The sequence below is a fragment of the Pygocentrus nattereri genome, chromosome 12, assembly GCF_015220715.1.
Source record: "Pygocentrus nattereri isolate fPygNat1 chromosome 12, fPygNat1.pri, whole genome shotgun sequence".
Taxonomy (NCBI): Eukaryota; Metazoa; Chordata; class Actinopteri; order Characiformes; family Serrasalmidae; genus Pygocentrus; species Pygocentrus nattereri.
In genome coordinates, this window is record NC_051222.1 from 35,903,385 (window position 1) to 36,047,563 (window position 144,179).

Here is a 144,179-nt window from a genome sequence, read left to right on the forward strand (position 1 = left end):
TCCCTCTCTCTCTCTCTCTCACCCTCTCTCTCTCTCTCTCTCTACATCTCTCTCTCTCTCTCTCTCTCTCTCTCTCCTCTACCTCTCTCTCTCTCTCTCTCTCCCTCCCGCTCTCTCTCTCTCTCTCTTTCTCTCACTCTCGCCCTCTCTCTCTCTCTCGCCCTCTCTCTCTCTCTTCTCTCTCGCTCCCTCGCTCTTTCTCTCTCTCTCTCTCGCCCTCTCTCCCTCTCTCTCTCTCTCTCTCTCTCTCTGTCTCTTCTCTCTCTCGCCCCCTCTCTCTCTCTCTCTCTCTCTCTCGCCCTCTCTCTCTCTCTCTCTCTCCCTCTCTCTCTCTCTCTCTCTCTCTCTCTCTCTCTCTCTCTCTCTCTCTCTCTCTCTCTCTCTCTCTCTCTGTATAGCAGATCTAGTCTTTTCTGACTGTGCTGTAAATCACTGAGGGATCTTCCACATTCTGAGTTGTTGACCTACGAAACAAAGAAAGAACAGAAAGAAAAACTGAAACCACAGCTTGACTCTTTCCCATCTTTAATGAACATGATCTCCACTACTCTCCATTTATTTAACACACTCAGTGTTGATCCAGCAGATGATGCTGAGATGAGAACTGAATTAGTCAAACAGTCCAGAGACCTTTTTCTGATAAAACAGCAGCTGCACCTAAAACAAAGTTCTGCCTCTGAAATTTCACTGAGAATCTAAATGATCTTCTAACTCTGTGAAGCTGCTCACAGTGCTGAGTTCAGCTCTGCTGATATTAAACAGTAACTAGTGAAATAAACATTTTCTACAGCTCCTTTATTTGTGAAGAGCTCATCATCATCTTGTGAACATCGTTCTAGGTTTATATTATTATGATCTTTTAAAACCTCATTAATAAAATAGCTGTAAACTAATTTATCAATATAATTTACCAATAACTGGTAAATGAACTGGCGGCTCGTTGCTAATCAGTAAGTAGAGTGAGTCCAGCGTTTCCAGAGCACTTTCCTTTGTGTATTATATATCATCATATTGTGCTCCACACCTGACTGAGCCCTGAGATAAACTGACACCTTACTGTGAAGAGAAGTTTTCCATTTCAGGAAACATTAAAATGAATCAGATTTACTTAATAAAGAGATCGATAGAAAATCAGCCCTTATCTTTTGAATAAAGATTCTTTACATACACATTTAATATTCATTTATAAATCAGCATATTATTATAAACCAAACCTCAAAGTAAAGCCAAACTGGTGAGGAGTGGATTAAAGCCCCAGGCAGCCTGCAGGCAGGAGTGGAAATGCAGTGAACACTGCACTCGACTGCTAGCCTGGTGCTAATGTAACACTGGGAATCCCATAAAGGCGCTCACAGAAAATAACATTTGATTCTGAACCCTAAATTCCTCTTTCCTGAAGTTTCTCTGGGCTGCTTTATATAAAGCTCAGTGAAACTCACCCAGGGGCAGCTGTGTGGTGGTGGAATGTAACACTGGCATATTGGGGCTCCCCCTGCTGGTCAGTGCTGGTCACTTCATCATACAGAACATCAGCAGCTGCAGAGTCAGCAGAGTCAGCAGGCTGTGCAGGTCTGGATGTGCGGTGTGTAACGCTGGTGTAGAGGACATCATCCTGAGGGTGAAGAGTTCATGGAGAACAGTTTAAATGGCTAATCTTCTGAAAATGAGGCAGAAAAGACTCCTAAAAACTCTTTGATGGAGATTTCCAAATTGAAATGCTGTTTTCTGTGATTCTCAAATCACAAACAAATACAGCCTGCAAGTGAAACTGTCACCGACTGGTGGACATAATGTGGTCATTTGGACTGTGGCCACCTCACCTGGACTTTACTGGACTGCACTAATGCTGTGTCTTAATTCTGTATCTTTCTTTCTAGGTATCAACAGGGCTTTGGTCTCTGGTAGTTCCTGAGCTTTAATGTGCTGTAATTACTGGGATACTTTCTCTGAGTGGACAACAAAGTAGCTCTGTAAGCGTCTCTGGATAAGAGCGTCTGCTGAATGGACTGAATATAAATGTACCTGTCTTGTTTTACTGTGATCAGGTCCAGCAGCTGGTTTCTTCATTCTGTGAAAACTGGACAAAACAATCAATATATTCTAATTAGTTTAAGGACAAAATCATTTTATCTGTTAATCCATTTCTACAACAAGAATAAAGTCATTTCTTCTTACTGTAGTAACAGGTTTGGAAATGATTGCTGACCTGCAGATGCAGATTAGGACAGTAATAAGGAGAAAACCTCCTCCTCCCACTGCAAACCAGACTGCAGACCAACTCTGACCTGCAGAAAAGATCATTAATATCACTTTAATCTGTCATTACTGTAAAAGTGAACACAGAGAAACAGCGTTTATCTCATTATTCACCACCTACTCTTAACAGTGACCAGCACAGTTCCATTCAGAGCTCCATGGTCATTCTGAGCTTCACAGTAGTACAGTCCAGTGTGGTCAGCAGTGATGCTGATGATGCTGTAACTGTGTCCAGATCCTACAGGTAAGGTTCCACCTTCTTTAAACCAGGTGTAGATCTTCACAGGTGGGTTTCCATCACTGCTGCAGGTCAGAGTCACTGAACTGCCCTCCACTATTTCACCAGATGCACAGATGGACACTGAGACATTCTTTGGAGGATCTACAACAGATGAAAAATTTGAAAAATAATATTTTAGTGTTTGAGTTTGGGTTGAATTTAACTGAATACCTCAAGATTAACTTACATGTGACATTTATATACACAGCAGTGGATCTTCTCTCTCCATGATCATTCCGACTCTGGCATGTGTATTCTCCACTGTCCACAGGTCTGATGCTGGGAATGCTGTAGGTTTTTCCTTCTCCTACTGATGTTGATCCCTTAAACCAGGTGTAGTTCTTCACAGGTGGGTTTCCATCACTGCTGCAGGACAGAGTCACTGAACTGCCCTCCACTATTTCACCAGAGGGACTGATGGACACTGAGATGTTCTTTGGAGGATCTAGATGATTATAATAATTACATGATTTGTATTTGAAGGTTTGAATATTAAAACTGAAACATTTATTAAATATTTAATATCTTGCTTAATTTATGCAAACAATGCTATTAAATAAGACCACAAACTGTAAACAAGCCCAGAAAGCCAGGATACATTTTTAAAGTCCTACATTTATTTACTTTGAGGAAAAAACTAAAAAAGAGTTAAACTCACATCTGACTCTGAGGCTGTGAGCAGTAGAGCGGAGGTGTTGAGATCCTCCTACAGCACAGCTATAACTGCCTGCATCCTCACTGCTGACCTTCTGCAGGTGGAGCTGGTTGTTCTTGATGGTCTTTGTGGTTAAAGGACGTCCATTTTTGTACCAGATGAATGGGTCAGTCAGACTGCAGGTGGTCTTACATGTCAGATCTGCTGTTTCTCCCTCGGTCACTTCTTCAGGAGCTTCTACATGGAGCTCTAAGACAATAAGAGGACCATCAGATTAGAAGGGAAAAGCTGTAATATCAGTGAACCTCATTCATGAAAGTCAGCAATGAGTGTAGAAACCAGAGCAGATGAAACTAAACTGAGTGATGTTTGATCTTCTGTGTGTCCTGCAGATGTAATGATGAACTCTGTTCTGTATTGACTGGAGGTGCATTTTACTCAAATATTTAATGAGCTCATATTCAGTTGAGAACTCACACATATTTCATCATCATCAACACCTCACACACACACACACACACACACACACACACACACACACACACACACACACACACACACACACACACACTCCACAGTTCCCACAGCTAGAGAGAGACATTTCAGTGACCACAGCACAGAATCACTCAGCTAGTCTGGAAAGACTCCTTAGCACTGAGGGAAAGCCTCCGACTGAACCGGGAAGCCTCGACTGAAGATGTCCTTCGCTATGAAGAGGGAGCATTTTCCTGAAGCTGAACACCACCAGTCCAGGCAGCATCACAGCTGTAGTGCAGTGATACCCAAGCAGCCGGCCTGAGAGGCCTTGTAGCTGTGGCATAGCTCTGCTCATGCAGCTGAACACCACCAGTCCAGGCTGCCTCACAGCTGTAATGCAATGATATCCAAGCCCAGGTGATGCGATGTCACGTCATGGACGTCACTGTTCCAGAGAGATCCGCAGCCGCGCCGCAGCATCATCCAAGCGGCCGGTCCAGTAAGCCACCGAGCTACAGTTTGAAAGCCGTTCTCGGTCTGTATCTCAGTGGATGTGATGGCTCAGGTTGCCTTCTCAAGCAAACATCAACAAAAACACACAAACAATACAAAACTAACAGAAATCTGATGTAAAGCGGCAGCACCAGCGCACTTACAACGGAGCACGGAAAGATGATTAATACCAATAAAAAACAGGAAAACAAAAAAGGAACGTCTTCATAAAATCCTCATCTAGTCTGGAACATATTTATACATCATCCTTACATCTCCTTTTAATTTTACTTTTTCCCAATAATTTAAAAATGAGCTTTTGCTCTGTGTGATACTTTCATTTGTGGCCAAGTGGAAAATGACTTCTATTTTGTTCCCTTCAGTGCAGACGGCAATAGGGGCTTTTATTTAGACACACCCCCTTTCAGTGGTTGGTACTGGCGCGAGTTGAGCAGTGCGATGTGATAGTATGGAGAACGAGGGCGGGTACAGCGGGGTAATATAGAGCTCCTTTTGTGCATCATCCAGGTAATATTAAAGAATCCTGATGGAGATGTTCAGCAGTTATATATATATTACGACCCGCTGAGCACCATCTTATGTGTTTGGAGATCGGCTGTTACCTTAACAGTGTAGATTTCCGTGGATGATAATCGCCAAGGTTTCGTTATGTGGTGTGTCCCATATGTGGGTAGTTATTTCCATCTTGAGCTCTGGGAAGTTGTTTCAGGTAGTGGAGCAAAGACCAAACCTGTATTTAGTGTTTCTTATTGTCTTCATGTGTACATGAATAATATCTAATTGTTAGTCCAGTCTTTTGAGACTGTGTGTACGTGTTTCTGATGTTATCCACCGCTGTATAGTTTCACACAGCTTGGTGGTGTAAGTGGCCTCCCCCCCAGAGGGAGGGGCCATCGGTTGTCTAGGGATAGAAGTAAGTATAGAGGCTGTATTGTGCTAATAGCTAATATGTGCACTGTACTGTGTATTACTGAATACTCTTGTACAGTGCTCATGGGTGTGGTGGTGGTCTCGTCCAGACCCCTGCCGTATTTCCTCTGATTGTATTTTATTTGGGTTTGTTCCTTTAGATTGTCCACTCACTTTTCCACTCTGTCAGAAAAAGTGAACACTCAGTTTTGCAGCCCTTTTTCGACCGCTACTCTTACATATGTGTAGCAGTCAGAATAAACCCTCAAAATAAGGTTTTTGTGTCCGGTGTTGGTTTCTGAGCCAAGAACAGGACTCATCACACGTTATAAACAGAGAAACAGAAACAGATTAAAAATGTTAAATGTGTAACTCGTCTTCAGTGAAGTTACCATGACCCAGTTCCAGCAGTGACCATGTGTGTGTTGTTTATAACATTTGATGAATAATTGATTTTTAACTTTAACATGAAAGATCTTTAGATTAATAACTAAATAATAAGACTGTAATTTAAAGGATTAATAATTAGTCCTGGATTTGACGAGGAGAGGATCAGAAAGAAACTGAGCAGATGAACTGAATGAGGAGTAAGACCAGAATAAATGATGTAGGAGTGAATCAGAACAGAAGCTGAACATCATTAGAGCAGATTAATAAAATCAGTGATGATAAAACAACATGAATATTCAGAGCAGTCATGAATAAACATGACTCTGAATCCAGAGCTGTGTCTTATAGCTGGACAATGGGATGATTAACTCACCTGTAACCCTGAGCTGAACTCCAGGTTCACCTGTCCATCTTTCTTTTTCTACAGTTGTGTTGATTCTGAAGCAGAACCGATGTTCATCCTTCTTCATCACATCACTCAGTTTGAGGGAGAAGTGTTTCTGATCATCAGTTAAACACTCGACTCTGCCTGAATAAACTGGGTCTTTACTCAGATCAGTCGGCTTCACACCCTTAACTGGGTGTATGAACCAGAAAGTCTCCTTCACTGTGAGACGTTTTGGGTGAGTAAAAGTTCCGTTCATAAACACTGTGGATCCTTTTAAAGCACAGATTTCCTGTTGGTTGTACTTCACACTCCACTCTGTTCCAAAAGCTCCTGAAACATATGATGCATGAAAGAGCTGATTACAGAGTCTGGAGCCCATAAGACAGTCAGAGTTACTGTAGCTTACAGCTTCACTTCTCTCCTCTCCAACTCCAGCAGCTACTCTACACCACTGAGCTGATTCTGAGAGAAACCACAACAAACACTGACTCACCAGCAGTCATGAGCAGAAAGACCAGAGGAAGAGGAGGAGCCGTTCTCAATGACCTCATCACAGCAGCTGCAGGATCTTTAACATAATGACATTTTCAACAACATGTTTCCAGATCTTCATCTAAAGTCCTTCAAAAGTCCAGAACTTTAAGTGCTGACACTATAATACCATCTGTCTTACTGAATCCTTTCTTCATAACTAAGTTACAGTAACTCAAGTCTGAAGAACAAAAACTCATTACGTTTTGAAAACGGCCACTAAAGAGTCATTTCTGTGTAGCAGCAGGTTCTTCACAGTAGTCGGTCTGAGCTGAGCATGTTTTTCAGTTAGAGCTGCCCCCCTATTAAAATCTTCTGAATTAAAGAGAAAGTCTTACCGTTCAGTGTCGAGGCTCGTCTCCAGCGTCCAGACGATAAATGGTAAGAACAGAGTCAGCACTGAGATGATGAACTAGATGTGGTTCACACGTTTAACTGTAAGCTACTGCGCTCAGTTGAAATGCTCAGTTATTAATATGCATCTTCCTCTAATTGGGAACACGTGACCTTCTGAGCTGCAGCCAGAGATCTTTATCTTAAACTTCTGCACCATCTGAATTTTCTCTCACTGAAACTGTGACGTCTGTTATTCACGTCTAGTATTACAGTTATTTAAATTAGACATGAACTGATGTAGGACCAGCTCCTCCTCTCCTCCTGCTACTGTATGAAGCAGTAATGATCACTGGTGTGTTTATCAGAGCTGATCTCAGTACAGTGTTACCCAGCTGATAGAATAAACACCATCAGATCATCTGAAGAACATAGTGACTGATCTGCTGGATGGTCCAGGACTGTTTTTAAGGGATAGTTCATTACTGTATGAAGTGTTTTAGATGAGACCTCAGATGGGTGAGTTTAATAATGACTAACACTGTCAGAGTTTGTTGGGTAGGAATGAATTTGGACCTGGAAGTGATGAAAGTCTAACTCTGAGTGAAGATCAATCGGGTTAAAGTGGTTTAATGAAGTAAAGTCAACACGTCTGATTCTCCGTCTGCTCATGTGGTAGAAAAACTCTGGACTTTTCTTTTCCCTCCTTTCTTTCAGGCTGATAAACAGAGTTCAGTGTTTTTATTGGAACTTCCACTGTTATTTTTTCTTAGTTTGTTGGTTAGCGTGTTGATTAGCATGACAGCTGGTTCATTACTGTGATGTTTTGTCTATTAGCATGTAAGCTAGGCCAGCGGGCCACCTGGACAGAAGCTGAGGGAAAAGCCAGCGGACCACCTGGACAGAAGCTGAAGGAAAAGCCAGCGGACCACCTGGACAGAAGCTGAAGGAAAAGCCAGCGGGCCACCTGGAAAGAAGCTGAGTTAAAAACCAGTGGACCACCTGGACAGAAGCTGAGGGAAAAGCCAGCGGACCACCTGGACAGAAGCTGAGGGAAAAGCCAGCGGACCACCTGGACAGAAGCTGAGGGAAAAGCCAGCGGACCACCTGGACAAAAGTTGAGGGAAAAACCAGTGGACCACCTGGACAGAAGCTGAGGGAAAAGCCAGCGGACCACCTGGACAGAAGCTGAGGGAAAAGCCAGCGGACCACCTGGACAGAAGCTGAGGGAAAAGCCAGCGGACCACCTGGACAAAAGTTGAGGGAAAAGCCAGCGGACCACCTGATAGAGGAGGAGTAAAATATGCTGAGGAAGTGGAGGCCAGACTGAGAGCTTAGCTTTTCCTCCTATTCACTGCAATAAAAATTAAACCCCCACTACTAGATATGATCAAACTCTGCCTTTGATGTTTGATCTCAGAGAATCTGTGAGGTCACGAGTATCTTCTTTTCCAGCAGCAGGTTTGTGAATGTCTGTGTTATCAGTCAGGCTTCGCTGCTAAAATGATGTTTTATCCTGATTCAGAATCAGTTTTGTACACATTCATAATGACTTTAACTGTTAGATTAGAAACAGTGAAACTGATCTCAGATCATTTCTACCCACAATGACCAGAGCAGTCAGGAGGAAGTGACTGACTGGTTACTGACATGTTTCAGTGTGTTTCTCTACACAGACCAAAGACAGCGTCAACAGCAAGTGTGAAAAAGGAAAGAGTGAGACAGAAAGAAAGAGAGAGAGAGGGAGAGGGGCAGAGAGAGAGAGAGAGAGAGAGAGAGAGAGAGAGAGAGAGAGTGAGAGAGAGAGAGAGAGAGAGAGAGACTGAGTGACTGAGTGAGTGACAAAGAGAGAGAGAGGGGGAGAGAGAGAGAGAGAGAGAGAGAGAGAGAGAGAGAGAGAGATGGTTGGGCCTCTGTCACTTCAGGAAGTCTTAAAGCTCTTGTGGTCAGCGTCATGTATAAGGACACAGCTCACTTTGTCGTGTGTAACTGACCTGTTAGGTGTTTGAATCATGACCATCATCTGGATCATCATCTTCATTCTGACGCCTGGTGAGTTATTCCTCTCACATTTGTGTTGATTTTAAGATGATCTTTACAGACTCAGAGACACAGAAGCTGAGGGAAAAGCCAGCGGACCACTTGGACAGAAGCTGAGGGAAAAGCCAGCGAACCACCTGGACAGAAGCTGAGGGAAAAGCCAGCGAACCACCTGGACAGAAGCTGAGGGAAAGCCAACGGACCACCTGGACAGAAGCTGAGGGAAAGCCAACGGACCACCTGGACAGAAGCTGAGGGAAACGCCAGTGGGCCACCTGACAGAAGCTGAGGGAAAAGCCAGTGGGACACCTGGACAGAAGCTGAGGCAAAAGCCAGCGGGCCACCTGGACAGAAGCTGAGGCAAAAGCCAGCGGGCCACCTGGACAGAAGCTGAGGCAAAAGCCAGCAGGCCACCTGGACAGAAGCTGAGGCAAAAGCCAGCGGGCCACCTGGACAGAAACTGAGGCAAAAGCCAGGGGGCCACCTGGACAGAAGCTGAGGGAAAAGCCAGCGGGCCACCTGGACAGAAGCTGAGGCAAAAAGCCAGTGGGCCACCTGGACAGAAGCTGAGGGAAAAGCCAGTGGGCTACCTGGACAGAAGCTGAGGGAAAAGCCAGTGGGCAACCTGGACAGAAGCTGAGGGAAAAGCCAGTGGGCCACCTGGACAGAAGCTGAGGCAAAAGCCAGTGGGCAACCTGGACAGAAACTGAGGCAAAAGCCGGTGGGCCACCTGGACAGAAGCTGAAGTAAAGAACAGTAGGCTGCCATATTTGCCATTGGTGGGCCAATAGTGGCCCACTAACCTACTGCAGACTAGGTTATTTCAGGCGGTAGCACATTGTTAGCACCTTAACTAGGGTATTAGGAGCCACCAGAAAAAGAGGAGGTTCCGGAAGCCATTACAGGCAAGGTAACATGGGGTGGCAGGATAAGGGCAGATGTCTATTAACCATTGCTTGTACCCTTGACGGTGCCACCCCAGAGACTAGAGGGCCTCCAACCAAGTGGCAGTTCAATACCTTCTTTTGAGTGTGTAGAGTATCAGGAGGACATCATCATCAGTCTTGAGAAAAACTGCGACTGCCCCTGATGATGAGCCTCGTTAAAGGACGGTAAGATCATTTCTTTATATTACTAAGATTTTATTCACTATTAGAATCATGAACATAGTTTTAGATCTTTTAGAAATGCTTATTGAGGACTATGTGCTTAATCTTGGTCCATAATGAGTCTTTATCACGTTCAAGCCAATATTTGAGTTCTCCTATAAAATCACGTAGGTATGGTGTTCTATGCTGACGGTTAATTCCACAGGAAAACACTTCATTTTTAGTTTGTGACGATATTATTGAACGTGTAGTTTGGAGAACAGGTACTTAATGACATCTTCCGGGTTTGTCCAGTGCTACTGGGCTCTGCTGAGGGAGTCTAAATGAGGGGGTTCCTGTTGGGCTTTTGTGTAAAATCAGAGTTTGTGCTGAAAGTAGACTTTCTTTAAAACACACCATTAAACATCATAAGATATTTCAGTCTGTTACATTTCTGAGGGCTTTTGAGCTGCAGGACTGTCTGTCAGTGTCTTATATGTGCTGTTGATGTCATTGAGAATTTTTATAGATTTTGAGACGATTACAACACAAAAACAGATTAATAAGAAGGTTTATTAATGTTACTGTGTGACATGTAGGGGGAGCTCTAACTCTCTCTAATGAACCTGTAGAGTCTCATTTAGAGAAAGACATATATCCTCAGTTCCTGTGCCCCCCCCACTCCCCAGTCTACCCCCTACAACATTCAGCAGAAGCACAAACTGTTTAACACGATGAAGCGACTCTCACACGTCAGCTCCACTCACTGTTTAGTCCAATATGACTTTTGTTCATGTGCAAAAGGTTTGCAGCGTTTCTCACAAGGCCGTTTCCCAAATTCACAGAATGTGTGAAGTTAAACCTCAAAAACAGCAAAACACTGGAAAGAGGAAGCTGCTGTCACCATGACGACCATAACAACAGATACCGAACTCAGTCAGCAGAGCTGTATAATATGCAGTGACTGAGCTTCTTCATTTACAAAACAAACGACAGCATCTCAGACAAAACTGAGCGTATGCAGTGAATAATACAGGGCATTTTATTTTAAACTGGGGTGAAAATGGATGAAAGCTGGAAGAAACCCATCCTTCTTTATAAATGGAGCTTTATCACACACTTTCTGTGACTGTGTGAAACGGCCTTGTGAGGAAAATGACCAAACTCTTACACACACATCCAAAGATATATGAGTAGATACAGCGAGGTGGAAATAACCTTCGCTCGCTGTTTCTTCCATCTTTCTGAACACGTTGAGCTTCCATAGTGTGTTTCACTTTAGTGAGGTCAGCCACATCCAGACGTGCAGGCTGAGGGACCTCGAGGTCAGCAGGGTTAAAAGTATTTGGACAGGCTGGTGTGATACACAGACTATGCATGTACTGTAACTGGTGAAATTCCTACAGATTATATCTGGATTTTAACTCCCAGCCAACTGTCTTCCTCTCCACCACGTTGGGCTGACGACTGTAAACAAACCCATCCACTCTGACTGGTCCTAGTCTTCATCTCAAGGAATTGTGGGAATGCAGTGAGGACCAATTAGAAACAGTTTAGATTAGAAACAGTGAAACTGATCTCAGATCATTTCTACCCACAATGACCAGAGCAGTCAGGAGGAAGTGACTGACTGGTTACTAACATGTTTCAGTGTGTTTCTCTACACAGACCAAAGACAGCGTCAACAGCAAGTGTGAAAAAGGAAAGAGAGAGAGAGAGAGAGAGAGAGAGAGAGAGAGAGAGAGAGAGAGACAGAGTGAGAGAAAGAGAGAGAGAGAGACTGAGTGAGTGACAGAGAGAGAGAGTGAGTGAGTGACAGAGAGAGAGAGGTGGGGGTGAGGAGAAAGAGAGAGAGAGAGAGAGAGAGAGAGAGAGAGAGACACAGAGAATGAGAGAGAGTGACTGAATGATTGACTGAGAGAGACAGACAGAGAGAGAGAGAGAGAGAGAGAGAGAGAGAGAGAGAGAGAGAGAGAGAGAGAGATGGTTGGGCCTCTGTCACTTCAGGAAGTCTTAAAGCTCTTGTGGTCAGCGTCATGTATGAGGACACAGCTCACTTTGTCGTGTGTAACTGACCTGTTAGGTGTTTGAATCATGACCATCATCTGGATCATCATCTTCACTCTGACGCCTGGTGAGTTGTTCCTCTCACATCTGTGTTGAGTTTAAGATGATCTTTACAGACTCAGAGACACACAGTGTGTTAGATCAGTGACTGATGAAGAACAGAATCTTCCTCTTCCTCTCTCTCATATTCATCACTGTTACTGTCTTAGTGAGACGTTTCTGTGTAGAGTTTCAGGCTCTCGTGTTCTACAGGCTTTTCAGACTAAACAGTCCTGAGTGACGTCTCAGCCTCAGAGTTAGTTTATTACTCCCTTATACAACATGTTCTCTTTTACAGCTGGAGTCAGTGCTGGAACTACTGTAACTGGACACAGAGGACAGTCAGTCCAGATTAGATGCTCCTATTGATCTCTATAAGACCTCCATAAAGTATCTCTGCAGAGGAGAATGTTCTGCTTTATGGAGAACTAAAGTCATTCCAGTTCAGTCTGGATCTGCTGAAGATCAGAGATTCTCTCTGGATGACGACACAGCAGCCAGAGTCTTCACCATCACCATCACTGATCTGAGACAAGAGGATGGAGGAAGATCCTGGTGTGGGGTAAAGAGGCCTAAACCACTTCCTGACCTTTACACAGAGATCCTATTACTGGTTGAACAGGCTGAGTGACCGACGGTTCAGACTGATATCAGTGTTTAATAAACGGAGAAACAGATATGACGACTTGTCCTGTGTGGTCAGTGAGGTGTTTATGCTGAAAGATGAATTAATTATATATTGTCTCTGTTTCTTTTCTTTAGGTGACCCTCCTGCCGTCTCTCCCTCCACATATTCTCCTCCGTCAGTGCAGACACAAACCACACCTCTCTCCAGGTTTCCATCTACAGGTATGAGCTCTCTACTCAGTCTGTTTTTTAAATTTGCATATCAGATCATCCATCACACCATTAGTGCCTGTTGATCTCTTATATCTGCACTGTGACAACTCAAGATTTATTCATCCTCAGAAATAGCTTAGTAAAAAAATGTCAATTTGTGTTTAATCTCTCTAAATTGTTTCAGTATAATAATCCTTTTAATAATTATGGAATATGAAATGGTTCATTATAGAGAAATTTAAATATTCAAATTTCAAAACCTAACCCTGGCCCTAGTCCTAAACCTAACCCTGGCCCTAGTCCTAACCCTCACCCTGGCGCTAGTCCTAACCCTAACCTTTACCTCAACCCAAAGTTTGTTCTGTTCTTCTAGTGGCCTGGTTTTCTGTAGCAACCATTTTAAAGGGTATAATCTGGGGGGAGTGCTTAAGTGTGGGTGATAAGTGTTTGGATTGTGTGCTGGGTTGTTGGAGGTTGCTTGCCCTGGAGTGGGGCAAGGCCAGGGAAAGGGCGGGGGGCAGAGCGGGGCTGTAATGAGGAGCAAGGAGGCGGACGCATATGCGGAGATAAGTGAGATTAATTAAGGGCAAATCCAGGGTCACAGTGATAACGGTCCAGGTTCACAGAGCCAACACGGATAGATTGGGGGGCAGACATGACAGACACCAGAATGCAACAGAACAAGCAGAACATACAACACAGCAAATAACAAACAAAGATTCAAGCAAAGACCAAAACAAAGACCAGCAAACACAGGGCTTAAATACACACCGGGAAGACGAGGGACAGCTGAAAATCAGGGGCGGAGTCTCAAAACAAGGGGCATGAATCAAAACAAACGCAGATGGAAGACCAAAACAAAAAAAGCACACGGAGTGGGAGGAGCCAATCGTGACAGGGGCAGGGCAGGGCAGGTAAATGACTTGGGTCATGCCCCTCCTGTATGGAAGGGTGGGTGAAAGGGTTAACTCTGCTCCAACTCTGCTCTAAGCAGATTTTGCAGCAAGCATAACTGCTGTCCTTGGCAGTTTGCACAAACAACTTGCTCCTCTTATCATGAAGACATTCCGTCCAGAACCATTTGTTCCCTTTTGTAGGTAAGATTATCGTACACAGAGCAGAAGCCCCCCCTCCCTTGGGCAGTTCCGGTGGTCCGTGAGTGTGTTTCTGTCAGCTTAGCATTTTATGACTGTTAGACAACTTATTTGGGTCCACCCTGTTTGCTTGTAAGTAACAGGGCAGGGCGTGTTTGTATAAAAGAAGGAGTGCCCTTCTTAAAACAGGTCGGGGTTTTCTCCTTCTCTGAAATCCAGTTTCTCTGAGTTACAGCTGTGTGGGCATCGTGCACTGGAGCTAGTGTGAGTGCAGCGGACACCAGATGGTGAGCCGACCCGGATTTTGGGCCTATTAACAGCTAAAAGCTGAACCGGTTCCTCCTGTACGGTCGGACCTGGATTGCTTGAGTTTCTGAAAGTTTTGAACAGAACAATTAGAGTATCGGAAAAAGGCGAGAGACTCCATTAATCTCAAGGAGAGACATCTTTTCCTTTTTTTAAAAAACCTGGAACATTTATGGACAGGACTGTCCTGAGAGCTTGAACACAATATTAAGGGAAGTGTAATTCACTGAATAGACTGAATCAAGAGCACCAAGGGTTTCTTTTCCTTCCTGCTGTATTTATCCTTTGGAAACGTTGGGGTGTGTTCACTGTTGTAAAATCTATTTGTGTTAAAGGCTGTTGTGTAAATTGTTATTGGTCATTTGAACCCCTGAAAAAGTAAGGGAGGTTAGCAGTGCCCTCTCAGCTGCAAAAGAAAGACAAGGTTGATTTTACTTTGTTACTTTATTGCATTTATTTAATTGCATTTATATTTGTTAGCCAGCTTTCAGCATCTGCTCCAGCTCCTTCGCCAAAATCATATGGATGTTGGCCAGATGTTGATCTAACCTGAAAAGCTAGCTTTTGTCACATATGGTGCAACTCCGGCATCCCTTGAACCTCCCACTAGCGATAGCAAGTAAAAGCTCAAGCTCTTCTTTATTTTCCACCATGTGGCTGTGAATGAGGTGATGGGTCATGAGCATCAACACATAACTGCAAATTGGGCATTCCCTCTGCAAAGATAATGTTAAACACTTTACTTTTGAGCAGAGAAACCACCAGCGAAGAGAAATGACATGGTTACTTAGCTTTGTGGAAGCTGAGCTCGCTGCTCACACATGTGGCTTTTATATCCTGGTTCATGGAAGGAGGACATGACCTAAGCTTCACCTGGCTCAGGTGACACATCACCGGATGTTCCCATAGCAAATCTCTAACCCTGGCCCTAGTCCTTACCCTAACCTTAACTAAATCCTAATCCATTGAAGCTCCAGGTACAGGATGGTGATAGTGTGTCTATAACAGCTTGTTGAAGATGTTGATGGTCTGTATTAAACCTGTTAATGTTCAGTTCCTCTCAGGTTAAACATCTACAGATATGAACTTGGACTCCAGACAAAGTGAAAAACTTATTTTATCTTTAAAGGACTGCTCAGAATAAAGTGTCACTGTAAATCTGAAATTGTACACCATTTCTATGCCCATTTTCATTTACTTATGTTTTCTAATGTGTTAAGTCAAAAGTCTTTGGGACCCCTGCCGTCAGCAGAAGGCGACAGCAGCAGACTACCATAACTTCAGGGAACTCCAATTCCCAGAAGCCCTGGGGCTGATTAGATCCAACCTGATGCACCTGTGGACTCCTCTACTTAAGGCTGTAGCAAACAGCAGCCCTTTGTCACACCTTTGTAGAGGGGTGACTGGTATGATACTTAGCCCAGGTGGGTATTTAAACAAAAAGAGAGAAATCGCCCCAAAACTACTCAAAACATAGAAATAAATACAGGAAGGCTTGATCTACAAACAGTTCCAAGACATGCAAAAGGTATTTGCTCCACTAAGAACAAATAAGTCAAGGTCTTGCCTTCATAATTACAGTGGAAGTGTCATTTGTTTTCTCCTGATCTTTTATTTCAAGTTTCTCGTTGAGTGTCTGTTTGAATTGTTTTCAGTGTCTCTTTGTTTGACATTCTTATTTCCCGGTCTGTGTTTTAGCCGTGGTTGCCTGAGCTTCCCAGTGGCGTAGCGGAAACTCCACGAGCCGTCAATCATTACATTGGTGTTTGAGCCTGGCTCTGGGTCACCTCAACCCAAACCTGCCAAATTCACACTCCAATGCCTCTATAAATGTATTTAACATCCATTCTCATGTGTTTTCATCTTTGCACTTGGGTCTGCCTCCCTGCCATCCTTAAACAAATCTAGGATCATTCTCTGACATTGTGTCCAGTGCTGACACAAATCAATAATGATATTTACTAAAACAGGACACAGAACAACACTTTGTTGTAGTGTTTTATTCATATTCAATTTCTTTCTGCCCTCTAGAGGTGGAGATTTGTAATGACAAAGTAAAGATGAAATCCATAGAAATCTTCACTGCTTCACAATCCACCATCCAGGCTATGTTGGATATAAAGCTGTATGTTTCCTAATGAGTGAAGCTCATTGTTGATGGTCTCATTGTTCAGAAGTTGCTGTGTGTTCAGAACATCGATCACTCGGGTAATGAACTCCAACTCTCCACTCTCTCTAATGCTAATGCAGCAGTTACCACCTCCACCCAGAGCACTGCAGAACCTGCAGAGCCCAGTTCCACTGTACAGCACCTCATACAGTCTTCTGTAGAGCTTCAGGGACCTTCAGCATTATTTTTACACTTTAACATCTTAAATTTGATATTAGCTCCTATTTAAAAAGATCACATGAAGCTGATTAGCAGGTCTCAACACTTGGAGCTCTGTTGGCATCATTTTGTTCTTCATTGCACAAATTGGTAACTCATTGGTTTCAATCTTTCAGAAAGAACTGATATCAATGGGTATTAATGAAACTGAATATTGTAAATTGCTGTGATTAATGTGATTGTTTAAAATGTAAATAAATGAACTGAAAAATATAAAATGCGATATTTTTTCAATTAAAAGTTTTTGTTCACAGAAATCAAACGTTCAAATACCATGAAGTCAGACTTCAAATAACACAATGTCTGTGATCAAATCTCAGAACTGTCCAAATAAAAATGAATTACTGAATATGAATGTTTCCCAAAGGAGCTGAATTTCTGTCAAAAACAAGTTCCTAATAAAGTGAAGAAAAAGATTTCTAAATAGGACAATTCGACAAATTAAGATGACACTCAATACATCTAATCCATCTAATGAAACGATGTCTACTAAACGTGAAAAATGAAATATTAGACTGTAAAGCTTTAATCCTCTTCACTACTGACAGTTCAGATTCATGTACAGTAACAACAGAAAGCAGCTCAACACTCAGTCCATCCCTGTATATTTCATCATAATCCTGTACGTCGTTCTACATTTCCATTCTGATCTTATCAAACCTCCAATGTGTCAATCTAATAACTGGCTAATTCACTGGCTGTTCATTACTAAGCAGTAAATAAAGTGAGTTATGAACTTCAAGAGCACTTTTATTTATATATTATGCCTCATAATTCACCCTCAGAAAAAAGGTACGACACTGTGACTGGGGCAGTACCCTTCTTATCACTGTGGTGGTACCCTCGGGGGTACATCCCAGTACCTTTAGTCAGGGAACATAACTGTAACATAATCCATTGAAATGATATTTTAGAAGATGTACTGACTCCACACCTCCCGCCTCACCTCCAGGCTTTTTATTAAACGGTTCTGTTTTAAAAATGGTTTAGAAAAAGATACAAATGTTTACTTTTCCACTAGGAAATATTTATTTAAAGAACACAACTGGACCTTAAAACCACTGTTGTACCTTTTGAGGGAACACTTACACTGTTTGTACCTTGATGAACGAATCCTGTTCCTGCATGGTCCCTTTATTTCTAACAGTGTGTGCTCAGCCCTTAACTGGGCATTGAGAGAAACTGATTCCTTACTGTAAAGTCAAGGTTATTGTTTATGGAAAGCATCTAAATCAACATTGAATTTGATCAGATTTGCTGAACAAAACAGATTTAGTGTTTTCTTATGATTATTATTAAGACATCACTAGAAAATCAGAACTTAATTTAAATGTAATTTAATTGTAAATTGTAAACTCTTAAAATATCAATTTTAATGTTTAGCTCTTTATGAATGAACATTATTACAAACCAAACACTGTAAATCCAAACCTGTAAGTGGTGAATTAAAGCCTCAGGCAACATTAAGGTACGGGTGCTCTTTAAATTGGTTAATGTTATCTTGTGGGCACACAATTAAAGTAAAGTGTGGAATACTGCTAGATTGGTGCTAATGACGCATTGGAAATGCTTAAGGAAGCTTTCTCTGGTCAGCTTTATAGAAAAGCTCCATGATACTCACCGAGTGGCAGCAATGTGTTGGGGGAATGTAACACTAACTGACCTCCCTCTGCTGGTCGGTACAGGTCACTACATCATTCCCAATACCTGACTGTAGCCTGTTAAACATCAGCAGCTCCAGACTTTGTTTTCACTTATTAGTAAACCTTTACTTCTTTTCATTTTATTAATATTAAAGTATTCTGCTTGTATTTAGACCTTACTGATATAATTTAGATGGCTAGTTAAGTCAGGGGTGTTGATTAGACAGTTCTGAGGATTGATTAGCTGCAGGTTTGAACAAAGCAGCCTTCATATCTGGTAAAAGGGAAGATCTGAGAGCAGCCAGAATCTGAAAGCTGCCATCAGGGTTGCCAAGAATGCATATAGTATTGAAATTAAGCTGATATTGTCAACAACTCTGTCTCAGGAAATCCAAGCAGTGACTCAGTGTTATCTTTTTAAAGTTCATGTGTTTAATGGGCTCTATTGGGAAGAGTTTGTGTAAATGCAAAACCTTTTGAGGACTGAAAAAGAAATCAGTTCCATCTGCAGAAAATGAGATGAGTATATAAACCCATTTTTACAAGGCTGCATATTTTAGTATATTTTATCAAACAAAAATGCACAATCGTGAACAAACAGATTCAGAGCTGAGCTCCACCCAGCATGTGGAAGACAGGCACTTTGTAGGGAGTGAGTGAACTTGTGAACTGCTCAAGGCCAAACGGCCAGAATGGAAAAGTACTAGCGAGCGTTAGGAGGTACCTGGCACAAAGTTTTATTTAAAAAATAAATCAGACTAGGCCTGGAAATAATGGTCTCCACAAAAACCCCATATAATGGACATGTGAAGGTCCATTTGGATATAATGGTGGTGTCAGGACAATAGGAGACAACAAAAAAGAGGTGGGGCGAGATCACTCCACCTGCACTGAGAGTATAAAATATGTCTACATTCCCTGCATGAGTGTGAGTGTGTCCGGGGACCGTTGGAAGAACATTCTCCATCCTCAAAGAAGGAATAAAGGACCTGCACTTCTGAATCTTGAAGAGTCTTCTTGTATTTCTTAGTTCGTTCAATTCTTTTATTTTCTTTCAAAAAACTATTGAATTCGTTTTATTTTACAAACCATTAATAATACTTAGGCTTGATGGCTAAACAAGTGTCGAGGAACGACAAAAGTCTTACCATTCAGTGTCGAGGCTCGTCTCCAGCGTCCAGACGATAAATGGTGAGAACAGAGTCAGCACTGAGATGATGAACTAGATGTGGTTCATACGTTTAACTGTAAGCTACTGCGCTCAGTTGAAATGCTCAGTTATTAATATGCATCTTCCTCTAATTGGGAACACGTGACCTTCTGAGCTGCAGCCAGAGATCTTTATCTTAAACTTCTGCACCGTCTGAATTTTCTCTCACTGAAACTGTGACGTCTGTTATTCACGTCTAGTATTACAGTTATTTAAATTAGACATGAACTGATGTAGGACCAGCTCCTCCTCTCCTCCTGCTACTGTATGAAGCAGTAATGATCAGTGGTGTGTTTATCAGAGCTGATCTCAGTACAGTGTTACCCAGCTGATAGAATAAACACCATCAGATCATCTGAAGAACACAGTGACTGATCTGCTGGATGGTCCAGGACTAACATAATACATACTTACATACATACAAAAAAGAACAAAAGAACACGTATACGTAGAGGGGGAGAAAAGAAGAAAAAATAAACAAATAACAAAAAAAAAAGAATTGTAGAAAAGGGAAAATAAATAAATAAAATAAAAAAAAATAATAATAATATTTACAGAGGGTAAATTAAATAAAATAAATTAATAAATGCAATAGATAAATAAATAATAAATTAATACATTAATGAAATAAGCATTCAAACAGTTACATTAACACACTATATGCATCGAAATCTTCAACAAAAGATAAAAAATGTTGCCAAATATAAAAAAACTTCCCAGTGGATCCTCTCAAAGTATATCTAATCTTTTCCAATTTAAGATGGTACAAGACCTCTCTGACCCAGTGATTGTAAGTTGGAGGATTAGTGTCTTTCCATTTAAACAAAATTAATCTCCTGGCAAGGAGAGAGCAGAAAGCAAACATATTTATATCCCGTCTCTTAGGAGCGCTATCTATCGGGACTACACCGAACAATGCTATGAATGGTGATGGCTCCATCGCTTTCCCAGAGACCTTTGAAAAAGTCTCGAAGATAGAATTCCAAAACGTATACAGTTTTGACCAAAACATGTGCAGAAGTGAAGCAGGAGCTAGCCCACATTGGTCACATGTAGGGTCTAAATCAGCCTTGATCTTCGAAAGCCTAACTTTAGACCAATGTAGACGGTGTACAATCTTAAACTGAATGACTGCATGCTTTGCACAGATAGAGGATGAGAAGATTCCTTGTATTATTTTGCGCCATGTTTCTTCTAATATTGTTCCACCCAGATCCTTTTCCCATTTATTTTTAAGAAGCTCTAATGAGGTGTAGTTATGTGAATCAAGTAGTCCATAAATTATACTAAATACCTGCGTATTAATTGCTTTATGTTTAAAGATTAATTCTAACAAAGAGATTGAAGGTGATAATGGAAAGCTGTCCAGATTTTAGGATACAAAGTTCCGAAGCTGTAAATATCTGTAAAAGTGTATTCTAGGAATATTATATCGCTGTATTAGCTGTTCAAAAGATGCAAATTTACCATCAATATAAAAGTCAGAGAAAGAAATGAAACCCCTTTTGGCCCAAAGAGCAAAACCGTCATCCAACATTGATGGGGGAAACATATGATTATTTACCATTGGAACTGCCTGTGACAATCCCCTTAGGGAAAAGGACCTCCTAAACTGATTCCAGATTTTGATTGCACCTATGAAAACAGGATTTGAGCAGAAGTTAGTAACAGGTTGTTTCAATGGCAGTTCAGAACACAATAATGCGGCTACAGAAGTGAACAAGACAGACGGCTCCTCCAGGGTCGTCCAAACAGGGGTGGTAACTTCATCCTTCATCCAATACAACAGGACCTGGAAGTGATGAAAGTCTAACTCTGAGTGAAGATCAATCGGGTTAAAGTGCTTTAATGAAGTAAAGTCAACACGTCTGATTCTCCGTCTGCTCATGTGGTAGAAAAACTCTGGACTTTTCTTTTCCCTCCTTTCTTTCAGGCTGATAAACAGAGTCCAGTGTTTTTATTGGAGCTTCCACTGTTATTTTTTTTTAGTTTGATGGTTAGCATGTTGGTTAGCATGTTAGTTTGCAGTTAGCACATTCCCAGATAAGAAGTCAACACCCAGCTTGTGTGAAGCTTCACTTCTGCTGCTGCTGAGGCTCTGATAGCAGGTCTGAGGTTACTGAGAGAGCACATTCATCCATGTCGTGACTTTAGCCCTGCCAGGAGCTCAGAGGCCACGTCTGGGTGTGAATGATGTCATTTCCTCTGAAAGTATGAGATGAACAATAGCAGCAGTAGCTCAAATTTTCAGGATTCTACTTTTAGAACTGAACTCATGATGATGGGAGTCTGACATGCAGGCATCATCAGAGACATTTCCATTTCCAGAAGACAAAGTGAGGGTCAAACCAGGAAAGTACCGAACAGAAAACCTGGCTTAGTGCTCAGGATAAACAAAGAAACTTCTTAAACGACCAAAGCAAAGGGGCAGATAAAAGGGAGTTAATGAGTCCTAGATCACATGCAGGTACACCAGTGTGACGTGACTGGGCAGAGCCAGGGAGAGTCTAAGTTGAGTCTCCCAAAGGGGGAGAAAACCTGACACAGTACCAAAAACAAACCTGCCAAAAATAAAATCCTATAACACCACATTTCCATAGCCATTATGTCTTATTGTTTAGCCTTGCAATGCCATTGGATGGTAAAATGTGTAAATAGATTGCCCAACTGCTGATGATGAGGAAGTTGAGGCAACTAAACCAAGCCAAACAACTTATGGGACCACGCCCTGGGACCGATATCAATACCAATACCCCGTGCAGGAAGTGTAGTGTGCGTCTTTGCTTTTCAGATGAAAGGAACTGCTTTTTGGAGTCCCACTGTACATAAAACCCAGTGGTTATCACCACTGCCTCCCACTAATCTGGGTTCTGTCTGCTTGTCCTGGGTCTGCAACACAGTTTTTATTCTTATTTTTTTGGTCAATGAATTAAGATTCATAAAAGTACGACTGCTGTGTGATTATTAATAATGATATTTACTGTTAAAGAGCTTTATAAGCAGTCCACAGTGCAAATCAAGCCTTATTTCTTCAGTATATTTGTTTTGACAGCGTGAGTGTAAATACACAAATTCTGCTCCTATCTAGGCCCGATGTTGCAATATTGCAACATTTCTGTAAAAACTTACTAAAACATAAAAAATTTGATAACACTTCAATTTCTGCATCAGAGGACCCCTTTTACATCATTAGAGAGAAGAAAAAAAATTTTGCACTTTTTTCTATATTTGGGTTTTACAGGGTTAATTTAAAACACATTAAAGACAAATGATATAAACACCTCACACATAATGCAGGGCTGTCCAATCTTATCCATAAAAGGCCGGAGTGGCTGCAGGTTTACATTCCAACAAAGCAGGAGACCACCTGATCAGTGGTTTGAAGACTGAGACCAGCTGATTAAACGAGTGGAAGCAGCTGAGCTCCAGTTTGCTTGGACTGAAATCCTGCAGCCACTGCGGCCCTTTCTGGGTAAGACTGGACACCCCTGACATAATGGACATGTTTACCATCTACTGAACCACACATTGTATACATTTCTCTCAGATGGAGCAATAAAACTGATAAATCTTTGTTGTGGCTACCAGTGAAAATCTTTGGCCTCTGTATTAAAACTTTATCAGTGAGAGATTCTAATAATTTCTTACTAAGATTATGTAAAAATGAACATATTAACTGAGTAAACTGACATCATTCTATCAATCACATGAGCAGAAAGTGTAGAAGCCCTGAGAGTTAAGAGGGAAAAAGGTGACAGTGTGTTACTGAGTCTGTCTACAATATTAATGTTTTTTTGGCATGTTGCACCAGTTTTGATCAGCAGGCGGCGGCAGAGTTTAATACACATATTTCTTTCTTGCCCTTCAGGGGAATCAAGTGTAAATTAATGAGAGGAATTAGGTGAGAATTAGCATGATGTTCCAGCTTCAACCACAAGGGTGGCTTTTATTTCTTTGACTCTTTAGAGACCAGGTGAAAAATCTCAGGGGAGCTAAATGCCAAGAAAGCTGTAAAGGACGTGTGAAAGAATGTGGAGAAATTGTGAAATATATGTGTGATCACTTTAAACTGGCCCAACACGACAGGTGAGCTAGACGAGGGTTTAACCTTTACACTGCACTACAAACAACACAGAAACTCCAACTGGTCAAACAGGCTGGGCTGGTATTTCACCATCATCCGTAATATCCCACCATCCATAATATTCCATCGTCCATAATATCCCACCATCCATAATATTCCATCGTCCATAATATTCTATCATCCATAATATTCCATCATCCATAATATTCCATCGTCCATAATCTCCTACTGTCACTTACTCATCTAACAGTTTCTTCTCAGAGTGCTGTTATCAACCTTTCTGAGAAAGAACCTCTGAACAGTTTGTCTCCCCTGTAACTGAATGTGGACTGACTTTCTTCTGCGGGCGCCTCTGCAGTGGCAGTCTGTGGAGTTAAACTGCTCTCTTGTGGTTGAAGTTGGTACAGCGTGCTAAATCATTTAGCTAGAAAAAAAAACTGTCACCCCCTGCTGGTCAAAATTAGGGTTACATGCTAAGTGTTACGTGCGCATGCACGTGGACAGTTTTTGCATGTTTTGCAGGTGTGGGCTCAGCCTCTGAAGGAGCTGTTCCTGCTCATATTCATGTAGGCCTATAATTGTATAGACACATTAGGTAAGGGGCGGGCACCATCCTGTGTATGTTTTGAATTATTAGAGTAGGTTTAGAGTATTTAGTTATTTGTTTTTTTTTATTTATTTAAGGTAAGAGTATTTTTGGTTTAGTTAGTTTAAGGTTGGTTTTCTTTTGTTATGTTCTTTCTTTTGGTGCCGTCCATGGTCCAGCTCTTGTTTTGTTTTCTTGGTCACTTTGTTTCTGTATATATTGTATATGTACGTATAAACAAAACAAAACAGCTGGTTTGGTGATAGTAAACGGTTGAAGCTACTAAGTTGTTTGTGGTTCTCCCTTTTCAACTGTTGCTTGCAATTTATACCCAGCCATATGTTTAGTCAGCCATCTTCCCATTGAGTGGTTTTAACTGAGTTTTGAGTTTGAGTTTTGACTGAGTAATTTCACTGGACCTAAATAACTACATTTCTCCTCAAAACATAAACCAAGACAAAATACTGATACATTTAACCCCTTAAATGTTCAGGGACCCCAGTTTTATTACACACCTCTTTAACCAAAGAACAGCTCAACCAGTTTACACTGAAGTCCCTGTAGTTACTGAAAAACAAACCTAAGTGTGTACTAAGACTGGGATTATAAGGGTTTGAACCCTACAGTGAATATTTGGTCTCACATTGAACACAAACTAGATTAGCAATGTTCTTCAACTGTTTAAGTTCATCAACAGATTGATGACCGATTAATAAGTTACCACTTCATAATACAAGCTTACAACTAGTGTAATGTTAGGATCGTTGGCACTTCATGTGTAGAGCAGCGAACTCTTACAATCTACATCTGCTGTTATCAGAAAAGTCCTGCTGGACAAACAGCAGTTCATCCAAAATGTGATTAACCTCACCCAATTACACACATGCAGTTACATCAAAGACAATATGATGTTATTACTACCCAGTTATGCAGCTACTCAGCTATTCCACCTATTTGATTGGATCTACTGCTGTTACAAGGACGATGTCTACTGTTGATCCTGATAATAGAGTTAATCAGTGAAAATGAACATTTCTAGTGCAGTCAGTGACTTTTTGTCAGGTTCAACTAACGTCTATCAAAGCTCATCTGATTCAACTCATTAACTAACTAACAAGCTCCTCATTGGCTGTGGCAGGTGTTACAGTGGGGGAAACACAAATGTCCAGAGCATGTGGTCTCCAGGACTGAGACTGGGACCCCTGGGTCCAATACCATAATATCATCTTTACTCCTGGCAGATTTATAACCACTAAACATTCACACCTGTCAGGAGAAACAGCTTCAGAGGTAAATTACACAGTCAGTCACCTTCACTCACTGCTATTAGACAATTTAATGACCTGGATTACTACAAAGAAACAGCACAGACAACAAACCTGTAAACACTGAACCTACTGAGTGTAGAAAAGACTGAATCCTCATGACTGCATGGAATAGTTTTTATTATAGAAACAAACAGAAATGTAGAGACAAAGCTTTGGCCTGACACAGCTTTATAAGATATGATGGTGGAACATCTTAGAAACAATAAATACATAAAAGCTCCAAGTCTTTAAAATAGGTTCATACTATAGACCATGAAAAATGAAGGTTCCAGATTGGGTTCTCTGGACTGATGCAATGAAAGAAATGCTTTTGGTTCTTCTTTGGCGTCGTTCCAAAGAGACCCTCACATTAATGTTTACGAGAGGGAATAAAAGGCTTTCAGTGACTTGACATGCAGGAATGCTGATATCAAAGATTTGGGTTTAAAAATGTAAACATTCCCATAAAAGATCAGGAAGATGCGTGTATGTTACAGTTTGATGTTTTAGATTCAATAAAAACTCTCTCTCTTTCTCTCAGCTGTGGCTGTCCAGTGGATTGTTGCTGCAGTTGTGGGTGTGGTAAACACTGCTGGTGATGGTCTCAGCGCTGCTTCTTAAAAACCTGTGTAAAGTAGTAGATGTGTTAGTGCAGATCAGACACACTTTAAAACCACTTAGTAACACCTTTAAATTGGTTTGATGCCTAAAGACTCTGTACATTGATTCTACTAACTAATGTTGAAAATACTGTGCATGCTGTTTAAATACTGTGTGTGTATGTGTGTGTGTGTGTGTGTGTGTGTGTGTGACAGTATGTGTGAATGAGTGAGTGAGTGTGAATGGGTGTGTGCATGTGAGAGAATAAGAGTGAGAAATAGAGGCAGAGAGTGTGTGTGTGTGTGTGTGTGTGTGTGTGTGTGTGTGTGTGTGTGGTGAAGAGAGAATGCACTGTGTTTGTAGGAGTGAATGTTTGCATGTTAGTTTGTATATAGTGTGTATGTGGGGTGTAATAGTGTGTAATTACTGTGTGTTAGCATGTACCTTTGTGGTTAAGTGTGTAAACGTGGGTATTGGTGTATTTTTACCAAATTTGGGTAATTACACAGTAATAACTTTGTAGTAACTATGTAACTACTACATGAATCCTTTTTGATTATAATATAATCATTGTTCATCCACGATTGAGTCTGTATTTAACTTTTATGGGGACTAATGTGTGAGATGCAGCCCTCAGGACGTCTATAAGTGTAAACAAAATGAGAAAATAGCTCCTTTACTAACTGAGCTGTCCAGCTGTGATTGTTGGACACTGATTTAATGTATAATGGGTTAAGTTTTATCCCCATATTTAACATGAATCGTCTGAATAGCAGGTATAATTGAATTTCACTGCTCTGGTGTTGGGCAGCTTGGTTGTATCTGCTCATTTCTGTTAGGTCTCCTTACCTAACTAACCATCGTTATCAATCAGTGACACAAAACCAGTGGTCAGTTCTAACCTCCAGCTCTCTGGCAGTGTCTCTCCACACTGTTCACTAAATTGGTTGTATAAATCCGGGAGTTCCCTGCCTCCAGTTTAGAGGTGGAATGGCAGAGTCCTCTCGCTCGGACACAGAGGCCTCAGTCTTGGACACGGTGTCAGACTGTTCTGTTACTTGCTATCTAGATTCTCAGGGCTCTAAAACTGTGAATGGACTGTAAGAGTGTAATAAGAATTAATGGCTAGAACTCACAGCAACATTCGCGTATACACTGGACTCATCTTCAGGGGGTGGATGGGCGCTGTGGTCTGTTTGGCCTTCATTCTGCAGGACAGAGAGTTTGAGAACATGAGCAGATACACTGATAAACATCAAACTTTACAGTAGTCAGTCACATCTGACCACTGCAGGCCCACCACTGGATTAAGCAGGAAAGGATCCTGATATCTAGAGCTCACCGCATAGATTGTTTGATCTGTATTTCTGTCCTGCCTGTTTCTCCTGCTCTCAGAAGATCTGCAATAAACCAATCAATAAAAAATAACATTTGAGACACAGAGAGGAACATTTAGCCTTGGCAAATAAACAGATTATGAAAAATAATGTATTTTTAAAAATATTTTACCTCCTCCACAAAACTACAGTGAGAAAAACTGTAATCATGCAAACTCCGACTCCAACAGCTACATACAGAATCAGGGGGTAGCCTGTAAAGAGAACTTTCAGATTACTGAGATTTATGAGGCTAATAAACAATTGAATAAATTAATAAATATTAAAATATGAACAGAATAATAAAATAAAATACAAAAGAGATCAAACGTTGAACTAAAACAGTTAATCTTGTCTCTCACCTTTAAAAAAGACCGGCACTCCAGCTGACCTCTCAGCTCCATGATCATTCTGAGCTACACAGTAGTACAGTCCAGTGTGGTCAGCAGTGATGCTGATGATGCTGTAATTCTGTCCAGATCCCACAGGTGAGGTTTCACCTTCTTTAAACCAGGTGTAGTTCTTCACAGGTGGGTTTGCATCACTGCTGCAGGTCAGAGTCACTGAACTGCCCTCCACTATTTCACCAGAGGGATTGATGGATACTGAGATGTTCTTTGGAGGATCTACAACAGACAAGATAAAAATGATAATGATCTTTGTGATTTCGGGGTTTCCTCAAATCATCTAATACAGCATAAAACAATCATAAGAAGCTGACAAAGAACATTAATCTGCACAGCAGTAGATCTCTCTCCATGATCATTCCGACTCTGGCATGTGTATTTCACCAGAGGGACTGATGGACACTGAGACCCTCTTTGTTTTCCTTTGTTGTTGTTGTTGTTTTGCTTTTAAAAAAATGAGTTAAACTCACATCTGACTCTGAGGCTGTGAGCAGTAGAGTGGAGGTGTTGAGATCCTCCTACAACACAGCTATAACTGCCTGCATCCTCACTGCTGATCATCTGCAGGTGGAGCTGGTTGTTCTTGATGGTCTTTGTGGTTAAAGGACGTCCATTTTTGTACCAGATGAATGTTGGGTCAGTCAGACTGCAGGTGGTCTTACATGTCAGATCTGCTGTTTGTCCCTCGGTCACTTCTTCAGGAGCTTCTACATGGAGCTCTAAGACAATAAGAGAAACATCAGATTAGAAGGGAAAATTGTGGTGTCATTGTGTTTTTTGTTTTTGCTGAGATAATACTGCAGTATTATCACAGCCTTTGTTCTGATTCTCTTTCTCAAACTTAGGAAAATACATTTTACTGAATTTTACCTTTTTTTAATACAACACCAATTCCAATGAAGTTGGGATGTTGTATAAAACATAAATAAAAACAGAATACGATGATTTGCAAATCCTTTTCAACTGATATTCTATTGAATACAAAGACAAGATATTTAACGTTCAAATGGATAAACTTTATTGGTTTTTGCAAATATTCACTCATGGTGAATTTGATGCCTGCAACACGTTCCAAAGAAGTTGGGACAGGGACAACAAAAGACTGGGAAATTTGAGGGAAAGTTGAGGAACATTCCACAGGTGAACAGGTTAATTGGAAACAGGTGAGTATCATGATTGGGTATAAAGGGAGCATCCCTGAAAGGCTCAGTCCTTCACAAGCAAGGGTGGGGCTTCACCACTTCACCACAAGAGGGTCACCACTTTGTGAACAATTGCATGAGCAAATAGTCCAACAGCTTAAGAACAACATTTCTCAACGTGCAATTGCAAGGAATTTAGGGATTTCATCATCTACAGTCCATAATATCATCAAAAGATCTGGAGAAATCTCTGCAGGTAAGCGGCAAGGCAGAAAACCAACACTGAATGCCCGTGACCTTCCATCCTTCAGACGGCACTGCATTAAAAACCCACATCATTCTGTAACGGATATTCCCACATGGGCTCAGGAACACTTCAGAAAACCACTGTCACTGAACTCAGTTCATCGCTCCATCTACAAGTGCAAGTTAAAACTCTACCATGCAAAGCGGAAGCCAGATATCAACACCACCCAGAAACGCTGCCGGCTTCTCTGGGCCCAAGCTCATCTGAGATGGACTGACGCAGAGTGGAAAAGTGTCCTGTGGTTTGACGCGTCCACGTTTCACACTGTTTTTGGAAATCGGGGACGTCGTGTCCTCCAGGCCAAAGAGGAAAAGGACTGTCTGGATTGTTATCAGCGCAAAGTTCAAAAGCCAGCATCTCTGATGGTGTGGGGGTGTATTAGTGCCCATGGCATGGGTAACCTGCACATCTGTGAAGGCCCCATTAATGCTGAAAGGTACATACAGGTTTGGAGCAACTTCTGCTGCCATCCAAGCAGCGTCTTTTTCAGGGATGTCCTGCTTATTTCAGCAAGACGACGCCAAGCCACATTCTGCATGTATTACAACAGCGTGGCTTTGTAGTAAAAGAGTGCGGGTACTAGACTGGCCTGCCTGCAGTCCAGACCGGTCTCCCATTGAAAATATGTGGCGCATTATGAAGCTCAAAATACGACAGCGGAGACCCCGGACTGCTGAGCAACTGAAGCTGTACATCAAGCAAGAATGGGAAAGAATTCCACCTACAAAGCTTCAACAATTAGTGTCCTCAGTTCCCAAACGTTTATTGAGTGTTAAAAGGAAAGGTGATGTAACACAGTGGTAAACACGCCCCTGTCCCAACTTCTTTGGAACATGTTGCAGGCATCAAATTCAAAATGAGTGAATATTAAAAAAAAAAAAACAATAAAGTTTATCCGTTTGAACATTAAATATCTTGTCTTTGTAGTGAATTCAATTGAATATAGGTTGAAAACGATTTGCAAATCTTCATATTCTGTTTTTATTTATGTTTTACACAACGTTCCAGTTTCATTGGAATTGGGCTTGTAGTATGAATCTTGCGTCATTACATATTAAAAGGATTATTGCATTACTCTTGCATTTTTATGTTAAAAAGAGAGAAATTCTTGAAATGGTAGAGATGGAGCTTTTTACTGTATCAGAGGTATGAAATATGTAATATATAAGTATATAATATATAAGTATGTAATTATATTAATGTACACATAAAAGATTTGTGTACTTCAGTACAAATATTGCTGTTTACACAGTTATTAGAAGTCTCAATATTATTTTTTATTTTTGTCATTGCATTATTTTTCAATCAGATTTGATTGGAATTAGTTTTTAGCCCAATGAGTGAACAATCAAAACAGGGCTAAATGTGTTTAAATAGTTGGGTACATATTTATTTATTATGATTGTCAGGTAAAAGTCCTGTAGCTCCAATTTAATTCATTAATTTATTTATTGCACAATTTAAAACCTCAAACAACTCTTTGCCTTGTGGTTTCAATGAACTAAGCAATATAGGAACAGTCTAAAATTACACAGAAAAGTCATTTAATTTTGTAATTCACTATTTTGAATACTTGATAGGTCTCTTGGGTGCAGTTTTACAGTGGTTTACATCATATTTATTTAATAGACAGTTCACACTATTTATAAAAAAACATTTATTGTGGAGTCCCATCAGGTTCAGTTTTAGGGCCTTTAGGGCATTAATATATTCCTAAAGTTCCGCAGGTTCCAATCAATACAGAGAAACTTGTTAATGGCGTTGCTACAAGTACAGTTGATTTACTGTAGTGCTCTTCTTACAGGGCTCCCCAAGAAAACAGTATATTCTCTATAACTCATACAAAATGCAGCAGCACAGATCATAAGAAAATGAGTGAAGAGAGATCATATCACTCCTGTTTTAAAAGAGCTACACTGACTGTTCTTTTACTGGTTTATAAGTTTCAATATGCCTTTAAAGAACTGCTGACATCACACAATATCTGTCTATTTATGTTCCACTATGTGATCTCAGATCTTCACATAGTGATCTTCTGTAAAATATAGAAAACTCTGTGAGACCCTTTCTGTTATTCTGCTTCTAAACTGGGGAGCTTCACTTTTTATTAGAAAATCAAGCTCAGTGCTCAATTTTGAGAAAAACTTAATCTCTTTTCTTCTATCACAAGACAGTTTTATACTTACAGTGATTTTATTTATTTTTAACTTTTTTATTTATTTATTTACTTTTTTTGGGAGGGGGGGGGTCACATTTACTGAAAGTTTTTTCTTAGAATTTATAGTTAAATAATAATGCAGCCAGGTTAGGAAATGACAATTTTGGCATAGGGTCAAAATAAGCAGATATGAAGGTGGAAGAGCAGAATAAATGATGTAGGAGTGAATCAGAACAAAAGCTGAACATCATTAGAGCAGATTAATAAAATCAATGATGATAAAACAACATGAATATTCAGAGCAGTCATGAATAAACATTACTCTGAATCCAGAGCTGTGTCTTATAGCTGGACAATGAGATGATTAACTCACCTGTAACTCTGAGCTGAACTCCAGGTTCACCTGTCCATCTTCCTTTTTCTTCATTTGTTATGATTCTGAAGCGGAACTGATGTTCATCCTTCTTCACTACATCACTCAGTTTGAGGGAGAAGTGTTTCTGATCATCAGTTAAACACTCGACTCTGCCTGAATAATCTGACTCTTTACTCAGATCAGTCGGCTCCACCCCTGGAACTGCGTGTATGAACCAGAACTTCTCTGTCACTGTGAGACCTTCTGGGTGACTAAAAGTTCCGTTCATAAACACTGTGGATCCTTTTAAAGCACAGATTTCCTGTTGGTTGTACTTCACACTCCACTCTGTTCCAAAAGCTCCTGAAACATATGATGCATGAAAGAGCTGATTACAGAGTCTGGAGCCCATAAGACAGTCAGAGTTACTGTAGCTTACAGCTTCACTTCTCTCCTCTCCAACTCCAGCAGCTACTCAACACCACTGAGCTGATTCTGAGAGAAACCACGAACCACAACAAACACTGACTCACCAGCAGTCATGAGCAGAAAGACCAGAGGAAGAGGAGGAGCCGCCGTTGTCAATGACCTCATCACAGCAGCCTGGAAGAGTTTATTCATTAATGACATTATTAAATGAAATGTTTCCAGATCTTCATCTTCCTTAAGAGGTTCAATACTTTTTATTGCTGATGTGAAACTGAAGCCTGTGTTTTATTTAATCAGTTCTTATATTTTCAGTAACTGTGTGGTTTGATGAATTGACTGAGCTAGAAAAGCTTATTATATTATGAAGACAGCTGCATATTAATAGAATTTACTTAAACATCTCAGAGTATTTATGACCTGCAGCTTCTAAATAGGGTGAAGTTATTGTAGAGCTACATGGAGCATCTTGGAGATAATGATGGTGCTCACCTTTGAAGACATCTGTGTGTTCCTCCTGCAACCAATGCTGTTTATTATTTATTTTAACTTTAGTATTTATTTTAAATGTACAGTATACCTACAGAACAGTTAGTACAGTAGAGTGGTGCTCCTAGAGATCAGTAAAGCTCATCGTGTACTTTCCTTTAGACTTTCTGACTTCAACTTACTTTTACACTCATACTCCACCACCACCAGCCAGCAAGGTCCAGCAGCACAGAGCAACAGAACGGCCAAAGCAGAAGCAGGGCAAGAGAGGTGGGCTACATGCTGGGCTAAAGACTAGGGCTACACGGTCACCGCTAGCTATCCTGTTGTTAGCTAATGTTCGTTCCCTTGAAAATGAGCTGAGAACCAGAATAACAACTCAGCGTGAGATCAGAGAGAGCTGTGCTCTTATTCTCACAGAAACCTGGCTCTCTGAGAGCACGCCAGACTCAGTGATCCAGTTAGAAACACACTCCGTCCACTGCAGGGATGTCACAGCAGAGTCAGGGAAGAACAAAGTCGGTGTTGTCTGCATCTATGTGAACAACAGGTGGTGTTCAGATGTAACGACTGTTGAAAAACAGAGCTTAGAGCCTAGAGCTGCTGATGGTGAAGTGCAGACCCTTCTATCTGAGTTCAGTGCTGTGTTTATTCTGACTGTTTGTTTATATCTCACCACGCCTGAACTAAGGAGACCACACAGAACACATAGCTCACTGTGACATCAGTAGATGTGCGCTGTGTTGAAGAGGGTATCAATGATTATATGATGTGTTCACATCAGTCACTGTGTTCTTCAGATGATCTGATGGTGTTTATTCTATCAGCTGGGTAACACTGTACTGAGATCAGCTCTGATAAACACACCAGTAATACATAGAGTATACAGATACATACATACAGTATACAGATACATACAGAGTAGGAACTGGTCCTGCATCTTTACATGTTTAATATAAAATGAATTTAATATTGTGCATGAAAAGAAAACGACATTATTCAGAGAAAATCCAGTTGCAGAAGCTTAAAGTTTTGCATGTCTTGCTGCAACTAAGAAAGTCACATGCATCCTGTAAGAGGAAACATCATTTAAATGAAGCTGGCCATTTCTGTTCAGAGCAGCAGTTTACAGTTAAACGTGTATAACCACATGTTTAACATCTCTGTGCTGTCCACTTATCATTTGCACATTGGAGGTGAGAGAGAATGTAGGCCCATGCATTTATAACATGTAGATATATAAAGTTTAGAGTGTGTAAATGTGTTTAGATTCATGAAAATTAATTATATCTCCACTTTCAGGTTTCAATAAAACTTGAAAATAAATAAAAGATTTTTGGCTGTTTTTTTTTTTTTTTGTCTCATTTGTCTCTTTTTGGGAAAGCCTGGAGTACATTTCAGTGCACAACAACAGATCATATTAAAAGAAAAACACAGTGCAAATGCAAAGTAAGCCCTGTACCAGAAAAGTCTAAAAACCAGCAAGTCATAACAAAGCAACAGCGTGAGGCAAATATCAAAGTCAAAAATGAAGCACAGGTCAAACGCAAGGCAATAACGAACAAGAGATAAGACTCAGTGTGCAGAACAAACAGTGATGATACTTTGCAAAGACCCTGTGCTGAAGCCTCGGTTTATATTCAAGGAACATCAAGGAACAAGTGCAAGTCATCAGACGTCAGGAGAGTCACGTGCAAATGGTAGAGTCCTGTGTCCGACAAGGGAGTGAGGGATTCTGGGAATTGCAGTCCGAAGTGGCAAGGTTGGCTATAGTTCCAGCTGAGCTGGAAGCAGGTGTGGCACTTCAGAACTGTGGTGCAATGTGTATATTTTTGTTTTCTGTAGCTGTTTAAACTTTAGTTTATTGACTATAAAGCTGGCAGAGGAAAGTAATGGAGCTGCATCATCAGACCATTGTAACAGATTAGTTTCATACAGGAATCTCAAAATGAACACATCAAGATGGTGCCCACTGTGGCAGACGTCTTTGTGTGTTCCTCCTGCAGCCAATGCTGTTTATTATTTATTTCAACTTTAGTATTTATTTTAAATGTACAGTCAACCTACAGAACAGCTAGTGCAGTCAAGAGATTGGTAAATTTCATCATGAACTTACCTTTAGACTTTCTGACTTCAACTTTTATGCTCGTACTCCACCACCACCAGCTGGCAAGGCCCAGCAGCCCAGAGCAACAGAACGGACAAAATCAGGGCAAGAGAGGTGGGCTACATACAAGGGCTAAAGGGTAGGGCTACATGGTCACCGCTAGCTATCCTGTTGTTAGCTAATGTTCGTTCCCTTGAAAATGAGCTGAGAACCAGAATAACAACTCAGCGTGAGTTCAGAGAGAGCTGTGCTCTTATTCTCACAGAAGCCTGGCTCTCTGAGAGCACGCCAGACTCAGTGATCCAGTTAGAAACGCACTCCGTCCACTGCAGAGACGTCACGGCAGCATCAGGGAAGGACAAAGGCAGCGGTGTCTGCATCTACATGAACAACAGGTGGAGTCCAGACATAATGACTGTCCAAAAACATTGTTCAGCGGAATTAGAGCTGCTGATGGTGAAGTGCTGCTGATGGTCCTTTTATCTGCCAAAAGAGTTCAGTTCTGTGTTTATTCTGGCTGTTTACATCCCGCCACATGCAAACTCTGCCACGGTGCTAGGGCTGCTGCATGACGCCATTAGTAAACAAGAGACCGTGCACCTGGACGCCGCGTTAATTGTTGCCGGCGACTTCAACTACTGCAACCTGAGGACTGTCCTCCCCAAGTTCCCCATCAGCAGGTGAGATTTCCAATGAGGGAGACTAACATACTCCACCATATCTACAGCAACGTGAGGGGGGCCTACAGGTCCATGCCTTGGCCGCAATAATAATAATAATATTTTTAATTTAAATTTTTTCTCGACACTCAAGGACACTGTACAAAATGTAGGGTTTTAAAAAAAAAAACATCAACAGAGAGAGTAGGCTATTTTGAACAGGTAAGTTTTAAGACTGGATTTGAAAAGAGGAAAAGAGTCAATGTTACAGATGTCAGGTGGGAGGGAGTTCCAGAGTTTGGGAGCAGAGCGGCTGAAAGCTCTGCTCCCCATGGTCCTCAGACGAACAGAAGGTACAGAGAGATGAATGGAAGAGGAGGAGCTGAGCGAGTGGGTAGAAGTTGCACTTCGGGCAGTCCGACCACATCTCCGTGTTCCTCTACACAGCATACAGACAACTCCTCCAGCAAGCACTTCCAGTGACTAAGACTATCAAAGTGTGGAATGAAGGAACTGACTTCAGGACGGCTTTGACAGTACAGACTGGGATGTGTTCAGAACTGCTGCTATGAATGAGGACTGTACTGTTGATCTAGATGACTATGCTTCTGGGGTAACAGGCTACGTCAGCAGCTGCCTTGAAAGCATTGTCCCTACAAGGCGCTGCAGAAACTATCCCAACCAGAAACCCTGGATAAATGGTGAAGTTCGGTCCATGCTATGTGCCCGCCATGCTGCATTTCTGTTAGGCAACACAGAATATTACAAAAGGGCCAGATATGACCTGCGTAGATCTATCAAAGAGGCCAAGAGACAGTACAGGCTGAAGCTGGAGGGCTACTACACCACTATGGACTCCTGGCACATGTGGTAAGGACAACAGCACATCACCCACTACCAGCAGAAGAGCAGGGTGGTCACAACCAGCCAAACCACACTACCTGATGAGCTAAATGAGTTTTATGCTCGCTTTGAGGCCCTCAACCCTGGCCGACCGAGAGACACTATGGCCACACAGAACACATCACTCACTGTAACATCAGTGGACGAGTGCAGGACCTTGAGGAGAATAAACCCACGGAGAGCAGCTGGCCCAGACAACATCCCCGGGCGTGCACTCAGGGTTTGCTCATCAGAACTGGCTGATGTGTGTGGACATATTCAATCTCTCCCTTGCGTAAGCTTTTGTACCATCCTGCTTCAAGACCACCACCATCATACCCCTCCCAAAGAAAAGCGTTGTGACTTGCCTATACCCGATGCACTCAATCACCCAATCGTGATTAAGTGCTTCAAGAGAAGAGTCATGACTGACATACAGGAGACTATTCCAAACATTATAGACTCTCTTCTGTTGTCATACCATCGTCCACAGATGACGCAGTGAACACAGCCCTTCACACAGCCCTCACACACCTTGAGGAAAAGGACACGTATGTCAGAATGCTCTTCATCAACTACAGCTCAGAAGTTAACATGGTCATCCCACACAAACTCTCAGGAAAGCACCTCGGCATCCACATCAGTGACAATCTCACCTGGTCTCACAACACATATCTCGTTATCAGCGGGTCCCAGCAGCAACTGTACTTTCTGAGAAAGCTGAGGAAATTTGGCATGCCACCCAAAACCTCAGCACCTCAGGAGCAGCCTTCCCCTCACTACAGGACATTTATCATGCCAGGGTCATCAGGAGGGCCCACAACATCATCAGGGACAGCACACAGCCCCAGCACAGACTGTTCACACTCCTAGCTTCAGACAGATGCTATTATAACATAGATTTTTATGGGACAACACTGTAGAAATGAACCATGAATATAACTTAACGTGGTCATTGTACAGCTTGTATAGCAGTACAGATTTACTGACCTCTGAAAAGAACTCAACACACAGCAATTAATGTCTAAATAGCTGGCAACACAAGTGAGTCGTGTCCAAATGAGTGTCAATATTTTGTGTGACCACCATTATTATCCAGCTCTATTATCTGAAGGATGATCAGTGGAAACAGAAGGCACCTGAGCTCAATTATGAGTGCCATGGCAAAGGCTGTGAATATTTATGTTCATGTGATTTTTTTGTTTGTTTTTTTATTTTTAATACATTTGCAAAACACTCAAGCAAACTTTTTTCATTTGTCATTATGGGGTATTGCGTGTAAACATCTCTCTACTAAACTATAACCAATATTCTGAATTAAAGAAAACATCTTACCTTTCAGTAACGAGGCTTGTCTGCAAAGTCCAGATGATAAATGAAGAGAACAGAGACAGAACTGAGATGTTCAACTACGTGTGGTTAACACGTTTAAGCTACTGTGCTCAGTTGACAAGGTCAGGTTCATTTACATACTTCCTTCTGTCAGAGACGGCAAGTGACCTTCTTAGGTGCAAGAGATGAACTTTATCTTTAACTTCTGTAAAGTCTGAATAATCTATCAGTGTTTAATATTAAATTATTTAACATTATATATGTAGTGACGTCGGACTTCAACTAGTTCCATTTCTTAATTACACCTTCATAATTTCTGTATGAAGCAGTAATGAACACTGGTGTGTTTATCAGAGCTGATCTCAGTACAGTGTTACCCAGCTGATAGAATAAACACCCCCAGATCATCTGAAGAACAGGGTGAGGTCTAGATCTGCTTCCACAGCAGCAGCTGTGATGTGTCATGTCATGAGGGATCATCTCTCCTTGTCTTTCTCTTGAAAGGAGATTCTGTACTGCGACTTTAAAGCCTGTAATATTTCCATTGATTACAACATTAATCTTTTCTCTTAAGTGTTTCAAAGTAAATAATGAATCAAGTCTTTAATTCTGTTTGTAAGAACGTATGTTAGAAATAATGATGTGTCATTCTACACGTTTACAGCCAAATCAAACTCACATTAGAAGGTTTTAGCTCTTAAAGCAGCTCTCAGTTCAGAGTGTGCTCACGTTCTAGTGTTAGAATATGAAGGCGTGGTAACTTGACACATTGAGGTCTGGAAATGATGTCATTTCCTTTAAGGCCATGACCTCAACCCCAGCGACAGATTCTTATATTGCTTCTTTAAACTGACACAAGCAGACACACATTCATAGGAGTAGTCCAGTTCAAGAAACACAACAAAATGACAAATACCACTTCTCTCAAATGAGTCTCTGTGCTGAAAGACCATGAATGAATGAGAACTGGGCTGAGTGGAAGAATAAAAACCATTTTATTTAAATCTACTTCGATAAAATGTGCAGTGTTTGTACCGTAAGTTGTATTTGTCTCTCCCTCTCTTTAGTTTGATTAATGAATCTTTTAGTGCTGAGCCCCTCTTTCACTGAGCAAACATGGCAATGCTGACATTGATTTTTATCCGTCCACTTTATATATGCAGACAATGATTATGATCACACTAAAGACTGTAGAGATGGTGATGGAGCTCAGATGTAACCCTCCCCCCACTGTTAACAGCTCTATGGTTTCCTCTGTGAATCCATTCCTGGGCATCAACACACACATAGACCAGCAGGTCTCCTGCGTGAGTGTAAATACACAAATTCTGCTCCTATCTAGGCCCGATGTTGCAATATTGCAACATTTCTGTAAAAACTTACTAAAACATAAAAAATTTGGTAACACTTCAGTTTCTGCATCAGAGGACCCCTTTAACATCATTAGAGAGAAGAAAAACATTTTTTGCACTTTTTTCTATATTTGGGTTTTACAGGGTTAATTTAAAACACATTAAAGACAAATGATATAAACACCTCACACATAATGCGGGGGTGTCCAATCTTATCCATAAAAGGCCGGAGTGGCTGCAGGTTTACATTCCAACAAAGCAGGAGACCACCTGATCAGTGGTTTGAAGACTGAGACCAGCTGATTAAACGAGTGGAAGCAGCTGAGCTCCAGCTTGTTTGGACTGAAATCCTGTAGCCACTGCGGCCCTTTCTGGGTAAGACTGGACACCCCTGACATAATGGACATGTTTACCATCTACAGAACCACACATTGTATACATTTCTCTCAGATGGGGCAATAAAACTGAGAAATCTTTGTTGTGGCTACCAGTGAAGATCTTTGACCTCTGAGATTCTAATAATTTCTTACTAAGATTATGTAAAAATGAACATATTAACTGAGTAAACTGACATCATTCTATCAATCACATGAGCAGAAAGTATAGAAGCCCTGAGAGTTAAGAGGGAAAAAGGTGACAGTGTGTTACTGAGTCTGTCTACAATATTAATGTTTTTTTGGCATGTTACACCAGTTTTGATCAGCAGGCGGCGGCAGAGTTTAATACACATATTTCTTTCTTGCCCTTCAGGGGAATCAAGTGTAAATTAATGAGATGAATTAGGTGAGAATTAGCGTGATGTTCCATCTTCAACCACAAGGGTGGCTTTTATTTCTTTGACTCTTTAGAGACCAGGTGAAAAATCTCAGGGGAGCTAAATGCCAAGAAAGCTGTAAAGGACGTGTGAAAGAATGTGGAGAAATTGTGAAATACATGTGTGATCACTTTAAACTGGCCCAACATGACAGGAGAGCTAGATGAGGGTTTAACCTTTACACTGCACTACAAACAACACAGAAACTCCAACTGGTCAAACAGGCTGGGCTGGTATTTCACCATCATCCGTAATATTCCACCATCCATAATATTCCACCATCCATAATATTCCATCATCCATAATATTCCATCATCCATAATCTCCTACTGTCACTCACTCAGCTAACAGTTTCTTCTCAGAGTGCTGTTATCAACCTTTCTGAGAAAGAACCTCTGAACAGTTTGTCTCCCCTGTAACTGAATGTGGACTGACTTTCTTCTGCGGGCGCCTCTGCAGTGGCAGTCTATGGAGTTAAACTGCTCTCTTGCGGTTGAAGTTGGTACAGCGTGCTAATTTTTAGCATTTAGCTAGAAAAAAAACTATCACCCCCTGCTGGTCAAAATTGGGGTTACATGCTAAGTGAGAGGCAGTAGAATAAACAATGGGGGTCTCAGCAGGGCTTCCACTGTGACATGGTAACCAGAGTTCTGAAGTCTCAACACACTCTTACAATCCACATCTGCTGTAATCAGAAAAGTCCTGTTGGACAAACAGCAGTTCATCCAAAATGTGATTAACCTCACCCTATTACACACATGCAGTTACATAAAAGACAATATGCTGTTATTACTACCAAGATAGGCTCATGCAGCTACATTAATTAGAACAGAAGTTAACACACATGAAATTGCATGAGCTGCACTGCTATAATCCATCTGTGACAGTGTAGCATTACCAGTAGTTACTTTTTGTGTTGTTAATGTTTGACTACATTGTTATTATAAACACCTGATATAAACTGTGCCTATTTAAAGTGAATGTGCTCAAGATATTCTTCCATTTATTTGATTGTATCTACTGCTGTAACAAGGACAATGACTACTGGTCATCCTGATAATACAGTCAATCCGTGAAATAGAACATTTCTAGTTATCACGATTGGCCCCTCCCAGTCCTCCATGTACTTTTGTTTTGTTTTGGTCTTGCCCATGTGATTCCTTGTTTTATTTCTTCCCGGTCCTGCCCCCTTGTTTCCAGACCCTGCCCCTGATTGTAACCTGCTGTGTTAACCCCCTGTGTCTTGTTAAACCTGTTGTATTTAAGTCCTGTGTTTTCCTCAGTTAGGCTGCTGGTCTTTGTTTGGTCTTTGTATTGTGTTGTTTGGTGTGTTCTGGCCTCTGTTATGTTTCCAAGTCTCTGTTTTTGTGTTTAGTCTGTATTCCTTCTTGTCATATTTGTACATAGTTCTCTACATGTTGGCTCTTTGACCCTGGACTGTCTAGACCTTGAATATGGATCTGCCCCTGATAAATCTCACTTATCTCAGCACGTGTCCACTTCATCTTCGCTTCCACACGTTACAGAAAGACCAGCCGCCCAAGGATGCAGCAAGAGAAGCGACCTGTAGGGCAAGACGTGGTTAGATGGAAGGAACATGCAGGAAACCATTTTACGGCACTCAGCTCATTCTCAAGTGCCACTTCGAGCTTCCTATAGCTTGGGTGAGCCTTGGGAGTGGCTGAGAGGGTCCCGTTTCTCTGTGTTCCTCCAGGTTGTTGCAGCATTCCATTTCCGGCATTGTGGGCACTGCCCAGCCTGTTCCAGTTTCTGGGGTTGTAGACGCCACCAGAGTTCCTGATCCCATTGCCGCCTGTTCCCGTGGCTGCAACCTGCCGGCATGGCTGTTCCCATGGCCGCAACCCACAGCACGGCCGTTCCCATGGCCACAAACCATGGCACAGCTGTTCCTGTGTCCGCACCCCATGGCACACCTGCACCGTGGGAAACGACACTAGTAGTTGTGCCTCCGGACCCGCATGCCTCCAACTAAATTGCTGTAGGCCTGCCTGCCTCCGAGGATGTCGCTGCAGGCCCCCTTATCTCTGAGGACATTGCTGCAGGCCCAGCTGCCTCCTAGGACATCGCTGCAGGCCCGTATACCTCAGAGGATGGTGCAGCCCCTTTGTTTCCATCTGTCCCGCCCTCACCTGTGTCTGCTGCTCCCCGTGGGCCTCCTGTTCTGCCTGTGTCTGCCACAGTGTCCTATGTTTTGCCTGCTTTGTTGCTGGTTTGGTTTTGTTCCCTGCTGTTGTGTCTGTGCCTGTGCCCATTCCTGTTGTGGTTCCTGTTCCTGTCTCTCCTTCTGTTTCTGTCCCCGGTGTCAGTTCCTGTGCTTCTGTCTGTTCTGGTTCTTGTTCCATTGTCTTTTGCCTGGTCTGTGTTGTGTTGTTCTTGTTTTCCTCATCCTGTTGTGCCTTCTGTTATCCCTCATTTGGCATCATTTTCTGTTGTGCCTCCTCGTCCTCCCTCCCGGCCCTTGTTTCATCCTTGGTCTGTTCATGTTTGTCTGTTCCTGGGTCTTGTGCTGTCTGTCCTGCCTTATCTCCTGTCTGGGCCTCTGGTCCTGTTTCCTTGCCTGCCCTGTTGCTTGTGCTTGTTCTGTTTTCTGTTCCTTGTGTCCCGTATCCTGTCCCTGCTCTTTTTGCCCCGGCTCCTGTCCCTGTCTAGTTCTGTCTCTGGTTTTGGTCTCTTGTGTCTGTGTTTGTTTTTTTGTTGTTTTTGTTTTTGGCGCACTTCAGGGCTGCGCACCTTTGCGGGTTACTGTCACGATTGGCCCCTCCCAGTCCTCCATGTGCTTTTGTTTTGTTTTGGTCTTGTCCATGTGATTCCTTGTTTTATTTCTTCCCGGTCCGGCCCCCTTGTTTCCAGACCCTGCCCCTGAATGTAAACTGCTGTGTTAACCACCTGTGTCTTGTTAACCCTGTTGTATTTAAGTCCTGTGTTTTCCCCGGTTAGGCTGCTGGTCTTTGTTTGGTCGTTGTATTGTTTTGTTTGGTGTCAAATGTTCTAGCCTCCATTATTTTTCCTAGTCTCTGTTTTTGTGTTTAGCTTGTATTCTTTTTTTGTCATGTCTGTACATAGTTCTCTATGTATCTCGCTTATCTCAGCAAATGCATCCACTTCATTATCGCTCCCACATATTACACTAGTACAGTCAGTCATTATTTGTCAGGTACAATTAACGTCTGTCATAGCACATCTGATTCAACTCATTAACTAACTAAAAAGCTCCTCATTGGCTGTGGCAGGTGTTACAGTGGGGGAAACACAAATGTCCAGAGCATGTGGTCACCAGGACTGGGACTGGGACCCCTGGGTCCAATACCATAATATCATCTTTACTCCTGGCAGATTTATAACCACTAAACATTCACACCTGTCAGGAGAAACAGCTTCAGAGGTAAATTACACAGTCAGTCACCTTCACTCACTGCTATTAGACAATTCAATGACCTGGATTACTACAAAGAAACAGCACAGACAACAAACCTGTAAACACTGAACCTACTGAGTGTAGAAAAGACTGAATCCTCATGACTGCATGGAATAGTTTTTATTATAGAAACAAACAGAAATGTAGAGACAAAGCTTTGGCCTGAAACAGCTTTATAAGATATGATGTTGGAACATCTTAGACACAATAAATACATAAAAGCTCCAAGTCTTTAAAATAGGTTAATACTATAGACCATAAGAAATGAAGGTTCCAGATTGGGTTCTCTAGACTGATGCAATGAAAGAAAAGCTTTTGGTTCTTCTTTGGCGTCGTTCCAAAGAGACCCTCACATTAATGTTTAAGAGAGGGAATAAAAGGCTTTCAGTGGCTCGACATGCAGGAATGCTGATATCAAAGATTTGGGTTTAAAAATGTAAACATTCCCATAAAAGATCAGGAAGATGTGTGTATGTTACAGTTTGATGTTTTAGATTCAATAAAAACTCTCTCTCTTTCTCTCCGCTGTGGCTGTCCAGTGGACTGTTGCTGCAGTTGTGGGTGTGGTAAACACTGCTCGTGATGGTCTCAGCGCTGTTTCTTAAAAACCTGTGTAAAGTAGTAGATGTGTGAGTGCAGATCAGACACACTTTAAAACCACTTAGTAAGACCTTTAAATTGGTTTGACGCCTAAAGACTCTGTACATTGATTCAAATAACTAATGTTGAAAATACTGTGCATGCTGTTTAAATACTGTGTGCGTGTGTGTGTGTGTGTGTGGTGAAGAGAGAATGGACTGTGTTTGTAGGAGTGAATGTTTGCATGTTAGTTTGTATATAGTGTGTATGTGGGGTGTAATAGTGTGTAATTACTGTGTGTTAGCATATACCTTTGTGTTTAAGTGTGTAAACGTGGGCATTGGTGTATTTTTACCAAATTTGTGTAATTACACAGTAATAACTTTGTAGTAACTATGTAACTACTACATGAAGCCTTTGTGATTACAATATAATCATTGTTCATCCACGACTGAGTCTGTATTTAACTTTTATGGGGACTAATGTGTGAGATGCAGCCCTCAGGATGTCTATAAGTGTAAACAAAATGAGAAAATAGCTCCTTTACTAACTGAGCTGTCCAGCTGTGATTGTTGGACACTGATTTAATGTATAATGGGTTAAGTTTTATCCCCGTATTCAACATGAACAGTCTGAATAACAGGTATAATTGAATTTCACTGCCCTGGTGTTGGGCAGCTCGGTTGTATCTGCTCATTTCTGTTAGGTCTCCTTACCTAAATAACCATCGTTATCAATCAGTGACACAAAACCAGTGGTCAGTTCTAACCTCCAGCTCTCTGGCAGTGTCTCTCCACACTGTTCACTAAATTGGTTGTATAAATCCAGGAGTTCCCTGCCTCCAGTTTAGAGGTGGAATGGCAGAGTCCTCTCACTCGGACACAGAGGCCTCAGTCTTGGACACGGTGTCAGACTGTTCTGTTACCTGCTATCTAGATTCTCAGGGCTCTAAAACTGTGAATGGACTGTAAGAGTGTAATAAGAATTAATGTCTAGAACTCACAGCTACATTCGCATATACACTGGACTCGTCTTCAGGGGGTGGATGGGCGCTGTGGTCTGTTTGGCCTTCATTCTGCAGGACAGAGAGTTTGAGAACATGAGCAGATACACTGAGAAACATCAAACTTTACAGTAGTCAGTCACATCTGACCACTGCACGCCCACCACTGGATTAAGAATGAAAGGATCCTGATATCTAGAGCTCACCGCATAGATTGGTTGATCTGTATTTCTGTCCTGCCTCTTTCTCCTGCTCTCAGAAGATCTGCAATAAACCAATCAATAAAAAATAACATTTGAGACACAGAGAGGAACATTTAGCCTTGGCAAATAAACAGATTATGAAAAATAATGTATTTTTAAAAATATTTTACCTCCTCCACAAAACTACAGTGAGAAAAACTGTAATCATGCAAACTCCGACTCCAACAGCTACATACAGAATCAGGGGGTAGCCTGTAAAGAGAACTTTCAGAAGACTGATTTATGAGGCTAATAAACAACTGAATAAATGAATAAATATTAAAATATGAACAGAATAATAAAGTAAAATACAAAAGAGATCAAACGTTGAACTAAAACAGTTAATCTTGTTTCTCACCTTTAAAAAAGACCGGCACTCCAACTGACCTCTCAGCTCCATGATCATGCTGAGTAACTGACATCATCTGGATCATCATCTTCACTCTGACGCCTGGTGAGTTGTTCCTCTCACATCTGTGTTGAGTTTAAGATGATCTTTACAGACTCAGGGACACACAGTGTGTTAGATCAGTGACTGATGAAGAACAGAATCTTCCTCTTCCTCTCACTCATATTCATCACTGTTACTGTCTTAGTGAGACGTTTCTGTGTAGAGTTTCAGGCTCTCGTGTTCTACAGGCTTTTCAGACTAAACAGTCCTGAGTGACGTCTCAGCCTCAGAGTTAGTTTATTACTCCCTTATACAACATGTTCTCTTTTACAGCTGGAGTCAGCGCTGGAACTACTGTAACTGGACACAGAGGACAGTCAGTCCAGATTAGATGCTCCTATTGGTCTCTATAAGATCTCCATAAAGTATCTCTGCAGAGAAGAATGTTCTGCTTTATGGGGAACTATAAAGACATCTCTGTTCAGTCTGGATCTGCTGAAGATCAGAGATTCTCTCTGGATGATGACACAACAGCTAGATTCTTCACCATCACCATCACTGATCTGAGGTTAGGGGGGTTAGTTCAGTCCTTTTGAGTTTAAAAACCTGATCGCATGAGGAGCAAAGCTGTTGGAGATTTTAACAGTGGTGGCACGGATACTCTGGTACATTCTGCCAGACGGTAGCAGTGAAAAAAGTTTGTGTGAGGGATGGATGGGGTCTTCCACAATGCTATTGGCTTTCCAGATACAACATGTGGTGTAGATGTCCATGATGGAAGGGAGAGAGACCCCAATAATCTTCTCAGCTGTCCTCACTATACGCTGAAGTGTCTTGTGGTCGAAGCTTGTGCAATTCCCAAGCAAAGTGATGATGCAGCTGCTGGGCTCGCTTGGCTATGGAGTTGGTGTTGAGGGACCAGGTGACATTCTCTGTGATGTGGACACTGAGCAACTTCATGCTCCTGATGATTTTCAGAGCAGAGCCAGTGATGTTCAGTAGGGGGTGGTCACCTCGCACTCTTCGGAAGTCAACAACCATCTCCTTAGTTTCGTCCACATTCAGAGATAGGTTGTTGGTCCCGCACCAGTCCGTTAGCTGCTGCACCTCCTCTCTGTACGCTGACTCATCATTTTTGCTGATCAGACTCACCACAGTCATGTCATCAGCAAACTTGATGATGTGGTTTGAGCTGGATTTCGCAGTACAGTCATGAGTCAGCAGAGTAAGCAGCAGCCTAAGCACACAGCCCTGAGGGGCACCGGTGCTCAGTATAGTGGTGCTGGAGACAATGACATGTTTAATATTAGGCACATCAATTAATTAATTATCACAGTGTATGCAGTTCTATCCACATATTCATTAGAGGTTAAATGAATATTTTGTGTCTTGTATTGTGTCATATAAATGACATGGATATGAAATGTTTCATTATAGAGAAACTTGCATAGTCTTATTTCAGAACCTAAACCTGATCCTAGTCCTAACCCTCTCACTGGCCTTAAATCTCTCCCTAACTTTTTCCTCAACCCAAAACCTAATCCTAACTCTCATCCTGGCCCTAGTCCTAACCCTGACTGGAGCTTGTGTAGGAGGTTCAGAGGTACCAACAAGATATAGTTGGGCTCACCTCCACCCACAGTGTCGGCTCTGAAACCAAACTCCTGGATAGGGGTTGGTCTCTCTCCTACTCAGGGGTTGCACAGGGTGAGAGGTGCCAGGCAGGTGTGGGGATACACATGAGTGGAGCAAGTGGTGGGGTTCTGGAAAGGGTCCCACCTACAGACTCCATAGTCTCACTGGGAGACTTAAATGCTCACGTTGGCAATGACCTGGGACACCTGGAGAGGTGTGATTGGGAAGAACGGTCTGCCCGATCTAAAGCCCAATTCTGAATTGTTCTGGGACTTCTGTGCCAGGCATGGATTGTCCATAATGAACACCAAGTTCAAACACAAGGTTGTTCATGAGTGTACATGGTACCAGAGCTCCTTGGGTCACAGGTCAATGATCGACTCTGTTATTGTTTCATCTGACTTGGGACCGTGTGTTCTGGATACTCGGGTGAAGAGAGGTGCTGAGCTATCAACTGATCACCATCTGGTGGTGAGTTGGATCAGATGGCAGGGAAGACTGATGGTCAGACCTGGAAGTCCCAAGTGTGCTGAGAACGACTGTCAGAGGCCCTTGTTTGGAATAATTTCAAATCCCACCTCCAGGAGAGCTTTTCTCATGTCCCAGAGGAGGTAGGGGACATGGAGTCTGAATGGACCCTGTTCAAAACCTCCATTGTGGAAGCTGCCAGGCATAGCTGTGGCCAAAAGCTTGTGGGTGCCTGTCAGGGCAGTAACCCAAGAACCTCCTGGTGGACACCGGTGGTGAGGGAGGCTGTCAAGCTGAAGTAAGAGGCCTTTAGGGACTGGTTGGCCCGAACGATTCCCAATTCAGCAGATAGGTACTGACAGGCAAAAAAGGTGGCAGCCGCAATGGTGGCAGAAGCAAAATCCAGGTCATGGGAGGAGTTTGGTGAGGCCATGGAAAAAGACTTTCATTCGGCCTCAAAGAAGTTCTGGATAACTGTCTGGCGACTCAGGAGCAGTCGGGGTGGCTGCATCCAAGCTGTATCCAGCAAGAGTGGAGAAACTCTGACTTCAAATGAAGATATTCTCAGTCAGTGGAAGGAGCATTTTGAGGAACTCCTTAATCCAGGAGATGTGCCTTCCCTCCCTGGAGTCAGGGCCAGAGGCTTCCAGTGTGTCAAGTTCCATTTCCCGTGTGGAGGTCACTGAGGTAGTTGGTAAGCTCCTTAGTGGCAAGGCACCGGGGGTGGATAAGATTTGTCCAGATATGACTAAGGCTCTGGATACTGTGGGGCTGTCGTGGCTAACACGCCTCTGCAATATTGCATGGACCTCAGGAACAGTACCTCAGGAACAGTACCTCAGGAACAGGAACAGATTTGCAGACCGGGGTGGTGGTCCCTGTTTTTAAAAAGGGGGACCGGAAGGTGTGTGCCAACTCTTGGGGTATCACACTGCTCAGCCTCCCTGGGAAAGTCTATGCCATGTTGCTGGAAAGTAGACTCCGACTGATAGTTGAACCTCAGATTGAGGAGGAACAATGCGCATTCTGTCCAGGACGTGGAACAATGGACCAGCTTTTCACCCTCTCACAGATTGTTGAGGGGGCATGGGAGTTTGCCAACCCAGTCTACATGTATTTTGTGGGCTTGGAGAAGGCTTTTGATCATGTTCCTTGATATATCTTGTGGGAGGTCCTCCAGGAGTATGGGGTGCCGGGGTTACTACTCCGGGCCTACCAATCTCTGTACTCCCAGAGTGAGAGCTGTGTTTGTATACTCGGCATTAAGTCAGGCTCTTTCAATGTTAGCGTTGGACTCTGCCAGGGTAGTGCCCTGTCTCCACTTGTGTTCGTGATATTCATGGACAGAGTGTCAGGGCGTAGCTGGGGTCAGGAAGGCATTATGTGTGGAGGCCAGAGGGTGGCGTCTCAGCTATTTGCAGATGTTGTTGTTCTTTTGGCTGTTGTTCTTTTGGATGGCTCCAGCACTCGCTGGAGCAGTTTGCAGCTGAGTGTGAAGCAGTTGGTATGCGGGTCAGCACCTCCAAGTCTGAGTCCATGGTGGAGGAGTTTAAGTATCTTGGGGTCTTGTTCCCGAATGATGGAAGGGAGGGATCATGAGTTTGGCTGCAGGCTGGGACAGGCAGCAGCAGTAATGCCGTCACTGTACCGGACTGTAGTGGTGAAGAGGGAGTTGATCCAAAAGGCGAAGCTCTCTGTTTAATGGTTGGTCTACATCCCGACCCTCACCTATGGTCATGCGCTGTGGTTAATGACTGAAAGAACGAGATTGCGAATACAAGTAGCAGAAATGAGCTTTCTTTGTCGGGTGGCGGGCTAAACGCTATTTGAGCTCTGGGAGGAGATTCGGGCATCTGATGCGGATGCCCCCTGGCACCACCTGGTGGGAGCCTACCCCGGCACCCCATACTCCAGGAGGACCTCCCACAAGACCTCGGGGTGTATATAGAGTGATTGTTATCCCAACAGTATGAACTCATGTCCATGCCTTAACATTACAGTGTGTTTGTGTGTGTGTGTGTGTGTGTGTGTGTGTGTATAGTTTTTTACTGGGTACAGTTTACTACTATAAAATACTAGTGACATTCAGAAATATCCACAGGATGCATAGTGAGAACAGAGACAGCACTGAGATGATAAACATGTGATTAATGTGTTTTAGTGTTGCACTGTTCTTCCTCTTATAGGATACTTGTGACATCTTGGCTGCAGAAAGACTGTCTGAGATGCATCTGTAATATCAGTGAAAATACGTCTGTCTGTCTTACAAGATATTATTTATCCACCTCTTCCTCTTCTCCTGCTACTGTATGAAGCAGTAAAGATCAGTGGTGTGTTTATCAGAGCTGATCTCAGTACAGTGTTACCCAGCTGATAGAATAAACACCATCAGATCATCTGAAGAGCACAGCCAGTGAATCTGCTGCATGTTCAACACTGTGAATGAGTGAAACGGTGTGTGGGACAAGCAGGGTTAAATCAGAAAACCCTACTATGTCTCTCGAGGTCAATACAGCCTTCTCTGCAGCTACCACTGCAGCTACCACTGCTCTCAAAGAGTCCCTGTGCTACTGTATCTAATTTGGGTGAGAAATACGCTACCAGTCGCATCCTACCCCCATGCTCCTGGATCAACACAGATGTCATGAACCCATTTCGTTCACCTACTATCTGTGTGAATGTGCGACTAGGGTCCAGCAGCCGCAGTGTGGGTGCGGACGCCAGTGCTTGTTTTAACTTAATGAAACCATCTTCAGCTTCTGTTGTCCAATCAACTTGGTCATGGGCCGTCAGACCCTGTCCATGTATTATTGCAGACAGTTGGGCCTCCAATTCTACATAATGAGGGATTCACTGTTGGCATGAGGTCATACCCAAAATCTCATGGTTTTTTTCTTTGTATATGGTTTAAAAATCTTCAACACTGATTCAACCCAAATTTGGGCCAAAGATTTCCCTTCAGTGGATATTACGTGGCCCAAATAATGCACTTTATGCTGCACGTACTGCAATTTTGTCAAAGAACTTTTGTATCCATGTTCATCCATGTTCATCCATGTCAAATCATCCACATCCTGCAAAAGCGTGCTTCCGCATGGAAATGGGAAGTCTTCCAAGTCTGCCTTTAAGGTGCTATTGTAAACGATTGGTGATTCTGCATACCCTTGTGGAAGGTGTATCCACATCCATAACTTCCCTTTAAAGGAGAATGTGAACCAGAACTGGGAGTCTGGATGGACTGGCACGCTAAAAAAGGCATTTGCAAAGTTGATTACAGAAAAATAAGTGGTATTGCTGGGCTCCTGGGACAAGGGTATGGGGGTTGGGCACCTCAGGTGCCCTAGGGTGTATGGCAGCATTTACTGCTTGTAAATCTTGCACAAATCTCCATTCATCTGGCTCCCCTGGCCCACATATCTTTTTTACTGGAAAGATTGCCATTCCAACTGGTGAATCGGGGCAAGGAACAATAACTCCTGCCTACAGGAGAGACTGGAAGATGGGTGTTATTCCCGCAATCGCTTCAGGTTTGAGTGGGTATTGTGCCTTTTTAGGTCTACAGTCAGATTTGGGTTAGACTACGACGGGTGGGGCTGTGGCCATTGGCCCCACATCATATTTCCCTTTGGCCCACAGCTTCTGTGGACCACCATTAGTTCAGGCGGTAGATTCTCAATAGTGATTTGGGGTGCTCTGACCGATCGTATAGCTGTACTGAAGCAATTGCTGGGATTCCTGAAACATGAGGCATTTTATATACCCCGGTGCTCGGACTCACTTGTACATTTCCCTGATTTTGCCAGTCCTAACGTATCTGACATTTCAACACCCATGGCCCCAAATCCTTCCCTTGTTCTTTGTCAGAGAAATGTGTGATGCCCGCACATTACCATATTTGCTAATTACATCAAATGGGTTCAAATAGAGAATTTTGAGTTTTGTTGAGTGTCACTGCAGCAGCACACTTCCTCTCCTGTCAATACAAACACTGAGTGGTTATTTCTGCTGCTCAGCCAGTCTGCCCCACACTTCCTCATATTCTGCGTCGGGCCCTATGTGTGTGTGTGCCATGCAGTGTAACTCTCCATGACTTATCACATCTACATCAACCACGAGGGGAAATGCTGCACATGGCTGAGCGAGCATATCATCTACCACAGGGGTAGGAGTTAACCTCTATTCATACATGTATAGAGGCTCTCCCACACCTGCTGACGCAAAACTGTACTCTGTTTTTATTTCTGTTCCACTTTCATCTTCTTCCAAAATCATTCCCAATTTACACGACATCTCAGCCTATCAGGTTTATAGAACATTTTCCAGAATACAAAAACCTATGGGAGAGTCAAATATCCCTTATTTCACAATCAATGAAATTATCCACACCTCTGTTGCCCTAATGGTGGTAATGGTTCGGGCTGTTAATTTAGGTTTTTCTTTTAGATCTTGAGATCTAATTGTTGGTGATGTCTCCTGAATCCACCAAAAACTTAATGATTTGTCCATTACACTTGACCTTGATTTCTGGTATTGAGGTGTATCCATGGGTGCAGGCTAACTAGTTTTAATACTTATCTTTTCGTGGTGATTTTCGTCTGTCTCCTCTGTCCTTTCCTCCTCCTCTCCTCGCCCTTGCCCCTGTCAATCCGCCTGCTGCTGACTCTGCACCAGATCTCCATTTGGGCAGTTCTGTGCGAAATATCTGATTTCCCCACAGTTAAAGCAGCCTCCCAGCCTCAGCTTATTGCCTCCTCTTCCTCATCCTCCTCTTACTCGGCCTTCTTGGCCTTGGCCTCTATTCGTCCCCCTTTCAGTTGTTTCACACTCTGCTTACACAAGGCAATTTGTCCTTCCTCCAGCTCCCTTTTCCTTTTATCCTCTTTCTCCTGTTTCTGGAATCCTGCACATTCTCCATGTGAAAAGCATCTCTTTCCATTGCTTCCAGTATACCTCCATCAGACGACCCAGGAATTGTCTGACGGCAGAACTCAGTCCATCCTTCCTAGAGCCACTTCTCTGAGTTCCATGTACGTCCATGGTCGGTACACAAGTCCGATTCCACTGTCTTGGCGGTACCTGGATCATGGGAAGTCGATGGTCGATTTCCTTCTCATCATTGTTGCCTCCTGCTATTCATTGTGCAGGGGTGGTGGGGGGTGGGATGTCTTGAATCCATCTGGTTGATAATCATCCTCCATCTCGAGCTTTGGACACTTGGGGTAGATGACTGGATGAGGAATCCCAGGGGTTATAGGCAGTGGGTGCGGAATTGTTCCCAGGGTCTGAGGTCCAGGCAGTGGCACCGTTTCACTCACGGGGCAGGTGCAGAGGATTTGGACATGGGAACACAGACAGAGGTTTCTTTAATCCTGTTTTAATACCTTCATTCCTTATATTTTCATTCATATTTTTAATATATGTTCTTTCCCTCTCGGTGGCTTCATCTCACCATTGGAAGGAAGCTGCCCAATTTACGATCTCAACATCTTTTTTCCTCTTTCCAGCACAAGCAGCACATCTTCTTTCTACACCTTTCCCTTTCTCTCTGCGTTTTCTCTAACTGCTCCAACTTTTGCTGCAGCTGTTTCAACTGGTTAATACTGAGACTTCCTCCCTTAGGGAAGCCTTCCTCATTAACCCACAGACTCGTTTGACTGAGGCTCTCCTCTTTGCTGCTACAGCAACCCATTATTATCTTCCTTTTGACATCCTACTAGTGACTTTCACTATTATAGCAGTCTTACCCTTGGAGCTCTTCAGCTCTGAAGTCAAATCAGATCGTCTGCCTGGACAAGAAGCTTTCCACTTCTACTTCTGCTTTCGGTCCATCTACCAGTGGCGCTGCAGCATTCCCCAACACAGACCTCCTATTAAAAAATCAGGCTTCTGGCCTCACTTTCTCTTTAGGAGTCGCCTCACTGGTGTCGGATAAATTCTGGATCTGCTAACAGTGCGCAAGGTATCCTGGATGAGCCCCTAAGTTGTTGAAGTTTTTGTGAATCTCCCTCTTCTCCTCTCAGGCAGAGCGATGATCAGTCTTCTGAGCCTAGGGAGGTGAACAAACTCACAAGTTCTCAGTTCACTTTCGGTTTAGACATGCAGCTCAGTTACCAATATTTCCTGTCTAAGTGAGCCAGTTCTTATCATGGCATTAAATCTGTCTTAACCACGGTTTCGGTTCCTGCCTAACTATGGCAAGACATTTCCTATTTATTCTGCTGTGCAGAATACATGTTAGCGTATGCATAAAGTTAAAGCCCTCTCCGTTCACTTGCATGTGTACTTTGTGATCTCTACTATATGTCACATAGGTGAAACACCTCATGAAACCATTTAATTATTGCATAGAAGGTCTTTAAGCAAAACCTTTAATTGTAGAAAAAACGGTCCCTCAAAAGAATATAATATAGGAGTAGCAATAAGAAGCAAACCTCAGCTTCTTCAGGAAGTGTTCCTGCAAACCTGTGTACACAGTTCAGCGCTATCAACAGAAGTTAACATAATCACTGAGGTGATTTTCCCAATGACTTGACCACGTTTTCACATTAATGGCCAGAGCTGAAAGCTGACCTCTAAGACTGAGTCTGACACCTGAACTGCAGTGTATGAGGTGGGACCTTCTTTATCAGCTAAGCAATGTTGGGTATTTTAAAGATGGAATGATTTACTGTAGAAGTGGTTTGAAGCAAACTTCTTTAGATCGAACTTGTTGGACTGCTGGACTGCTGGACTGGTCCTGTACCTCCATTTTTGCCATTTATGTTTTGGGGTTTTTTTGTATAATCTATGAGCTGAAGCCAAGCTACTCTTTGACTTATGTTATATTTTCATAATGAACAGAGTTTTATAGAAATGAAATAAAATTACATGAAGAAAGTTGTTACATTAAAATATTCCAAACAATTATTCTATATTATTTTTGATGTATTTGTTATATTTGCTTAATAATTGCTCTTCAAATTCTAAATGTTGTCAGAATATATAATGAAGTAGTAACCCAGTTAGTTTAAGATTTCTACAGAGAGGGTCAAAAGGGAAAATAAACTGAGCAGATGAACTGAATGAGGAGTAAGAGCAGATAAAATGATGTAGGAGTGAATCAGAACAGAAGCTGAACATCATTAGAGCAGATTAATAAAATCAGTGATGATAAAACAACATGAATATTCAGAGCAGTCATGAATAAACATGACTCTGAATCCAGAGCTGTGTCTTATAGCTGGACAATGGGATGATTAACTCACCTGTAACTCTGAGCTGAACTCCAGGTTTACCCCACCATCTTTCTTTTTCTACATTTGTTATGATTCTGAAGTAGAACTGATGTTCATCCTTCTTCATCACATCACTCAGTTTGAGGGAGAAGTGTTTCTGATCATCAGTGAAAAACTCGACTCTGCCTGAATAATCTGGGTCTTTACTCAGATCAGTCGGCTCCACCCCTGTGTGTTTACCCCAGAAAGTCTTTGTCACTGTGAGACCTTCTGGGTGACTAAAAGTTCCGTTCATAAACACTGTGAATCCTTTTAAAGCACAGATTTTCTGTTGGTTGTACTTCACACTCCACTCTGTTCCAAAAGCTCCTGAAACATATGATGCATGAAAGAGCTGATTACAGAGTCTGGAGCCCATAAGACAGTCAGAGTTACTGTAGCTTACAGCTTCACTTCTCTCCTCTCCAACTCCAGCAGCTACTCTACACCACTGAGCTGATTCTGAGAGAAACCACAAACCACAACAAACACGGACTCACCAGCAGTCATGAGCAGAAAGACCAGAGCAAGAGGAGGAGCCGTTCTCAATGACCTCATCACAGCAGCCTGTGGGAATAAATTATTTAATTTAATTATCAAACACATCGTTACTTGATCTTAATTTGTGTTTAACTTCTTCAAGAGGTTAAATTCATTTAATTCTGACACAATAATGAAGTCTGTTCAATTCGGTCAGTTCTTTATATTTCTCTGATTGTTTGTTATGATAAACTAACCATAAAAACAAAATATTATATCTTGAAAACGGCTGTTAAAATAACAGGTTTTGTTTAGACATTTCTGAGATTTTATGACCAGCAGGTTCTTCACAATGGAAGGTCTATACTGATCAACATGGATCACCTTCATTCAGAGCTATTCTCCCCCACAGTGGAGACTTAAGGCATCACATTTTGTTCCTTGGGCAATATCAGATCTTCATATGCATTTTATTTGCAATATATTTGTGTTTCACATACTTTCTAAGCGTCATGTGAAAATATATGTTCTCCAGACTTTCCCCCAAAAATAGTCCCACATGAGACAATGTTTAACTGAACATCTGACAAGAATACTCAAAATTTGTTCCATCATTCCCATAAACTATTAAAATCTTCTTAATTAAAGAGAAAGTCTTACTGTTCAGTAACGAGGCTCGTCTCCAGCGTCCAGACGATAAATGGTGAGAACAGAGTCAGCACTGAGATGATGAACTAGATGTGGTTCACACGTTTAACTGTAAGCTACTGCGCTCAGTTGAAATGCTCAGTTATTAATATGCATCTTCCTCTAATTGGGAACACGTGACCTTCTGAGCTGCAGCCAGAGATCTTTATCTTAAACTTCTGCACCGTCTGAATTTTCTCTCACTGAAACTGTGACTTCTGTTATTCACGTCTAGTATTACAGTTATTTAAATTAGACATGAACTGATGTAGGACCAGCTCCTCCTCTCCTCCTGCTGCTGTATGAAGCAGTAATGATCAGTGGTGTGTTTATCAGAGCTGATCTCAGTACAGTGTTACCCAGCTGATAGAATAAACACCATCAGATCATCTGAAGAACACAGTGACTGATCTGCTGCACGTTCCAGTCCCAGTTTCAACAAGCTCTCTTTGACTTGGCCCAGTCATGACCTGCATATATATATATATATATATATATATATATATATATATATATATATACATATAATAATAGCACTAGTTCTAAACAAGACCTCAGATGAACGAGATCCTGAGTGAGTATCCATACAGCAGGACCACAAATAGGTCAGCCTGTGCTGAAGGCCCTGCCGTGCCTGTATTTCTTGCCACAGCTAAATTTGGGATGCGTCAAACACTGCTTGTCCAGTTCTACACTACCATAATAAAGTCCATCATCATGTCCTTCACCTCCATCTGGTTCAGCTCTGCATCTTCACACACTGAGCTGCAGCGAACATCTCCACTCTCAAAGATCTATTCACATCTAGGATGAGGAAGAGGGTGGGACAGATCATGGCTGACCCCTCACACCCCGTCACTCTGTCTCCAGCATTTTCCGTCTCAGTGGAGACCAACAGTGAGAGCCCTAAAGACTCGGACTAACAGCCACCTCTGCAGCTTCTTTCCTTAGAATGTCATCCTCCTAAATAAGAAGACGTCGGAAGTCCCTGTACTGTAAAAAGCTGCACTTGCACTTTGTTAATCACACTTTAAAGTACAAAACCCTTTTATATACCATCACCTATTCCTTCTGAATAACTCCCACTTTCCTCTACTGTAGTCAGCGCACATGTACTTTAACCTGCGAGTGCGGTGGGTAGCGCGTCGCCTCACAGCGAGGAGGGTCTGGGTTCGATTCCCCAGCCGGGTGACCAGGGTCCTCTCTGTGTGGAGTTTGCATGTTCTCCCTGTGTCTGTGTGGGTTTCCTCTGGGTTTTCCGTGTGACTGTTATCTGTCTGTCTGCCCTGCGATGGACTGGCGACCTGTCCAGGGTGTATCCTGCCTTCCACCCGATGACAGCTGGGATAGGCTCCAGCACCCCCCTCCACCCCCCACCCGCGACCCTGAGGGAAAAGCGGCTTCGAAAATGAACGGATCTGCTGCTCAATTCTTTTAGCTCCACATACTGTAGTTATGTACTTCATTATCTCCCACTGCAAAGCCTTATATTATTTGCATATTATTTCTGTACTGATTTTTTATGTTTAAATATAGTACATACTGTATTTTTCTACTATTTTTTCTACATTTGTTTTACTCACCGTAATTTTATGTTCACACCTGCACCAAAAGAATTTCCTTGGATTGAAAACAGACTTTGATTCTGGTTCTGAAAAGTGTCGACACCAGCAGCAAAACCTCCCTAATAAAACTGGACACATTGCCTTTTTCAAACCCGGAAAAATGTCAGATACATCTGTTCGAAGATTCAGCTACGCTTGATATTCATTAATCTCATGTGTCTGATGTCACTGTTTCAACTGCTGTCTGTGCTGTTCTGACACTACAAGTAACAGCAGGGTTTCATCACCACTGGTGTGACTGTCTCTGTCTGCAGTCTGTGAACTGACCTGGAGAGGGCGCTGCTCTCACTGCTGGTTAAATTGTGGATGTTCACTGTGTGATGCTGATTGATTCAAAAGAAAAAGCTCTTTTGGCACCTTCAATCTGTAACAAATCACCTACAGGATTTCCATGTGTTCTCTTTTGTAATGAGGATAGACTGACTTATGGCATATAGAAGATACTTTTATCCAGAGCAACTTACAATTTGATCATTTTACTCAGGCAGGTGAAGGCAGTGTTAGGAGTCTTGCCCAAGGACTCTTATTGGTATAGAGTAGGGTGTTTGCCCATGCAAGGATTTAAATCCCAGTCTAAAGAGGAGAAGGCAGAGGTCCTACCCACTACACTATACCAACCTCTGTGTGTGTGTGTGTGTGTGTGTGTGTGTGTGTGTGTGTATGTGTAACAATTCATACATTTATTTATATCCAGAGAGGCTTTCGGAGTCAATAATGCAACATAATTATCATTCATTATTTATATAATAGTTAATTCATTATTTATATAATAGAAGACACAAATGAAGTAGATACACTTGTATTTATATCAGCTGTGCTTATCATCAGTGGTTATACTCTTGTTACATGTATTGTTAAAGTGTAACTACATGGTTATTACAGACACTAAGAATTTTTACTAAATTAAACTAAACCTCTTAATTCTATTGATCACTGACTATCAGAATCCTAGAACAGCACCTCGGACAGCACTGTCACCTTTACACAGCTACATCCCACAAACCTTAGACCTGCACTGCCATCTAGAGGAAGAGTTTTGATTGACACGGTTTTACAGTGTAAGGAACAATTTGACTGCAACTGAGTTACTGATGAACAGAGAGTTGTTCATGTTTCAGAGTAAAGGATATAATCTGTTTCAGCATCACGTTACATTGTGTGGGCACGGTGTAGTAAAAGAGTAATACGCACGCACATTAATCTAGATCCTAAAGGAGGAGTAAAGGTGAGATTAATTCAGACAACCAGCATTTATTTACAACCTATATAAAACAAAAATAAATCAACAACTTCTTTCTTTGTAATCCTTAGTTCAGTTTAGTGTTAGTAATTCAGTCCTTATATTTGGTAGTGTCCTTTAAGTTCCTGTTTTTCTTTTATTTGCGTTTGTTTTGAGTCGTGTGCTCAAGAAAAGAAAAAAAAGAATAAAAAAATAGCTCAGAGCCCCAAAAATAAGAACTACCCGGGTAGTGTGGTTTTGTGCACAATGTTTCAACTTTATCTGTCTGTGATGAGGGCTGGAATATGAATGGGTCCACTGTGGAGAAGCATTAAGGCATCCAGTCCAACTCGAATCAAGGGGGATATTAACATCAATATCACTTATTTTCAAACAGAAAATAACTACATCAGATCTGGTCAAACTCATTCACAACTGCAATAATCTACACAGCAGCTTACAGGGCATTACACAGTGCTAAGTCACCACAGCGCATATCACACATCGCACTAGCATGTCATGTGGTGTAACTGCCTGTTTATAATCATTTCTCTTCATTAAGTTCTGTCCTACACACAGTTTCACACTTTCTCCGATTGGTTTAGCTAATCACAGCACTCTGATACATGAGTCATCCACAACACTCACCGGAGAACATGAATTAGGGACTACATATAAATGAGAAAGAGGCAGATACCAGTAAAAATAAAGGCTGAGATAAATATACATTTTGAAAAATGAACATGTGCAGGTTCCTAAAAGAGAAAATGGTTTTGTCTGCATTGGTATCAGAAGTTCAATAACAGCCTACTGACACAAATCAGTGCAGACAGTCCAGCTCCTGAGGTGCTTATGAAGCTGTTCATGAATGTGTTTAAGTGTGTTGGGAAAAAGAGCAAAGAGGAAACTGTGCAGGACAGTTGGTCAACATGTTTAGACCCAAATGACTGACCTACAAAATGCAGCAGAAATATTTCATATTGACCTGCAGGGGGAGCTCTGACACTCTGTAACATGTAACCTTATGCCGCTCTAAGATCTAATACAACACTTTATTAGCTTTGTGCTAAACACCCAACCCAGTGACCGCACCAGTGAACGCCATCTCTTGGGGTTTTCAACCTCTTCCCACCATCTCCTGCAGCCTTTGTTGGCATGTGGGATAAACACACTGCTGCTTCACACATCTTTGATCAGTGTTTGGAGTTTGGACACCTGGAAGAAGTTTGAAACAGAGTCACTCTCCTGCTCCTGGAACAAGCTTGAAACAGAGTCACTATCCTGCACCTGGAACAAGCTTGAAACAGACTCACGATCCTGCAGCTGGAACAAGCTTGAAACAGAGTCACTATCCTACACCTGGAACAAGCTTGAAACAGAGCCACTATCCTGCACCTGGAACAAGCTTGAAACAGAGCCACTATCCTACACCTGGAACAAGCTTGAAACAGAGCCACTATCCTGCACCTGGAACATGCTTGAAACAGAGCCACTATCCTGCACCTGGAACAAGCTTGAAACAGAGCCACTATCCTGCACCTGGAACAAGCTTGAAACAGAGTCACTATCCTGCTCCTGGAACAGGCTTGAAACAGAGTCACTATCCTGCTCCTGGAACAAGCTTGAAACAGGGTCACTATCCTGCTCCTGGAACAAGCTTGAAACAGAGTCACTATCCTGCACCTGGAACAAGCTTGAAACAGAGTCACTATCCTACACCTGGAACAAGCTTGAAACAGAGCCACTATCCTGCACCTGGAACAAGCTTGAAACAGAGTCACTATCCTGCTCCTGGAACAGGCTTGAAACAGAGTCACTATCCTGCTCCTGGAACAAGCTTGAAACAGGGTCACTATCCTGCTCCTGGAACAAGATTGAAACAGAGTCACTATCCTGCACCTGGAACAAGCTTGAAACAGAGTCACTATCCTGCTCCTGGAACAAGCTTGAAACAGAGTCACTATCCTACACCTGGAACAAGCTTGAAACAGGGTCACTATCCTACACCTGGAACAAGCTTGAAACAGAGTCACTATCCTACACCTGGAACAAGCTTGAAACAGGGTCACTATCCTGCACCTGGAACAAGCTTGAAACAGAGCCACTTTCCTGCACCTGGAACAAGCTTGAAACAGAGCCACTATCCTGCACCTGGAACAAGCTTGAAACAGAGTCACTATCCTACACCTGGAACAAGCTTGAAACAGAGCCACTATCCTGCACCTGGAACAAGCTTGAAACAGAGTCACTATCCTACACCTGGAACAAGCTTGAAACAGAGCCACTATCCTGCACCTGGAACAAGCTTGAAACAGAGTCACTATCCTGCTCCTGGAACAGGCTTGAAACAGAGTCACTATCCTGCTCCTGGAACAAGCTTGAAACAGGGTCACTATCCTGCTCCTGGAACAAGATTGAAACAGAGTCACTATCCTGCACCTGGAACAAGCTTGAAACAGAGTCACTATCCTGCACCTGGAACAGGCTTGAAACAGAGTCACTATCCTGCTCCTGGAACAAGCTTGAAACAGAGTCACTATCCTGCACCTGGAACAAGCTTGAAACAGAGCCACTATCCTGCACTGTAATAACCAAATTTCCACATTAAATTATTTTTTTTCCTTTTAAATGCGAAACTGGCAAAAAAATAAACTCTGATCATTTTCCACTCAGGAGGAACATTTAGGAGGAAGTGGTTGGCAGGTTTGTGGCATAATTGAAAGCAGCTACACATTGGGGGTGGGGTGAAGGGTCTCTGAGACTCAAGACTCTTGCACTGTAAAAAATGTCCGTGAAAATTACAGTGAAAAACTGTGAAATGGCAACAGAAATAAACCGTAATGCAAGAAAAAGCTTATTGTTGTAGAATAAACATTGAATTTCCATAAATTAAAAAACGGTAAAGAAATGTTATTTTAAATTGTTTTAACATGTAAAATATATGGTAAAAAGCTGAAACGGTGACAGCATTGGACAGTCATATTAAAAATAGCACATTACTGTATTATTCACGGTGTAAATACCTTAAATAAAAAACATGCTGTCCACGATATTTTTTACTATTTTAAGATGTGAATTATAGAGTGAAAAACTGAAATGGCAATGGTAATAGATTGTAATATTAAAAACAGCATATTACTGTATAATTACATTAGGCATCAGACACTCGACAGATAAAAAAAAAAAAAAAAAAAAAGCAGCAACAGACAATGTACGTTTAACCCAGAGACTGTAAAAAAGATGGACGCTGTGTCGCCGTTCCCATTCATTCAATGAAAATGGAGCCAAAATCTTCCGCCAAGTCTGTGGTTTAACCCCCCCCCCAAAAAAAGAAGAAGACGACGAAGCGGGACTTTTCTGCGTCCAGCTAAATCAGACATCGCTGCTGAGAGAGAGAAGCAGCGAGTTCTTCGTCAGGGCGGTGGATATTTGCTTTGAAGGTGAAGTTTTTCAAAGTTGAAGCAAACTGTCAGCACGTCCGTATGCCTGTCTTTTGTTTTGCTAATGGTTTTAATTTTGTTGTTGATGATGAAATGTAAAACCGTTAAGTAAGGTGGTGTGTACACTGTACAGACTTCGTTTTTTTTCTCATTAGCTTGCAAACTATGCCCGTGCAAACTAGCCTGGCAAACCCCATGCTGTGTTGCACTGTCGTTCGTCTGGTGTTAAACGGGCAAGTTGCAAACTGTGATGCTGCAAAGTTTAATTCCCACAGAGCTTCAAAGCGATAGCTAGGCTAGTCAGGCATACTTTGTCATTATTCAAATCGGTAGCAGATAGAATTCCTCTTTACCGTTCTTTCTGTTGAGGTAATATTGTCATTTGTTTTATATTGGGCTGCTTTCAGGGTAAAAAACGTGTCCTAGGCTATGTGTGAAATTCGTTTTGCCTGAGTAGTGTTTGCACACGCTCTCACTAAGTCCATATGCATGCACAACTGTTGAGTAAAGCCAGGCATTTACTTTGTACAGACTTAATTCGCGATTAAAACTTGTATATTGTATTAGTGTGTATTTCAGTGATCCTATTGTTTTGCATAATTAATGTTGAAGCCCAGTGGGTACTAAAGAAAAATCTTTACGGTACTTCGACTAGCTAGAAATGTGGCAGTGTAATTTCTGTGGAAAGTCATTGAAAACACTGAGGGGTTATGTTCTTCATTGCAAACTTCATAGAAATGAGCCACATTGTTTGTTTAAGTGCTATGGCACATTTTTCAGGTATGGTGCATTTAAAACACACTTCTACCGCAAACACAACGTGCCGGAATCTGATGTTAATGTTGCCGCTGTTGCCGCTGGTGCTTACAGGTGCCCAGTTGCCTTGTGCATCAATCACAGCCAAACAATCAAGGATCTTTTGGGTCATCTGAAGAAACATATTGAGGAAGGACATGAAGTATGCTGTTCGGTGAGTGGATGTTCAAGTATTTTCAAAATCAAATCATCATTTACATCTCACATTTCAAGAAAACACAGAGATATTACAGACAGCAGCATTAATGACCTGTACAGAGACTTACCGAGACAGTCATCAGTTGTAGCTACGCCTACTGCTGACTCTGAAGTTACAGAGAATGAAGATGTGACTGAGACTGGTAGAGAGGATGAGGATATGGATACATCAGGAGATTTTAGTGATCTGTATTTGAGAAATGTGAGTTTGTTTTATTTGAAATTGCAGGGAAAGTTTCTGCTTCCTGCTTCAACCATTCAAAGTATTGTTGAGGAGATGGTTAACATTACGAGTTAGCCCAGGCATATACTTTGAGCAGACTTCGTTCTTTACTACAAAATGACACATCACTCTCCAATGATGACATAACTAAAGTTTGTGATTCTGTGAAAGAGTCTGATCTCTTTACTGAGTGCCACACAGGACCAATGAGGACTGTATATTCAAGAACTGAGACTTTCAAAAAAATGTTCCATTATGTGGAGCCAAAGAAATTACTCTTAGGAAGAGATGAAAATGGAAAAGACCGATTTGCTTATTATGTTCCCATCAAAGACACTCATTTGCTAGAATCTAAGCTTTGGCTAGATCAGAGTGCACATGTGACAGAACAGTCAACAGAGACGGGGGTTCTGAGTGACATTAGTGATGGTAGCTTATTTAAACAGAGCGAGTTTTTCAAGAACAATCCATCCAGTTTAAAACTTATGCTCTATCAGGATGCGTTTGAAGTTGCCAATCCCCTTGGTTCTGCAAAGGCAAAACATAAAGTGCTTGCTGTTTATGTGTCCGTTGCCAATTTACCACCACATGTGAGGTCTGACACTGACCATATGTCACTTGTGCTACTGTGCCGAGAGAATGACTTCAAAACATTTGGGCATTCAAAGGTTTTCAGTGATTTGGTGATTGACCTGAAAGAGTTGGAGGAGACTGGAATCTTGTCCACAAACGGAACTGTACGTGGAACATTATATTGTATTGCTGGTGACAATTTGGGGTCCCATTGTATTGGTGGTTTGTCAGAAAATTTCAGTTCGTCCCAGTACTTTTGTCGGTATTGCTTGGTAACGCGGAAAGATTTTCAGAGTGACGATCCGAATGTATGTGGACCAGTGCGCACAATTGACAAGTACAATTCCGCTCTTGAGCGCCTTCAAAATGAAGATGCTCCTGAAGGAGTAAAGTTTGATTCAGTCTTCAATTCTTTACACCACTTCCATGTTTGTCAGCCAGGACTGCCTCCATGTCTGGGACATGACATCTTTGAAGGCATTTTGGCATATGACATAGCGCTTTATCTGAAATATTTCATAAAGCAAAAGAAATGGTTCTCTTATTCTACTCTCAATCGACGCATTTGTCAGTTTAAATACTGTTCGTCTGATGCTTCTACAAAGCCATGCAGAGTAAAACCTCTTGCAAAAAAGCTGTCAGGACAGGCGATACAGAACTGGAATTTTCTCAGGCTGTTGCCTCTTCTAATCGGTGACAGAGTGAAAGACACAGCTGATGATGTTTGGCAGTTGACTCTGCAGCTGAAGGATATTGTGGACATGGTCTGTGCTCAGAAAATATCTGTCTCACAGGTCGCATTTCTTGACATTCTCATTCAAGGGTATCTGGAGTCAAGAAAATCTCTCTTTCCAAGCACACCACTGAAACCAAAGCATCATTATTTACGTCATTATCCAGCACTTATTCTGAAATTTGGGCCCTTGATTAGACTTTGGACGATGAGATTTGAGAGTAAGCATAGTTATTTTAAGACATGTGCAAGGAATCTGAAGAATTTCAAAAACCTCTGCTTGACTCTCTCTCAAAGACATCAAATGCTGCAGGCTTATCTTACAGCGGACTCCCTCGGCCAGGCTATTCTGTATGTTAAAGACAGTTCTCCATTCTATGTAGCACTTTACGGTGGAGAAATCCAGGATGCTGTCAGGGAGTTTGGCTTTACTGAGACAGACACAAAGGTTGCAGTTGAGATGTCCCACAAGGGTACATTGTACAAAAAAGGACAGTTCCTTGTGATCGGAAACGATTCTATGAACTTTGTTGAAATTGGGCTCATTTTGTTAAGAAATCACACAATTTATTTTGTAGTGTCAAAATACAGGACAGTCTTCCTACCTCATTTCCACATGTACTCAGTAAAGAAAGAAAATGAAGAGATATGCTGTCTTAACATTTACGACTTAGCTGATTTCTATCCATTACCTTCTTACGGGAAACATGGATACCAATTTGTTCCATTGAAACATGGTGTGTTGGCACAATAGGCCTAATTGAAACTTGAACTATTTACTAAAACTGAAACAAAACTTTTTTCTTCCATTAGAAATGGACGACCGAGACGACATCAAAAGTTCCATTTCAACTGTTCTACCAGACCTCCCTGAATCCATTCTGAATATTGTGGAGGAGACACTGCAGTCTCTGGGAGTGGGGACCATTGATGATTTCCAATTCATCCAAGAGGCTGATCTCCTGTGTGTTTTACGGCCAATACAAGCAAGAAAACTTGTAGCTTCTTGGAAGCAAACCTGTAAGTACAACTCAGTTGAAAGCACTTTACATAACCAAAGATGTCAGTGTGGTTGTTTGATATAGTTTATCATGTGTATGTAGTTAATAGCCAATTGCACATGTCAGATGCTTTCCTTTTACACCACAACAGAGCTATCAGATACAAGTTGAAATCTGTTGGCACACATTTTACTTGGTCATGCATGTTAATTTTTTTTAAACGTTATATTCTAAACTGAATACAATTCTATGCAGAATATATTTTGCCTTAAGGCCTTCGCACACCATTGCTATTGAATAACAAATGAAAATGAAGCAATCCATCGTTTTTGTTGTACAGCTCAGGGCCCTGGAACCCAAAGCCAGCCAGATGTTAACTCTTCAACTTCATCATCCCTTCTCACCTCTTCTACCTCCTCTCGCTCCTCCCTGTCACCTTGTCCATCACCCAGAAACCTGCTTAATGCCGATTGGGTTGACCACTTTGAAATTCCTACTGAAAGATTTCCTGAGGCTCTGATGCAATGTCTGGAGAGAGGCAAGAGGCCCATCCCGAGTTTAAGACGAGAAATGATCAGAATTGTTGCAGCAGAGATGATGAAGGCGTGTCCGTCTCCTACAAAGCATGCTTCTACAGAAATCGCCAAAAAGTTAGTTGGCAAGTATCCTCAGTCATTGAAGGATGTCATCGAAGGGGACGTTGTGGGGACCGGATACCACAGCCTTGTTAAACAGCTTCAAGCCCGTATAGACAACAAAAAGCGCCATGCAACCCCAAGAATACATAAACGCAAATCGTTGTCAAACTCTGACACAGATGAGGTCCCAGCAGTAATGAAAGCGTCAGTCCAGGATACGTATGGCTGTGTTAAGTGGGACATGAAGTTCATGCCAGTCACAGAAACCCTGGAAAGCCAAAATGAAAAGAAAGGAAAAATGAGGTTTCTGTGGGAACAAGCCACTTTCAACCCAGACGAGGTGAAGGAATTGATGGAATCCACGTACTATTCACAGCGTAAGGCAATTAACAATGGAACAGCTCTTCAAACACTGAGAGAAGAATGGCCTTTTTTGTTTCACGAAATTGGGATTTCTGCCCACTACCAGGAGCTAACAGGACTGCCACTGATGCAGACATTCCTGAAAAGTGTGGGAAAAAAGGGAAAACAGCTCCTAAACTTCATGGCAACTGTTTGTGCAAACAAGACCAGGCGTGTCTTTGAGACATTGACCAAGCTAAGGTTCCAGAGAGGGCAGTTGGAGGGCTGCTCGGATGATGTGAAGGATATGCTGCTTTTGCTGCTTTCCTACTTTAATGAAGACGAGGCAACCATGTTCCACTACACTGAAGAAACCAACCAGGCAGCCGACGTTCAGGTGGACTGCTTGCCGGTGACGCCATGCATCATTGTGTGTGGTAAGTGTTTTTTGTTTGTTTTCCCCCCTTTTCAGAATAATTTTACACATATGTAATATAAAAAAGGAGAGAATCTGCACACTTCAGGTATTCCTTGTGCAAAATAGCTTTACTTGAGTAAAACTAAATCCTGCACCTTTTCAACTGATGAGCAGTGATCCTTCACTACTAACAAACCTGTAATACCTGATATTTAAATCTTTACAGGAGCCTCCTGCTACAGTGCCAATAGATTCATGCTGAGCATTGACGGCAAAATTGTTAATGACAACATCGCCCAATTCATCGCTGCCATCAACGTAATGTTCGGCAGCTACTACTGCCTGAACATCCACTATCCAGTACAGTTGAGATCAACGCTGGAGTTCCTTCAGAGGTATGTGTGTGTTGGGGGGTACATTGTGCAAATGTAACAAGCAATGGGTAGAAATTGGAGGTAATAACCAAAATACGCCCAAAAAAACCACTTCACCCACTGAATTTTCTCAGGTAGTGCTACTCATCCAAGATGGCACATCAATGTGTGCTGTGGAAAGAAGGTTTGCTCTGCCCCCCAGCAGTGTCCAGAGCATGGAGGACATGCCAGGACATGCCAGTACATCAGTGCACATGGAGGAGGCCATAGAACGGGTTACAACCCAGCAGCGGGATCGCCATCCCCTTTCTTGTGCCAGGTGGCAGAGGAAAATCACTACAAAATGAGATTTGCAGTCCACTAATGTGAATGTTGATGGTCAAATGATCAGAAACTGACTTTATGAGGAGTGCATGAAGGCCTGGTATCCACACCTGGGGCCTGTGTTTACCCTCCTCATGAAGTCTGTTTCGGATCATTTGAACCCTCACATCAGTGGCCTGCAAAGCTAATTTTTGCAGGGCTCTGGCAGTGCTCTTTCGGTGCCACCTTGTTCAAGGAAGGAGATGGTGATCTCACTACTGTCCTATGGCCTCCTCCACGTCGCCTGATGTACTGGCATATATCCTGGCATCGCCTCCATGCTCTGGACACTATGCTGGGGGACACGGCAAACCTTCTTTCCACAGCGCACATTGATGTGCCATCCTGGATGAGTAGCACTAGATGATCAAATTCAGTGGGTGATAAACATCGCCTCATTGTACCTCCAGGGTTGGGACACTGACAAAATTTACTTGTGACCAAAAAATCAGCCAGAAAGGATGAAAAAAAGAAAGAAGCTGTGGCCATCACCTGCAGAATAACACTGTTTTTGGGGCTTGTTTTGGTTATTTCCTTTAATTTCTACCCATTGCTTGCTAAATGTGCACAACAGTAGGCACAATGGATTCACAACGAGTGTTTCTTGGACAGGCTTGTATCACAGAAGTATGCCATTGCATTGTTTTGGTGTTCTCTTTATTTAATGGCTTGTTCAGCATCATTTCTGCACAATGCACTTTGACCTTTAAAGTGCACCATTTTAAATATTTAGCCCCTTTTCTGAATTGTCTGCAATAAAGTAGAGTGGTCCTCACCTTTTTATGTTTGCAACTGTCTCCATTATTTGGCTAAACCAAGCAGCAAACATCAACAAAATTGGTGAATACCACTCCACTTTGTTAAAGACAATTCAGAAAATGGGCTAAATGTTTGAAATAGTGCACTTGTCCTGTTCATTACAGCATTGCCATTCAGTGCTTTGCCCAGGTCTTGGTTAAGCACTTTGTTATACGGCTTCTTGAATGTTGTGCTTTAGATAATAGTTGCGGTACCCTAAGATGTTGGACATCACACAGCTCCTGCCGCACAAAGTGATACAGCTGGAGTGGATGCTCTTAATGCTCCCTGTGTAGAATGTGATCATGATGGGTGGTGGGGCACTGGCTTGCTTCTGTTTGCGCAGGAAGTAGAGGCACTGCTGGGTTTTCTTGTTCTGTGTAAAATACCTACCTTTTTCTCTGTTATCCATGATGTCGGTACTCAGGACACCATGTGTATTTGGGTGCTTCAAAAACAACTAAGTTTTTTTTTTGTTTGTTTACATAGGTGTTTCTTCAACATCAATCCAGAGAGGGGTACAAAGGTTGAGATGAAAAAAACCAAGAAGCAACTGACGGTAAACCCTAGGGTCCTTACCCTCATCTCTGATCTAGCAGATCATGAGTGGAGAGAGACTAATTAACAGTCTGGATACCCACTCCAGCAATGCAATAGCTTCATAGGCACACACACACACACACACACACACACACACACACACCGCAACGACCCACACACTCTGCCCTGCACTTGCCCCACTTGCCCAAAACTTATTTTGTCCTTTTTTTGTTATTCTGTTTTTTCATACATGTTCGGATTTTATTGCTGTTTATTGCTGTTAAGTCCTGCTTGAATAGCGAGTGTACTTACTTTTGATTTAACAAAAATGGAAAAACAGGTCATTTAAGTTATATTATTAACCTTACTTTTCTTTTGTAAACTCAACAGATGTTGTATTTAACTTACTCTATGCACAGTTTGGAAATAACTTGTGTGCTAATCAAAATATTGTTGAAAATGTTACGTTTCAAAAGGGGTGTGCTCATTAATGTATATAATGAGGGCATTTTATATAATGTAGCGAGTCTTTGTTGGCTCCTGGATTTCGGTGATAATCTGACATCCACAGTAACTATTTGTTTTTTTTATTTTGAGATGTTGGGGTTGTTTGTTTATTCTATTTTTTCATCCTCAAAATTTGATACAGGTTCGGAGATGTTTGGAGATTTTATTGCTGTTGTTTTTAAGTCCTGCTTGAATAGCTGCCTACTGTGTTATACAGTAAACACCGATAATGACTGCACCCATTTTGAAAAGTAACATTTTGAACAATATTTCAATAAGTACACGTTATTTCCAAAATGTGCGTAGAGTAAGTTTAATACAACATCTGTTGAGCTTACAAAAGAAAAGTAAGGTTAATAGTATAGCATAAGTGACATAGTGTTCCATTTTTGTGCAATTATGGTGGTGCAAAAGTGAGTGTACTTACTTTTGATTTAACAAAAATGGAAAAACAGGTCATTTAAAGTTGCACTGTGTAGGAAGGTGGCCAGAGTAGGTATCACAACTATGCTGCTCGTTGAAACAGTGCTGTCTACTGCCATTTTAATCTTTTCATGAATATTTAATAAATAATGAACTAATATTCACTAGTATGACCAAAGTACAGTACGTTTTGCAGCTAAACTGTCTATTTCTGGATATTCAAAATAGTGGACAATGGGGAATATCCCCCTTTTCATGTATGAAAAGTGCAATTTGGTGGTGGTAAGTACTCTGAAAAAGGTAACGGTAAATGAACTACTAAAAATATTACACAGTGCACCTTTAAGTTATATTATTAACCTTACTTTTCTGTTGTAAGCTAAACAGATGTTGTATTAAACTTACTCTATGCACATTTTGGAAATAACGTGCTAATCAAAATATTGTTCAAAATTTAACTTTTCAAAATGGGTGTGGTGTGCTCATTAATGTATATAATTAGGGCATTGTATATAATGTTTGTTTGCTGATTTTAGTGATCTCCGCAGTCACTTTGTTTGTTTGGAGACAATAAAAAAATGGTTTGAATAGCTGGCTTCTGGATTTAATATTGGTAATAAGTGTAATGTTTTTGCCCGCCTTCTAGTAATATTGTGACATCCACAGGTGCTGGTAATTCATTGTAAAACTTATTTCAGATTTTAACAGGACTTGACCCTAAAATGAGGTAATAAATGATGTGAAATGGATGGGAATTCCCCTTAAAAGCAACAGTTATAAACTGTGAATTAAACAGTCATACTGATGAGCCACACAATTGTGCTGTTGTTTTAGCAGGAATAAACCATAAAAAATGGTAATAATTTATGTGGAATTGATAGAAATTCACCTTAAATGCAAACGGTTTATACTGTGAATTAAACAGTAATAAAATAATTGTGCTGTTGTTTTAACAGAAATTGACCATAAAATAGGAAAGTAAATGCTGTGGAATGGATAGTATTTCACTTAAAAAGCAACAGGGTAACATTGTGAATTGTACAGCTATACCATGAGCCTATATACAATTTCACCGTTATTTTAACAGTAACTCCCCTTTATTGGAACTTTTTTAAACTGTTGTTTTAACAAGTGTTAATATACCTTACCGTAAAGCCATATACAAGATCACTGTATTTTTTACAGTGAAAAAATGGCAACCACAGCTGCCAGTTTTTCACCGTAAATTTGACAAGATTTTTTTTACAGTGTGTCACAGACTCTTACTGGAGCATTATCTTATAGGACACTGCATAGTGTAAACTAACCAATGAGATGTTCTAACATGACCATATCATCTCGGTCATCAACTCGTGGTGGGTTTAAACTTTCACATCTATGTTTAGTTTGAGGTGATTCATCACTAAAACAGCAACCTGAAGCAGTGGGTTTGGTCACATCCAGATGAAGAACAGAAGATTTTCTCTTATTCTCACACATTATGAGAAATTATTACTCAGCATTAAGTAATATCTCAGCATAATGTTTCTATGTGGCCTTTCAGTCACTCATAATCTACAGTACAGAATATTATTTTTAATATCTGAACCCCTGAAAAAGCATTTTCACAGTATTTTATATGAGCTTCATCACTGTGTCCTTCTCAGCTGACTTATCCAGTATCTCTTTGCTGGCTGAGTAAGCAGATACAGGATTTTTTTTCCTTCCCAATCAGAGCTGTAACTACATTAAATGGACACAGAGGGCAGTCAGTTCAGACTCAATGCCCTTACAGGTCCAGACACAGAAAATATAAATATATTTCCCTGCTGAAGTGAAAAGTCTGCTTTGTTGGATAAAGACATTCCAGTTCAGTCTGGATCTGCTGAAGATCAGAGATTATCTCTGGATGACGACACAGCAGCCAGAGTCTTCACCATCACCATCACCATCACCATCACTGAGACCAGAGGATGGAGGAACATACTGGGGGACTAAACCACTTCCTGATGTTAGAAACTCAATTTTTCCTGTTTTGATCAGTGAGTTGTAAATGCTAAAAAGTTTTTTTTTGTGGTGTCTTTATTTTTATTTTGACTCCTTAAGCTTTACTGCGGGCGGCGCGGGCGGCGCGGTGGCGTGGTGGGTAGCGCTGTCGCCTCACAGCGAGGAGGGTCTGGGTTCGATTCCCCAGCCGGGTGACCAGGGTCCTCTCTGTGTGGAGTTTGCATGTTCTCCCCGTGTCTGTGTGGGTTTCCTCCGGGTTCTCCGGTTTCCGGTGTCTGTCTGTCTGCCCTGCGATGGACTGGCGACCTGTCCAGGGTGTATCCTGCCTTCCGCCTGATGACTGCTGGGATAGGCTCCAGCACCCCCCACAACCCTGACGGAGAAGCGGCTTAGAAAATGGACGGACGGACGGACGGACGGACGGATGGATGGATGAGCTTTACTGCTGCCTCCACCCATGTTCACCTTCAGTGCAGACACAGCCATACAGGTATGTACTCTCTGTCTCAGTCTGTGTTCTTACTCACTTAAATCAGATTATCCTTCAATCAATGCCTGGTGAGACCACTGGCTGTCATTTTTCTTCTTCTACATGGTTTATGATATAATCAGCAGTGTGTACTACTCAGCTCAATATATCCTTTATTATATTGTTATCAAAAGTCTTTATTTATTCATTTTGACAGTTCAACATCAAAACAAGAACAAGCTTAAAAAAGAAAGATAATCAGGCAAACCACAATAAAGGGGTTAGGGTGAAATTATAAAAAGTGATGGCTATACTTCATCATTGTTCAGTCAAGGTTCACAATTTTATGTAAATGTAACATCCACAATGACTGCTTATGAATCATGGGTGTAGTTCAAGTCTATAAAACTGTTCTATTAACAGAAGTAAAGCCAGCAAGTTAAGCCATTCTGCAGAAAGTAATGCTGAAATAAACATGAACATCTTGAGAAAGATATTGTCTAGAAGGCAGCATATGCTCGTCCAAAATGTGTTCAGTGCTAATGGCGCCTTCATTGATGCAGGCTACCCACTAATACACCCCCACACCATGACAGACCCTGGCTTTTGAACTTCATAACAATATTTTTATGATCCTGGCTGAAGAATGTTGTTCCTAAACTCATTCGACCCATTCTTGCTCATAAAAGACTAGAAATGACCTGGAGGTTCATTTTATACCCAAGCATGATTATTATTATTATTATTATTATTATTATTATTATTATTAATAATAATAATACTAATACTAATACTGCTACTACTACTACTACTAATAATAATAATAATATTTTATTTATATAACACTTTTCATGCCGATGGCAGCTCAAAGTGCAGGTTTTGTATATGAAGCTAAAGAACCAAGTTTCTCAAAAACCAAGTTTCTCAAAAACCAAGTTTCTGTACCATTTACGGCATTTGGCTGACGCTCTTATCCAGAGCGACTTACAATTTGATCATTTTACACAAGTAGGCCAGAGTTGTGTTAGGAGTCTTGCCTAAGGACTCTTACTAGTATAGTGTAGGGTGCTGACCCAGGCAGGGGATTGAACCCCAGTCTACAGTGGAGAAGGCAGAGGTGTTAACCACTACACTAACCAACCACTATCAATGATCAGTATTTCAGATTTTTCATGATTAAATTGTAGAAATGTTTGTGACATCCACTGAGAAATATCTGACACACAGCTGGTTAGTCTGTCTACAGATTGTATTACTTGTTTATCATCATCACATGCCACTTCTCCCTCAGGGTCACAGGGTATCATTATTATTATTATTATTATTATTATTATTATTATAATTACTTCCTTTTTTGTCTTTAGTAAAATGTCTGCGAAAGTAAATGCATGCACGTATATTAATATTTATGACATTTCAAAGCTTTGGCTGACAAATTTATGTCTTGTATTTTAATGAAACTCTATGCCGGAAATTATGAAATTATATAAAGCGGTTCTGGCGCTGCATCAAGCACTACACAAAGAAAAAAAACACCTTCAAAAGGCTGCGAGCATGAAACATGTCATCAGTGCAAAGGTAGCAGGTCACTTATGATGCTGATTAAGTGATGTACTTGTGCTGTTTCACACTGCTGTAGATTACTGATAAATCCTCTGCTGTTTCCTCTTCCAACCTTAAAGAAAAGGCAAACACAATTCAGCTCTAAACAATAAAACATACTCATAATGAAAGGACGAAGCACAGTAGATCTGGATCTGACAACTCCAGTTCTGGATGGTAGAGGAATAGATTGATGTCGGGGTGACAAAGAAGAAAAGGTAATGATAAAAAGACAGTAAAATGCAGCGAATGACCCAGACAGGCTTAGAGTCCAGAACAATATTAAATTCATTACACCAGTGTTACTCAGCCTTGATTTGATTCACTGGCAACTTTTGGAGTCACATGCGTGACTGTATCTCTTTATTAGGAGAGTCATTCTAGCACATATTACAGCAGTACACTGTATTAATGAAAATTAAAACCCTCACTCATCACAATAAAAATATATACTTTCTGTTCTCTTATAATGACAGACATTGGCAAATTAATCAAAGCTTATTCATCAGTGTAAAGTTCCCAACAACTTATTTTATCAGAAGAAAATGGCAGTTTTAGATTTCATATTATATTCTCTTTCTTTGGGTTCAAGAAAAGTGCATTATAAATGAAATTATCAATAATCAATAAGGTTAAGCTGTAACTCACTGGGAGCAGAGATCAGACTGATGGAACTGAACACTGGCATAAATGATGTCATCGCCTGATATTTTGGTGCCATCAGTGTTATGACACAACTTGACGCTGGTATATTCCACACGATCACCAGTGCAGGAGACGGACGCCTGGGCACTTAAAGGTGCTCGAGATGAGACACTGGTGTACAGGATGTTGTCTTGATTTACTGGATCAAGTGATGCATCAACTGCAGTGGCTGTAGATGGATTATGGCTGTTTATGTCCTGTCAAAAAATCACAGCAGGAAAATGCCCTATTCACAGTGCCCGGGGAGCAATTGGGGGTTAGGTGTCTTGCTCAAGGACACCTCAGTCATGTCAGCCGAGAGGATCGAACCAGCAACCTTCTGGTGACAGGGCTGGTTCCCTAACCTCCAGCCCACAACTGCCCAAAATTGTAGGCAGTTTGTTTTGTACTTTAAAGCTTCACTTCTTTTCCATGAAAGAACAAATCTTTTGTAATTTCTCAGTGTTCATTGAGTTAAATAGGCTTTCAGGCCTGTCCATGTGATATGATTACATGAGTCAGTCAAACAGTCTTTAATGCATATTGTTGCTGTCGGAACAAAACCTCATATCTCAATTTTTGTCGTTTTTCAGGTTTTGACATGACTTGAAAGCACCTGTGGTCCTGTTTATTGTGTGTAAATTTCATGATGAATGGACCAGCAGAAATGATCTAAGATTACTTGAAAATCCTCTGGTTCCATTGACTTACGTGAACAGTAGAGTACGTTTTTACCTTCTCCTGTAAAGTTGCCATTTTGGAGATAAGATGTTTTGATCCGACAGCAGTGACATGCAAGGAATGCGTTGTCGTCTGCGGTTGACAAGACATTTTAAATCTGTTCACCTTGTAATGGCCATCGTTTTGCTTGCATCTGAAACTGGGGCAAAGAAAATAAAGATTTTGTCAACCAAAAGTAGTAATTTGGTATGTGATAAGATTTTGTCATCAGGCAACATTTTGCACCTTAGATATTACCACAAATGTCCTCCACATACCGTATCCATAACAGGACAAAGAGAAGAAACCCTCCACAAGCTGTCAACCCAATAACAGCGTATTTCACATTGATAGGATGTCCTGAAATGTGGAAAAAAAATTATAATAGTAAAAAATAATCAGTAATTTTCTAATCAGTAATGTAAGATCTTGCTGATTTTATTCCGAGACTTTTGAGGCCATCAATTACATGTTGCTTTTATACGTACCTGACTCCAAAACTGAAACTACAGGAGACTTCTGAGACCCAATTGAGTTCTGAACTTCACAGTAAAATCCTCCTTTTCCATCTCTGCTGATGTTGATGATGCTGTAACTCTGTCCAAATGCTACAGGTGAGGTTCCACCTTCTTTAAACCAGGTGTAGTTCTTCTCAGGTGGGTTTCCATCACTGCTGCAGGTCAGAGTCACTGAACTGCCCTCCACTATTTCACCAGAGGGACTGATGGACACTGAGACCCTCTTTGGAGGATCTACAGCAAGCACATTACATTATTGTGCAAAACAATTTAAGCTTTTAGATAATTTAGTCATAAAATGTCAAAACTACTTACACAGCACATTCAGGTAGACTGCTGGAGAGTGGCTGGTCCCATATTTGTTAGTGGCTTTACATGTATATTCCCCTCTGTCTTCAGAACTGATCTTGGTGATGCTGTACTTTCCTCCTTTTCCTGATGCTACTTCTGTCTTCTTAAACCAGGTGTAGATCTCCACAGGTGGGTTTCCATCACTGCTGCAGGTCAGAGTCACTGAACTGCCCTCCACTATTTCACCAGAGGGACTGATGGACACTGAGACAATCCGTGGTGCATCTAGTAAGAAAAATATGAATTATGTATTTTAAACCTACACAGTGTGTTAAACAATTGAAATCTATGTTTATATGTAAACAACCACAAGCATTTACACCAGTCAGGTGTAACATCATGACAACCTCCTCGTTTCAACACTAACTGTCCACTTTATCAGCTCCACTTACTGTATAGCTGCACTTTGTAGTTCTACAGTTACAGACTGTAGTCCATCTGTTTCTCTGATACTCTGTTACCCTGTTCTTCAGTGGTCAGGACCCCCATGAACCCTCACAGAACAGGTGCTATTTGAGTGGTGGGTCATTCTCAGCACTGTAACACTGACGTGGTGGTGTTGTGTTAGTGTGTGCTGCACTGGTCTGAGTGGATCAGACAAAGCAGTGCTGCTGGTGAGTGTACTGAATTTCAACAAGACACCAGTTACACCATTTCAGACAAGTTACTTTGATCATTTTCTGAACATCTACATTTGTGTCAGCAACCTAAGGACCATTTTGACAAATGTCTACAAGCAAAGAACAGCTCCAGTTTCCTGCTGCTGGCCACATACTCCCAGAATGGGTGTGCAGATTGGTGAAATGTGTACCTGAGTCAGTGGAAAAATCATCCAGGTCTGGAGGGTATAATCACTTAAGTTCCAAATGATCTATAGAAGCACTTCCAAGCATTGCCTACAGTGGTGTAAAGCTCATTCCCCTTTCACTGTAAAGCATTGGAACGACTCTGGAGCAATAGTAAACAACTATGGTCCTGTAAGCTGATGTCCAGCACAGTTAACTTCTCTGCTCAACCACATCTGGTTCAACTCATCTGTTAACTGACAGATTTAGTAGCTGTGTTTGAGTAGGGCTACTGTGTTGGACACCATCCCTCCAGGACCTCCAGAGAACAAATCAATGGCATTCTGAACAGTTCTGCCATCGTAGTGGACCCTTACTAGTAGAGGAACCTCACTGACTTGCCAAAAGCCCTGATCTCAACTCCACCAAATACATTTAAGATGTTGTTTGAAGAGCTGTTTGTGAACCAGACCAAACTGCCCAACATCACTGCCTGACCTGTGTGTGTGTGTGTGTGTGTGTGTGTGTGTGTGTGTGTGTGTGTGTGTGTGTGTGTGTGTGTGTGTGTGTTTCATAGAGCACAGGGTTCATACTCACAGAAAACATTTAGTAGCACCATGTCAGACTCTGGACCTCCTGGATAAGGTAAACATCTGTACCCTCCACTGTGACCAGTGTTGATGTCCCTGATTTCATATGTTTGTGATGTTCCATTTCCAATGGATTTCATTTTGAGTCCCTCATAATGTCCAACTGTCTTATACCAAATGTATTTCTCCACAGGTGAGCTGGCATCACAGCTGCAGGTTAGATTTACTGAACTGCCCTCTACAATTTCACCAGAAGGGCTGATGGACAATGAGGTTTTTCTAGTGAGCTGCTGTAACGATGTTACAGTAGAATATGTTGATTTACTCACAATCAGAAGCAGAAAGGTCACAGGCAGAGGAGGAACCATTCTAGTTGATGTCATCATAGATGCCTGCAAGATTAGTAAAGTAGCTGCTTAAAGGTCTTTGAAAATAAATAAATGAATAAAAAGACACCATCCCTACCCCAGGGTTCCCAGTGTTCTGCTGCATGGAGGGACAGATTTTATAGTGGCTTCTAACCTGGCTTAGCAAATCAGGCTTTTGTTGTTAGATGTTCTGTTGATTCTATTAATGATAAAACTTTTCTCCTTAATTGTTATGAAGGGATAATGAAGTCAGTTGTGTTTATTTAGTAACCAGAACAAAGTTACCTACTTATATTTAAGCGAATGGTCTGCGAGTAGTTGGACATGTTCACGAATGTGCTTAAAGGTGGAAAAATGTTGTTTTTTGTAGATAGATAGACAGACAGATAGATAGACAGACAGATAGATAGATAGATAGATAGATAGATAGATAGATAGATAGATAGATAGATAGATAGATAGTTGGTTAGCAAGTTAATTAGTTAGTTACTTTATTGATCCAAAGGAAATTTAGCAAAACGTTATTTCTGCCCGTACGCATGAAAACAGGCTCCATGTCCTTTGGACATACAAAAAAACCACCAATCACTCTTAGAGAAAAAAATAAAAGTAAAGAAAAAAATGCAAAACCGGTACACAAAGGACAGAGCTACTGGAAAGACTGCCATCACAGCGGCGCCGGAAGAGTATTTGTTCATGATGAGTGGTGATGAGGAGATGGTAGCACAAGCACATTTTTTGGACCAAAATGGAATTTAAGACACACCCTCTTGTGAAACTCCACCAATGTTGTGACGGTCACTGACCTTTCTACACTCAAAAAAATGAAAAAAAGCAAGTAACCTGCATTGAACTTTTGAGTTCACTGAACTTTAAATAATTAACAGAGAGTAAAACACACGTTAATTTTCCGTTAACTTGCTTTTAGAGGTTCAGTTCACTCAAAATTTCAAGGGGACCAGGTTAAAACACAATCATTTCTTGCAGTGTGGTGATCAACATCAGACAGTGCCTGCACTAGGGTGAAAATAGAGCCCTATATGTGAGTTTGGTGTCTTTTCAATGGACTGAGCCGTCAAATCTGTTCACATGTGTCTGGATCTTGTGGCAAGAACTACAGTTGCACCAGTTTACCTATTGGCCCCCGTGGCCCCAGCAATCTTAGGATTAGTCTTGGAAGAAGAGTGCCAGCATAAAATGAACACATGGATTAACAGGTCATGGAATATATGTAATATGCTCAGTGGTGGACAGTAACTGAGTAACCGAGTAAATGTAATTAGTTTCTGTACTTTAGTATTTTTGGTGTATCTGTACTGAAGTTTCTCCATTTCTGGGCGTCTATTTCCTTTCACTCCACTACATTTCAGAGTCTAATATCCGACTTTTTCCTCCTACATTTTGAGAAATCTGTCGTTCCTTTTGGTTTCTGTGTGTATAAAAACGTAACAGGTCAAAACGAAAGAAGCGCAAAGCCAGAGCACCAATCAGGGCCCAGCGGTCACTTTGTTTAGAGCTGGTTTTGACCTGTTGGTCATACCGACCCAGTGCAGCACGCGGTTCAACGTCAGCGCAGCAGCGTCAAACTTTGGGAGAGTCTGTTCAACATAAATGATGAACTAACCTAACTTTGTGTAAATAGAGCTCAATATAGAAATATGTCCACATATGCAGTCGAGACTGACGCGGCTTTTTTCTGAATTTCTACAAACACCATTTCATTTTATAGTAAATGAGTTTGGGCTGGTTTATGTTTATGAACAGACGCCTACAGATCAACATAGTAAAGGAGCTCATCTGTGATCCTGAGTTTAAAGCCAGTTTTTATTCAACTTAAACTTGGAACTAAGTTGTAAATAAATCTGAAACTGAAACTTTGCTTGTGTGTAAAAAGTGATTTCAGAGCCACTCGGTTCTCCCTGATGGAAACTGTTTACCTTCAGTGTTTTGTGCTTCTGATCATTTTAATAGACGTCAGCGTCACTAATTAATGACGTTCTATTAAAAGACTGGTTTACCAAGAGAGACGCTGGAGGACTTTCACCTGAAATGAGTTCATGAAGCCAGTCTGGTTATAAAAATGATAACAGGACATCAGAGCCAGAATTACTCTTTTAGTACTTTTACTTTATACTTAAGTACATTTGAAGGTAGATACTTTAGTACTTTTACTCAAGTGGAGGTCTAAAGGGAGGAACTTCTACTTTTACTGGAGGAATATTTTACCTTGGGTGTCTCGACTTTAACTTAAGCACATGGTTTGTGGTCTTCGTCCACCTCTGAATAAGCTTTGGGATGGGCCCATATGTGAGATAACGTCTCAGTAAGAAAATGAAGTTAAAAATGCTTTTCATGAGATTTTTACAGCAACAGACTGACTGTTTGTGAAAAAGAGCTGAAACCTCAAGGTGACTTCCTGGAGATGTGGTCTGTTAGTTGGTTTTGATTGTGAGGCCAAATGCAAAGATGAGCTATCCCAGAGTGCAGTGCAGCCACAACTATTCAAATGTCAACACTCTCCGCCCCTCCACTGCCTCACTTTATACAGAGTGTCATATGGTTGGTCTTAAACTACTCTTTATTCCTTTAAATGGCCAGGACCCACCAGTGAGCCCAAAGTTTTAATACTCACTTCTATGATATAAAGGCATGCAGGATAATATAGACACGCAGAAGAGCTGAGTGTGTTCAAAATAACTAATTCAGCAAGGGAGCAATGAGAATGAAAAGAAGAAATAAATAAAAATATAAATAAAATCAGAAAAAAATATTAACATGACTACATAAAGTTAGCTCAGTACTCCAACAGGCTCTGAGCTGTTCTGTTTCAGACAGTTTTCATCTTCATAGATAAAAGAGTTCATTGTAGCCACACCTACTGCTTAGAGGTCTGTAAAATCAAGCACACAGCCATCCACCTCCATAAACACCGGCAGTAGAGCAGGTCGCACTGAAGGGCTCAGTCACTGTAAACATGGCTCAGGCGTTGGACGCCGCCTTTGCCAGGTAGTGCTTCCTCTTAACTGTGTGCATTGCCATATATAGACTACACACACACACACACACACACACACACACACACACACACACACACACACACACACACAGACACACACACACGCGCGCACTCACACACTGACACACACACACACACTGACACATACACACTCACACACACACACACTGACACATACACACTCACACACACAAAGAAACAATTTATTTGAATTACAATGAATTTACCATAAAAATTCACTGAACTCACCACATCATTCACCCAACACTGTGAAAAGTAAAAGAAAAATGACTTCATGTTGTGCAATTTGAAAAGTTTTAATTCAACTCAAATCGATATCCTGACAGAGACTGTCAGCCAGGGGACGAATTTATTTCCCTTGAAAAAATAACATGTAACTTTATTTATTTATTTATTTATTTTTAACCACGGTCATTTTTATACTTGCGCACATATTCAGAGGATATTTGAAAGATGTACATTAAAGAGAGCCCTTTTTACTGCCAATCGTGTGGTGACAAAATACAGCAGCTCTGAAATGCTTTAAAATGACTGTTCACTATTAAAGACTTCCTGACCTGCATGTTTATTCCTGGTTATAACCAGTTTATTCACTCTTAGAATCTCCTTATGTTGTAAAGACTGACTTGTTTTCAGGTTGCAGGGTGATTGTTTATAAGCCTCTGTTGTGGAACATGTTTCTGTTGATCAGTTGTAGAAGAGCTCGTTTGCAGCTTTGTGGCTTAAACCACAGGGTGAGAAGAGCTCTGTTTGGCCAGTGAGTGGGCAGAGCGTCTGTTTCCAGCACTGCATATTCTGAGATGTGTGATATTCAGTTTTGAGCAGTTGTAACCACATAAAATTATACATTTGTATTAAAACAATAAACGCTTATGTGTTTCATTAGTGAAAGGGTGCAGCTGCATTTGTAAAACCTTTGGATTTAAATGAAATCATAATTTAATTTAGAAAGTTTGTTTAAAATAATTCAAACTAAAATGTGTAATGCATTTAAACATTTCCATATAAACTTTATTTATACACGACCTTCATTTATTTATACACGACCTTCATTTATTTATACATGACCTTCATTTATTTATACACGACCTTCATTTATTTATACACAACCTTCATTTATTTATACACGACCTTCATTTATTAATACATGACCTTCATTTATTAATACACGACCTTCATTTATTTATACATGACCTTCATTTATTTATACACGACCTTCATTTATTTATACATGACCTTCATTTATTTATACAGGACCTTCATTTATTTATACACAACCTTCATTTATTTACACACGACCTTCATTTATTTACACACGACCTTCATTTATTTACACACGACCTTCATTTATTTATACACGACCTTCATTTATTTATACACGACCTTCATTTATTTACACACGACCTTCATTTATTTATACACGACCTTCATTTATTTATACACGACCTTCATTTATTTATACACGACCTTCATTTATTTACACACGACCTTCATTTATTTACACACGACCTTCATTTATTTATACACGACCTTCATTTATTTATACACGACCTTCATTTATTTATACACGACCTTCATTTATTTATACATGACCTTCATTTATTTATACACGACCTTCATTTATTTACACACGACCTTCATTTATTTACACACGACCTTCATTTATTTATACACGACCTTCATTTATTTATACATTCGCTTCTGGCGCTCGACGGTCCACTTTTCCTCCTCTCCTCTCCCTTATCTCTCCTGCTTTGCTTCTGTGGCTAGTCTGCTGTCTGAACTCTTTAGGGTGCCTCTGCTTTGCTTCTTCCTTCTCTCCTGCCCTCTCGCTTTACTCTGTCTCTTTTCCTTTTACTCGTTTTCTCTCTCTCACTCACTTTTCTGCTTTATTTTCTTTCTCACTCACTCTTCTAGTTTACTTTCTCACACTCCTTTACTCTTTCTTTCTCACTCACTCTTCTACTTTACTTTCTCACACTCCTTTACTCTTTCTTTCTCACTCACTCTTCTACTTTACTTTCTCACACTCCTTCACTCTTTCTTTCTCACTCACTCTTCTACTTGTTCACTCTCTCACCTCAGGATGAGTGCAGGATAAGTTGTCATACCAGGTCGGGTTTTCGGTTTCTGGCTGCTATCCAACATTCCATTCCACATCAAGTTTCAGCAACTGAAGGATTGATTAATACTGATTAAGGATTATGGCTCACGCTGCTACATCATCTACTTGCTCCGAGTGTATCAAATTGTCTCAGAGGGTCACAGAACTTCAGGAAAGAATCCATAGCTTACACTCTATAAGGGAGGATGAAGAATTTCTGGACTCGGTTCTTGCTACGCAAACAGCTGATAAAACCGTCCCAGCAACTGGCAAAGAAAGAGACGTCTCTCTGCTTTGTCACTGGGATATGCTGGGGGCTAAGCTTAAGCTCATCTTGGCCTCAACCCCCAATCCAGCGAACAACAACAGTGATAAGGGCTGGATTCTTGTTCGGGGGAAGGAACGCGGCAGCAATCAGCACAACGGCTGTGGCAAGCAGCCATCTTCAGGACAGAACATTCTTTTAGATAACAGATATGAAGCTCTCGCCTCAACTCGAGTAGAAGAAATTGAGCAGTCTCACCTCAATATACTGCCACCCTCTCCAGGACATCAAGGACATCAAGCACAACACAATCTTCATCAGAGAAACAACTCGAGTCTCGCTTCTAAACAACAGCATGGAAATAACTCCGGTCACATGCGTATCAACCACCAGACTGCCAACCGTGCTAGCCGGCAGCATGCTAACAAGCATGCTAAGGGTATTAGCCATCAGAATGGCAACACATGTGCCAACCACCTGGCTTCGAGCCATGCTAGGCAGCTTGCTAAGAGTGTTAGCCATCAGTGCGGCCACACACGTCCCAATCACCAGCTTGCAAACCATGCCGGTCGACAGCTAACTAATGTGCATGCTAATAGGGCTAGCCATCGGGATGCTAACCGTGTTAGCCAACGGGATGCTAACCGTGTTATCCATCAGGATGCTAACCATGTTAGCTGCCGAGGCATTAACGGTGAAAGGAGACGAGGAGCTCCTCCACAGCCCAAAACTCTGCTGATTGGGGACTCGGTAGTCAGAGATGTATGGAGCAAAAGCATTAAGGCCTTTTGCTTTCCTCGTGTTACTGTCTGTGAAGTGATACCCATGATTCCACGCATACTGCATGATCATCCAGCTATGGAACGACTGATAGTGCATGTTGGCTCTAGCGATGTTTACAAACAACAGTCGGAGACACTGAAACAAGATTTTAACCATCTATTCGATATTCTGGAGTTTTCACAGTCTGAAGTGTTCATTTCTGGACCGATACCAACTGCACGTCGGGGTAGTGGTCACTTTACCAGACTGCTGTCTCTAAACAGCTGGCTCGCTACAACCTGTGCACATCGGAAGGTAAAATTCATTGACAATTTCAACATCTTTTGGAGACGTCCTGAGCTTTTTAAACCTGATCAGCTTCACCCTAACAAGGCTGGGACTCAAATGCTAGTGGATAATCTACTGTATGGCATCACTCACATGCGGAACCTGCACCCAACCGCCAGCAGTAATGTCAGTCACAGGAGTTCACTATCTCCTGTCAGAGAATCTCTGCAACACTACAGTCTGCAGTCTTGTAGGAACTCACCTACTTCTCCTGCACACTCAGTGAATTCGCAGGTCTGACACTCTGGAGTCCATGCTCCTAGTCAGTGCTACATTCCAGTTCTTGTAAATAGCCGGTTGCATGGCTCTCAGATTCGGAATAAAAATGTAGCCAGAAGAAAACGTAGTAGTACAAGACATTGTAACAAACAAAATCTGATCCCGGTGAAATGCACAAGTAATGTAAACTTTGTTGACCAACCACATCAAGTCCTGAAAGTCTCCTTACTAAATGTCTGTTCACTCACAAACAAGTCTTTTATCATAGCTAAATTAATTGAAGATTACTGTCTGGACTTCCTTTTTCTAACAGAGACTTGGCTTGATGGTAACGGAGCAATAGTACTAAATGAAGCTTCTCCTTCCAATTTTAACTATTTTAATGTCTCTAGAGTAAATAAGAGAGGTGGTGGTGTTGCTTGTTTTTACCATAAAGCATTCTGCTGTAAGCAGATCTCACTAGGGGAACAATCTACGTTTGAATATCTAGCAGTACAACTGAACAGTACTTACCCAGTTCTATTGATTGTTATATACCATCCTCCCAGACTACATACAGACTTTCTTGAAGATTTTGCAGAAATGCTTTCTAGGATTTTAATTGATTTTGATTATGTTTTAATTACTGGGGATTTTAATATTCACATGGATATACCCACAAATCCAGTCACTTCAGAATTCATGAGGATGCTTAACTCTTTTGGTCTCACACAACATGTATCAGGTCCAACTCATAGGCACGGCCACACCTTAGATTTGATCATCTCTAAACGCATAGATGTTAATAATACTGAAATTACTGATGTTGCAATCTCTGATCATTTTGGTGTATTTTTCAATATGTCATTATCTATTAGAACACTCTGTGAAAAGCGCACAATAACCAAGCGTTATCTCAGTGCTGGCAGTGCCGTGGCCTTCACAGACATGATACAGTCCCTCCCTCCCCTCTCAGAAAATGCGAATGAGTTAGTTGAAACATTCATACACAGAGTTAGGAGCTGTATTGATGTTGTGGCACCAAAAGTAAATAAAACTATTTCTGGAAGAATTAAGATGCCCTGGAGAAACACTACATCTATTATAAAACTCAGGCAAGACTGCAGGCAGGCTGAGAGACGTTGGCGAAGGTCAAAATTGGTAGTACATTTTGATATCTATAAAACAACATTACAGACTTACAACAGTGAAGTGAAATCAGCACGGAAAAACTATTACTCTACCTTAATCGACTCAACCAGTAATAACTCAGCTGCCCTGTTCAGAAGTATAGATCGGCTAGTAAACCCCACCTCCCATGTCTTCCCTGAATCCGTTTCAGTTGAAAAATGTGATGAGTTTGCAATATTTTTTAGGGACAAGATTACTAATTTAAGGCAGAATATAGCAACAAGCACTAATAGACTACCAGCCCTGATATCAGTTAGTCATCCTAACTGTAATATGTCTTACTTCAAGGAAGTTGACATGGTAACACTATTTGACGTGATTTCATCACTTAAATCCTCTACATGTGAACTGGACCCTCTACCAACATGCTTTTTCAAGCAGGTTCTGAGCTCATTATCTAATGAAGTTCTAATGATTGTTAATCAGTCTTTGCAACTGGGAGAATTCCCTAATATTCTTAAAACTGCAGTGGTTAAACCACTACTAAAGAACAGAAATCTTGATCCCACATTTCTCAATAATTATCGACCTATATCTAACCTTCCTTTTCTTAGCAAAATCATTGAAAAAGTTGTGTCAACCCAGTTGAATGATTATGTTAAAGTAAACCAAATAAATGACACTTTTCAGTCCGGTTTCAGAGCTCTCCATAGCACTGAAACAGCACTAGTTAGGGTAGTAAATGACCTGAGATTGAATAAAGATGCAGGCAAACTCTCAGTCCTTTTCTCCTAGATTTAAGCGCTGCTTTTGACACTGTTGATCATGAAATCCTTATTGATCGACTACAGAGCTGGGTAGGCCTTAGTGGCTTAGTCTTAGACTGGTTTAGATCGTATCTAACTGGGCGCGATTACTATGTTGCATTAGGTACCTCTTCCTCCACACGTCAAAAAATAACTTGTGGCGTCCCCCAAGGATCAATTCTTGGGCCTTTACTGTTCAACCTATATATGCTTCCATTACCGCATATCATTAACAAACATGGTATTAGTTATCATCAATATGCAGATGACACTCAACTTTACATTTCTTTAGAACCTAAAGCCCTAAAATCAATTAGCTCACTGTTTGAGTGCATAGGTGATATACAGACATGGATGTCAGACAATTTTCTGCAATTAAATAAAGAGAAGACAGAGGTTCTTGTTATTGGCAGTGATTCACAAAAGAATGATGTTCAGACTTATTTAAATCAAATGAATCTGAAGGCCAAACAATGTGTTAAGAACTTGGGCGTCACTTTTGATAATGAGCTCAGCTTTAAATCACACATCATGACTACATGCAAGACAGCTTATTTTCACCTTAGAAACATCGCTAAGGTCCGAGATATGCTCTCTCCTGCTGATAGTGGAAAACTTGTCCATGCATTTATCACATCAAGGATAGATTATTGCAACGCTGTTTTATCTGCTCTCCCAAAGAGCTCTATCTCTCACCTACAGCGAGTTCAGAATGCTGCTGCAAGGGTCTTGACCCGGAGAAGAAAGAGAGATCATATTACACCTGCACTCCACTCACTGCACTGGTTACCTGTCAGTTTTAGAATAGATTTTAAGGTTCTGGTGATGGTTTTTAAATGTCTTCATGGTCTTGCTCCTCTTTACCTCAGTGAAATGATGGCGAGATATGTTCCTGTCAGGTCTCTCAGGTCTTCAAACAGTAATCTACTGGTGATTCCTAAAACCCGGTTAAAGATTGGCGAGGGTGCTTTTAGCCACTACGGCCCAAAGCTTTGGAACTCTCTTCCTGAGGAGCTAAGAGGCATTACATCCCTGTACAGCTTCAAGAGTAATCTTAAAACCTTCCTGTTTAGATCTGCTTTTAGTTAAGAAACTTTTGTCTCTTCTCTTTCATTTTATCTTTTTCAGTTTATTTCATTATTTTATTTTGTTTCCTTCTATCTTTATTTCTTTTAATGTGTTTTGCTTATCTTTGTTTTCTTTTTATTTATTCTGTAAAGCACTTTGAGTTGCATGTATGTATGAAAGGTGCTATACAAATAAAGATTATTATTATTATTATTATTACATGACCTTCATTTATTTATACACAACCTTCATTTATTTATACACGACCTTCATTTATTTATACATGACCTTCATTTATTTATACACGACCTTCATTTATTTATACACGACCTTCATTTATTTATACATGACCTTCATTTATTTATACACGACCTTCATTTAAAGATTAAGTCTTGAGTAAATAATTTTGACAAGTTTAAATTTAAAGATGAGCACTTGGGAAACATTTAATCCCCAATAACTGATTTTATCATAATCCTATTTCTCCTTTTTTATCTGCTTTTTCTGGCTACAGTTTGAAGTAGTTCGGCCTTTATTCAGTGGGGAAATCGTGCCAGAACATGCCTCCTTACTGACCGCCACCTCAACATGTGTCCATCCAACCTCTGCACTGTGAACCCAAACCAGGTCTTAATATTCTTTATATTATACAACTACAACATTTCTGTCACTAGTGCCACAAATTATTATTATTATTATTATTATTATTATTATTATTATTATTATTATTATTATTATTATTATTTTTATTTTTATTATTACTTCATGTCCAGTATTTGGCTAGAAAACACAGATTTGAACAGTTATACACACATAAAATCATAATGTTTATTAAAAATGAATGTTTGTGTGCTTCATTAGTGGCAGGAAAAGGTGCAGCTGCATTTTAAAACTTTTTGGATTTTAATCGATTAAAACTTCATAATATGTTTCGGTTTTTAATGAAAATTCTTTATACACTGAAATATTTCTATTGGAACTTATTTATTTATAAATTAACTTCATTGTAGGCACACACACACACACACAAACACACACACACACACACATACACACACACACACACATACACGCGCACACACACACACACACACACGCACACTCACACACAGAAACACATACACACACACAGAAACAATCACACGCACATACACACACATACACACTCACACATACACACACACACGCACACACACACATACACACACCACTAACTACTAACTACACTACTGTTCACAGACACACACAGAGTCACACCTACATTAGCAATATATTCAAAAGAAACAACTAAAGCTTAACGACCTGACTGACCACTGAACAACAGCAAATGGACAATCAAACTACCAACTACCATACAGGCTTGAGAAAACCAACATTCTCCTTCCTTTTCTCAGACAAAACTACAGGACAGAAACAAACCAGCTCTCACAGAACTTCAAATCTTGTTCACCAGTATTTTACACGCTCAGAATCATGAAACGTACATCTTGCTGGAGATGAGTCAGAATGTAAAGCCACCATGTAAAGATGGTGATCTGAGTTTAATTTCTCACATAATCTGCCTTCCGTGAACTTCAGATCTGACTGTTTTTAGAGGAGCTCATACCTCCTTGGCTCCTCTGTAGGTCGACGCTGTCAAAGCTAGAGATTTAGCACTGCTACAGGAGGACATTCATTTATTTATTTATTTATTGTCTAAATTCAACTGTTAGGTAAAAAGTGCATGTTTCTGAGAAAAGAGCGGGATTTACTGAGCTGGTATGAATTCATTAGTGACTCCTTACTACCAAAGCAGACGAACATCATGAGCATGAAATGGAAATGATGTGCATTAAAAGAGTTTTTCTTACCTAGATGTATCTCTACACAGTGGTAACAGTAAATGAAGTCAGAAGAAACAGCGTAGAGGTTAAAGCGTGTGGTTAATCTCACTCTGATCTTCTACCCAGTTTGAGGTAGGCTGGGCTGAGAAAACGCCTGCACTCATACGTAAAGATAACTGACCTGTTGCAAGGATCAGGCTTACTGCCCCTTATTTTTTATAATGTTCACAGCTTTTTGCTGTAAGTAAATAAATGAATAAACAGATAGAAAGGAAGACTGATTTTCCGCATGCATCATATCTTTTATAGAATATTTTTGATCAGTTACACTATCACTCATTGGCAGCTCTGCAGCTTAAACCACAGAGATAAGTGCTATGTGAGTTCAGTCAGTGCGTGGGCAGCTTGCAGGTACAAGTCATCATGCTACAGGTTGCGTATATGAAGAAGGTCTTAAAACTGTCTTCTATATTTTTGTTTGCAGGACACGATATACAGTGTATCTGGAAAGTTTTCACAGCGCTTCACTTTCCCCACATTTTGTTATGTTACAGCCTTATTCCATGGATTAAATTCATTTTCCCTCAAAATTCTACACAAAATACCCCATAATGACAAAGTGAAAAAAGTTTGTTTTAATGTTTTGCAAATTTGTTAAAAAAATAAACAAACAAAAAAAATCACATGTACATAAATATTCACAGCCTTTGCCATGACACTCTAAATTGAGCTCAGGTGCCTCCTGTTTCCACTGGTCATCCTTCAGTTGTTTTGACAACTTGATAGGAGTCCACCTGTGGCAAATCCAGTTGATTGGACATGATGTAGAAAGGCACACACCTGTCTATACATGGTTCCATAGTGGACAGTACATGTCAGAGCACAAACCAAGCGATGAAGTCCAAGGAATTGTCTGTAGACCTCCGAGACAGGATTGTATTGAAGCACAGATCTGGGGAAGGGTACAGAAAAATTTCTGCAGCATTGAAGGTCCCAATGAGCACAGTGGCCTCCACCATACGTAAATAAAGGAAGTTTGGAATCACCAGGGCTCTTCCTAGAGCTGGCCACCCGGCTAATCTGAGTGATCAGGGTAGAAGGGCCTTAGTCAGGGAGGTGACCAAGAACCCAAGGGTCACTCTGACAGAGCTTCAGCATTGCTGTGTGCAGAGAGAAGAACCTCTCCTCGCTGAGAGGCGACAGCGCAAACCACCACGCCACCGTGCCGCCCAAAAGCCATTCTAATCACTTCTAAATACTCTGACAATCTGCTTTTATCAGCCTCACTACTGGTATAAAGACACTTTTTGTTGTTGTTGTAAGGGTTCAGATTGTACTGCCTGCTGCCAGCAGAGGGCGTCAGCAGCAAGGTGCCATGGCCTAATCAGGCTAACCTGCTACACCTGGTAGGTCCCCTATTTAACATGGCAGCAAAGACCAGTGTTTGTCAAACCTTTGTAGAGGGGTGACCGGTACGGTACTCAGTGAAAAGAAAAGAAAAGAAAAGAAAAGAAAAGAAAAGAAAAGAAAAGAAAAGAAAAGAAAAGAAAAGAAAAGAAAAACAGCTGGAAAGAAAAAAGAGGGAAACTGCCCCAAAACTACTAAGAGCTCAAGTCTCCAAGCCATACTAAAGTGTTTGGTCCTTGAGGAGCAAACCTGCAAAACCTAGAGCTGAACTTCCTCTCATTATCACAGAGGAAGTGTCCAGTTTTCTGATTATTTTTTATTTCGCCTGTTTTCAACTAAGTCTTTGTTTTAGCGTGCCGGTTGTGGCGTTTCCTTTGTTTGTCATTTGTTCCCGCATTTTTTTTCTCCGTTCCTTGAAGGGCTTCAATCGAGGCTGCCTGTGCGCCCCAATGGCACAGTGGTAACACCACGGACCACCGAGCCATACAATGGTGGTGCGAACCCAACAAAGAGAACAAAACACTTTATAAATTACTCCACAATTTAGAGGAAAAGCTTTTCATCAAACAAAGCAATTATTTATAAAATCTGTTTTATCCACATTTTTACTGCACTTCTCTGTAAGATCTGATCTTTCTCTGTTCCTCTTTTACCAGTTCCTCCATTCAGGAGTCTGTTTAGTGTCTGTACTGTCACTTTAAGAGACAGTAGGCTTTGATGTCATCACTGGTCTCTGGACTGTCTGTCTGCAGTTTGTGAGTTAACAGGAAGAGGGCGCTGTTTCATCTGCTGTGTGAAATTAGAGACTTAAACTGTGTTGATGTTCACTTGCAGTTACTCACATGTTCAGTGTTAAGAGAACTTGGAGATGTAAAATGCTGAGGAATTCGACCAGAAAGAGAAGAAAAAACACAAATAAATCAACTAGTGAGGATCCTGATAAAGCAACAATTCAGTTCTACATACAGAAAATGAGCTGAATACATGAACCCATTTTTACAAGGCTGCATATTTTAGTATATTTTATTAAACAAAAATGCAGAATCATGAACAGACAGAGATGCAGAGCTGAGCTCCACCCAGCATGTGAATGTGGTGAGAACACAATGCAGATCACTAACAGCCTCACACTGAGCTCAACATACTGAGAATAAGAGCTGATACACAACATTTATATCAGAATGATTTCAGCTCTTAGCATTTCATACTCTACATAGAGAAAACACTCTGCACTAAATCAGACAGAAATCACAGAGAAACAAAGAACCTCAGAATGAAAATCCACAAAAACATATTCTTAAGCAGCGTTCTGTACAGAGGATGGTGAGAGACGATGTAGAGAGGAAACTGAAGGACTTTATGGATCATCACTCGTCAAATAAGTTTACTGTAAAAACTTTTACTGAAGAGACAAAATAACTTGGTTTTTATTCACTGACTAAGAACAGAAGCCTAGAACCTTTAAACAGCACTTTGGACAAACATCCTCACTGCTTTTAGTCTTACTGTGCCATCTAGTGGCAATGTCCTGTAATTACATCCATGTATTACCAGATCAAAGAACTGATTGATGCCTTGAGATCTGTTAAAGCTCATAATGATCACGTTCATCCAGGTTTCTGTTCTGCCTTTTGCACCTGAAGAGAAGAAATATCTCAGTTAGCTGTTCTGACACTATAAGAGACAGCAGGGTTTCATCATCACTGGTGTGACTGTCTCTCTCTGCAGTGTGTGAACTGACCTGAAGAGGGCGCTGTTCTGCCTGCTGGGTGAAATTAGGCATTTTCACCATGTCAGTTTATGATGCTGATGAATTCAGGTGAAAAAGCCATTTTAGCACCTTCAGTCTGTAAAACTGCCCTCCATGTCTTCTCTTTTATACTGATGACCCTCTTATAAAATGATTTATATCCACACCGGCTTTTGGGTCGAATAATACAACAGAATTATCGTTCATTATTTACATCATAGCTGAAGATACAGTTAAAGTAGATAATGTGTATTTACATGGACTGTGTTACTATAATCAATCTGTAATGGTGTACGCATCACCAGCAGTTACACTGTTATTGCAGGTATTGTTAACATATAACATGGTTATTACAGATGTTACTAAATGTGTAGTTACACATGAACAATAACACTGTGGAATAACTAACAAGGTGACCTGATCACCTCACGTCCATTAACACCACTCTGTAATTACACTGTACCTACATAATAACTACACAGGAGCTTTCCTGTATCTGTTAGTTACACTGTAAACTAAGTGGACAGTTCCTGTGTAATTACTATGTAGTTACTGTGTAATAATGCAGTGGTAATGTAGACGGTGATTTGGGGGAAATGCAACACATTTAATGAATGTTATGAAGCTACATGTTAATATAAGGAGGCGTCTGCTGTTCTGACTCATTACAGACTGGTTTAAAGCTGAAACTGGTTACAGTGTCACAGCACTAACAACATAAACACCAGCTAAATGTCAGGAAAGCTGGCAGATGCAGTGTAAATAATGCTTTAATGTAAGTTAGTAATTACCCTTGTGTAATTACATGAGAGAAGAGGCTGTTAAAATGTAAGCTACTCTTATGTAATTACATAGGCTGTACTTCTGTAATCGGCCTGTAACAGAGATTAAATCATTAGTAATTACATTGTTGTTCACATACAGCCTCACAGTTAGAGACACTGAATATAAAGTGGAACTGAAATTTTACTCAGTGAAACAAATCGTTTTCATCAAATTTACTGACTGAAACAGAAGCTTAGAGCAGCACCTTGGACAGCACCGTCACCTTTACACAGCTGCATCCCACAAAGCGTCGACCTGCACTGCCATCTAGAGGAAGAGCTTAGATTAACACTTTGTTGCAGTGACCTTATTACAGTGTAAGGATCAACAAGACAACAGCTGAGTAACTGATGAACAGGCAGCGTTTCCACGGTTCAGAGAATGGAAATAATATTGATTTTATCATGAACTTACATTGTGTAGCTACAGGTCTAAATTTCAGGACTGGACATAACATCACAGGACAGGCTGAGACTGGAGTCTGAGCCGGGATTTGTAGCTGTATTTTAATGTTTAATGTATGAAGCATTTTGATCTGATGAGCTCTCTGTGCCATAAACCCTCACCACATGTTTCGTAGGTCTTCAGAAAGTTGTAACTGTGCTGACAGTGCAGCTGCTATTATTGCTGACGCTGCATTATATCATTTATATCTCAGTGCTCCTTCACACCTTATGTGAGCCACAGGCTACATATACATGAACAAGGAGCAGATAAAGACACAAATAATGGCTGAGACTCATGAACATGTTCTAACAATGAGCATGAAATGTTGATATTTTAAAAGTGCAGATACTTTTTCTGTTCTGGTCTCAGAAGCTCAATAAAAGCCTTCTGAGACACATCAGTGCAGTCAGTCCAGCTCCAGTGTGTTGGACATTAGAGCACACATGAATCTGTGCAGTGCAGCTGGTCAACAAGTTTAAATCAAAACCCCTGACCTACAACATGCAGCAGAAATGTGTGATACTGGCCTGTAGGGGGCGCTCTAACACTCTGTATTGACCCTAGAGACTCGTATGTAGAGAGAAGCAGAGAGGACCAGACAAAGAGAGGGAATTTACCCTTTAACCTTCTGTCCTGTTCACTGACCTGCAGTTTAAACCCTCATTATTGATGAAGTCGTCCAGACTTCAGCTCCAGTGGCGCGTCTCAGTGCAGAGCTGCCGACTGAAATGAGGCTCTGATGAAAGATCTGGTAGAACATTGTTTAGCCTGAACCAGAATCACTGAGCTGCTCTCTAATAACCACCTTTACCCTCTAGATCAGGAACAGAGGAACTGACCTCAGACCATCTTCAACATTTAGGAGGAAGAGCTTCACTGGTCACTAATCTAAATGAAGGAGACGACAGGACAGACGTGGGTTTCTGCCTCATATATACTCTGTATACATTAGACTGATTCAGACTGACCAGTGGAACCCAGTGACTGACCTGAGCTCTAACGGTCAGACTAGCAGTGCAGCACAATGTGTACAAAGTGATTTACTCAGTTTCCTCTCAGGTCGGTTTCTGTGAACGAGGAGTTTCTGTATATTGTGCTGCTTTTGAAGTAGAACTCATAGGAAGCCTCCCTGCAGTCTAATGTTCAGATGCTGTGTGGAGTAAAGATTTCTAATAGAACCTGAACTTTTCTTACTACAGTCACTGAAACACTCACACACTCTACAAAGGAAAGACACACACAGTTAACAGCATCAGCTGCAGAGGGGGAATGTGTGGAAGTTCAGGCTGGATTAGTTACAGGACTGGATCAGATTTTATATCCAGTCCTGCATCAGCTTCCAATATCGGCCTGATGCTGATACTAATCAGTACTGATGCTCCACGTCTACTGAAGTGTTTGCAGTGTTTGATTCAATTCCCATGTTTTCAGTGTGATGCTCCCTCTAGAGGTGGAGATCTGTAATGACAGGAGAGTAAAGATCACATCCATAGAAATCTTAGAGCTGTGGAGGTGGGCGGTGATGGGGGGGCGGAGCAGGGAGCTCCCTCTTTCTCTCCTGGCTCAGGAGCTCACGCTGGCCTTAATGAGACTTTGATGCTGGGTGGGCTTTGGCAGAGTGGGCACCATTAAAAGGAGGGAGAGGAAAGAGAAGAAAAAAGGAGAGACGACCAGCAGCTGAGAAAAAGGAGTAAAAGCTGGTCTGTGAGAAAAGAACTGAAAAGTCCAGTTCTACCTCACTGAAACGGGTCCAGTAGTTCTGTTTATGTTCTGGATGAAGATTAAAGGACAGGTCTATATATTAATAGTCATATTAAAAACCCATAAAGCACCTCAGCAGGTTTCACTCAGTGCTCTGCTGGGATCAGGGTGTATATTACACAGCTTGGTATCCCAGTGGTCTCGATGTCCCACCATGAACTACTTTCAACAGTTACTAATGAACTCCCACATTATGAACTGATTAAATGAATCTCAGTGTATAAAACATGTAAATCAATGAGCTGCTACAAATGAGTTTCATTAATAAAGAAGTCTTTATTCAAATATATCAGACAATCACACATTCAAATTACAGAAAATCAGACTTCAAAATACATGAAATCTGAGTTTGAGTCTCAAAGTAGCCAAAATGAAAATGAATAAAACCCCAGAGAAAAATATTTCTGCCAAAAATTCTCAATAAAGAACAACAATAACATGATCAGTCAATAAAACACTGATTACTGCAAGAGTTTAAGAAACACAGATCAGTTAAAAACATATAAAAAGACTTGGAGACAAAGAGAGATGAGGGTTTCAAACACATCTAATCTGACTAATGAGTCAAATTTAAAATGTGAGAAAAAGTGAAAAAAATCAAATATTGAACTTTAAAGCTTTCAGTTTTCATGGGCAGGAACACGAGAACATGCAGAACAATGAGCTCTCTCTCTCTCTCTCTCTCTCTCTCTCTCTCTCTCTCTCTCTCTCTCTCTCTCTCTCTCTCTCTCTCTCTCTCTCTCTCTCTCTCTCTCTCTCTCTCTCTCTCTCTCTCTACATCTCTCTCTCGCTCTCTCTCTCTACATCTCTCTCTCGCTCTCTCTCTCTACATCTCTCTCTCGCTCTCTCTCTGTCTCTCTACATCTCTCTCTCTCTACATCTCTCTACATCTCTCTCTCTCTCTCTCTCTCTCTCTCTCTCTCTCTCTCTCTCTCTCTCTCTCTCTCTCTCTCTCTCTCTCTACATCTCTCTCTCGCTCTCTCTCTCTACATCTCTCTCTCGCTCTCTCTCTCTACATCTCTCTCTCGCTCTCTCTCTGTCTCTCTACATCTCTCTCTCTCTACATCTCTCTACATCTCTCTCTCGCTCTCTCTCTCTCTCTCTGTCTCTCTACATCTCTCTCTCTACATCTCTCTACATCTCTCTCTCTCTCTCTCTCTCTCTCTCTCTCTCTCTCTCTACCTCTCTCTCTCTCTACATCTCTCTCTCGCTCTCTCGCTCTCTCTCTCTCTCTCTGTCTCTCTACATCTCTCTCTCTCTCTCTCTCTCTCTCTACATCTCTCTCTCTCTACATCTCTCTCTCTCTCTCTCTCTCTCTCTCTCTCTCTCTCTCACTCTCTCTCTCTCTCTCTCTCTCTCTCTCTCTCTCTCTCTCTCTCTCTCTCTCTCCCTCTCTCTCTCTCCCTCGCTCTCTACATCTCTCCTCTATCTATCTCTCTCTCTCTCTCTCTCTTTCTCTCTCTCTCTCTGTCTCTCTCTCTCTCGTGGTCTCTCTCTCTCTCTCTCTTGTGGTCTCTCTCTCTCTCCCTCTCTCTCTCTCTCCTTCTCTCTCTCTCTCTCTCTCTCTCTCTCTCCCTCTCTCTCTCTCTGTCCCTCTGTCTCTCTACATCTCTCTCTCTCTCTCACCCCCTCTCTCTCTCTCTCTCTCTCTCTCTCACCCCCTCTCTCTCTCTCTCTCTCTCTCTCTCTCTCTCTCTCTCTCTCTCTCTCTCTCTCTCTCCCCCCCCCCCCTCTCTCTCTCTCCCCCCCTCTCTCTCTCTCCCTCCCTCCCTCCCTCCCTCCCTCCGTCCCTCTCTCTCTCTCTCTCTCTCTCTCTCTCTCTCTCTCTCTCTCTCTCTCTCTCTCTCTCTCTCTCTCTCTCTCTCTCTCTCACCCTCTCTCTCTCTCTCTCTCTCTCTCTACCTCTCTCTCTCTCTCTCTCTCTCACCCTCTCTCTCTCTCTCTCTCTCTCTCTACCTCTCTCTCTCTCTCTCTCTCTCTCTCTCTGTATAGCAGATCTAGTCTTCTCTGACTGTGCTGTAAATCACTGAGGGATCTTCCACATTCTGAGTTGGTGACCTACGAAACAAAGAAAGAACAGAAAGAAAAACTGAAACCACAGCTTGACTCTTTCCCATCTTTAATGAACATGATCTCCACTACTCTCCATTTATTTAACACACTCAGTGTTGATCCAGCAGATGATGCTGAGATGAGAACTGAATTAGTCAAACAGTCCAGAGACCTTTTTCTGATAAAACAGCAGCTGCACCTAAAACAAAGTTCTGCCTCTGAAATTTCACTGAGAATCTAAATGATCTTCTAACTCTGTGAAGCTGCTCACAGTGCTGAGTTCAGCTCTGCTGATATTAAACAGTAACTAGTGAAATAAACATTTTCTACAGCTCCTTTATTTGTGAAGAGCTCATCATCATCTTGTGCACATCGTTCTAGGTTTATATTATTATGAACTTTTAAAACCTCATTAATAAAATAGCTGTAAACTAATTTATCAAGCTAATAACTGGAAAATTAACCAGCTGCTCATCACAAAGCCGTCAGTAAACTTGGCTTCTCTGGAGATGTTTGACTTTTCTTTGTGTATTATCATCATATTGTGCTCCACTCCTTACAGAGCCCTGAGATAAACTGACTCCGTACGGTGAAGTAAATATTCAATTCCATCAGTTTGTCTTTACAAAATGTGTTTACATTCATATTTTTAAGCTGTCAACAGGAAATCAGTCATTATCTTTAAACAGAGACCCCTTATATATACATTTCAAACATGGTCCTTTATAAACCAGCATAATATCAGGTCCCACTTTATATTGAGTGTCTCTAATAACTGTGTAGTTAAGCATGAATAACATATGCATTAACACTAACTGCTGATGATTGAGCCACTGTTACAGATGGATTACAGAAGTGCAGCATATGTAATTACACATGTGCACCAACCTCAGTTTTGCCTCATGAAGTTACTGAAGTGTCTCTGCACAGGAGCTTTACTGTGGTGCAGTGTCAGTTACACTGTAAACTAAGTGGACAGGTCTTGTGTAATTACTATGCAGTTACTGTGTAATAATGCAGTGGTAATGTAGATGTTGATTTGGGGGAAATGCAACACATTTAATGAATGTTATGAAGCTACATGTTAATATAAGGGGGCGTCTGCTGTTCTGACTCATTACAGACTGGTTTAAAGCTGAAACTGGTTACAGTGTCACAGCACTAACAACATAAACACCAGCTAAATGTCAGGAAAGCTGGCAGATACAGTGTAAATAATGCCTTAATGTCAGTTATTACACACTTCCTTTTACTATTGGGGGGGAAAAACTGCTGTTCCAGTTTATTTACAAATACTACATTAATGTTATTACACCTGTGTAATTACATGAGAGTGAATGAGCTGTTACATCTATAAAGACACACCTGTGTAATTACATGAGAGTGAATAAGCTGTTACATCTATAAAGACACACCTGTGTAATTACATGAGAGTGAATGAGCTGTTACGTCTATAAAGACACACCTGTGTAATTACATGAGAGTGAATAAGCTGTTCCGTCTATAAAGACACACCTGTGTAATTACATGAGAGTGAATAAGCTGTTCCATCTATAAAGACACACCTGCGTAATTACATGAGAGTGAATAAGCTGTTACATCTATAAAGACACACCTGTGTAATTACATGAGAGTGAATGAGCTGTTACGTCTATAAAGACACACCTGTGTAATTACATGAGAGTGAATAAGCTGTTACATCTATAAAGACACACCTGTGTAATTACATGAGAGTGAATAAGCTGTAACATCTATAAAGACACACCTGTGTAATTACATGAGAGTGAATAAGCTAATCCATCTATAAAGACACACCTGTGTAATTACATGAGAGTGAATGAGCTGTTACATCTATAAAGACACACCTGTGTAATTACATGAGAGTGAATGAGCTGTTACGTCTATAAAGACACACCTGTGTAATTACATGAGAGTGAATAAGCTGTTACATCTATAAAGACACACCTGCGTAATTACATGAGAGTGAATGAGCTGCTACATCTATAAAGACACACCTGTGTAATTACATGAGAGTGAATAAGCTGTAACATCTATAAAGACACACCTGTGTAATTACATGAGAGTGAATAAGCTAATCCATCTATAAAGACACACCTGTGTAATTACATGAGAGTGAATGAGCTGTTACATCTATAAAGACACACCTGTGTAATTACATGAGAGTGAATGAGCTGTTACGTCTATAAAGACACACCTGTGTAATTACATGAGAGTGAATAAGCTGTTACATCTATAAAGACACACCTGTGTAATTACATGAGAGTGAATAAGCTGTAACGTCTATAAAGACACACCTGTGTAATTACATGAGAGTGAATAAGCTGTTACATCTATAAAGACACACCTGCGTAATTACATGAGAGTGAATGAGCTGCTACATCTATAAAGACACACCTGTGTAATTACATGAGAGTGAATAAGCTGTTCCATCTATAAAGACACACCTGCGTAATTACATGAGAGTGAATAAGCTGTTACGTCTATAAAGACACACCTGTGTAATTACATGAGAGTGAATAAGCTGTAACATCTATAAAGACACACCTGTGTAATTACATGAGTGAATAAGCTAATCCATCTATAAAGACACACCTGTGTAATTACATGAGAGTGAATGAGCTGTTACGTCTATAAAGACACACCTGTGTAATTACATGAGAGTGAATAAGCTAATCCATCTATAAAGACACACCTGTGTAATTACATGAGAGTGAATGAGCTGTAACGTCTATAAAGACACACCTGTGTAATTACATGAGAGTGAATGAGCTGTTACATCTATAAAGACACACCTGCGTAATTACATGAGAGTGAATGAGCTGCTACATCTATAAAGACACACCTGTGTAATTACATGAGAGTGAATAAGCTGTTACGTCTATAAAGACACACCTGTGTAATTACATGAGAGTGAATAAGCTGTAACATCTATAAAGACACACCTGTGTAATTACATGAGTGAATAAGCTAATCCATCTATAAAGACACACCTGTGTAATTACATGAGAGTGAATGAGCTGCTACATCTATAAAGACACACCTGTGTAATTACATGAGAGTGAATAAGCTGTTCCATCTATAAAGACACACCTGCGTAATTACATGAGAGTGAATAAGCTGTTCCATCTATAAAGACACACCTGCGTAATTACATGAGAGTGAATAAGCTGTTACGTCTATAAAGACACACCTGTGTAATTACATGAGAGTGAATAAGCTGTAACATCTATAAAGACACACCTGTGTAATTACATGAGTGAATAAGCTAATCCATCTATAAAGACACACCTGTGTAATTACATGAGAGTGAATAAACTGTAACGTCTATAAAGACACACCTGTGTAATTACATGAGAGTGAATAAGCTGTAACATCTATAAAGACACACCTGTGTAATTACATGAGAGTGAATAAGCTAATCCATCTATGAAGACACACCTGTGTAATTACATGAGAGTGAATAAGCTGTTACATCTATAAAGACACACCTGCGTAATTACATGAGAGTGAATGAGCTGCTACATCTATAAAGACACACCTGTGTAATTACATGAGAGTGAATAAGCTGTTCCATCTATAAAGACACACCTGCGTAATTACATGAGTGAATAAGCTGTTACGTCTATAAAGACACACCTGTGTAATTACATGAGAGTGAATAAGCTGTTACATCTATAAAGACACACCTGTGTAATTACATGAGAGTGAATAAGCTGTTACATCTATAAAGACACACCTGTGTAATTACATGAGAGTGAATAAGCTGTTACGTCTATAAAGACACACCTGTGTAATTACATGAGAGTGAATAAGCTGTTACATCTATAAAGACACACCTGTGTAATTACATGAGAGTGAATAAGCTGTTACATCTATAAAGACACACCTGTGTAATTACATGAGAGTGAATAAGCTGTTACGTCTATAAAGACACACCTGTGTAATTACATGAGAGTGAATAAGCTGTTACATCTATAAAGACACACCTGTGTAATTACATGAGAGTGAATAAGCTGTTACATCTATAAAGACACACCTGTGTAATTACATGAGAGTGAATGAGCTGTTACGTCTATAAAGACACACCTGTGTAATTACATGAGAGTGAATGAGCTGTTACATCTATAAAGACACACCTGTGTAATTACATGAGAGTGAATAAGCTGTTACATCTATAAAGACACACCTGTGTAATTACATGAGAGTGAATAAGCTGTTACATCTATAAAGACACACCTGCGTAATTACATGAGAGTGAATGAGCTGTTACATCTATAAAGACACACCTGCGTAATTACATGAGAGTGAATGAGCTGTTACATCTATAAAGACACACCTGTGTAATTACATGAGAGTGAATGAGCTGTTACATCTATAAAGACACACCTGTGTAATTACATGAGAGTGAATGAGCTGTTACATCTATAAAGACACACCTGTGTAATTACATGAGAGTGAATGAGCTGTTCCATCTATAAAGACACACCTGCGTAATTACATGAGAGTGAATGAGCTGTTCCATCTATAAAGACACACCTGCGTAATTACATGAGAGTGAATAAGCTGTTACATCTATAAAGACACACCTGCGTAATTACATGAGAGTGAATGAGCTGTTACATCTATAAAGACACACCTGTGTAATTACATGAGAGTGAATGAGCTGTTCCATCTATAAAGACACACCTGTGTAATTACATGAGAGTGAATAAGCTGTTACATCTATAAAGACACACCTGTGTAATTACATGAGAGTGAATAAGCTGTTACATCTATAAAGACACACCTGTGTAATTACATGAGAGTGAATGAGCTGTTACATCTATAAAGACACACCTGTGTAATTACATGAGAGTGAATGAGCTGCTACATCTATAAAGACACACCTGTGTAATTACATGAGAGTGAATGAGCTGTTCCATCTATAAAGACACACCTGTGTAATTACATGAGAGTGAATGAGCTGCTACATCTATAAAGACACACCTGTGTAATTACATGAGAGTGAATGAGCTGTTCCATCTATAAAGACACACCTGTGTAATTACATGAGAGTGAATGAGCTGTTCCGTCTATAAAGACACACCTGTGTAATTACATGAGAGTGAATAAGCTGTTACATCTATAAAGACACACCTGTGTAATTACATGAGAGTGAATAAGCTGTTACATCTATAAAGACACACCTGTGTAATTACATGAGAGTGAATGAGCTGTTACATCTATAAAGACACACCTGTGTAATTACATGAGAGTGAATGAGCTGCTACATCTATAAAGACACACCTGTGTAATTACATGAGAGTGAATGAGCTGCTACATCTATAAAGACACACCTGTGTAATTACATGAGAGTGAATGAGCTGTTCCATCTATAAAGACACACCTGTGTAATTACATGAGAGTGAATGAGCTGTTCCGTCTATAAAGACACACCTGTGTAATTACATGAGAGTGAATGAGCTGTTACGTCTATAAAGACACACCTGTGTAATTACATGAGAGTGAATGAGCTGTTCCGTCTATAAAGACACACCTGTGTAATTACATGAGAGTGAATGAGCTGTTACGTCTATAAAGACACACCTGTGTAATTACATGAGAGTGAATGAGCTGTTACGTCTATAAAGACACACCTGTGTAATTACATGAGAGTGAATGAGCTGTTCCATCTATAAAGACACACCTGTGTAATTACATGAGAGTGAATAAGCTGTTACATCTATAAAGACACACCTGTGTAATTACATGAGAGTGAATAAGCTGTTACATCTATAAAGACACACCTGTGTAATTACATGAGAGTGAATGAGCTGTTACATCTATAAAGACACACCTGTGTAATTACATGAGAGTGAATGAGCTGCTACATCTATAAAGACACACCTGTGTAATTACATGAGAGTGAATGAGCTGTTCCATCTATAAAGACACACCTGTGTAATTACATGAGAGTGAATGAGCTGCTACATCTATAAAGACACACCTGTGTAATTACATGAGAGTGAATGAGCTGTTCCGTCTATAAAGACACACCTGTGTAATTACATGAGAGTGAATGAGCTGTTACGTCTATAAAGACACACCTGTGTAATTACATGAGAGTGAATGAGCTGTTACGTCTATAAAGACACCTGTGTAATTACATGAGAGTGAATGAGCTGTTACGTCTATAAAGACACCTGTGTAATTACATGAGAGTGAATGAGCTGTTACGTCTATAAAGACACACCTGTGTAATTACATGAGAGTGAATGAGCTGTTACGTCTATAAAGACACACCTGTGTAATTACATGAGAGTGAATAAGCTGTTCCATCTATAAAGGCACACCTGTGTAATTACATGAGAGTGATTAAGCTGTTACATCTATAAAGACACACCTGTGTAATTACATGAGAGTGAATGAGCTGGTACGTCTATAAAGACACCTGTGTAATTACATGAGAGTGAATGAGCTGTTACGTCTATAAAGACACACCTGTGTAATTACATGAGAGTGAATGAGCTGTTACATCTATAAAGACACACCTGTGTAATTACATGAGAGTGAATGAGCTGTTACATCTATAAAGACACACCTGTGTAATTACATGAGAGTGAATGAGCTGTTACATCTATAAAGACACACCTGTGTAATTACATGAGAGTGAATGAGCTGTTACATCTATAAAGACACACCTGTGTAATTACATGAGAGTGAATGAGCTGTTACATCTATAAAGACACACCTGTGTAATTACATGAGAGTGAATAAGCTGTTACATCTATAAAGACACACCTGTGTAATTACATGAGAGTGAATAAGCTGTTACATCTATAAAGACACACCTGTGTAATTACATGAGAGTGAATGAGCTGGTACGTCTATAAAGACACACCTGTGTAATTACATGAGAGTGAATAAGCTGTTACATCTATAAAGACACACCTGTGTAATTACATGAGAGTGAATAAGCTGTTACATCTATAAAGACACACCTGTGTAATTACATGAGAGTGAATGAGCTGGTACGTCTATAAAGACACACTTGTGTAATTACATGAGAGTGAATAAGCTGTAACATCTATAAAGACACACCTGTGTAATTACATGAGAGTGAATAAGCTGTTCCATCTATAAAGACACACCTGTGTAATTACATGAGAGTGAATAAGCTGTTCCATCTATAAAGGCACACCTGTGTAATTACATGAGAGTGAATAAGCTGTTCCATCTATAAAGGCACACCTGTGTAATTACATGAGAGTGAATAAGCTGTTACATCTATAAAGACACACCTGTGTAATTACATGAGAGTGAATAAGCTGTTCCATCTATAAAGACACACCTGTGTAATTACATGAGAGTGAATAAGCTGTTCCATCTATAAAGACACACCTGTGTAATTACATGAGAGTGAATAAGCTGTTCCATCTATAAAGACACACCTGTGTAATTACATGAGTGAATGAGCTGTTCCATCTATAAAGACACACTTGTGTAATTACATGAGTGAATGAGCTGTTCCATCTATAAAGACACACCTGTGTAATTACATGAGAGTGAATGAGCTGTAACATCTAAAAAGACACACCTGTGTAATTACATGAGAGTGAATGAGCTGTTCCATCTATAAAGACACACCTGTGTAATTACATGAGAGTGAATAAGCTGTTCCATCTATAAAGACACACCTGTGTAATTACATGAGAGTGAATAAGCTAATCCATCTATAAAGACACACCTGTGTAATTACATGAGAGTGAATAAGCTGTAACGTCTATAAAGACACACCTGTGTAATTACATGAGAGTGAATGAGCTGTTACGTCTATAAAGACACACCTGTGTAATTACATGAGAGTGAATGAGCTGTTACGTCTATAAAGACACACCTGTGTAATTACATGAGAGTGAATGAGCTGTTACGTCTATAAAGACACACCTGTGTAATTACATGAGAGTGAATAAGCTGTAACATCTATAAAGACACACCTGTGTAATTACATGAGAGTGAATAAGCTGTTACATCTATAAAGACACACCTGTGTAATTACATGAGGCAAAAGAAAAGTTGATACTCGTGTGTAACACCGGCTGTACTTCTGTAATCCGCCTGTAACACTGACTAAATCATTAGTAGTTACAATGCTTTAATGTATGTTATTAACATGTAACTACACAGTTATTAGAGACAGTTAATATAAAGTGGGACCTAATATTATAAACCAAACCTCAAAGTAAAGCCAAACTGGTGAGGAGTGGATTAAAGCCCCAGGCAGCCTGCAGGCAGGAGTGGAAATGCAGTGAACACTGCACTCGACTGCTAGCCTGGTGCTAATGTAACACTGGGAATCCCATAAAGGCGCTCACAGAAAATAACATTTGATTCTGAACCCTAAATTCCTCTTTCCTAAAGTTTCTCTGGGCTGCTTTATATAAAGCTCAGTGAAACTCACCCAGGGGCAGCTGTGTGGTGGTGGAATGTAACACTGGCATACTGGGGCTCCCCCTGCTGGTCAGTGCTGGTCACTTCATCATACAGAACATCAGCAGCTCCTGAGTCAGCAGAGTCAGCAGCCTGTGCAGGTCTGGATGTGCGGTGTGTAACGCTGGTGTAGAGGACATCATCCTGAGGGTGAAGAGTTCATGGAGAACAGTTTAAATGTCTAATCTTCTGAAAATGAGGCAGAAAAGACTCCTAAAAACTCTTTGATGGAGATTTCCAAATTGAAATGCTGTTTTCTGTGATTCTCAAATCACAAACAAATACAGCCTGCAAGTGAAACTGTCACCGACTGGTGGACATAATGTGGTCATTTGGACTGTGGCCACCTTACCTGGACTTTACTGGACTGCACTAATGCTGTGTCTTAATTCTGTATCTTTCTTTCTAGGTATCAACAGGGCTTTGGTCTCTGGTAGTTCCTGAGCTTTAATGTACTGTAATTACTGGGATACTTTCTCTGAGTGGACAACAAAGTAGCTCTGTAAGCGTCTCTGGATAAGAGCGTCTGCTGAATGGACTGAATATAAATGTACCTGTCTTGTTTTACTGTGATCAGGTCCAGCAGCTGTTTTCTTCATTCTGTGAAAACTGGACAAAACAATCAATATATTCTAATTAGTTTAAGGACAAAATCATTTTATCTGTTAATCCATTTCTACAACAAGAATAAAGTCATTTCTTCTTACTGTAGTAACAGGTTTGGAAATGATTGCTGACCTGCAGATGCAGATTAGGACAGTAATAAGGAGAAAACCTCCTCCTCCCACTGCAAACCAGACTGCAGACCAACTCTGACCTGCAGAAAAGATCATTAATATCACTTTAATCTGTCATTACTGTAAAAGTGAACACAGAGAAACAGCGTTTATCTCATTATTCACCACCTACTCTTAACAGTGACCATCACAGTTCCATTCAGAGCTCCATGGTCATTCTGAGCTTCACAGTAGTACAGTCCAGTGTGGTCAGCAGTGATGTTGAAGATGCTGTAAGTGTGTCCAGATCCTACAGGTGAGGTTCCACCTTCTTTAAACCAGGTGTAGTTCTTCACAGGTGGGTTTCCATCACTGCTGCAGGTCAGAGTCACTGAACTGCCCTCCACTATTTCACCAGAGGGACTGAAGGACACTGAGATGGTCTTTGGAGGATCTACAACAGATGAAAAATTGGAAAAATAATATTTTAGTGTTTGAGTTTCGGTTGAATTTAACTGAATACCTCAACATTAACTTACATGTGACAGTTAAATACACAGCAGTGGATCTTCTCTCTCCATGATCATTCCTACTCTGGCATGTGTATTCTCCACTGTCCTCAGAACTGATGCTGGGAATGCTGTAGGTTTTTCCTTCTCCTACTGATGTTGATCCCTTAAACCAGGTGTAGATCTTCACAGGTGGGTTTCCATCACTGCTGCAGGTCAGAGTCACTGAACTGCCCTCCACTATTTCACCAGAGGGACTGATGGACACTGAGACCCTCTTTGGAGGATCTAGATGATTATAATAATTACATGATTTGTATTTGAAGGTTTGAATATTAAAACTGAAATATTTATTAAATATTTAATATCTTGCTTAATTTATGCAAACAAATTGCTATTAAATAAGACCACAAACTGTAAACAAGCCCAGAAAGCCAGGATACATTTTTAAAGTCCTACATTTATTTACTTTGAGGAAAAAACTAAAAAAAGAGTTAAACTCACATCTGACTCTGAGTCTGTGAGCAGTAGAGTGGAGGTGTTGAGATCCTCCTACAGCACAGCTATAACTGCCTGCATCCTCACTGCTGACCTTCTGCAGGTGGAGCTGGTTGTTCTTGATGGTCTTTGTGGTTAAAGGACGTCCATTTTTGTACCAGATGAATGTTGGGTCAGTCAGACTGCAGGTGGTCTTACATGTCAGATCTGCTGTTTCTCCCTCTGTCACTTCTTCAGGAGCTTCTACACGGAGCTCTAAGACAATAAGAGGACCATCAGATTAGAAGGGAAAAGCTGTAAAGTCAGTGAACCTCATTCATGAAACTCAGCAGTGAGTCTAGAAACCAGAGCAGATGAAACTAAACTGAGTGATGTTTGATCTTCTGTGTGTCCTGCAGATGTAATGATGAACTCTGTTCTGTATTGACTGGAGGTGCATTTTACTCAAATATTTAATGAGCTCATATTCAGTTGAGAACTCACACATATTTCATCATCATCATCATCATCATCATCATCATCATCATCAGCAGCAGCAGCAGCAGCAGCATCACCATTTATTTATTTATTTACATAGAGCCTTTCCTATGATCATGGACGCTTTACAATCAATACATAACAATACAGCACATCCCCCCCCCACCCCACACACACACACACACACACACACACACACACACACACACACACACACACACTCCACAGTTCCCACAGCTAGAGAGAGACATTTCAGTGACCACAGCACTGAGTCACTCAGCTAGTCTGGAAAGTGTCGTTAGCACTGAGGGAAAGTTTTATGCTGCAACTACAGCATCACACAGGAGGCCGAACCGGGAAGCCTCGACTGAAGATGTCCTTCGCTATGAAGAGGGAGCATTTTCCTGAAGCTGAACACCACCAGTCCAGGCAGCCTCACAGCTGTAGTGCAGTGATACCTCAGCAGCCGGCCTGAGAGGCCACGTAACCACCGAGCTACAGTTTGAAAGCCATTCTCGGTCTGTATCTCAGTGGATGTGATGGCTCAGGTTGACCTTCTCAAGCAAACACCAACAAAAACACACAAACAATACAAAACTAACAGAAATCTGATGTAAAGCAGCAGCACCAGCGCACTTACAACGGGGCACGGAAAGATGATTAATACCAATAAAAAACAGGAAAACAAAAAAGGAACGTCTTCATAAAATCCTCATCTAGTCTGGAACATATTTATACATCATCCTTACATCTCCTTTTAATTTTACTTTTTCCCAATAATTTAAAAATTAGCTTTTGCTCTGTGTGATACTTTAATTTGTGGCCAAGTGGAAAATGACTTCTATTTTGTTCCCTTCAGTGCAGACGGCAATAGGGGCTTTTATTTAGACACACCCCCTTTCAGTGGTTGGTACTGGCGCGAGTTGAGCAGTGGGATGTGATAGTATGGAGAACGAGGGCGGGTGCAGCGGGGTAATATAGAGCTCCTTTTGTGCATCATCCAGGTAATATTAAAGAATCCTGATGGAGATGTTCAGCAGTTATATATATATTACGACCCGCTGAGCACCATCTTATGTGTTTGGCGACCGGCTGTTACCTTAACAGTGTAGATTTCCGCGGATGATATTCGCCAAGGTTTCGTTATGTGGTGTGTCCCATATGTGGGTAGTTATTTCCATCTTGAGCTCTGGGAAGTTGTTTCAGGTAGTGGAGCAAAGACTAAACCTGTATTTAGAGTTTCTTATTGTCTTCATGTGTACGTGAATAATATCTAATTGTTAGTCCAGTCTTTTGAGACTGTGTGTACGTGTTTCTGATGTTATCCACCGCTGTATAGTTTCACACAGCTTGGTGGTGTAAGTGGCCTCCCCCCCAGAGGGAGGGGCCATCGGTTGTCTAGGGATAGAAGTAAGTATAGAGGCTGTATTGTGCTAATAGCTAATATGTGCACTGTACTGTGTATTACTGAATACTCTTGTACAGTGCTCATGGGTGTGGTGGTGGTCTCGTCCAGACCCCTGCCGTATTTCCTCTGATTGTATTTTATTTGGGTTTGTTCCTTTAGATTGTCCACTCACTTTTCCACCCTGTCAGAAAAAGTGAACACTCAGTTTTGCAGCCCTTTTTCGACCGTTACTCTTACATATGTGTAGCAGTCAGAATAAACCCTCAAAATAAGGTTTTTGTGTCCGGTGTTGGTTTCTGAGCCAAGAACAGGACTCATCACACGTTATAAACAGAGAAACAGAAACAGATTAAAAATGTTAAATGTGTAACTCGTCTTCAGTGAAGTTACCATGACCCAGTTCCAGCAGTGACCATGTGTGTGTTGTTTATAACATTTGATGAATAATTGATTTTTAACTTTAACATGAAAGATCTTTAGATCAGTAACTAAATAATAAGACTGTAATTTAAAGGATTAATAATTAGTCCTGGATTTGATGTGGAGAGGATCAGAAAGAAACTGAGCAGATGAACTGAATGAGGAGTAAGACCAGATAAAATGATGTAGGAGTGAATCAGAACAGAAGCTGAACATCATTAGAGCAGATTAATAAAATCAGTGATGATAAAACAACATGAATATTCAGAGAAGTCATGAATAAACATGACTCTGAATCCAGAGCTGTGTCTTATAGCTGGACAATGGGCTGATTAACTCACCTGTAACTCTGAGATGAACTCCAGGTTTACCCCACCATCTTTCTTTTTCTACATTTGTTATGATTCTGAAGCAGAACTGATGTTCATCCTTCTTCATCACATCACTCAGTTTGAGGGAGAAGTGTTTCTGATCATCAGTTAAAAACTTGACTCTGCCTGAATAATCTGGGTCTATACTCAGATCAGTCGGCTCCACCCCCTCAACTGGGTGTATGACCCAGAAAGTCTCTGTCACTGTGAGACCTTCTGGGTGAGTAAAAGTTGCGTTCATAAACACTGTGGATCCTTTTAAAGCACAGATTTCCTGTTGGTTGTACTTCACACTCCACTCTGCTCCAAAAGCTCCTGAAACATATGATGCATGAAAGAGCTGATTACAGAGTCTGGAGCCCATAAGACAGTCAGAGTTACTGTAGCTTACAGCTTCACTTCTCTCCTCTCCTTTTTTTTTTTTTTAATAACCTGTCATGTCTGGCCATTTTGGCAATCGGAATGGTATCCGAATGTACTGATGTACCAAACATATTTGTTTTCACAAGAAAAAGCTCTATAGGTTACTAAAGCCTATTCTTGTTAAAGTTTGTATTTTATTTGTTTGGCCAGGCCTGACAGGCAATAAAAAAGAGGACAGGAAAGAAAGAGAAGAAGGGAGGAGAGAGAAAAAAATAATAATAATAATAAATCATAATAATAATAATAATAATAATAATAATAATAAATCATAATAATGATAATTAAGTAAGTAAATAAATAAATAGGAAAAAAAATAAATAAATAAATTAATTAATTAAAAAAAGAGAAAAATCAAATAAAATAAGTAAATAAACAGACAACTAAATAAAAATAAATAGATAAATAAGTAAGTAAATAAAAAAAAAGAGAAGGGGAAAAAAACAATTATACCGCTATACATACATATACATATTCACATATACATATACATATATACACCCAGACATAATTCTACTATTTGCTGCTACATGCATACACATGTTTACATATCTATACATATGCCTCTATACATATACACCCACCCACCACACACAATTCTACTGTTTGCAGCAACGTGTATATGTGTGTATATGCGTTCACGTGTCATGTGTCATGGAATGTGCTCAGCAATGAGGGCAAGAAGCCGCAACCATGCCCCCGTGGTCCAGAGACAGATAGGGAAGGACCCGGGGGACCCGGACCATCCACAGCCCATTAGGAACTCAGGAGACCTGAGGCCACACGCCCCGACGGCCACCGCGTGCACGCCCCAGAGGACGAAGAATGGAGGCCCCAGACAGAGCGCCCACAGACAAAGGGCAAGTGACCGGAGAGCCAGAGGCAATGAGCAGCCCACCCCCCCGGCAGGCCAACATCCCCAGCATGAGCCGAGCATGCGGCCCCCGAGGGCCCAGGCGCCCGAGACCGGCCGACCCCCGGCAGGACCCCCCCCCCATGCCAGAGAGGCCCAAACCTCCCTCAGGACACAACCGCCAAGGGAGCAGGGCAAGGACCACGCCAAGATGTCCAGCCATGCACCCAGGGACCCACAGGGCACCCATACCCCGGGGGGGGGGCGGAGTCGGCAAGCAGCGGGGAGCGGTGGGGAGGGGTAACTCCTGCCCACCACCATGTACCACAGATGTCCAGGCTCAGCAAGTCATAGACCCAGGCCCAGCTGTCCACACACACATGTTCACATGCACCCACACACACCCACACCCACACTCGCACACACCAGTCACCCACTCATGCACACACACGGAACATACATGGACTCACAGTGTCGGCGGGCGGACACCAGCACGGGTCAGCGGTAACCCAGGGAGGCAGCCACCCCGGCCCCGAACGACCGGCCGGTCCCCCCACCAGGCAGGGTGCACCAAACCGGGGTGTGAGAGTGACACCATCCACTGAGTGACACCTGCCCCCCAAAGCCCTGTGTGTACTGTACTGTGTCATGAAATGTGTCATTGTAAGGGGGGAAAAAAGGGGAGGAGTGGGACATCACGCATCACAGTGAGCAGAGCCAGGTAGGTGGCCCTACTCACTGCAGCATGGCCCCCCTCCCCCAGAACCCCCATGTGTAGTGTGATGTTTGACTGAGTGGGAGGAGGGGAAGGGTCAGGATAAGAAAGACCGAGAGGCAGAGAACTACCCCTCGGAGGAAGAGAGCCAGCTGGCGCTAGCTCACTAGGCACCCCGGTTTCCTACACCCGGCCGCGGCGCAGGGAAGGCCGGCCCCGGGCCCGAAGCGGCCACGCCCCCAGGACACCACCGTGCTCCAGGCCGGCGCCCGCCGACACAGCTGACACAGCACAAAACATACACACCCACACGCACACAAGAGACAACAATTATCACACATACACATACTCACGATTACAATACACATACTCACAATTACAATACACACACTCACAATTACAATACACATACTCACAATGACAATACACATACTCACAATGACAATACACATACTCACGATTACAATACACATACTCACAATTACAATACACATACTCACAATGACAATACACATACTCACAATTACAATACACATACTCACGGTTACAATACACATACTCACGATTACAATACACATACTCACAATGACAATACACATACTCACGATTACAATACACATACTCACGATTACAATACACATACTCACAATGACAATACACATACTCACAATGACAATACACATACTCACAATTACAATACACATACTCACAATGACAATACACATACTCACAATTACAATACACATACTCACAATTACAATACACATACTCACAATTACAATACACATACTCACGATTACAATACACATACTCACGATTACAATACACATACTCACAATGACAATACACATACTCACAATGACAATACACATACTCACAATGACAATACTCATACTCACAATTACAATACACATACTCACAATGACAATACACATACTCACAATTACAATACACACACTCACAATGACAATACACATACTCACGATTACAATACACATACTCACGATTACAATACACATACTCACGGTTACAATACACATACTCACGATTACAATACACATACTCACGATTACAATACACATACTCACGATTACAATACACATACTCACAATGACAATACACATACTCACAATGACAATACACATACTCACGATTACAATACACATACTCACGATTACAATACACATACTCACGATTACAATACACATACTCACAATGACAATACACATACTCACGATTACAATACACATACTCACGATTACAATACACATACTCACGGTTACAATACACATACTCACGATTACAATACACATACTCACGATTACAATACACATACTCACAATGACAATACACATACTCACAATGACAATACACATACTCACGATTACAATACTCATACTCACGATTACAATACACATACTCACGATTACAATACACATACTCACAATTACAATACACACACTCACGATGACAATACACACACTCACGATGACAATACACACACTCACGATGACAATACACATACTCACGATTACAATACACATACTCACGATTACAATACACATACTCACGGTTACAATACACATACTCACGATTACAATACACATACTCACGATTACAATACACATACTCACAATGACAATACACATACTCACGATTACAATACACATACTCACGATTACAATACACATACTCACAATTACAATACACACACTCACAATGACAATACACATACTCACAATTACAATACACATACTCACAATTACAATACACATACTCACAATTACAATACACATACTTACAATTACAATACACATACTCCAGCCATGGGCTGTCTGAGTGGTTTGATTTCATCCACCTTGAAACATACTGTAGTCTATTGGCTAAAAAATAGTGATAAAAATTTGGTAGTTCTAGACCACCGCTGCATTTTAGCTTTTGTAAAGTCTTCAAGCTTATTCTAGATCTTTTACTTTTCCATAAAAATTTAGAAATATATGAGTCTAGCGATTTAAACCAAGCAATAGAAGGTTTATTAGGGATCATTAAGAACAGATAATTTACTTTAGGCAGAATCATCATTTTTATTGTGGCAACTCTCCCCATGAGAGATATAGGTAGAGAGTTCCAACGTGTGAGATCGTCCTCTATTGTTTTTAGTAGAGGAATATGGTTCAGTCGTACCAGATCTGACAGCCTGGGAGAAAAATTTATACCTAGATATCTAATGTTGCCCGACTGTAGTGATGTAGTTATGATGTTCTGAAATTTACAATTCAGAGGCAAAACTGTTGATTTACTCCAATTAATGGAGTAATCTGATACAGATGAGAACTTATCTATAAGTGTGATTGTCTTTAGAAGAGCGGTTTGTGAGTTCCCGAGGAAAAGTAATACATCATCAGCATAAAGGCTTATTTTATGGTCTGTATTTTCTGTTTGGATTCCTGTGATGTTTACATTCTGTCGGATTTTTGCTGCTAGTGGCTCAATGAAGATGATAAACATTGAGGGAGAGAGTGGGCAACCTTGTCTAGTTCCCCTCTGCAGACTGAAGCTTTGTGAGATAAGATCATTTGTCCTAACCCGTGCATTTGGAGAGCTGTTTAGTGTTTCGATCCAGTTTATAAAGGATGGGCCAAATCCAAATTTATGTAGAACTGCTTACAGAAATTTCCAATTTACCCAGTCGAATGCTTTCTCTGCATCTAAAGAGACGACTATTTTTTCTGATTTGTTAATGGAACAGTAGTCTATTATATTTATTAGTCGGCGTGTGTTATCGGCCGAGTGCCGGCCCTTGATAAAACCTGTTTGGTCCGAATGTCTAATAGATGGAGTGATTTTTTCTAATCTTCTTGCGAGAACTTTGCAAATAATTTTAAGGTCTACATTAATAAGAGAGATTGGGCGATAGCTAGATGGAAGTGTTGGGTCTTTGCCTGGTTTAAGAAGCAGGCTAATGTTGGCCGAGTTCATGTTTGGAGAGATTGTGTGGTTATTCTTGATTTGAGTCACCATCCTGAAAAAAGTAGGTTCTAACACAGGCCAGAATTCTTTATAGAACTCTGCTGGGAACCCGTCTGGGCCTGGGGCTTTATTATTTGGAAGGTGCTGTATTGCCTTATAGAATTCAGATGATGAAAACGGTGAATCAAGAGTCGTAATCTGATCCTCATTTAATTTAGGAAGATTTATGTCATTAAGAAATTCTTCAATTTCAGCATCAGATGGATTAATCTGTGATGAGTATAAGGCTTCATAAAAGTCTTTAAAGGAGTTATTTATTTGTTGTGGGTCATGAGTAATATTACCGACCGAGTCTTTAATAGAGTGAATAGCTGTTTTTTCTTTATTCAGTTTTAACTGATTGGCCAGGAATTTTCCAGATTTATTTCCATGTTCAAAGTTTTCCAGACGCAACCTCTGCAACATAAATTGTGTCTTCTTATCAAGTATTTCATTTAATTCCAATTGAAGTTTCCTCAGGTTGTTAATTATATTTTCTTGTGGTGATGCAGCGTAGGCCTTTTCTAAAGATTTAATTTTCTGTTCCAATTCTAATAGAAGTGTTTTTTCTTTATTTTTCTTATGTGCGCAGTAAGAAATTATTTTACCCCGCATTACTGCCTTTCCTGCTTCCCAAAGAACACATGGCGATATTTCCGGCAGATTATTTTGTTCTAAGTATATAGCCCACTCTCGTTTAAAATAATTAATGAAATCTTGTTCTTTAAGTAATGATGTATTAAATCTCCAGTTCCTAGTTGGTGGTGTAACTCGTTTCTGTGTCAGAGACACAGATACAGGTGCGTGATCACTAATAGTGATAGGATGTATCTGAGTGTCTGTGATTTCCGTCATCATGGAGCTACTGACTAAAAAGTAATCCAAGCGGGAGTGGGAGTGATGTACTTGTGAGAAAAGACTATAATCTCTCAGGGTGGGGTGATGTGAGCGCCAAGCATCGCAAAGACCAAAATCCTTCATGTATTGTTTAAGAATGTCTGCAGACTGCCAGTTTCTTTGACTCACTGCTGTACTGAGCCTGTCAATCTCTGCATTAAGTACCAGGTTGAAGTCCCCTCCTATTACAATTGTGGTGTCAGAGTGATCAGCAAGTGAGGTGAAGAAGGTATGAAAGAAGGAGGGATCATCAACATTTGGTCCATATATACTGGCAATACATAAATCTATATTCTGAATAGATAGATTAAGTATTATAAATCTGCCTTCGGGGTCTGACATCGTGTTTCTAATAGAGAAGTTTAACCGGTTAATAATTTTCACCTTCTTCTCCCTTGAACCAACTCCACGCACATTCCATGAAACAAACCTCAGTGTGCTCATATTGAAATTAATCGAGAAAGTGTTGCGTGCTCACTGAAGATGTGTGTGTGTGTGGATGTGTATGTGAGTGTACACTGCATGTTGTGTGTCCTGTATAGCATTGTGTGTGTTGTGTAGCAAACATGTTGGGTGCAGAAAGAAAAGGAAAGGAAAGGGTGCTCCAAAGTGACAAATATAGCAAAAGAATGAGGAAAAAAAAAAATTAATAATAAAAATAAAATAAAAATAATAATAATTACTTAACATAAAGTCCACTATGCTGTCTGAACCGGCATTAATTGTTATATACAGACATGTAAAAAAGAAAAAAAAAAAAAAGAAGATAGAGAAAAAAGGCGTTTGTATACACAGGTCACCTGATCAGTATAGCCATGGCGTGGTTTCCTGGTCGCGATAGAGCTGTCCGTTTATATAGAGTTTGTCCACCGCGATGACAGCTCGTCAACCTTCTTGGATGTGCTTTTTCCGGAGAGGGAACAGGATTTTGCGTCGCTCCAGGATCTCTTTAGGAAACTGATCGTTGACGCTGAAGTCCGTTCCTCTCAGCTCCCGTCCGCGGCTCTTCACCAGCTCTTTCTGCTTGAAACGTTCGAATTTGGCTATGATTGGTCTGGGTCTGTGTGCCCCGGGTCGCTTAGCTCCTATACGGTGAACACGATCGAAATTGATGGTTTTAACGGTGTCCTCCGGGAGCTTCAGGTAGGATTGCAAGAACTCCTTCACTGTCGTCTCCGGGTTTTCCTCCGATTTCTCCTTGGTGAGGGAATTCACCGACTCTCTGAGAGCGGCGTTCTCCACAGCGAGTGCTTCCACCTGCTGTTGGCTGAACTCTACCGACTCCCGGAGAGCCTGAAACTCCTTGTGAAGAATTTCCAAAAAGGAGAGGCGAGCGTCGAAACTGGACAGCTTCTTATCAATGGACTCCAAAATGTCCGCCACTTCGCTGGACTGAGAAGAAGCCCCCGGTGAATCTTCTGGGCGACTCCTCTTGGTGGATGGAGCTCCTTTGCTGCTGGACGGCGTGTTGGTTGGTTTTCCCATTACGACTCGGTCGAAACACTCGTCGATGTAAGCTTGCAGACTGTCCAGATCTTCTTCACCGTCCTCCAGTGTACTTCCGGTAGTGAGTAGCTTATTAATATAAATTTTATAGCTTTTAAAGTTGTTTTATAACTGTGTTGGCTAAGAAGACTAATCCATGTAGTGTATAGATTACTGACTTGCTGCCTTGCTCAATATTGCCGAGGTTCGCGTTGAGGTCTGCGTTACTACAGCATAGCGTCTTCCTGTCTCTTCCTCTTCCTGTCTCCTCTCCAACTCCAGCAGCTACTCTACACCACTGAGCTGATTCTGAGAGAAACCACAAACCACAACAAACACTGACTCACCAGCAGTCATGAGCAGAAAGACCAGAGGAAGAGGAGGAGCCGTTCTCAATGACCTCATCACAGCAGCCTGGAGGAGATTTTTAGTTAATGATTAAATGTTCCTACATCTTCATCTAAAGTCCTTCAAAAGTCCAGAACTTTAAATGCTGACTGTGTAATGAAGTCTGTCTTTCATATAATCATTTAAGTTCTTCATAAATGTGTGTCGTGGTAACCTGATTGTAAAGAACAAGAGCTTCTTATATTTTGAAAACTGTGATTAAACTGACGTTTCTTAGAATCTATTACCACCAGGTACTTCACAAGGGAAGATCTATACTGATCAACCTGGATCACCTTCATTCAGAGCTATTCTCCCCCACAGTGGAGATTTAAGGCATCAAAATTTGTTCCTCAGACAAAAAAAGGAGTTATCAAATATTTTCTTCCCAATATATTTGTTTTCTTTACTTCTTAAGCATCATGTGATCAAATATGTTCTCCACACTTTCCCCCCAAAACAGTCCCACCTCAGTCAATAAAGATGAACTGAACTTCTTTGAAGCTGAAATGTTTGAAACATCGGTCTAAACACAAAAACCTAAATTTGCTCTGTATCTTTTTCATGAACTATTAAAATGTTCTGAAGTAAAGAAATCATCTTACTGTTCTGTAACGAGGCTCCTCTTCAACGTCCAGATGAGAAATGGTGAGAACAGAGACGGCGCTGAGAGGATGAACTAGATGTGGTTAGAGATAAGTAGACAGATGAAACTCCGAGTTATTAATGCACTCGTTCCTCTTATAGAATATATGTGGTCGTCTGAGCTGCAGCAAGAGATGAACGTTACTTTAAACATCTGCAAGATCTAAAATGTAAGCTAGCACGTTCGTTTACAGTTAGCACGTTCCCAGATAAGAAGTCTACACCCAGCTGACTGTACGCCGCTACTTGTCCACCCGCACACACATTGATATTCTGATGATCTGATATTCTGCTTAATCACCAGCGGGCCGCCCGGCCACAATCTTAGGAAAAAGCCAGTGGGCTACCTGGACAGATGCCGAGGAACAAGCCAGCGGGCCGCACGGCCAGCAGCCGAGGAACAAGCCAGCGGGCCGGAAGGCCAGCAGCCTTGGAACAAGCCAGCGGGCCGCCCGGATAGAACCCGAGGAAGAAGCCAGCGGGCCGCCCGGATAGAAGCCGAGGAACAAGCCAGCGGGCCGCCCGGCCAGAAGCCGAGGAACAAGCCAGCGGGCCGCCCGGATAGAACCCGAGGAAGAAGCCAGCGGGCCGCATGGCCAGCAGCCGAGGAACAAGCCAGCGGGCCGCCCGGATAGAAGCCGAGGAACAAGCCAGCGGGCCGCCCGGATAGAACCCGAGGAATAAGCCAGCGGGCCGCCCGGATAGAAGCCGAGGAACAAGCCAGCGCGCCCCCGGGTGGGAGCAGTGGGGACCCTGGGCCGCATCTCCCAGTGACCCCTGCATGCCCACCCCAGCGGAAGGGAGAGGGGGACTCCGGACAGCACCCCCCCAGCCACAGAGCGCAGGTCCAGGGGAACCAGAGGAACCAGAGCCGCCCCCAGGATGCCCCCCCTTATCACGAGCCAGCAGCAAAGACCCAGCACCTCATACGCCCGAGAGCCACCCACCACCCAGCAGGGCCCCATCCCCGCCGAGGGGCCCTGAGCCGCCCCGGAGCCCAACCACCCAGGGGAGCGGGCCAACCGTCACGCCGGAGCACCAGGCCAGGCCCTGAAACCCCAAGGCGCCCCCCATCCGGGGGGGAAGTATCAACCACAGGGGAGCAGCCGGGAGAGGACCGGGGACAACAATCCCCCGACCCAGAACCAGCTGTCCTCACATACACTCAACCTCATATATACATCCTCGCCCATATATACACCTACATACCTTCACCCCCATATATTCATCCACCCCTATATATACACCCACATACCTTCACTCCCATATATTCATCCACCCCTATATATACACCTACATACCTTCACTCCCATATATTCATCCACCCCTATATATACACCTACATACCTTCACTCCCATATATTCATCCACCCCTATATATACACCTACATACCTTCACTCCCATATATTCATCCACCCCTATATATACACCTACATACCTTCACTCCCATATATTCATCCACCCCTATATATACACCTACATACCTTCACTCCCATATATTCATCCACCCCTATATATACACCTACATACCTTCACTCCCATATATTCATCCACCCCTATATATACACCCACATACCTTCACCCCCATATATTCATCCACCCCTATATATACACCTACATACCTTCACTCCCATATATTCATCCACCCCTATATATATACACCTACATACCTTCACTCCCATATATTCATCCACCCCTATATATACACCCACATACCTTCACTCCCATATATTCATCCACCCCTATATATACACCCACATACCTTCACCCCCATATATTCATCCACCCCTATATATACACCTACATACCTTCACCCCCATATATTCATCCACCCCTATATATACACCTACATACCTTCACTCCCATATATTCATCCACCCCTATATATACACCCACATACCTTCACTCCCATATATTCATCCACCCCTATATATACACCTACATACCTTCACCCCCATATATTCATCCACCCCTATATATACACCTACATACCTTCACTCCCATATATTCATCCACCCCTATATATACACCTACATACCTTCACCCCCATATATTCATCCACCCCTATATATACACCTACATACCTTCACCCCCATATATTCATCCACCCCTATATATACACCTACATACCTTCACTCCCATATATTCATCCACCCCTATATATACACCCACATACCTTCACTCCCATATATTCATCCACCCCTATATATACACCTACATACCTTCACTCCCATATATTCATCCACCCCTATATATACACCTACGCACACATACCCCCACACCTATACACACTCCTACATACATACATACACACACATATATACATACACATATCAGCCCAATACGTACACACACACACCCATATATACACCCCCCACCCCCCTAGATTTACACGGTCACCCGCCCATACAGAAAGAGATAAGGACATAGACACACAATCATCCACATCCATACACACTCTGAGGTGGGGGCGAATGGAAAGCCCACCCAGGACCGGCTTGTATATGGATGCATACAAGAGAGTGCACATTCATATGTGGTTGTAACCACGTTTGTGTGTAGATGATGTCATATTCTCTGAAAGTATGAGATGAACCCCAGCAGCAGTAGATCATATTCTCTGCGTTCTACTTTTAGAACTGAGGTCATTATAATTAGAGGCTCATATCTTTGCCTATAGTTACTTATTTACAAAGGTGACATAGTACATATAATGACATGCTATGCTGGGCATAATTTAAGCTGTTAATTAGGAGTCCAACCTGGTTCCTTGACAGTATTAAGGATAGGAAAAGTACAAACGTGTGCAAAAGTCAAGTTTTACTAGTATATAAGTTTGTTGGTGTTTTAAGTGAAGCTGCAGTTAAGAAGGTCGTGTGTCTCCTGTAGGAGGAAGTGGCATATTAATGGGGTGGGGTATTTTTATTGAGCATGAGAACTTTTAAGTGGTGACCACATGTAGATTAAAATACGTCCGTGCTGCCTGTGTTCTCACCATTTGTCATGAAGACGCTGATGATGAGCCTCATTAAAGGACGGTAAGATCATTTCTTCATGTTAAAGTGTTCATTCTCTATTATAATCATATCAATAGCTTTAGAATTGTTAGAAATATGTATTCAGAACCTGGCGGCATGGTGGTGCGGTGGGTAGCGCTGTCTCCTCACAGCAAGAAGGGCCTGGGATCAATTCCCTGGCCTGGTGACCAGGGTCCTTTGTGTGGAGTTGCATGTTCTCCCCGTGTCTGCATGGGTTTCTTCCGGGTTCTCCGGTTTCCTCCCATAGTCTAAAGACATGCAGTCAGGCCAATTGGACGTGCTAAGTTGCCCCTACGTGTGAATGTTATCTGTCTGTCTGCCCTGCGATGGACTGGCCACCTGTCCAGGCTGTATCCTGCCTTCCACCCAGTGACCACTGGGATAGGCTCCAGCACCCCCAAAAGAGATCTTCTACTCAGAGACACCTTCCAGGTTTGTCCAGGGCTACTGGCTTTAGAGGGAGTCCAGAATAAATGGGTTCCGTTTGTGCAAAATCTTTGTTTTGAGTGGTCAAACATTCGTATACAGAAAAATGTACATTTTTAAACTTCATATAACATTTCAGTTCAACACTTACACATTTAGATGCTTCTCAACTGTTACAGGACTTTCTAAAAGAGTCTTGTGTGTGTTCAGCTGATCAGCTTGGCAATCATTTGGCGCTCAGTAGGAGTAATGCCAACTACACAGCACTCAGCAGCAGTAACACTAACCAATCAGCCCTCAGTAGGAGTAACGCTAACCAATCAGCTCTCAGTAGCAGTAATGGTAACCAATCAGCTCTCAGTAGCAGTAATGCTACCCAATCAGCTCTCAGTAGCAGTAATGCTAACCAATCAGCTCTCAGTAGCATAATGCTAACCAATCAGCTCTCAGTAGCATAATGCTAACCATTCAGCTCTCAGTAGCAGTAATGCTAACCAATCAGCTCTCAATAGCAGTTATGATAACCAATCAGCTCTCAGTAGCAGTGATGCTAACCAATCAGCTCTCAGTAGCAGTAATGCTAACCAATCAGCTCTCAGTAGCAGTAATGCTAACCAATCAGTTTTCAGTAGCAGTAATGCTAACCAATCAGCTATCAGTAGGAGCAATGCTAACCAATCAGCTCTCATTAGCAGCAATGCTAACCAATCAGCTCTCAGTAGCAGTAACGCTAACCAATCAGCTCTCATTAGCAGTAACGCTAACCAATCAGCTCTCATTAGCAGTAACGCTAACCAATCAGCTCTCATTAGCAGTAACGCTAACCAATCAGCTCTCAGTAGCAGTAACGCTATCCAATCTGCTCTCAATAGCAGTAACGCTAACCAATCAGCTCTCATTAGCAGTAACGCTTACCAATCAGCTCTCAGTAGCAGTAACAGTAACCAATCAGCTCTCAGTAGCATAATGCTAACCAATCAGCTCTCAGTAGCAGTAACGCTAACCAATCAGCTCTCAGTAGCAGTAACGCTAACCAATCAGGTCTCAGTAGCAGTAATGATAACCCATCAGCTCTCAATAGCAGTTATGATAACCAATCAGCTCTCAGTAGCAGTAATGGTAACCAATCAGCTCTCAGTAGCAGTAACTCTGACCAATCAGCGCTCAGTAGCAGTAACTCTGACCAATCAGCGCTCAGTAGCAGTAACTCTGACCAATCAGCTCTCAGTAGCAGTAACGCTAACCAATCAGCCCTCAGTAGCAGTAACGCTAACCAATCAGCTCTCAGTAGCAGTAACGCTAACCAATAAGCCCTCAGTAGCAGTAACGCTAACCAATCAGCTCTCAGTAGCAGTAACGCTAACCAATCAGATCTCAGTAGCAGTAACGCTAACCAATCAGCACTTAGTAGCAGTAACGCTAACCAATCAGCTCTCATTAGCAGTAACACTAACAAATCAGCTCTCAGTAACAGTAACGCTAACCAATCAGCCCTCAGTAGGAGTAACGCTAAACAATCAGCTCTCAGTAGCAGTAACGCTAACCAATCAGCTCTCAGTAGCAGTAACGCTAACCAATCAGCTCTCAGTAGCAGTAATGCTAACCAATCAGCTCTCAGTAGCAGTAACGCTAACCAATCAGCTCTCAGTAGCAGTAACGATAACCAATCAGCTCTCAGTAGCAGTAACGCTAACCAATAAGCCCTCAGTAGCAGTAACGCTAACCAATCAGCCCTCAGTAGCAGTAACGCTAACCAATCAGCCCTCAGTAGCAGTAACGCTAACCAATCAGATCTCAGTAGCAGTAACGCTAACCAATCAGATCTCAGTAGCAGTAACGCTAACCAATCAGCTCTCATTAGCAGTAATGCTAACCAATCAGCTCTCATTAGCAGTAACGCTAACCAATCAGCTCTCTTTAGCAGTGACGCTAACTAATCAGCTCTCAGTAGCAGAAACTCTGACCAATCAGCTCTCAGTAGCAGTAACACTGACCAATCAGCTCTCAGTAGCAGTGACGCTAACCAATCAGCTGTCAGTAGCAGTATCACTAACCAATCAGCCCTCAGTAGCAGTAACGGTAACCAATCAGCTCTCAGTAGCAGTAACGGTAACCAATCACCTCTAAGTAGCAGTAATGCTACCCAATCAGCTCTCAGTAGCAGTAATGCTAACCAATCAGCTCTCAGTAGCATAATGCTAACCAATCAGCTCTCAGTAGCAGTAACGCTAACCAATCAGCTCTCAGTAGCAGTAACTCTGACCAATCAGCACTCAGTAGCAGTAACTCTGACCAATCAGCGCTCAGTAGCAGTAACTCTGACCAATCAGCTCTCAGTAGCAGTAACACTGACCAATCAGCTCTCAGTAGCAGTGACGCTAACCAATCAGCTCTCAGTAGCAGTAATGGTAACCAATCAGCTCTCAGTAGCAGTAATGGTAACCAATCAGCTCTCAGTAGCAGTGATGCTAACCAATCAGCTCTCAGTAGCAGTAATGGTAACCAATCAGCTCTCAGTAGCAGTAATGGTAACCAATCAGCTCTCAGTAGCAGTAATGCTACCCAATCAGCTCTCAGTAGCAGTAACGCTAACCAATCAGCTCTCAGTAGCAGTAACGGTAACCAATCAGCTCTCAGTAGCAGTAACGGTAACCAATCAGCTCTCAGTAGCAGTAACGGTAACCAATAAGCTCTCAGTAGCAGTAACTCTAACCAATCAGCTCTCAGTAGCAGTAACACTAACCAATCAGCTCTCAGTAGCAGTAATGGTAACCAATCAGCTCTCAGTAGCAGTAACGCTAACCAATCAGCTCTCAGTAGCAGTAACGCTAACCAATCAGCTCTCAGTAGCAGTAATGCTAACCAATCAGCTATCAGTAAGAGCAATGCTAACCAATCAGCTCTCATTAGCAGTAACGCTAACCAATCAGCTCTCAGTAGCAGTAACTCTAACCAATCAGCGCTCAGTAGCAGTAACTCTGACCAATCAGGTCTCAGTAGCAGTAACACTGACCAATCAGCTCTCAGTAGCAGTGACGCTAACCAATCAGCTCTCAGTAGCAGTAATCCCAACCAATCAGCTCTCAGTAGCAGTAACGGTAACCAATCATCTCTCAGTAGCAGTAATGCTAACCAATCAGCTCTCAGTAGCATAATGCTAACCAATCAGCTCTCAGTAGCAGTAATGCTAACCAATCAGCTCTCAATAGCAGTTACGATAACCAATCAGCTCTCAGTAGCAGTGATGCTAACCAATCAGCTCTCAGTAGCAGTAATGCTAACCAATCAGCTCTCAGTAGCAGTAATGCTAACCAATCAGTTCTCAGTAGCAGTAATGCTAACCAATCAGCTATCAGTAGGAGCAATGCTAACCAATCAGCTATCAGTAGGAGCAATGCTAACCAATCAGCTCTCATTAGCAGTAACGCTAACCAATCAGCTCTCAGTAGCAGTAACGCTAACCAATCAGCTCTCAGTAGCAGTAATGCTAACCAATCAGCTATCAGTAAGAGCAATGCTAACCAATCAGCTCTCATTAGCAGTAACGCTAACCAATCAGCTCTCAGTAGCAGTAACTCTAACCAATCAGCGCTCAGTAGCAGTAACTCTGACCAATCAGGTCTCAGTAGCAGTAACACTGACCAATCAGCTCTCAGTAGCAGTGACGCTAACCAATCAGCTCTCAGTAGCAGTAATCCCAACCAATCAGCTCTCAGTAGCAGTAACGGTAACCAATCAGCTCTCAGTAGCATAATGCTAACCAATCAGCTCTCAGTAGCAGTAATGCTAACCAATCAGCTCTCAATAGCAGTTACGATAACCAATCAGCTCTCAGTAGCAGTGATGCTAACCAATCAGCTCTCAGTAGCAGTAATGCTAACCAATCAGCTCTCAGTAGCAGTAATGCTAACCAATCAGTTCTCAGTAGCAGTAATGCTAACCAATCAGCTATCAGTAGGAGCAATGCTAACCAATCAGCTATCAGTAGGAGCAATGCTAACCAATCAGCTCTCATTAGCAGTAACGCTAAACAATCAGCTCTCATTAGCAGTAACGCTAACCAATCAGCTCTCATTAGCAGTAACGCTAACCAATCTGCTCTCAGTAGCAGTAACGCTAACCAATCTGCTCTCATTAGCAGTAACGCTAACCAATCAGCTCTCAGTAACAGTAACAGTAACCAAACAGCTCTCAGTAGCAGTAACGGTAACCAATCAGCTCTCAGTAGCAGTAACGCTAACCAATCAGCTCTCAGTAGCAGTAACGCTAACCAATCAGCTCTCAGTAGCAGTAACGCTAACCAATCAGCTCTCAGTAGCAGTAATGCTAACCAATCAGCCCTCAGTAGCAGTGACGGTAACCAATCAGCTCTAAGTAGCAGTAACGCTAACCAATCAGCTCTCAGTAGCAGTAATGCTAACCAATCAGCTATCAGTAAGACCAATGCTAACCAATCAGCTCTAAGTAGCAGTAACGCAAACCAATCAGCTCTAAGTAGCAGTAACGCTAACCAATCAGCCCTCAGTAGCAGTAACGCTAACCAATCAGCTCTCAGTAGCAGTAACGCTAACCAATCAGCTCTCAGTAGCAGTAACGCTAACCAATCAGCCCTCAGTAGCAGTAACGCTAACCAATCAGCTCTCAGTAGCAGTAACGCTAACCAATCAGCTCTCAGTAGCAGTAACGCTAACCAATCAGCTCTCAGTAGCAGTAACGCTAACCAATCAGATCTCAGTAGCAGTAACGCTAACCAATCAGATCTCAGTAGCAGTAACGCTAACCAATCAGCACTTAGTAGCAGTAACGCTAACCAATCAGCTCTCATTAGCAGTAACACTAACAAATCACCTCTCAGTAACAGTAACGCTAACCAATCAGCCCTCAGTAGGAGTAACGCTAAACAATCAGCTCTCAGTAGCAGTAACGCTAACCAATCAGCTCTCAGTAGCAGTAACGCTAACCAATCAGCTCTCAGTAGCAGTAACGCTAACCAATCAGCTCTCAGTAGTAGTAACGCTAACCAATCAGCTCTCAGTAGCAGTAACACTAACCAATCAGCTCTCAGTAGCAGTAACGCTAACCAATAAGCCCTCAGTAGCAGTAACGCTAACCAATCAGCCCTCAGTAGCAGTAACGCTAACCAATCAGCTCTCAGTAGCAGTAACGCTAACCAATCAGATCTCAGTAGCAGTAACGCTAACCAATCAGATCTCAGTAGCAGTAACGCTAACCAATCAGCTCTCATTAGCAGTAACGCTAACCAATCAGCTCTCATTAGCAGTAACGCTAACCAATCAGCTCTCTTTAGCAGTGACGCTAACCAATCAGCTCTCAGTAGCAGAAACTCTGACCAATCAGCTCTCAGTAGCACTAACACTGACCAATCAGCTCTCAGTAGCAGTGACGCTAACCAATCAGCTGTCAGTAGCAGTATCACTAACCAATCACCCCTCAGTAGCAGTAACGGTAACCAATCAGCTCTCAGTAGCAGTAACGGTAACCAATCACCTCTAAGTAGCAGTAATGCTACCCAATCAGCTCTCAGTAGCAGTAATGCTAACCAATCAGCTCTCAGTAGCATAATGCTAACCAATCAGCTCTCAGTAGCAGTAACGCTAACCAATCAGCCCTCAGTAGGAGTAACGCTAACCAATCAGCTCTCAGTAGCATAATGCTAACCAATCAGCTCTCAATAGCAGTTATGATAACCAATCAGCTCTCAGTAGCAGTGATGCTAACCAATCAGCTCTCAGTAGCAGTAATGGTAACCAATCAGCTCTCAGTAGCAGTAACTCTGACCAATCAGCACTCAGTAGCAGTAACTCTGACCAATCAGCTCTCAGTAGCAGTAACACTGACCAATCAGCTCTCAGTAGCAGTGACGCTAACCAATCAGCTCTCAGTAGCAGTAATGGTAACCAATCAGCTCTCAGTAGCAGTAATGGTAACCAATCAGCTCTCAGTAGCAGTAATGCTACCCAATCAGCTCTCAGTAGCAGTAATGCTAACCAATCAGCTCTCAGTAGCATAATGCTAACCATTCAGCTCTCAGTAGCAGTAATGCTAACCAATCAGCTCTCAATAGCAGTTATGATAACCAATCAGCTATCAGTAGCAGTGATGCTAACCAATCAGCTCTCAGTAGCAGTAATGCTAACCAATCAGCTCTCAGTAGCAGTAATGCTAACCAATCAGTTTTCAGTAGCAGTAATGCTAACCAATCAGCTATCAGTAGGAGCAATGCTAACCAATCAGCTCTCATTAGCAGCAATGCTAACCAATCAGCTCTCAGTAGCAGTAACAGTAACCAATCAGCTCTCAGTAGCATGATGCTAACCAATCAGCTCTCAGTAGCAGTAATGCTAACCCATCAGCTCTCAATAGCAGTTATGATAACCAATCAGCTCTCAGTAGCAGTGATGCTAACCAATCAGCTCTCAGTAGCAGTAATGGTAACCAATCAGCTCTCAGTAGCAGTAATGGTAACCAATCAGCTCTCAGTAGCAGTAATGGTAACCAATCAGCTCTCAGTAGCAGTAACTCTGACCAATCAGCTCTCAGTAGCAGTAACTCTGACCAATCAGCGCTCAGTAGCAGTAACTCTGACCAATCAGCTCTCAGTAGCAGTAACGCTGACCAATCAGCTCTCAGTAGCAGTGACGCTAACCAATCAGCTCTCAGTAGCAGTAATGGTAACCAATCAGCTCTCAGTAGCAGTAACACTGACCAATCAGCTCTCAGTAGCAGTAATGCTAACCAATCAGCTCTCAATACCAATTATGATAACCAATCAGCTCTCAGTAGCAGTAATGCTAACCAATCAGCTCTCAGTAGCATAATGCTAACCATTCAGCTCTCAGTAGCAGTAATGCTAACCAATCAGCTCTCAATAGCAGTTATGATAACCAATCAGCTCTCAGTAGCAGTGATGCTAACCAATCAGCTCTCAGTAGCAGTAATGCTAACCAATCAGCTCTCAGTAGCAGTAATGCTAACCAATCAGTTCTCAGTAGCAGTAATGCTAACCAATCAGGTCTCAGTAGCAGTAACTCTAACCAATCAGCTCTCATTAGCAGCAACGCTAACCAATCAGCTCTCAGTAGCAGTAACGCTAACCAATCAGCTCTCATTAGCAGTAACGCTAACCAATCAGCTCTCATTAGCAGTAACGCTAACCAATCAGCTCTCATTAGCAGTAACGCTAACCAATCAGCTCTCAGTAGCAGTAACGCTATCCAATCTGCTCTCAATAGCAGTAACGCTAACCAATCAGCTCTCATTAGCAGTAACGCTTACCAATCAGCTCTCAGTAGCAGTAACAGTAACCAATCAGCTCTCAGTAGCAGTAACGGTAACCAATCAGCTCTCAGTAGCAGTAACGGTAACCAATCAGCTCTCAGTAGCAGTAACGGTAACCAATAAGCTCTCAGTAGCAGTAACTCTAACCAATCAGCTCTCAGTAGCAGTAACACTAACCAATCAGCTCTCAGTAGCAGTAACGGTAACCAATCAGCTCTCAGTAGCAGTAACGCTAACCAATCAGCTCTCAGTAGCAGTAACGCTAACCAATCAGCTCTCAGTAGCAGTAATGCTAACCAATCAGCTATCAGTAAGAGCAATGCTAACCAATCAGCTCTCATTAGCAGTAACGCTAACCAATCAGCTCTCAGTAGCAGTAACTCTAACCAATCAGCGCTCAGTAGCAGTAACTCTGACCAATCAGGTCTCAGTAGCAGTAACACTGACCAATCAGCTCTCAGTAGCAGTAATGCTAACCAATCAGCTCTCAATACCAATTATGATAACCAATCAGCTCTCAGTAGCAGTAATGCTAACCAATCAGCTCTCAGTAGCATAATGCTAACCATTCAGCTCTCAGTAGCAGTAATGCTAACCAATCAGCTCTCAATAGCAGTTATGATAACCAATCAGCTCTCAGTAGCAGTGATGCTAACCAATCAGCTCTCAGTAGCAGTAATGCTAACCAATCAGCTCTCAGTAGCAGTAATGCTAACCAATCAGGTCTCAGTAGCAGTAATGCTAACCAATCAGGTCTCAGTAGCAGTAACTCTAACCAATCAGCTCTCATTAGCAGCAATGCTAACCAATCAGCTCTCATTAGCAGTAACGCTAACCAATCAGCTCTCATTAGCAGTAACGCTAACCAATCAGCTCTCATTAGCAGTAACGCTAACCAATCAGCTCTCAGTAGCAGTAACGCTATCCAATCTGCTCTCAATAGCAGTAACGCTAACCAATCAGCTCTCATTAGCAGTAACGCTTACCAATCAGCTCTCAGTAGCAGTAACAGTAACCAATCAGCTCTCAGTAGCAGTAACGGTAACCAATCAGCTCTCAGTAGCAGTAACGGTAACCAATAAGCTCTCAGTAGCAGTAACTCTAACCAATCAGCTCTCAGTAGCAGTAACACTAACCAATCAGCTCTCAGTAGCAGTAACGGTAACCAATCAGCTCTCAGTAGCAGTAACGCTAACCAATCAGCTCTCAGTAGCAGTAACGCTAACCAATCAGCTCTCAGTAGCAGTAACGCTAACCAATCAGCTCTCAGTAGCAGTAACGCTAACCAATCAGCTCTCAGTAGCAGTAATGCTAACCAATCAGCTATCAGTAAGAGCAATGCTAACCAATCAGCTCTCATTAGCAGTAACGCTAACCAATCAGCTCTCAGTAGCAGTAACTCTAACCAATCAGCGCTCAGTAGCAGTAACTCTGACCAATCAGGTCTCAGTAGCAGTAACACTGACCAATCAGCTCTCAGTAGCAGTGACGCTAACCAATCAGCTCTCAGTAGCAGTAATCCCAACCAATCAGCTCTCAGTAGCAGTAACGGTAACCAATCATCTCTCAGTAGCAGTAATGCTAACCAATCAGCTCTCAGTAGCATAATGCTAACCAATCAGCTCTCAGTAGCAGTAATGCTAACCAATCAGCTCTCAATAGCAGTTACGATAACCAATCAGCTCTCAATAGCAGTTACGATAACCAATCAGCTCTCAGTAGCAGTGATGCTAAACAATCAGGTCTCAGTAGCAGTAATGCTAACCAATCAGCTCTCAGTAGCAGTAATGCTAACCAATCAGTTCTCAGTAGCAGTAATGCTAACCAATCAGCTATCAGTAGGAGCAATGCTAACCAATCAGCTATCAGTAGGAGCAATGCTAACCAATCAGCTCTCATTAGCAGTAACGCTAAACAATCAGCTCTCATTAGCAGTAACGCTAACCAATCAGCTCTCATTAGCAGTAACGGTAACCAATCAGCTCTCAGTAGCAGTAACGGTAACCAATCAGCTCTCAGTAGCAGTAACGCTAACCAATCAGCTCTCAGTAGCAGTAACGCTAACCAATCAGCCCTCAGTAGCAGTGACGGTAACCAATCAGCTCTAAGTAGCAGTAACGCTAACCAATCAGCTCTCAGTAGCAGTAACGCTAACCAATCAGCTATCAGTAAGACCAATGCTAACCAATCAGCTCTCATTAGCAGCAATGCTAACCAATCAGCTCTCAGTAGCAGTAACGCTAACCAATCAGCTCTCAGTAGCAGTAACGGTAACCAATCAGCTCTCAATTGCAGTAACGCTAACCAATCAGCTCTCAGTAGCAGTAACGCTAACCAATCAGCTTTCAGTAGCAGTAACACTAACCAATCAGCTCTCAGTAGCAGTAATGGTAACCAATCAGCTCTCAGTAGCAGTAACGCTAACCAATCAGCTCTCAGTATCAGTAACGCTAACCAATCAGCCCTCAGTAGCAGTAACGCTAACCAATCAGCCCTCAGTAGCAGTAACGCTAACCAATCAGCTCTCAGTAGCAGTAACGCTAACCAATCAGCTCTCAGTAGCAGTAACGCTAACCACTCAGCTCTCAGTAGCAGTAACGCTAACCACTCAGCTCTCAGTAGCAGTAACGCTAACCAATCAGCTCTCAGTAGCAGTAACGCTAACCAATCAGCTCTCAGTAGCAGTAACGCTAACCACTCAGCTCTCAGTAGCAGTAACGCTAACCAATCAGCTCTCAGTAGCAGTAACGCTAACCAATCAGCTCTCAGTAGCAGTAACGCTAACCAATCAGCTCTTAGTAGCAGTAACGCTAACCAATCAGGTCTCAGTAGCAGTAACTCTAACCAATCAGGTCTCAGTAGCAGTAACGCTAACCAATCAGCTCTCAATAGCAGTAACGCTAACCAATCAGCTCTCATTAGCAGTAACGCTTACCAATCAGCTCTCAGTAGCAGTAACGGTAACCAATCAGCTCTCAGTAGCAGTAACGGTAACCAATAAGCTCTCAGTAGCAGTAACTCTAACCAATCAGCTCTCAGTAGCAGTAACACTAACCAATCAGCTCTCAGTAGCAGTAATGGTAACCAATCAGCTCTCAGTAGCAGTAACGCTAACCAATCAGCTCTCAGTAGCAGTAACGCTAACCAATCAGCTCTCAGTAGCAGTAATGCTAACCAATCAGCTATCAGTAAGAGCAATGCTAACCAATCAGCTCTCATTAGCAGCAACGCTAACCTATCAGCTCTCAGTAGCAGTAACGCTAACCAATCAGGTCTCAGTAGCAGTAACTCTAACCAATCAGGTCTCAGTAGCAGTAACGCTAACCAATCAGCTCTCAATAGCAGTAACGCTAACCAATCAGCTCTCATTAGCAGTAACGCTTACCAATCAGCTCTCAGTAGCAGTAACGGTAACCAATCAGCTCTCAGTAGCAGTAACGGTAACCAATAAGCTCTCAGTAGCAGTAACTCTAACCAATCAGCTCTCAGTAGCAGTAACACTAACCAATCAGCTCTCAGTAGCAGTAACGGTAACCAATCAGCTCTCAGTAGCAGTAACGCTAACCAATCAGCTCTCAGTAGCAGTAACGCTAACCAATCAGCTCTCAGTAGCAGTAATGCTAACCAATCAGCTATCAGTAAGAGCAATGCTAACCAATCAGCTCTCATTAGCAGCAACGCTAACCTATCAGCTCTCAGTAGCAGTAACGCTAACCAATCAGCTCTCAGTAGCAGTAACACTAACCAATCAGCTCCCAGTAGCAGTAACACTAACCAATCAGCTCTCAGTAGCAGTAACGCTAACCAATCAGCTCTCAGTAGCAGTAACGCTAACCATTCAGCTCTCAGTAGCAGTAATGCTAACCAATCAGCTCTCAGTAGCAGTAACGCTAACCAATCAGCTCTCAGTAGCAGTAACGCTAACCAATCAGCTCTCAGTAGCAGTAACGCTAACCAATCAGCTCTCAGTAGCAGTAACGCTAACCAATCAGCCCTCAGTAGCAGTAACGCTAACCAATCAGCTCTCAGTAGCAGTAACGCTAACCAATCAGCTGTCAGTAGCAGTAACGCTAACCAATCAGCTCTCAGTAGCAGTAACGCTAACCAATCAGCCCTCAGTAGCAGTAACGCTAACCAATCAGCTCTCAGTAGCAGTAACGCTAACCACTCATCTCTCAGTAGCAGTAACGCTAACCACTCAGCTCTCAGTAGCAGTAACGCTAACCAATCAGCCCTCAGTAGCAGTAACGCTAACCAATCAGCCCTCAGTAGCAGTAACGCTAACCAATCAGCTCTCAGTAGCAGTAACGCTAACCAATCAGCTCTCAGTAGCAGTAACGCTAACCACTCAGCTCTCAGTAGCAGTAACGCTAACCAATCAGCTCTCAGTAGCAGTAACGCTAACCAATCAGCTCTCAGTAGCAGTAACGCTAACCAATCAGCTCTCAGTAGCAGTAACGCTAACCACTCAGCTCTCAGTAGCAGTAACGGTAACCAATAAGCTCTCAGTAGCAGTAACTCTAACCAACCAGCTCTCAGTAGCAGTAACACTAACCAATCAGCTCTCAGTAGCAGTAACGCTAAACAATCAGCTCTCAGTAGCAGTAACGCTAACCAATCAGCTCTCAGTAGCAGTAATGCTAACCAATCAGCTATCAGTAAGAGCAATGCTAACCAATCAGCTCTCATTAGCAGCAACGCTAACCTATCAGCTCTCAGTAGCAGTAACGCTAACCAATCAGCTCTCAGTAGCAGTAACACTAACCAATCAGCTCCCAGTAGCAGTAACACTAACCAATCAGCTCTCAGTAGCAGTAACGCTAACCAATCAGCTCTCAGTAGCAGTAACGCTAACCATTCAGCTCTCAGTAGCAGTAACGCTAACCAATCAGCTCTCAGTAGCAGTAACGCTAACCAATCAGCTCTCAGTAGCAGTAACGCTAACCAATCAGCCCTCAGTAGCAGTAACGCTAACCAATCAGCTCTCAGTAGCAGTAACGCTAACCAATCAGCTCTCAGTAGCAGTAACGCTAACCAATCAGCTCTCAGTAGCAGTAACGCTAACCAATCAGCCCTCAGTAGCAGTAACGCTAACCAATCAGCTCTCAGTAGCAGTAACGCTAACCACTCAGCTCTCAGTAGCAGTAACGCTAACCACTCAGCTCTCAGTAGCAGTAACGCTAACCAATCAGCCCTCAGTAGCAGTAACGCTAACCAATCAGCCCTCAGTAGCAGTAACGCTAACCAATCAGCCCTCAGTAGCAGTAACGCTAACCAATCAGCTCTCAGTAGCAGTAACGCTAACCAATCAGCTCTCAGTAGCAGTAACGCTAACCACTCAGCTCTCAGTAGCAGTAACGCTAACCAATCAGCTCTCAGTAGCAGTAACGCTAACCAATCAGCTCTCAGTAGCAGTAACGCTAACCAATCAGCTCTCAGTAGCAGTAACGCTAACCACTCAGCTCTCAGTAGCAGTAACGCTAACCAATCAGCTCTCAGTAGCAGTAACGCTAACCAATCAGCTCTCAGTAGCAGTAACGCTAACCAATCAGCTCTCAGTAGCAGTAATGCTAACCAATCAGCTATCAGTAAGAGCAACGCTAACCAATCAGCTCTCATTAGCAGCAACGCTAACCTATCAGCTCTCAGTAGCAGTAACGCTAACCAATCAGCTCTCAGTAGCAGTAACACTAACCAATCAGCTCTCAGTAGCAGTAACGCTAACCATTCAGCTCTCAGTAGCAGTAACGCTAACCAATCAGCTCTCAGTAGCAGTAACGCTAACCAATCAGCTCTCAGTAGCAGTAACGCTAACCAATCAGCTCTCAGTAGCAGTAACGCTAACCAATCAGCCCTCAGTAGCAGTAACGCTAACCAATCAGCTCTCAGTAGCAGTAACGCTAACCACTCATCTCTCAGTAGCAGTAACGCTAACCACTCAGCTCTCAGTAGCAGTAACGCTAACCAATCAGCCCTCAGTAGCAGTAACGCTAACCAATCAGCCCTCAGTAGCAGTAACGCTAACCAATCAGCCCTCAGTAGCAGTAACGCTAACCAATCAGCTCTCAGTAGCAGTAACGCTAACCAATCAGCTCTCAGTAGCAGTAACGCTAACCACTCAGCTCTCAGTAGCAGTAACGCTAACCAATCAGCTCTCAGTAGCAGTAACGCTAACCAATCAGCTCTCAGTAGCAGTAACGCTAACCAATCAGCTCTCAGTAGCAGTAACGCTAACCACTCAGCTCTCAGTAGCAGTAACGCTAACCAATCAGCCCTCAGTAGCAGTAACGCTAACCAATCAGCTCTCAGTAGCAGTAACGCTAACCAATCAGCTCTCAGTAGCAGTAACGCTAACCACTCAGCTCTCAGTAGCAGTAACGCTAACCAATCAGCTCTCAGTAGCAGTAACGCTAACCAATCAGCTCTCAGTAGCAGTAACGCTAACCAATCAGCTCTCAGTAGCAGTAACGCTAACCACTCAGGTCTCAGTAGCAGTAACGGTAACCAATAAGCTCTCAGTAGCAGTAACTCTAACCAACCAGCTCTCAGTAGCAGTAACACTAACCAATCAGCTCTCAGTAGCAGTAACGGTAACCAATCAGCTCTCAGTAGCAGTAACGCTAACCAATCAGCTCTCAGTAGCAGTAACGCTAACCAATCAGCTCTCAGTAGCAGTAATGCTAACCAATCAGCTATCAGTAAGAGCAACGCTAACCAATCAGCTCTCATTAGCAGCAACGCTAACCTATCAGCTCTCAGTAGCAGTAACGCTAACCAATCAGCTCTCAGTAGCAGTAACACTAACCAATCAGCTCCCAGTAGCAGTAACACTAACCAATCAGCTCTCAGTAGCAGTAACGCTAACCAATCAGCTCTCAGTAGCAGTAACGCTAACCATTCAGCTCTCAGTAGCAGTAATGCTAACCAATCAGCTCTCAGTAGCAGTAACGCTAACCAATCAGCTCTCAGTAGCAGTAACGCTAACCAATCAGCTCTCAGTAGCAGTAACGCTAACCAATCAGCTCTCAGTAGCAGTAACGCTAACCAATCAGCCCTCAGTAGCAGTAACGCTAACCAATCAGCTCTCAGTAGCAGTAACGCTAACCAATCAGCTCTCAGTAGCAGTAACGCTAACCAATCAGCCCTCAGTAGCAGTAACGCTAACCAATCAGCTCTCAGTAGCAGTAACGCTAACCACTCAGCTCTCAGTAGCAGTAACGCTAACCACTCAGCTCTCAGTAGCAGTAACGCTAACCAATCAGCCCTCAGTAGCAGTAACGCTAACCAATCAGCCCTCAGTAGCAGTAACGCTAACCAATCAGCCCTCAGTAGCAGTAACGCTAACCAATCAGCTCTCAGTAGCAGTAACGCTAACCAATCAGCTCTCAGTAGCAGTAACGCTAACCACTCAGCTCTCAGTAGCAGTAACGCTAACCAATCAGCTCTCAGTAGCAGTAACGCTAACCAATCAGCTCTCAGTAGCAGTAACGCTAACCAATCAGCTCTCAGTAGCAGTAACGCTAACCACTCAGCTCTCAGTAGCAGTAACGCTAACCAATCAGCTCTCAGTAGCAGTAACGCTAACCAATCAGCTCTCAGTAGCAGTAACGCTAACCAATCAGCTCTCAGTAGCAGTAATGCTAACCAATCAGCTATCAGTAAGAGCAACGCTAACCAATCAGCTCTCATTAGCAGCAACGCTAACCTATCAGCTCTCAGTAGCAGTAACGCTAACCAATCAGCTCTCAGTAGCAGTAACGCTAACCAATCAGCTCTCAGTAGCAGTAACGCTAACCATTCAGCTCTCAGTAGCAGTAACGCTAACCAATCAGCTCTCAGTAGCAGTAACGCTAACCAATCAGCTCTCAGTAGCAGTAACGCTAACCAATCAGCTCTCAGTAGCAGTAACGCTAAACAATCAGCTCTCAGTAGCAGTAACGCTAAACAATCAGCTCTCAGTAGCAGTAACGCTAACCAATCAGCCCTCAGTAGCAGTAACGCTAACCAATCAGCTCTCAGTAGCAGTAACGCTAACCAATCAGCCCTCAGTAGCAGTAACGCTAACCAATCAGCTCTCAGTAGCAGTAACGCTAACCAATCAGCTCTCAGTAGCAGTAACGCTAACCAATCAGGTCTCAGTAGCAGTAACTCTAACCAATCAGGTCTCAGTAGCAGTAACGCTAACCAATCAGCTCTCAGTAGCAGTAACTCTAACCAATCAGCTCTCAGTAGCAGTAACACTAACCAATCAGGTCTCAGTAGCAGTAACTCTAACCAATCAGGTCTCAGTAGCAGTAACGCTAACCAATCAGCTCTCAATAGCAGTAACGCTAACCAATCAGGTCTCAGTAACAGTAACGCTAACCAATCAGCTCTCAGTAGCAGTAACTCTAACCAATCAGCTCTCAGTAGCAGTAACACTAACCAATCAGGTCTCAGTAGCAGTAACGCTAACCAATCAGGTCTCAGTAGCAGTAACGCTAACCAATCAGCTCTCAATAGCAGTAACGCTAACCAATCAGCTCTCATTAGCAGTAACGCTTACCAATCAGCTCTCAGTAGCAGTAACGCTAACCAATCAGCTCTCAGTAGCAGTAACGCTAACCAATCAGCCCTCAGTAGCAGTAACGCTAACCAATCAGCCCTCAGTAGCAGTAACGCTAACCAATCAGCTCTCAGTAGCAGTAACGCTAACCAATCAGGTCTCAGTAGCAGTAACGCTAACCAATCAGGTCTCAGTAGCAGTAACTCTAACCAATCAGCTCTCAGTAGCAGTAACACTAACCAATCAGGTCTCAGTAGCAGTAACTCTAACCAATCAGGTCTCAGTAGCAGTAACGGTAACCAATCAGGTCTTAGTAGCAGTAACGCTAACCAATCAGCTCTCAGTAGCAGTAACTCTAACCAATCAGCTCTCAGTAGCAGTAACACTAACCAATCAGGTCTCAGTAGCAGTAACGCTGACCAATCAGCTCTCAGTAGCAGTAACGGTAACCAATCAGGTCTTAGTAGCAGTAACGCTAACCAATCAGCTCTCAGTAGCAGTAACTCTAACCAATCAGCTCTCAGTAGCAGTAACACTAACCAATCAGGTCTCAGTAGCAGTAACTCTAACCAATCAGGTCTCAGTAGCAGTAACGCTAACCAATCAGCTCTCAATAGCAGTAACGCTAACCAATCAGCTCTCATTAGCAGTAACGCTTACCAATCAGCTCTCAGTAGCAGTAACGCTAACCAATCAGCTTTCAGTAGCAGTAACGCTAACCAATCAGCTCTCAGTAGCAGTAACTCTAACCAATCAGCTCTCAGTAGCAGTAACGCTAACCAATCAGGTCTCAGTAGCAGTAACGCTAACCAATCAGCCCTCAGTAGCAGTAACTCTAACCAATCAGCTCTCAGTAGCAGTAACGCTAACCAATCAGCTCTCATTAGCAGTAACGCTAACCAATCAGGTCTCAGTAGCAGTAACGCTAACCAATCAGCTCTCAGTAGCAGTAACGCTAACCAATCAGCTCTCAGTAGCAGTAACTCTAACCAATCAGGTCTCAGTAACAGGATTAATTCTTCATTTTTAACTGAATCTCTCTAGTTACCCCATTTCAATGAGGACTTGCTCACTGGCTCCCTCTGGTGTGTCGTCACGATTTTGATATAATGAGCGTGATAGGAAGTGGCCAGGCTCTCCTGGCCCTGACTCTGATGATGTGCCAGTCTGTGTTGATAGATTTTGTTCCAGGATTGTTTGTTTTTTTAGTACATGTTAAATGATCAGTGCTGCTTCTGATGGCATGATATTACTTCTGTTTTCATTACTGAAGCAGGACTTTATCTCTGTCTAACGCTTTGATGGGAATAAACTTCATCCGTTACTTTATTTATTCACTCTGCTGTCTCTTCAAGCCTGAGCTCTCCGTCTCTTCGTCTTGAGCTCCCGTTTTAAGGAAGTGGGTGGGGCTGTACGCTGTTTGCGTGAGAAGCCGCTGTTTCAGTAAGAGAAATTTTAAATTCAGGCATATTGCCGGTGCATATAGCAGTAACATCCTGGTACTTTCCAGCGAGCTGTGCACAGCATCAGCAAGTCATCCCGCTTGAAAAATGACCAAAATCCAGTTCTTTCCCTGCTGCATCATCTCTGCCTTTAGACGCTGTGTGTCTTAACATGGTCAGTGGCGTGTCTGGGGGATTTGTTGGGTTTCAGAGAGCAGGAAGAGGAAAGGGCTGTTTTTGAAGTCGTGGGTTTTTTCAGCATTAGAGTTCATTAGAATCGCTCCACAGCCTGTAGAACTCATTCAAATTCATGGACCTTAACTAGCTTCACCTGAGGATCTACGGATTATACGGTAAATAACGTGTCACTAGATTTATACCACTGAGTGTAACAGATGGATAAACTCAGAAAAAAGTAAACTTGTTACATTTTACAGAGCACATCAATTAAATAATTAATTAATTAAGGTACTGTTAATACTATTAATGTTGCAGTTTCAGCTCAAAGTCACTGTCGCTGTTCTGAAGAGTTTTTGTTTGTTTTAATTAGACAGATTAAAGATTTTTTCCACTGGATAAATCGTGTTTTGAGTGCTTACAGATGTTGGTCAAAGCATTTCTAGCCTGATTATAATCCAGTACATGTTTGACAAATAAATACATGAAATATTTCAGCAACTGCCTGAAATTAAATTTGTACATTTCACATTGCAGGTAGTAATGTGACGTCATCACCCAGAAGGGCTCCTCCTCTGGTCTTTCTGCTCATGACTGCTGGTGAGTCCGTGTTTGTTGTGGTTCGTGGTTTCTCTCAGAATCAGCTCAGTGCTGTAGAGTAGCTGCTGGAGTTGGAGAGGAGAGAAGTGAAGACTTCACTGCAGTGCTTAAGGTGGAACATCACTGTGATGTGAGCTGAATGATGATTTGTTTCTGAGCTGTTCTCTAATAATCTGTATCTGCAGAAAGCAGAGCCCCGCCTCCTGATGACCACTCGTCCAGCACTGAAGACTATGAGAACATGACGGTGAGTTCCAGATATTTAGATGTAACTACAAAACAACCCAACTGCAGTTTAGAGAATGAAGACAGCAAGTACTGACGCAGATCTCACTGCTTTAAGATGAAGTGAAGAATTGATCTACTCTTCATTCTTTCACCCGTCCATAGACAAGATCAGGATTAATCGCCCACCTTGAGTGTTTTACTGAGATTTAAATCAGTTTCATTCTAGATATTCATAAACAGACAACAGTGACGCAAAGAACGGATTAAAAAGAAAGTTTCTTTCTATTCTGTGAAGAACCAAAACTCTGATCCAGCACTGCTGCATAAAAACACTGCTGGATGAAGGATCATAACACAGACTATCCAGGACGTTTACACTGGACGCAGATTCATCAGACAGAACACAAACACACTGTGAGCTTATCAGCCAACAGCTTAGAACAGGTTCTGTGTTTTATATGTGATTTACACGTTTTACATCAATATCAGAAACTCACAGTGCCTTAAATCATGTGGCCAGAAACGTCCAGCAGGCCAACAATGTCTCCAGGAGTCACGCAGCTCACTGTCCTCCACCTCCTGGATTGGTCTGTCCTCATACGTCTGGCCAGTCTGTCTGTGTTTTGATTTACTGCAGTGTTTAAGGTGGACCATCAGTGAAGAGCAGGTCCTGGTGTCCTGAGCTGAAATACGACCCATATCTGACCTGTTCTCTAACTCTCTGTTCTCAGGGCTCAGGCCTCGATGCTCCGCCTCCTGATGACGGCTCATCCAGCGCTGAAGACTATGAGAACATAACAGTGAGTCCCAAACATGCACGTCTTATTACACTGTAATAACACCACAGTCCATCTACAGTCTTAGAGAAAAGAGAAATAAGTGATGACGCAGATTTTAGTTCTTTAAGATGAAGTGGATGATTTATCTACTCCCCGTTCTTCTACTGGTCACTGTTCAGGATTAAATCACTGATATTTCCAACACTAGTTCTGCATTAGTATAACTGGACAGTCCATCTCTGCGGTGACTCTGTTAAAGTGAGTGCTGTGCTGTGAGATGCTGGCACTGTTGTGCAGGAAGCTGGCGGAGTAGATCAGCACATCAGGGTCAATACTTCACTACATAGCCTGGCCTCACATGCACTGCTGTAATTATACCACACACTGTCCCAAATCTTTGATTTTTCATTGTTATTATTAGATTTTGAGATAAATTAGAAGGTTTATTTATCTTCTTAGGAATAAAGCAGCTCTGATCTAGACCTGCTGTCCATTAATAACACTGAATGAAGCATCACCTTGTGAACACCTGAAGATGACCACACTGGAAACACAAGTGTGGTCATGAAGAACAAACATAAATAAACTATAAACCTGACAGCTGGTGATTTGAGAGAACTCGCTCCACATTTTACAGGCGTGTACCTCAGTTTGAAGCCGTATCTGTAGTTCATGGTAGATTAAAATCATGGTGCCTCTAATGGAAACTTCTTACAGGCCAGCAATGCCGTTATAAACATTAGAGGAAGAGTCACACCGCTCACTGTTCTCCACCTCATGGACTAGAACAGAAACGGGGAGTCAGTGAAAATGTGTAGTAACTAGTGAAAGTGCTTCTATTTGCATTATACAAGGTTTTTCATTACAGATTACATTACAGTGTGGGGGGTAAATCTCTTAATTCTGGAGGGAATAAATATCTCTTTAAACCTGCAGCACAGCCAGAATCAGGACCTGAACCTGGATGATGGTAACCAACACTCCCAAACACAGTACCTCCCCAAACTGCTCTCACACAACCTGAACATCAACATCTCCTACTTGAAAAGGCCCCTGAAAACCTTTACTTAGTGTTTTAAGAACTAAATCAGCCTGGTTAAGCAAGCGCAAAGCATCGTGGGCTCAGTTGAGAATTTTTAAATATGTGGTCCAGTTTGTTCAGCTGGTGCTTTAATGGCTGTGAGAACTCGAGATGGTAAAGAACTCAGTTTGTCCAAAAGCTCCTGATGAGCAGATCAAATCCACCTAGACGTGGTCCAAACATGAGCTTTAATGAAGAGATGAGACATAAAAACCCTCTAATTCTCTATGAAGGCCATGAAAAGGTCAGTGTCATAAATTTCGCTTAAATTTGAACAGAGACCTGATAATAGAGCAGAATCTTCCACATTTTCTTCGCCCGTCTTCACTTTTCTTTCTTTATTTATTTTCTTCAACATACTAAACTTTTCTGTTGTTAATTTCAGGCTTAAAATGAGAAAACATCCCGGATTTTCCACGTGGTCTCAGACGTTTGGACCCCAAAAGCTCAAGATTCTCTTCTTTTAAGATGGAATTTGCATCATATGCTTCACTCAGTAATATCACTCATTAAAATGCCATCAATCTGTATCGATTCTATTAAATCCTTCTACATATTTTATTCTTGTAGCCTGTAATTTTACTGTTGTTCAGTTTTATTCAGTTCCTCTTGTTTTGTTCCTGCACTGCATTTGCCCGTTTTGATGTTGTGTCTATTTCATCATTTTATCGTTGTAATTTGATCTTAGATCATGAATATATAAAAGTTATGCACGTTAAATGTTTATTTTTTCTTATTGTTAATTTTATGATCATTTTTATGACTATATGTGAATGTATGTGTGGATTTGAACAATAAACATCCAGTTTCTCAGAGCAGAGAAACGGCGCCCTCCACCTGTCAATTCACAAACTGCAGACAAAGACACCAGTGATGACGTCAAACCTCACAGACTCTTAAAGGGGCGGTAAAGACATTCGCTCTTTGACGTTTTTTACTACCAACTGGCTGCGATTGTTGTCTTATAATATAGTAACAACCTGAAAATTAGCTTGTAGTTTTTTTGTTAAGTACATCCTGTTACCACGATATTACTATTATTACTCAATTATTACTGATGTGTAAAGTAAAATGCTACTTTTCTGCTTTGTGGTTTTCAGGATTGATAATATACTAAACTTTTTTTAGCAGCTAATCAGACTTGATAGAAACATTCATTCATTGATTGTC

The 144,179-nt window shown here is 41.7% G+C and overlaps 5 protein-coding genes across 7 annotated transcripts; 1 reads left to right on the forward strand and 4 right to left on the reverse strand.

Annotated features, from left to right (window-relative positions):
- Nucleotides 1-330: 330 nt before the first annotated feature.
- Nucleotides 331-4,681, reverse strand: LOC108417077 (B-cell receptor CD22-like). Its single transcript, XM_037543318.1, has 7 exons — nt 4,579-4,681; nt 3,195-3,440; nt 2,378-2,638; nt 2,207-2,285; nt 2,023-2,077; nt 1,440-1,612; nt 331-464 (listed from the first exon to the last, which is right to left on the reverse strand). The coding sequence occupies exons 1-7, from the start codon at nt 4,679-4,681 to the stop codon at nt 404-406; spliced, it is 978 nt and encodes a 325-aa protein (XP_037399215.1). The 3' UTR covers nt 331-403.
- A 20,861-nt stretch (nt 4,682-25,542) lies between these two features.
- On the reverse strand, nt 25,543-55,130 carry LOC108415986 (B-cell receptor CD22-like). Of its 3 annotated transcripts, none has more exons than XM_037543487.1 (9): nt 37,669-37,690; nt 32,304-32,373; nt 31,789-32,133; nt 28,279-28,527; nt 27,764-28,027; nt 27,535-27,616; nt 27,368-27,425; nt 27,162-27,233; nt 25,543-26,050 (listed from the first exon to the last, which is right to left on the reverse strand). In XM_037543487.1, exons 2-9 carry the CDS (start codon nt 32,362-32,364, stop codon nt 26,030-26,032), a joined length of 1,152 nt encoding a protein of 383 aa, XP_037399384.1. In that variant the 5' UTR covers nt 32,365-32,373; nt 37,669-37,690; the 3' UTR covers nt 25,543-26,029. The 3 variants fall into 3 exon arrangements, with proteins under 3 accessions (XP_037399384.1, XP_037399383.1, XP_037399385.1); XM_037543486.1 differs by having other exon boundaries at nt 27,535-27,628; nt 37,669-37,689; XM_037543488.1 differs by lacking the exons at nt 31,789-32,133; nt 32,304-32,373; nt 37,669-37,690 and adding an exon at nt 54,830-55,130 and having other exon boundaries at nt 27,535-27,628.
- A 10,654-nt stretch (nt 55,131-65,784) lies between these two features.
- On the forward strand, nt 65,785-69,590 carry LOC119264735. Its single transcript, XM_037543485.1, has 4 exons — nt 65,785-65,852; nt 66,174-67,250; nt 67,458-67,626; nt 69,256-69,590. Exons 2-4 carry the CDS (start codon nt 66,353-66,355, stop codon nt 69,389-69,391), a joined length of 1,203 nt encoding a protein of 400 aa, XP_037399382.1. The 5' UTR covers nt 65,785-65,852; nt 66,174-66,352; the 3' UTR covers nt 69,392-69,590.
- Nucleotides 69,591-74,053: 4,463 nt separating this feature from the next.
- Nucleotides 74,054-84,279, reverse strand: LOC119264690 (B-cell receptor CD22-like). The gene is made up of 8 exons (XM_037543319.1): nt 83,974-84,279; nt 77,949-78,333; nt 76,531-76,791; nt 76,186-76,449; nt 75,976-76,057; nt 75,824-75,851; nt 74,942-75,195; nt 74,054-74,366 (listed from the first exon to the last, which is right to left on the reverse strand). The coding sequence occupies exons 1-8, from the start codon at nt 84,277-84,279 to the stop codon at nt 74,294-74,296; spliced, it is 1,653 nt and encodes a 550-aa protein (XP_037399216.1). The 3' UTR covers nt 74,054-74,293.
- Nucleotides 84,280-106,722: 22,443 nt separating this feature from the next.
- On the reverse strand, nt 106,723-118,770 carry LOC119264691 (B-cell receptor CD22-like). Its single transcript, XM_037543320.1, has 6 exons — nt 118,709-118,770; nt 110,953-111,297; nt 108,313-108,561; nt 107,839-108,096; nt 107,715-107,753; nt 106,723-106,727 (listed from the first exon to the last, which is right to left on the reverse strand). The coding sequence occupies exons 1-6, from the start codon at nt 118,764-118,766 to the stop codon at nt 106,723-106,725; spliced, it is 954 nt and encodes a 317-aa protein (XP_037399217.1). The 5' UTR covers nt 118,767-118,770.
- Between the last annotated feature and the right edge of the window lie 25,409 nt (nt 118,771-144,179).

Coding starts and splice junctions, on each gene's coding strand:
- LOC119264690 (XM_037543319.1), bottom strand. CDS start 84,279: ATGGTTTGCAAGCTGGTGATTGGGACGTGTGTGGCCGCACTGATGGCT. Junction 75,196..75,823: donor AAAACGATGGCCATTACAAG/GTGAACAGATTT, acceptor ATTTTTTGACAG/GACATAAACAGCCATAATCC. Junction 74,367..74,941: donor CAGTCTGATCTCTGCTCCCA/GTGAGTTACAGC, acceptor CTTTTCTTTAAG/GTTGGAAGAGGAAACAGCAG.
- LOC119264691 (XM_037543320.1), bottom strand. CDS start 118,766: ATGAGGTCATTGAGAACGGCTCCTCCTCTTCCTCTGGTCTTTCTGCTC. Junction 108,562..110,952: donor AGTTCATCTCAGAGTTACAG/GTGAGTTAATCA, acceptor TTATTGTCTTAG/AGCTCCGTGTAGAAGCTCCT. Junction 107,754..107,838: donor TGTGTATTTAACTGTCACAT/GTAAGTTAATGT, acceptor CATCTGTTGTAG/ATCCTCCAAAGACCATCTCA.
- LOC119264735 (XM_037543485.1), top strand. CDS start 66,353: ATGCAATGTCTGGAGAGAGGCAAGAGGCCCATCCCGAGTTTAAGACGA. Junction 67,251..67,457: donor GCCATGCATCATTGTGTGTG/GTAAGTGTTTTT, acceptor AAATCTTTACAG/GAGCCTCCTGCTACAGTGCC. Junction 67,627..69,255: donor ACGCTGGAGTTCCTTCAGAG/GTATGTGTGTGT, acceptor TTGTTTACATAG/GTGTTTCTTCAACATCAATC.
- LOC108417077 (XM_037543318.1), bottom strand. CDS start 4,681: ATGCACAAAAGGAGCTCTATATTACCCCGCTGTACCCGCCCTCGTTCT. Junction 3,441..4,578: donor GTACCAACCACTGAAAGGGG/GTGTGTCTAAAT, acceptor TTATTGTCTTAG/AGCTCCATGTAGAAGCTCCT. Junction 465..1,439: donor CACCACACAGCTGCCCCTGG/GTGAGTTTCACT, acceptor TTTGTTTCGTAG/GTCAACAACTCAGAATGTGG.
- LOC108415986 (XM_037543486.1), bottom strand. CDS start 32,364: ATGAGGTCATTGACAACGGCGGCTCCTCCTCTTCCTCTGGTCTTTCTG. Junction 27,629..27,763: donor AGTGCCGGTCTTTTTTAAAG/GTGAGAGACAAG, acceptor GTAATCTGAAAG/TTCTCTTTACAGGCTACCCC. Junction 27,234..27,367: donor CAGATCAAACAATCTATGCG/GTGAGCTCTAGA, acceptor TCTGTCCTGCAG/AATGAAGGCCAAACAGACCA.